Source organism: Talpa europaea (genome assembly GCF_964194135.1).
Source record: "Talpa europaea genome assembly, chromosome: 1".
Taxonomy (NCBI): domain Eukaryota; kingdom Metazoa; phylum Chordata; class Mammalia; order Eulipotyphla; family Talpidae; genus Talpa; species Talpa europaea.
In genome coordinates, this window is record NC_140073.1 from 152,253,954 (window position 1) to 152,375,849 (window position 121,896).

The following is a 121,896-nucleotide window of genomic DNA, read 5'->3' on the forward strand; positions in this document are numbered from 1 at the left end:
AACACTGTGTTAGAAATAAACACCAAGTATATTTTTAATTATTAATTCCTTCAAAATTAACAATAATAAACCCATTGTATTTTAACAAGAGTAAGACGTTTTCAATGAAAGTGAACTGTAGTTTCCAAACAAAAACAATAATGAGAAGAACAACGTTGTTCACATTTTTCAAAATCATTTCATGTTTGGTTTAATAGGAAAAAAAGCTGGATTCCAGTATCTGCTTCTGCATTTAATCTGTTGAGATGTGTTGTTTTTGGTTGAAGTATCTGAAGAAAATCTGGCTTACACGATCGGACTTACATAACCTGTAGTTGGAAAAGGACTATTTTAATATAAACCCTTTCAAATACTTGTGGATATGCTGTAATATCACAAAACTTGAAAAGCCATGCTTTCTTAAAGGCAAGTTGCAGCGCAGAATATGAAATCATGACAATAAGCTTTCCCTACCACATGACATTAACATGCATTGGTTTAACTTGTACCTTGAAAGAGTCTTTTACCCACATATGATTTTATGACATGACGCTCCAGTTATTTCTTTCACTGAATCAAGCAGATCTTTTAAACGCTGACACATCTTATTGCCTAGTATTGAGAAATCAGCGCGGTGACTACTGAACTCATCAGAAAAGGCTGTAAGTGTTGGGAAAATGTCAAGTTCAGGATGCTGAACAAGTTAGTCCCAAATATTATTTTTCACTTGCAAGGTTGATTTTTTTCCCCTACTGGCCACAAACATTCTCACGTATCCTCTTTGATGTGACAGGCTCACTTGATTCATTTTTGAGAAAATACACACCAAATGCTCACTTCTGAATAACCTTGGTTTCTCTGTTAGCTATTCTTTCATGGAAAGATGTTACTTCATGGACAAGGGGCTTGTTGTTCTTGGAGACACCCACTGTGCATTTGCATTCAGCAGACGTGCTTTCTGTGTAATTCCCATTTTACTATGCAGAACATTAGAAAGATATGTCCTCAGGGGACAAGCCTTAATAAATTTAACAAAGATTTATGCTTTATGTAGAACGTACTTGCAGAAAAATAATTGGTACTTTCTTTACATGGCGAGTCTGTGGCTGTGAGGAGTACAATGGGACCAACACACGTTGTAGTTACTGCCTTCATTCACAACAAGGGACCCCCCAATGTCAGTCCCCCAATTGCTTCCATGCCACTGGCCCAAATATGAAAACAACAAAAAAGCAAACAAGGTTTTAGCATTGTTATCAAAATAGTTTGGGCCCTGCAGTCCTTTGTGATTCTGATCCCCATTCACAATTCTAGCCACCAGCTTGCATGTGTGTTTTTCCCCACACCACCAAGCAATTCCCCGTTACTCCCAGCTGGGTGTCCTACAATGCTTCTCGGTTCTAACATTGTCCACCTAGAGGCAGTGTCAGACCCCACAGGTTAAGGGCGCCAGCCACAGACTGCTCCATCCTCCCAGCTCACACGCCCATCTCAAGATCAGTTAACTGTGCTTTTGACCGTCAGCTTGGATCGGAGATCCCAGCACCCCCCTCCTTAGATTTCATTACCTTTCTAAAGCAGCTCAGAGAACTCAGGAAAGTTTTCTTACTAAATTACTGGTGTGAATGTTACAACTCAGGCATTGACAGAGGGAAAAGAGAGGGAAAGCGAGGTATGGGGGAAAGGGACCCCTTGCGGGGGAAGGATTTGGAGCTTCTGTGTTCTGTCTGAGCACCACTGTCCCCAGACACCAACCTGGAACTCTCTGAACCCCATCCTTTTGGGTTTGTGTAAAAGCATCTATTACTACATCTGCACAACTCACTAAATCATCCCTGGTTAAATTCAATCTCTGCCTCTCTCCCCTTAACAGAGCTGGGTGGGGGCACTGTAAATTTCAACCCTATAATCGTGATTCCACAGACAAGCATCTTAGTGATTTCCATGATTTTTCAACAACATAAAAAAAGAGACTTTCATAGCCCTAATCATTTAGGAAAGTCTGAAGGTTTTAGGTTTTAATTATAAAGATATATTTTATTTTATTTTATTTTATTATTTTTTAAAGATTTATTGATTTATTTATACAAGTACTGGGTATAGTCAGAAGCGTGGGAGGGTGAGAGAATTCACCAGAGTCAGAGAGGAGAGCAGAGCAGACAGACTGACAAAGTACACTGCTGAGGGGAGCAGCGGGCGCGGCAGGAGAGATCTGCGCACCATGTGGGACCCTCGCTGGTGGCTGGGGATTGAACCGGTGCTGTAGAGGCTGCGGGCAGCTTCACAGCCCAGCGCTCAACCGCTGCGCCACCAGGGGATGCCTTAAAGATATATTTTAAAGGCAATCTTCCCTAAATAAAAGAAAATGTGTCTCTACAGATTGAAATTATAGACTACATCCCAATAAACATGGAATAAAAATGTTCAATAAAGTCCTCAGGATACTGAGGACAAGTTACTTATCTTTGTCATAAAAAAATAATAATAGTTAAGCAGCTAAGCGAAAATCAAATCATCATAACAGGGGAAATTTAGTTGGCCATGTTCCATCTTATTAATCCACATCAAGTCTGGGAGATAATCAGTGCAAGAAAAAAGTTGAATACACTCTAAAAAGTCCTTGCAAAAAGAAAACCTTACGCATAAATATAATGCCAAGACATTCTACCATTCAAGAGTAAAGATGACAAAAACTTTGAACATTTAACAACTCAGGGAATAAAACTCTCATTTTAGCTCTTAAAGAAATTTCTTGATTTTAAAAAAAATGTCAAAGCAAATAATATACTTGAAGGGAGAAATGATAGAAAAAGAAATCAAGGTAAGCTTAACATACTGGATGACAAGACTTTGCTGGTGACAAATTATGGATGTGGATCAATCTTTACAAATAATAAACCTCAACAATACAAATTAGAATAATTAAAAGTCAGGAGAGGAAGTTGGAGAGTAGATGGGATGGAGGTTATATGAATATATATGTAATATAACTGTAATATATTTATTCCAATGATTAAATAACTTGCAGTCAAAAAGAATTTAAAACCAATAAATGAAATAACAGGGACATAAGTATGTATTTAAAGATATGAAGATGGACACTGAAAAAAATAATATATTCAATTAAAATTTAATTTTAAATTTAATTTTGAATGAAAGTTAAAATGGTAAAAAGGAGGAAAAGGAAAGGAGGAAGAATCAATATTGACAAATTTCATTATCCTTATCAAAATTGGGACTAAATCATGTATAACGAAATAGAGAACTAGGTGTATTAGCGAATACTAAATCTAATGAAGCAACATTTAGTAATAAATATAAACCTTATTGAAAAACACAACAAAACCTGAAAAAAAAAATCAAACAAATTGATATCTATTATTTCAGATAGCATTTCAAATCAGGATAGACCTGGTCTTATGGTGATGGGTCAACTAGTAACATGGAGAAAATTAAAATGGATCCCTGCTTCAGGTGGTACACAAAATGAAGTTAAAAATAAGGAAGTTTATGTACAAAAAGATAATAGTTCCAAAAACTAAGATCCGAAGAATTTTTTATCCTCAGAGGCTCCTACAAGGAATAAGCCAGGGAAATTAATACACTGACATCAGCCTCCCCACCCTCCAGTCTGGCCAGTGCTCCCCATTAGCTGAAACCAGATGCTGCTGAGGGTGTGAGAGCCAGATGAATGCCGCCCTTCATGACAGCAAAGGATGGAGCGTGAATCAGGAGAGGAGGGTGTCTTGATAAAGGTGCTAAGAACACGCACTGGAGGGCCTCCCCTGGTGGCACAGCGGTTGAGCGCTGGGCTGCGAAGCTGCCCTCAGCCTCTGCAGTGCCGGTTTGGCCACCAGTGAGGGTCCCACATGGCGCGCAGACCTCTCCTGCCACCCGCTGCTCCCCTCAGCAGTGTACTTCATCAGTCTGCCTGCTCTGCTCCCCGCTCTGACTCTGGTAATTCTCTCACCCTCCCTTGCTCCTGACTGTATCCAGTGCTTGTGTAAATAAATAAATAAATCTTAAAAAAAAAAAAAAAAAGAACACACTCTGGAAAAGGATAGTCCCTTCAACAAGTGGTCTTGGAAAAACTGGATATACACATGTGAAAAGATGAAATGGAGCCCTCATTTTCCACCACACTACCTAAAACAACTCAAAATAGATTAAAAACCTAAATACAGAAACTAAAATAATAAAACTCCTAGAAGAAAACATAGGAGGAAGCTGTCATGGTTCTTAACAATGACTTCATGGGTATGAAACCCCCAACGCACAGGCAACAGAACCCGAAATGAACAGAGGATTATGTCAAATTAACAATTATCTGTGTAGCAAAGGAAGAATCAACAGAGTAACAGGCGACCTACAGAACGGGAGAAAACATTCGCACACCCCAAATCCGCTAAGGGGATAATGTCCAAAACATACAAAAAAAAATTCTACTATACAACGAGACTCAAAGTAGTGCTTCCAAATCCTGTCTCAGATGAATGGAGTTCTCCAGGTATTATAATTTCCATTCACTACTGGAATTCTCAGCATGAGCCCACATTTAGAAAAATGTTCAAAAGGGTCTATAAGCATGAAGCACTTCCAAACCTATTGGAAAAGGAGTAATACACAAATAAACAGAAAAGATAAATTCCTCTATATATACTGACAGTTACCTCTAAGCCAAGTTAGCAGGAACCCTGGAGCCAGACTGCCTGGGTTCAAATTCAAGCCCTACCACTTAGGATCTGTGTGTCCTTGGGTATGACATGTATGTTTTCTGAGTGTCAGTTTTCCCATCTGTAAAGGAGAAAATAAATAATTGTGTTTCCCATAAGGGCACAGTGAGGTCACATATGTGTCTGTGCTGACTGTGTCTAGCACTTTCCAACTGTAAACATGTGCTACTTATTCTTAATGTAGAGCTTCCATATCACACTGTGCAGTACATGCCTTGGGTTTAGAACTGGGCCAAGGAATCACACAGTTTGGAAATAACAGAGGGGATGTGCAGAGTAACAAATGATGTACAATTCAAAGGTACTTTAGATGATACAGCATGGCCCATTATTTTACAAGTGGAAAATCGAGCCTGGCATCCTAAACGCTGGGTGACTGATCCAGGTCCACCTTCTCTTACACTAAGCAGCAGTCTTGCAATCCTCTAAAGCAAGAATCTAACATGATGGAGAGAATGCTGAGCTTCTGACCTGACTCTATCACTAGCCCACAGATCTTGGGCAAGTCACTGGAAATTTCTAGGCCTCCATCTAGGAGAAAAATGTCAAAAACATTTTCTAAGGTTTTTCCTAGTTCTCAGAACTTAATTCTAGTGATTGCTAGTCTTTGGGCACATGCCTGTAACTAAACTGAAAACACTTGCAATGTGGTAGAAACAGAGTTTCATAAAGACAGAACAGAAGATTTAATGCTTCCTACATCGAGGCTTTGCCCCGCCTCTGTACTGTTGCCCAACCTTTCCCATGAAGAAATCTCTTTGAAGTCATTCTGACTCTGTTGGTGAAGGAATATGTTGTTCTCTTATGCCAAACTTTGATCCTCACAGAGTCCAGACAGTTTCAAACATGAAATCTCTCTTCCACGATGCTTGAAGGCGGCCAGCAAATCATGGTACCCACCAGGCAGGCACTGCTGCCCAGGAAGCCAGCAGAGTCCTCAGGGAGGTGGTGCAAGGCCATCAGGTTTGCACTGCTCACAAACCAAGTCATAGCTTCATTCAAGAACTATGTGCTGATCTTTCCTATGAGGCAGGCAATGCGGTAGGTACTTAGGAAATTTGCAATCCAACAAGAAATAGACAGCCATTATTCATGCAGTCATGTCAACAAAGGCACAGTTACAACTATGATAGATCTTGGGAAGAAAATGCACAAGCTGCTATGAAGTAGGGTATAGTGTAGGACACCTCTCCAATCCTTTAACAGCTGAAGATTTGTTCTCTAGGCCATAGGGATTGAATTTAAGACTGGGGAACTGAGGATAGAGAATTTCCACCCTTTCAGGCAGAGGGAAACACATGTGCAAAGACCGCTGGTGTGTCTGAGGAACTACAAGTTGACCAGGATACTGAGGGACAGAGGACAGCAGGCCTGTGAGTCAGCTCATCATGGGTTTATTTCAGGATAACTCCAAGAAACAGTTTTCTCAGGTATATTAAGACTCAAGTCTCCCTCTCCCCACATTGACTATCCAGCACATGGGAACAACACAGTGGTCTTGGTTCAGGGTCTCTTACTTTAAATGCATGAAGCCATTGTTGGAAAATTTAACCAAAGGGTATCTACAATGGTTCGTTCCAAATGCTCTTCCATTTTCTATTAGGAAACTATTTGATGATGCAGTTATCATGTCATTAACCTAGGATAATACAATCATACTGAAAGGCATTTCCACAAATTGTATTTTTCCAGATGGTATAGTCTCCCATAGCAATGACTTTGTATATTACCTGCTGTTCGGGAATATCTCACACCATATTGTGTCTTCCTGGGAGAATTTTCACCAGGGAAACCAATATTGTATTGATTTTCCCCCAAATCAGAGAGCAACAGAAGTCATTCCTAGGTGTCCAATAGCAATATGAGAAAAAAATTGCAACCATCATTTCTTAATCACACCCACAGGAAAAATTCCCTCTTGACACAAAGATACATAGAGACAACTAGTTATTGTCTTCTCTATTATAAAAAATATTTTCTTAGATTAAACAGTAAGGCAGAAAAAGCCACGAAATAAAACCAGGACTGGGATAGCATCTCCTGAATAACAATCTGGTCGTAAATATCAACAATGTCTTTTAAAATCGGGTAAAGCGAGAAAATGTAATGAAGACATGATGGTACTAGACAACAACAGGGCACTCTTAAGCTCACTCGTATACAAATGCTCATGGCCTATAACAGGTCCTGAAAAATAGAGGGTTCTAAAAAACTGAATTATGCTTCAATGGCCTACATTTTTAGCTAAATCGTGAAATTAGCATATACCATTCAAGCTTCATTGGAATAAATGGTATGTTGAATTCAACAATAGTTCAGGAAATGGCATATTTAAAATAAGAGGCTGGGACCTCCCTGTTGGTGCAAGGGGTTAAGACGCAACCTATGAAACTGTCCGCAGCCTGAGTTCCATCCCCGGCCGGCCAGGGAGCAGCCCACATGGCGCAGCAGACCTCTCCTGACTCGCCCGCTGCTCCCCTCAGCAGTGTATTTCAGTCATTCTGCCTGTTCCGCTCCCCACTCTGTCTCTGGTGAATCCTCTCACCCCCCGCCCACACCTCTGGCCTGTACCCCAGCTCTTGTACGTATAAATAAATAAATCTTTTTTTAAAAAAATAAGAGGCTGGGGGAAATCAATGATGCAGTTGTTAAGATTCAGTTATGCTCAGCACAACCTCAGTACCCTTTGTCTTTCTGTAGAGTCTAATTATTCGGGTATACTACACGTATGGTAGCTCCTGCCCCAGCCCTTGATCCACAAGGAGACCCACATGTCCTTTCTGAGCCCCCCAGGTCAGTAAAGAAAATGAGCTCTGCCTCCGTAACTGAGGGGTCACCTCTGCCGTGTCAGGGAAGATGCCTCCAACAGAGAATCAGGAAGCTGGTCTCAGTCTAGCTTTGTGCAAAGTGGAAAAAATCATTTAGTTTCTTTGGCTTTCCATTTCATTCTCTGGCTTCTCTGAAAATGTTTGATCACCACCTGGTAATAAACCAGGTGACATATAAAGATGCCCAGCACAGAGGTTGATGTTTCTTCTCTTCCTTCCTTAAGTCATAAAAACTTAGAAGTGGACTCCCAATTACATGAGGTATAATTTACTTCACCAAATATCAAAGTGCTGGGCTGAGAAAAGTGACTTAGGAGAGACGGGGCTGCAGAATACCTATGACTTACCCCCATCAGCATGTCCTGGGCCTGCACTCACCAGAGAGGCTGGCAAGATGCACAGCGCAGGAGTCAGACAGCTCCTCCAGGATGTGCCATGTAGCCAATCCCTCTCTGAACTTACCTTCCCTGCACTATGAAATAAACATAACAACTCCCTCTGCATATGGATGGTTTGAGCCCTAAAATTAGAAAATGACAGTAAAAAGTTGACAGCCTCACACATGGTAAGCACTCAAAAACAATTTGCTTTTTTCTTATTTAAATTGCTCATGGTTTGGGCTCAAGGTTCAGATTCCCTATGCGCACAGAGAAAAACAGGCCAGAAATGTATAAATATCCCCTGCTTTTTGAAAGTTCAAAAGAGTCCACTTTTATGAAAGACCCACATTATTGCCTATTTCTGCTCACTGAAGGAAACCTGACAGAAATTTTCTTTTGTTAAAATAATTATATTCTCTTATATTTTTTTTTATTTAAGCACACAAGAACTGGGGTACAGGCCAGAGGTGTGGGGGGTGAGAGGGTTTACCAGAGACAGAGTGGGGAGCAGAACAGGTGGATCCACTGAAATACACTGCTAGAGGGAGCAGTGGGGAGACAGGAGAGGTCTGTTGTGCCATGAGGGAAGCTCCCTAGCCGGGGATTGAACTCATGCTGCAGTGGCTGCGGACAGCTTCCCAGTGCTGAGACTTAACCCCTGCGCCACCAGGGAGGCCCTATATTCTCTTTTCTTGAGAGAACATTGGTCTGCACTACATGATTTACAGGCGCAGGGTCACACCTCTTTAGATGTGTCGCTATACCCCACCCACCACCAAAGCCCCACCGTCTTCCATCACAGTCCACTGGTCCCCCTTCTTCTTTATTCCCCACCCCCACCTTCACTCTCTGGGAGCCTCATTTCTAGCTTGGGTTCTAGGGTTTGGTCTATTCCTTAGCTGTGTTTCTTCATATTCCACTAACGCATGAAATCATCCGGTATTTGTCTTTCTTCTCTGACTTATTTCACTTAGCATGACCCCCTGCACTCCCACCCATGTTGTCACAAATGGCAATATTTCATCTTTTTTAAATAGCTTTTTTAATAGTTGAGAGGTATAGATACACTTAGGCGTTTGGGTTGTTTCCATAACTTGACTAGTGTGAATAGAGCTGCAGTGAACACGTGAATGCACATATTCCTTCAAACAGGTGTTTGCATATTCTTTGGGTAGATACTGAGGCATGGGATTGCTGCCTCATGTGATAGATCTATTTTTTAATATTTTGAGAAACCTCCATGCTGTTTTCCACAGGAACAACTCCAGTCTATATCTAACAACAAAAGATACAGCATCAGCACTGGTCTTGCAGCAGCCATTCTAGAAGAAGGACCTGCTCCAGGCAGCAAAATGGAGCCCCATGAGCTACTTCACATGGCTGTGGGTGTGTCCTGTCATTTCTACTTTCCCTATATATCAGTGTTACTTTCGGTTGAATGTGTTATTTGATATGAGTTGGTAGGTTATTTTTGGGTTCTAGAACATTTAAAAAGTTTTCCATATAATTAATGACAATTGTTTCATTGTTTTATGACATTTACGCTTACAAAATATTTCGTAAAAATGCTCTGCTTTTAGACAGCCTAGTTTTCAGTTTCACCCAGGGAAGCATATTTACATGCCAGGGAAGGGACTAAAAGAACAATCAAAATTGTCCCAGGGAAGTCAATGATCCTGCTTTTGTAAGAGGATGAGCTGGTCTGGGGACTCACTTAGCAAAACAAGTATCATGAGGGTGGGAGACTGATGGGATCACTGAGGGGCCTGAGGTTGCACAGGCTGGGGAGTTGGGGCCCAGGTCTGAGCTGAACCTGAGCATGCGACAAGCAGATCTGCTGGGAAATTCGGGTCTCAGTCTCATGGACTCTGGGGTCAGAGTGTCTCTCGTTCAGTCTCAGTTCAGTTTGCCAGTAATTGTGGGCCTCAGCCAACTTCCTAAATATTTGCAAAGCCATTTCTTCATTGACAATGAAGTGATAATAATTCCCACCACAAAGGGTTCATTGAAGATTAAATAATATGCTGCATGCCATGTGTCTTACACCTCCCATATGCTCAAAAATATTGGACTTCCTTATTTTGGTTTCTTCAAAATACTGTTGTCTAACCTCTGTCTCAGCTCCTGCTCTTGGTGAACTCCAAAGCACCAGTTAATGTGCAGTGTTGAATATAAATAAAATAACATTAACCACAATTTGCACCAAAGTGTCTATCCAGGAACTAATTAAGGGAGAGCCTGCAAAAATGTTTTCCAGAGTTCCTTTCTAGACTATTCTGAGCCTAAAAAAGAAAACCTAGAACATAATTCTACAAATCCCGTGTCCTAAAGCTTAAACATCTGACATGGCATCAACAGGAGCTGGATATACTACGATGTCCATTGCATTTTCCTAAACACAAAAAGACAAACTTCAGCACCACCAAAACTAGTATGTTGAAAGAAATTGCAAAACTCATTAGTTTTTCAGAGAAAATATCTTTCCTAGTCCTCTGATGGTAACCCATTGTGGAGAAACAGGCAATTTACAAAAAAGAATCTTTCATCTTAATATCACAAAGCCTGACCTTTAAATAAGGAATTGAATAATCAGTCTGGAAAATAATTTTTGGTAGTGATTTCTCAGCTGCACGGTTCTTTGGTGGCTGGCCAATCAAGCACTGATACTGTGGGCTTATCTTAACAGAGTGACAGGAAAGCTGCTGTCTAAATGCTGGGGAAAGACATCCCACAGCAGAATCTGATTTTTCAGAGTGACACAGAGCACGCGCCCCCAGACACAGGGAGACGGGCCACACAGCAGGGGGCTGCAGGCAGGACCACCAACCCTGTGCTATTGACAAATCCCAAGTTCTGGCTTTCACAGATTTCTCTTTGTGATGTGGAGATTTTGGTTGGATCACATTGAAAGCCTGGGGGGAAAAAACAAAAACAAAACAATACCCAACAAAAAGAATAAGGAGCTCCATGATTGGAAAAGTGGCCACTGGTTTGGACCAGGTTGGCCTGAGACCGGGAAACTTGATCTGAAGAGTTGGCGTCTGTTGTCACACACAGAAAAGGGCCGTCCTGCCTACTTCCAGCTCCCTCATTCCTTTAGGTCTCATGCTGCTCTTCCCTCGTGACCTCATTTCCCTGAGTACACAACTGGAAACAGTGATTTCCAGTGATTATTTAGGTAATAAAAAGATACCACTATATGGAGCCTCCCTGGTGGTGCAAGGGGTTGAGACACAACCTATAAAGCTCACCACAGCTGCTGCAGCACGAGTTTGAACCCCAGCCAGGAAGATACCCACATGGTGCGGCAGACCTCTCCTGGCTCACCTGCTGCTCCCCCAGCAGTGTATTTTAGTGGATCTGCCTGTTCTGCTCCCCACTCTGTCTCTGGTGAGTCCTCTCACCACCCATGACTCTAGCCTGTGCCCCAGTTCTTGTGTGTTTGAATAAACAAATCTTTAAAAAAAAAAAAAGATACCATTATAACAGAGCAATGGAAGATGGGGAAGGGCAAGTTCAGGGGGTGCTCACCTTCTAGAAGTGCGTGTGCCTGCAAGAGCCATGCTAATTCTATTTCACATGGAAATTCAAAAAACCTCAATGAAAGTATACTTCAAAGAACTGTCTGTTCTGTCCTTGGCAACACAACCACAACTCTCACTGGACCAAGCCCAGACAAGGACGACTCCCAACCAGGACAAGAACAGAAAGTGTTGACCTTAGAGCAGAAGGGAAGCCCTGTATACCATAGGCCCCCTGTCACTAGGTGTCCTGTCTCCAAATGAATAGCTGAAGGCCTACTCTCCAGTATCTTGTAATACAGCCTTTTTTTGAATTTGGATCATTGCAGATGTAATTGGTGATGATGACATCTTAGCTTAATATGACTTATGAAGGGGGAAATTTAGACAAACGCAGACCTATATATATATATATATATATATATATATATGTATATATGTGTATATGTATATAACACACATATACATTATATACATTATGTATTTCATATCGTTATATATTATATATATATATATATATATATTACCTTGCCCATCGTGTGGGTCAGGTGCCTACTATTCACATTCCTCAAATGAAGAAGCTGAAACCAGAGTTCTCAATTTCTTTGTCCAGGAAAATGCAGAATAAGGGGGAAACTTGAGCCTGTAGGAGCAGGTGAGAGGCAATCTGCCAGGGAGCTTGTTATACAAACCTATAAAAATAAGGAAGGCGTTTAGGAAGGAGGGAGGGAGGGAGGGAGGAAGAGAGAGAGGACACTGATTTCTCTTGTAGGCAAAGCAGAGGCTGCAAAGACAGGCTCGCTCTCACTTACCATCAGGGAAATGCAAGTCAAAACCACAGGGAGCTACCACCTCACGCCCTTGGAAATGGTCCATAACACAAAGACCAGAGGAGTGGATTAAGAAGAGGTGGTAGATACACACAATAGAACACTAGTCCGTGTGTGTGTGTACACAAAGATGAAATTGTGCCATTTGGGACCACATGGATGGAACTGGAGGGAATTACACTAAGTGAAATAAATCAGAAGAAGAAAGACAAATACTGGATGATTTCACTCATGCGTGGAATATAAAAAATAAAACAAAGGAACAGACAAAATTAAACCAATACAGACCCTAGACATCTGACTTCAGAGCTGAGTCTCCCCAAGATGGTAAAGTGGGGAGAGGACCCAATGGACACTGGGCATGTTACATGACATTCATCTGAAGAGATGTGAACCACCCCTAAATCATGTGGGATGCTCTAAACTAAGGTTACCCCAATAAAAATCATTTGATTAAATAAAACAGATTCAAGATGGGGTAAAAACTGACAGCTTCTCCTTTCAAGATGACTTGTGAGAAACATTTCTTCCCTGAATAAAAGCTATCTAGCTTGTGGGGAAAAAATACACAGAGACACCTCTTCTGATTGGTGGATTGAAGAAGGTGCCTCTTCCTCTGATGGACGCTACCCCCAGCCCACCCTGCCTGGCTGCCCAAGCACAGGTTTGGCTTTTGTTTTTTTTTTTTTTTTTTGTGGGACCCTCGCTGGCGGCCAGGGAACGAACCGGCACTGCAGAGGCTGCGGGCAGCCTCGCAGCCCAGCACTCAACTGCTGCGCCACCAGGTGAGGCCCCAGGCACAGGTTTTGCTAAGGTTAATGGGCTGATTTTCAAGGCCCCTGCCTGGTCCCGCCACCATGTGCCTCTGGGAAGGATACCAGCTTTCCCCTGGGAACACAACCAGTGGCCCCAGGCCACTCTCAATCTCACCCCCATTCAGACAGGGCTGGCAGGACCCTCAGACTGTTTGGTAGTGCAGCACCACAAGTCATAAACACAGTCATGAAAGTGGAAAATTCATAATTTTTCCTATAACATATCAAAATTTCAACATAAACCAGACCATGAAACATAATTGGTAATCACTGACTGAGGATATGATGAGCTGTCGCCCTGTGAGGTGGCAGCATTGGGAGCAGCACGAGACAAAGGAAACACAACTCAAAGTCTAAGTACTGAGAGAGAGAGACCTAGAGGGGCTTGTACTTCTGGAGACGCAGCACCTCCTACCCCCCACCCCCTAGCCCCAGTCTCATATTTATTGGGTAACAGATTCAGGGGAGATGGGCAAGTCTGTGGAGGAATGTGTGGAGGATATGTGTGGTGGGATGTGGACCGGGGATGCATAACTTCTGGCACAAGCTAGCAGGGAGTGAATAGGGTCGGTTGCCTGGGGGGATCCATTGTTGAGGCTCATCAAAACACCCTACTGTAAAACTTAACTTCTTGTCAAGGTGGTCTAGCCGGTTATGCTAATCTGACCATAATGTCTGCCTGCTGTTTTCTGCAGATATCCTCATACCAAGACTTTTGTCCTGGTGAGAGGCTCCAAGCTGTACTCTACATGTTAGCTTAACCAGCAGCAACTTTGGGCACCAAGAAAAATCTGGAGAACAGGGTAGGGGTGTGGGGCTGGGGAATCCACAATAAGTTGTTGCGCTCTTAAAGGTGATCCTTAATAATTGAGTTTTTGATAACTGGTGGGAAAAAACCAGTAGCAAAGAGAAAATGGTTAAAACTTTAATAGGAAAAACAATTTCAATTTCCATGTCTTAATAGCTATGTTCTTTTGAAAAACAGGAAGTTCTAGTCACTTTAGATTGGGGGGGGGTGATTTTAGTTAACACAAACAAATGCTTATACTAAATGAAGGTAAGATGCATGTAAATAGTGAGTATTTTGAAAAAGAGGCATTTTCTTACATTCAAGAGCTCTGCATTTTAGCACTGCATTAAACATCTGTTGTTTAGTGGAAAAACTGCTTTCAAAAATAAAGAAGAATGTCTTGAAACCAGCACACCAAAGCCTCAGTTTCAGCTGTACTCACTTCTTCTTATGCTGAAATCACACTACATCTAGTAAATTGTTATTTTAATATATGGAAGTAGAGTTTCCCAAGTACGCAGATACTGCTAATAACAATGCTATTCATCCAATTTATTTGCTTATTAAAAATAAACATAAAACTTGAGCTTTTCGTGACCAAATCCACAAACTCCTAATTAGTTTTATCTAAATGAATGAGGTTTTACTGTACTAATTTCTAAAAGCACAGCACTAAATTCTAGGAAAAGCTGTTGCAACTAAAATGGAAAAAAAAGCAATAAAATAATTGGGCAAAAGATTGAATTAAAGATCTAATTCTATCCTAAGCCCCCCAATTAAAATGTTTTTAAACCATAATAGCAGCTACACAAAGATAATCCAATTATGAACATGATGAAATTTATTGTTAGATTTTGTTTTCTGAACAAAATTGAATTCAGACCTGTAATGGATCTTGGATGATTCCAAATTTACATTGAAAAGTGACCTTGGAATAGAGTCAGCTCTTGGCTCTTCTTTGTAAGTGGGTGTTTCCTAAAATGTTTCTCTTAAACTTTACCTCAAAGGATAAAGAATGTTCTGGAATGGTAACCAAGGCCATATAATGATAGGTTTGAAATAAAGTGGGCCCCATGTAGCATCATGTTCTATTTCACAAATCTCATAATGTTTTCAGATGATCCAACCCCAAGCTAATATGTATGTTTAGGTAAAGGGATGCAAACATTTTCTATTAAGAGTTAAGGAAGTTACAGACATGAAATTTTGATAATTGCTGGTAACTTACTATTGTGGGGTTGAAAATCTGTAATCCTTCAGTAATTCCAAGTGTAGACCAACTACATCAGTGTGATGTGAGGGTAGCTTAGATCTAAGCCGTTATTGAAAACTTAATAGGAACTTGAGAATGGTTTTGAGTAAAAGTCCTAAGGTTTGTGAGCAAAACTATCCAGGTTCTTTCTGAACAATCAACTTTAGGTACATACGCAGAGATAATCTTACTAGAACATTCCAAAATAAACATTTTTCCCAAATTTCTTTCTGAAAATCAGCTTTGCTCAATTGTACAACACTGTGTCTTAGATGCCTTTTCAACAAATAGAGTCTATTTATAAATGCTCAAAATAAGATGGTTTCGATTTTTCTTCCTCTTTGCTATCTCCCACCCAGTTGTTTTTCTCTCTAAACGTGGGTTTAGGCGCCATCCGCAGTTCTCTTCTGGTGACTATTACCAGCTGCTGTCTCTACAGAAGGAGCAGCCAAAGCCCTGACGTTGAACAAAATATCCCATAAAATTGCTCCAAAAATCAAATCTTGGCACATAACAGGAACGTTTCTCAATGAGCATATGAATTTCGACACTGCTGCTGACAATCATGGCCGCCTTCACTCCAAGTAGCACAAGGTATAGCCAGGAGATGAGAGGACAACACATTTTTGGAGAGTAAGAAAAATTAACTAGTTACCATGCCTCATCTGACTAAAAAATAATAGTAATAAATAGAGGAATTTAGAAGAATCTGCAGAGTTTGAAAGCTTTCCAAATTTTGCCTCAATGGCTTAGGAACCACAGTGTGATTTCAAAGGCCATATGCTAAAATCAGGAGTGATCTCACAAAAGAATTAAATCATGAAGGCAGGAAAGGAACAAGGGCAGGGGAAGGCCAGAGGGATAGGAGGAGGAATCGTGAACAAAAGCTGTGAAGGAGTGGAAAAAAATCATTTCTTGAGTGTAAACTTGGGGCGAAACCATGAAATTCATACATTACATATTGTCCAAAAACAAAAACACCTTTCCTCAACACACTTTCCTTTTTCAGCAATAGAAATGAAAAGAAGCAAATAAATGACAAAATTACTGTAATCTACTTAATGCAGGTATCTTAGAATACATTACCTGTCTGCTTTCTTGGGACTATGTGTGCTCTATGTCAACCATAGAGCTTAGCTCTAACATTCATTTTTATCTCTAAGCACCACGAATTCTTTCTGGAATTAGTTAGGGGATGAAAAGGCCAAGATTCTGTGCTAGAACTTGCAAATCAAAGACTCACATCGTGATTTTGCCAACCTTCAGCTTACCCCCTCCTCCGTCCTGCCAGTCACCTAAGAGAAACTTACTGCGTTTCCCCCCAGGTGCCTGAAGCAGCTGATCCTACTGCAAAAAACTTGAGTTAAAATATGAACAAAAAGGACAAAATCCCCTTTAAAGACACAGATTCCTACCCCAGAGGCTTATACAGCCTCCGGCTTTCCGTAATTGTACATAATTACACAAATAAATACACTACTGAAAACTATAATGAATGGCATGGAGGGAGATCACAGATGCTCCAGGGTCCTGTAATAGAAGGATTTAAGTAAGAGTTTTAACATGACCTGAGAAAAACAACACAAAACATGCCTCTTGATTTTTTAGGAATTGAGAGAGTATTTTGTCTACTGACCACAGCCAGTAAAATACTTACACAAAATCTCATATTCCCTTAACAAATGAAACTTCTTGGGCTTTTGTTTGCTTTTAAAATTCTTGCTGGTATTGTAAAAAAAATACTTCAAAAATGAATAGCAAAGAATGTTTATTTATAATGGTCTAGTATGCTAATTTAAAATAAAATAGAGGGTTTTAGAATGGAAATGAAAAATACAAAAGTGGAGCTTACTTAAACAGAATAACAACCCTGGAGCAGAAATAAGAAGGCTCTAGCCTCCATCCAACATGCCCATGCTGTGTTGCCTGGGCCAAGTTACATAACCTCTCTGAACCTCGGTTTCCTTACCTTTAAGGTCACTGCCCATTCCCACCTCCTGGATTCTTTAAGGGGCACAGGAATTAATGTACACAAAGTGTTCTGTGACCACCAGTATGCAAAGATGGCATCCAAAGGATGAGAACTAAGAATTAAAAAAGAAAAATGCAAATCTGAATCATACTTCTGGAGGGAATTAGGGTTGACTGTCCAGAAAGACCTCATTAGCTATTTGAAAGATGTGGTTGTGTATTTATCTTTAAATTGCTTACCAATCAACTCAGGCAAAAGTTCACACTAATATTATCAGAGCAAATTATTTAGCATGTCATACTCAGTACCCTGAAAAAAATGCCAGCAAATATTTTCTGCAATAAATAATCACATGTGCACTGGGGATCCAACTTTTACTGAGAGAGGAAAATGACATTGTCTTGAAATATATGCTGGCTGGGTTCTTTCTCCCTCCCTTGCCTCCCACTTTAGAGGCATATTCAAGGACAAATAGAGAGAAACTGAAATTGAGAAAAGCTTGACGGGAGAAAATGCCCTTTTAATCAGAGTTAGGCAGTAATTCTTACTTGAGGAGTTCAGCTCCTCAGCAGGCACCCATATTTTCACTTCAGATGCCTTTTCATTTCTTACTGATTCCATGAAGGGCATCGGTCACGAAGAAACCCCATGACCACCAGCCCTGCTTGATGAATGGACTGTTCTGAGAATTCATGGCCTGCAGGAGACATTTTTAACCAGTCCTGTCAGAAGGATGACTCGTGTTTTCCTTCCTGAATTCCAGTGCAGTCTCTCCAAAAATCTGCCTGAGGTTGTATAAGTTGTAATCTTTTGAAATTTGTTCTGTAAGATTCTTCTCTGAAATAAGTCCACCATATTAAAGAATATTTCAGTAACTGGCATATTAACATCTCAGTTAAGGGGCAGTGAGTATATATTGAGCATTAGAAAATAAAACAAGATTTTTCTTAAACATCTTTAAGAAATGGGCAATTTATGGCCAAGTTTGAACATATCTTCAGACCCTGTTTATTTCACCTTATCTATTTGGTTGTCTGGATTTTTTTTTTAAGATTTATTTATTTATGTATACAAAAGCTGGGGTATAGTCCAGGGGTATGGGGGGGGGGTGAGAGAATTCCCCAGAGACAGAATGAGAAACAGAACAGGCAGATTGACCGAAGTACACTGCTGAGGGGAGCAGCGGGCAAGTCAGGAGAGGTCAGCCTCACCATGTGGGTTGCTCGCTGGCTGGCTGGGGATCAAACTTGTGCTGCAGAAGCTGCGAATTGCTTCATAGTGTTGTTGTGCTTAACCCCTTGTGCCACCAGGGAGGCCCTGATTGGTTGTCTGGATTTTTATGACTTTAAAAAGGAAGGGCATAGAAAGTATGAAACACTTCAGCTTTATTAATGCAAACATATTTTTTATTAAAGAATGGATGCATTGATGCTAAAGAATAGTTTACATGTGTTGTAAAGCAGCAAGCACATCTCCAAGAGCCGTGTTCTCCTCGTTATGACTCCATGCTTATTCTACATGCCTTAGAACTGGACCCACACACAGGGGCACACATACACACACAAATGCATACACGGACACACAGTTACACAGACCAAAACACAACACCAGTGCTCTCTGGATTCAATTAGCTCTCGTTTAAGGCTTCTGTAAAGCGTGCCCGTGTCCCTATCATCACCAGGATGCAAAACAGACTTTACTAAAGGATCAGCATTCCCTGGAAAACTACTCATCTGCTCTCAGCCTTAAATGTATGTATTTTAACAAATACTTTCAATGTCATTCCATGGTGACTTTGCATTTAGGAGGTTTAAAAATCTGTGAAACTGAGAAATCTCAGGCTTTTTAGAGTGTGGACTTCTCAGTGAACAAACTGGCATCTCCAACTCTAAATTATCACCAATTTTAAAGTCACAAGTCAGGTTTCCTCTTGGACTAAGTGGGCATTGGTTCTGCAGACAAGTCAATAGTAACTCATTCACTATCCAAGTGCAGCACTGAGGGATGGGGCCAGGCTTCCTGGATGTCCAGAGGTGACACCCGCCATGAAGGATTCCTCAGTCAGGAACATCAGCTGAATAAGTTACTGTACATCTGGGATGAAAAATGGAACTTGTTCACTCGCTGAGAACTCATTCCCTTTTCCAAGGTTTCTTTTGTGGTGGGGGTTTTCAACTGCTAGCTCGATTGATTATTTCATCTGTTTGGTTATTTTCTTCCCTTTTGATGTCCTGCAGTGTAGGTTGAGATCCCAACCTTAGAAGGATGTTGACAAAGGTTGGAAGGAGAAAGAGGGAGAAGGGACGGGAGGAAGGGCAGGGCTATTAGTAGTTGCAAGTATCCTAAGAACAGAGATGGTGTACATACAGAAAAGGGTATGAGTTGATATATTTATGTAAATAAAAGCATTACTTTAACTGTGAGTTAACTGCCAACTATCGGGTGGTTAGCTGTAAATCTCAATAAAGACTATGCTGATTTGCTCGCTGAGGGGAGAGTCTGGAAACTGCCCTGGGAGAGGAGCTCTCTAGGTCAGCCTGCGGTGCCCTCGTACTGGCATCACTCAGTGTCACTCTCCACCTCCCCCGCTGTTCGGGATCCTGTCGGTATATCTGACATTCCTGCTGAGTTTCATAAGGCAAATTGGGATGGTCCATCAAATAACAGCCGCAGTGTATTTGCCTGAGAGAGGCGAACATCAACATGGAGATCTCCTATGGGAAGGCATTAGGAAATAAGGGGGGGAAAAAAAAGATTCTAGAATGTTCTCCCCATCCGAACTCCCACCCTCCTCACAGTCACAGCAGCAGCAGATTTCAATGTAACATAATGACTTTAATAATACATTTCTTATGATTTAGAATTGCTCTTCTGAATTTAAAAAGCTGGATCGGCCAATAGTTTGGCAGTCTTTTCATCCCTAATTTGAATCATTGCTTCTTTGTCTAACCTCTCGAAATTCCTTGACCAATGCTGCCTTGGCTGAAGCACCTATGTTCATTCAGCCATCATCGGATTCCAATTCCTGGGAAACCTCTTCAGAAGAGCTGTTCCTGTGGATCCTGCCATCGCTCTTCATACTGTGGAAAGTCTTCTTGAAGGCTTCCATCATGGCGTGTGCCAGTTTCTTGGCCTCCAGCTTGCTCTCACACTCCACAGCGTGGCAGTCCATCTGATAGGACAGGTCATCGTTGATCTCCCTGTAGACCCAGGCGAAGATGTTGGGGCTCACGTTATGGTCGGCGGTGCAGTAGGCAATGCGGGCCACCTGGAAGGTATCCATGTGGACTGTGGCCTCGCCTTTGTGGTCGAGATGATGGAGCCACACTTGGAAGGGTCGGATCTCCAGCAGCGCATTGGCTGGGAAGACGTCTTCTCGGGCTAGTGTGTGCTTCTTCCAGAGCTCAATGACTGGCTTTTCTGTGCAGCCTGACAGAAACTGCATGCCAGTGGTGGGGACTTTGCCCAGATAGGTGACCTGCAGAGGGAAGAGAAGAAGCAAAAGGAAGATGTCAAGAGTAGGTTCTTCCTTCAAGGTGTTCACTTGGCTGTTCTCGATGGTCATCATATCTCCACAGAAGGAGACAAGACGTTTTTCTTGCTCCCCAAAAGACTGACTATCATCACAATTCTACCTTTGCTCCCCAACAAGTTGTCCACTTGCTAACAGTATTGAAACTCTTTAAATAGAGTTCATTTCGTTTATTTATTTGCACCTTTAAGGTAGCTAATGACAATACTCTGCAAGGCATGTTCACATGAGGTGCTTGTAGCCATGAAAGTCCTGTTTGGAAACTCAAGGTGTAGTCAAAAAGGGTAACTGAAGAGATTTTTAATGAAAAGAGTTTTTATAAGAGAGTGGACTGTCTATACACCAAGACCACTACCCACTTATAAGAAAAAGATGAAATCCTGCTATTTGCAACAACATGGAAGGGCCTGGAAGGGATCAGGCCAAGGAGAAAATACCAGGAGAAAGACAGATACTGGGTGACCCTATGCAACAGGTGGAAAATGATCCAGACACTACAGGCACCTGTGCTCTCCAAGGACGCAACTGAGTGTAGAGCAGCCATTCCTATGGGTTGGAGTCAGATAATGAGAGTGCTTTGGAAGCAAATGCATGGGAGGGGGCTCTTGATTTATAATACTGGAAATGTCTCTCTAATCACGGTATTTTACAACACCTTTATTATTTTAATAGCTTTATTGTTTTTACCTCACATACAATTGAAATTCAACTCACATAAAATTTACTATTTTAAGGTACATAATTCAGTGTCATTTAGCAGTCAAAATGTTCTACAACTACCAACTCTGTCTAGTTGCAAAATATTGTCATCACTCCCCGCAAAAGTGACCTAGTACTCATTAGTACTAGGAGGGTTGCCCCCTCTCCAGCCCCCTGGCAAGCACCCATCGCTTTCTAGCTCTCTGGGTTGACTTCTGGATTCTGGCTTCCCTGGAATCACATGCTGTGCCACCTTGCGTCTGCTCTGTTTCACTTAGAACACTATTCCAAGATTCACCCAAGGTGTAACATGGATCAGTCCCTCCCTTCTCCCCAGAACATCTTTACTTTGCAAAGTTTAAAAGCAAATGGAGGAAACCTGTTTCACTGTTACTATCCACTGAAACTAGAAATAACTACGCTTACATCTGATACAAAAATTCTTTGGAGGGAAAGAATCTCCTTTCAATTGTGCTTATCCAGGGCTGGCTCTCTCTGTGTCTCCATCTTTCTCACAAAGACAAACACACAATTTTTACAAAGTGTAAGTGACTTCTATCACAATATAATTGAAGGATGAAGTTAAAGAACTTCATTTGATGTTGATATTGATCAAATGTTCCTATTGAGCTCACTTGAAGAAAAAGCAACTTCACAGCAATAAATTTTTTTTACAAGTAAAAAGGCTGTCTCTCTTGTGAATATTTATTACTCAAAAAATAAAAATTTGAAGGGAAATAAAGTTTCATTTTGGAATTGTGCTTGAGAGACTAGAAGAGGAGAGGTTAATAGCTCGAATCATTTAATACGACAATCATGAAAGCTACTTGATATGGAGACCTATATAAGGACAATTTAAAACCCTGAGAAACAACACAAAACACAGATGTAATCTCTTGGTATTAAAGTTATTATGAAAGTAATATTTATTTAGTGGCCTAGTTTCTCTAGTCATGCAACAGCACTCTACACATTAAGAATAAGGTCCTGAATTGCCACCCACATATCAGTCTAATTAAAACACACAGACACTGAGTAATCACAGTAATAGTTTGTGTGACACTTGTGGGTGAAAACACTTTGTATCAATTAGATCCATGGGTGACCCTGTGGATCAGGATGGAATATTATTTTTACTCACCCAATTTTAAAGACAGGAACTTAGTTCAGGTGTGGCTCTGGGTAACAGTTTACACTGCAAAGTGTAGAGATTGCTACAACACTGTGATGATTTATGAGAACAACTGCATAGAAAAGACAGCTCAAAAAGACACCTGGTGAATTCTGGACCATTTGGCTTTTTCCATTTGATTTCACTCCAGTCATTTATTCATGCTCTTCATCTTTGGACTGTAATACAAACTGTGGATTTATAAGAGCATCCTGTATGGAGTGGGCTCTCCCCCAAAAACAAGCTGCCTGCCTTTGTCTAGTGCTTTTATGAATGACACTATTTTTCCATGCCAACCTAGCCTAAGCATCATTTCTTTAAATTTTTATTCGTAGTTTTTAACTGCTGAAAGTAAGATTCAGAATCCTTTTAATATCCTCAGGTAAAGTGAAACAGAAATTATATATATCATATGTGATTTGAGTATGCACGTACACATAGAAGTATGCACATACATGTTGTCTTCTAAGACCCTAGCAGGTATAATCCATTTGAAAATAAAATCAAAGAAAATACAACTTTTAATCTAAAGAACAGCAGACTTCTGGCATCTTTCCAAAAGTTTTCTGTAAGAAGAGACACATAAACATGTTCTATTCTACCAGCACTAATCCTGCATATTCCATTAGCTTCATCTTGCAAAGTATGGCAAAGGTGAGAGAAAAGTGGATTATGTGAAGACTCCTCTCAGCTGTGATACTGATAGGGGCCAACAGTGACACTGGATGTTGGCTAGGGCACCCACAATTTATTTCTTCTCTCATCTGGGATTTGCACTGGAAGTCGAAGGGGCTGCAATGGACGGAGAAGCCCTTCCGACCAGAACAGAATTAACAAGCATGACCAGAATGCCAGAAACTGGGTCTTTCCCTACTGATGACAGCCCCAGCTCAGCTGCTTGAGTATACTGGGGTATACTCAGTTTAACCCTTGGGGAAGTCCTGGCTGAGTCTTCTCTTTGATTCAAATGACTGAGCCTCCTAAGCAATCCTAGTAATTAACTGGTCTCTGATTCCTATTGGAGTTAATCAACACAAATATGAATCAGAAAGTCTAACATATGCCACTGGGTAAATCTGGGCAAGGCGATGAAGTCAATGAAACTCTTGCTACCTTGTGAGCTGACAACAAACACTGCCTTAAGTCCCATAAGATTACATGAACACAAAAAAATCATGTTACTAAGTTGACTCTTTAAAAAATTATTGAGGTAGTAGTTTACCTCCTTGTCTGTACAATCACCCCCCTTCAGATATTGTTATCAAAGTGCACCCAAAACCAAAGTGCCCAGAGTCCACTATGCTCGCCCCCACTTTGGACTCATCACTCCCCAATGGATTCTTCAGTTCTACAGTCAGTTTTCAAGCGTTAGTGTTTAAATTTGACTTAATCTGATCCTTATGTGGCTCATTATAGCATTATTCACAATAGTCAAGCTAGAGAAACAACCTAAGTGTCTAAAAACAGATGAGCATATCAAAATGTGGTATATATACACAATGGAATACTACTCAGCAATCAAAAATGATAAACTCATGTCATTTGTGGTAACGTATAGATTTGGAAGGGATTAAATTAAGCAAAATAAATTAACACTTCTTAACAAAGTATAGGAAAAGAGCGATTTCACAGAGTTGACTAGAAATGGAATAAAAAGAATGACTCCAATAGTTTTCTTTAAAATAGAATGCAAGATGATACAATGATGTACCAAGGCAGCCTTTCCTCAGAATGACCCCTTTAAGTCAGCCTTGAGATAACCCATAATGGCCCATGTTCCAGAATCCTGACTTATGTCTGTGCACTTACCCTAATAAGTCAATTATTTACTGTCTGTCTGCCATGAACTCTGTGGAGTGGGGTAGAGAATACTTGATGTCTCAAGAAACAGACACCCTGGAGCATGGGGCATTACCCCTGTATCCTTCTATGTCAGCACTGCTCCAGAGATTTACTCTAAATATATAGAGGGAAATTCCTTCCACCACATTCTTCCTCAGTGGTCACTTCCTCCCCAGGAGTAAGAACACAGGACACAATGTACCAGACTGTGAGAAGCCTGTTATCCTGCCCATTTAGCAAAGAGATGAATGGTTTCTAGATGACTAAGTCCCTTCTGAGCCTCCGCCATAAGAGCTGCAATCTTCCACGGCCTCAAAATAAATGAGAAACACCAAGTCACTAAATTGGTCACTCAATGTCCAAAATGGTAGACAGATTATTTTTAAATCTCTCAGCTCCCAGGGTGATGGAAGGAAGAGACTTGGAAGATGACAAGAAGAGTAACAACTAGTGAATACTAGCATCTCCTCTATGGCTGCAGAACATTGGGCAGGCATTGGGCAAGAAACTTATTGGCAACAAATCATTCCAGGAGAAATAAACAGGCAGAGCAAAAAATGAAAGTCTTTTCCCTTGTGTCATCCAGTGGCATTCACCCACACTCCAGACGCAGACGCTTCCTGTGTGTGTGAATGGGCTTTGCCCAATCCCAACTGAAGAAATGGTTTGAGAAGATCCACAGTGTGTGAACTACACAGAGGCCATGGAGCCGTGGGGCCTGCCATGGTGTCTGCACTGTTAACAGCATCAGATTGGGAGATACAAGTGTCCTCAGAATCTCTCCTTCCCACCCATGAGTTTTCCGATGCTCTGGCCAACTCTATGTTCATGAATCACCATCCTCTGCTCATCTGTGGCAAAACAAACCCTGGTTGCCTGACATGTGTCATGCTGGCTGAGCCAGCACTATTCTGGAACTTTCTCTTGGTGGCCAGTCCATTTTTCATTCTGGCTTGAACAACTCTTGTTTAGGACCCTGCCAAGCCTCACCCTAGACTGGACAAAGGGTTGGCAAGGTGTAGGGTAAATGAATTAATCAGGCTTTTCGCCTCACTAGCCTTTGTGGCTATCACCTGTAGCCTTAATCGTGCTAATTAATGCAAGAGGCCACTTGGGAGTGTGGGTTTGGGGCACATGTGCCTCACTGTGGTCACCTGGAATATGCGTGTGGGCATGTGCAAGTGTGCACACCTGAGCCTAGAGGCCAGGGATACAAGGGTGGAGTCCCTCGAGGACGGCTACAAGAGGACAAGCAGCATAACAGAAGAGTCGAGACCATGAGAGAATGCCAGAGAGAGCCCAGAGAAAAAGAGTAAAGATTAGTGGGGGGCTCAGAGGCTCAGTTGCCTGCCTGCCTCCCAGCTCCCCTGCCCTGCATGACCCGTGCCTGCCTCCTTGCCTCGTGCGCCTGTGTACCTGGTTCCTGGGGTCATTAAAGCCTAAAAAATCCATGGAGGGCTCCTGGACTCTCCTTTATCCCCCTGCCCGAATCCATGGTGAACCTGCCCTGTGTCTGCTGGCACTAGACAAGGTGACTGGCAGGGGCTGCAGTACAAGGATGAGAGATGGTAGATGATCACATAGAAGTCATGCACTCAGTTTCTTGGGCACCTTTGACTTCCAAGCTGGATAAACCCAAGTTCAAGACCTCAAGGTTTGGTTTGGTTTACTGTGGGGTTTCTCCAGGATGAGACATCGAGAACAAAAACTCTCCAGAGGCCTTTCTCAGCATGTGCAAGCTCCTTTTGTCGTTTCATTGTCTGTAGGAGACTTCCTACCCCAGATGACACAAAACAGCATGCTATAAACACAGGCTGGAGAAAACTCAACAGGTAATCCTGCTAGCCTTTGGGTTACCAGGCAGAAGATGTGACAAAGGAAGCTGCTCTTAACCCTGCGCCCAAGAGTCAAGCTCCCCTGCTCTCACATTAACCCACCTGCATGTTTCAGAGAAACAGGAGACAGAGATGGACGCTTCCAGGTTGGGTCTCCTTTCCTTCCAGTAAGAGAAGATCAGGAACCCACTAGGCACTTTGGAGAATGGAGATGGAGCCACATGCCAATTACCTAATGATTCACAATGCTAACATAATGCTAATCATGACTGCAAACCTTTACGCTATGCTTTAATACATGAAGAACTTATTATTATTATTTAAAGATTTATTTTTATTTACTTATGCATACAGGAACTGGGGTATAGGCCAGAGGTGTCGGGGTTGAGAGGATTCACCAGAGACAGAGTTGGGAACACAACAGGCACATCGACTGAAATACACTGCTGAGGGGAGCAGCAGGGAGACAGGAGAGGTCTGCCGCGCCATGTGGGTAGCTCCCTAGATGGGGATTGAACTCATGCTGCAGTGGATGCTGATAGCTTCATAGTGCTGACTTAACCCCTGCACCACCAGGGAGGCCACAAAGAACATTTTATTTTATTTTATTTTAGATTTATTTATTTATTTGTTTGTTTGTTTGTTTATTTATTTATACAAGCACTGGGTCCAGTCAGAAGCGCGGGAGGGTGAGAGAATTTACCAGAGCCAGAGCGGGGAGCACAGCAGGCAGAAGGACCGAAGTACACTGCTGAGGGGAGCAGCGGGCGGCAGGAGAGGTCTGCGAGCCATGTGGGACCCTCCTCCGGTGGCCAGGGAGCAGCCGGGGATCGAACCGGTGCCGCAGAGGCCGCGGGCAGCTTTGCAACCCAGCGCTCAACCGCTGCGCCACCGGGGAGGCCCACAAAGAACATTTTAAAGGACAAATGTTCACAGTGAAATCCATGAAACTACTGTCAGAAAAGTAGCGAACGTGGGAGATGTAGAAGAGTAGAGGGGGAGAAAGAAAGGGAGCTTTTACCTATTCTTGGGCCCTGAAAATCAACAGGAGCAGAGCAAGGCCAACTGTTAACATTTACTGACCCAGGGCTTACTTAATATCAGGTACTGGGTTAAGTACCAGGTACTAGGTTAAGTGCTTTCTACAGGCCATTAATCCTCATAACAATTCTACAAGGCAGGTACTATTAGCGCCCTCGTTCCACGGGGCTGGGCAACTGGGGAGAAGGTACGTCACTTTCCCAGGGCCACAGAGAGGCCAGGAGTTCAATCTGTCTGTAGAGCCGAGACTGCTTGCACCTGCTCCATTCGCCACCTTTCCAATGCCGGACCCTTCACGTCAACGTCAGGTCTTCCCAGTGTTTAAGCCGAAAGTACTGGTAATTCTATCACAGTAAGCTGAGGATTCAAAGGTATATCATCAGCATTATGGGCTTTTGGGGGGTCAAGGGGGCTATTCTGACAACCTACCACTCCTTTGTTGCAGAGCTGGCAATTCTGATGCCCAAGGACACTTGCCCATATCACATAGCTGGCAGCTGGGAGAGCAAGGTGCGGGCAGCAAGCCCCACCCAAGGCCCGGGAGCCTTCCTTCCCCCCGTCTCTTTCCTTGAAGGGGGCCTGGACCCCCCCCCCTTTTTTCTTTTTTTAAAAAAAGATTTATTCATTTATTTATACAAGCACTGGGTACAGTCAGAAGCACAGGAGGGTGAGAGAATTCACCAGAGCCAGAGTGGGGAGCAGAGCAGGCGGAAGGACCGAAGTACACTGCTGAGGGGAGCAGCGGGCAGCAGGAGAGGTCTGCGCACCATGCGGGACCCTCGCCCGGTGGCCGGGGATTGAACTGGTGCTGCAGAGGCTGCGTGCAGCTTTGCAACCCAGCGCTCAACTGCTGCGCCACCAGGGAGGCCCCGACCCCCCCACCCTTTTTTCATTCTCCTAACATCAAACTTCCTCTGGCCATTTCTCCAAGCGTCCACATGAGACTGGACTGGCCGGGGCCCGGGAAGGAGCAGCCAGTCTGCAGGGCTTGTGAGGCTTTCCGAGAGGGGTCTGGAGCAGACTTAAGATGCCGTTAACCTGCTCTGTGTTTGCACAGCCAGGGGCTTTGATGATGCTCCACAGCCAGGCTGGACCAGGCGATAAGCACACACACCCCACAGGCACATATCCCATCCTCCAGGGCTTTGAAATGGTGCTTTACAAAGCAAACAATTCCTACTTCAAAGAATAATTCCAAGGAGCAAACATTAAACCTGTGCTTCATTGGCCCAGCCTGAGCTCACGGGTCATGTGCCAACAAGCCCCAGAGCACGCCACACAGAGCCAGGTGGGGCCTCAGCCGCGGAGAGCAGGGCCTGGCACCTCCCTCCGCAAGGGCAGCTGAGGGCCCCTGAAAGCCAGCCTGCGAGGCCTGGGCTCAGCTCAGCGCAGACCTGGGTGTCCTTGCCGGTTGGTTGCAGGGGCTCCAGGTCCCGACTAGCCTCGACGATTCTGAATCAAAACTAGTGTTTTTTTGGGCCTCCCTGTGTGGCCTATGGGTACAGTCTCAGCACTATCATTGCTGCAGCCAAGGTTCGATCCCGGCCAGGGAAATACCCACATGGCGCAGCAGACCTCTCCTGTCTCCCCCGCTGCTCCCCTCAGCAGTGTATTTCAGTCAGTCTGCCTGTTCTGCTCCCCACTCTGTCTCTGGTGAGCCCTCTCACCCCAACACCTCTGGCCTGCACCCCAGTTGTTATATGCATAAATAAATAAAAATAAACCTTTACAATAAAAAACTAGTGTTTTTTTTTAATCGTCCTCAGTGAGTCTTAGGTGCCATTATTCTGGGGCCACACACTTAGGAAGCTCTGCTTCAGCCTCCCCAGAGCAGGAGCGGACCCCTGCTGTCTGGAGCTGGGTGGGGATCAGGACTGATGGTTTCCTTCCCTGGGAGGCTCCCCTGTGAAGGCGCCTGTCTTCGGTCTACTTGGCCAGGCTTGGTCAGGAGGCAGGGGAGGAACGTGGCTGCCTCGAGTAAGCCTAACTCTGACTTGAACAGCATCCCCCTGTCATCCCAGCGGGGGACCACGCAGAAAGGGTCGCTGACTTACTTTCCATTTTCATTATTAATGGCAACAGTGCTGCCAGTGGAATGCTGATTTGCTAAAGTGCATATCCTCTGGGGCACCTTGATGAATCTGCTCTCACGTAATGATATTTATTTATTCCCATAACGTTCCTAAGTCACAAAAATATTGAAAATACTTTTTATTGTTGAGCAGTTCTGTCCAAGTATTCACGTGCGCTGTGTTGACAAACTATAAAAATATTAACGGAAATATTACTGGGAGAGATACTGTCTTTTTATTATGCAAATGTATATCATGGGGGGAAGCAAATTGAGTAAGACCCAATATCAAGGAATAATTAAGTGCTATTTTTGCACTTTAACAAAGAGATGAACATCATTTCAGCTGTTAAATACAGCCTGTGTCTCACGATTAGGTCTCTAAGTGACAGATTTATTTCTGTTATTCATATTATAACTTAGTTCCAATGAAGCAGACATTTTGTGTCTCCTCCTGCACTAATCAAGCAGTCCCAACACACCATTTGTCCCGTCACTCGGCTCATGGATGTGTGAAGTTTGGAAATATTGTCACTGTCACTGTTAAAGACAGAAGCGATTTATCTGCAAGGCACTGAAGTGTGCCTCTGAAGACACAGCTGCTTAATAAAGATGACGCCACGTGAAACCACATTCCACCTCCGGCCCCCTCTGGGGAACCAGCCTGAGCCTGGTCTAGCCTGGCGTTGCCCCACTCAGTGGCACCAGAACAATTAATTTTATGGCAAGTCTGAACTCTCCCCTTTGACTTTCCCATCAACAGCCCACACTAGAAAGGGAAGGACATTCAGCAGAGTCCTCCAGGCCTCAAAGATCACAGTGGGAAAATGCTCTGGGTGGTGAATCCATATCAAGCCCACTGCTCACGAGTTATCCTGATAAATGAATTCAAGGGACAAACTCTGGTAGGTGAGAGTGTCACCCACTGAAGGCCTTGGAGCACTTTAGCAATTCACTTTCTATAACATACAACTTGTTAGGGTGAACCAGAGAAGACACCAAACATTTAGAAAGAAAAATGTTGAGACTAGAAAGCTAGTCAACTAATGTTGAGACAACTTCTGGTTGGAGGTGATTAGATAAACACTCAATTCACTGGCTGCAAGTGTTGGTCTCTTACTAGGAGACCAGGGTGGGCTGACTTAACAGGCCTCCACCCGGATAAGCAAGCGCGGGACCCATGTACATTCCAGAGAGGCGAGGACTGTGTGTAATCAAAGCTCTTAATGTGCATGTTCACAACAACTTAAATGTAATAGCCCAAAAAGAATCATCCAGGTGGCTTTCAACAAGTGAGTGGTTAAGAAGTAGCCTGCAGTCCATCTGCACCAAGGAATATTATTCAGCAATAAAAAGAAATGAACTACTGACAATGGGTCAGCTTGGCCACAACTCCAGGGAATTCTGCCAGGTGAAAAAATATTAATAATCCCCTAAGGTGGCATGCTGTAATTCCACTGATGTATCATTTTTGAAGTAAAGACAGGTGGTAGAGGGGAGGGGTGAGAACACTTAAAGGGGTAGTTGCAAGAGACCTGTCGAAGCTCCCGGTCAGCTGGCTCAGGGAAGTCACGGCTGCCTGGCAGGGGGGCATGTCCTTCTCGCCGGGATGCTTTTGCAGGATGTTCCTGTTAGCCCAGAATTGATTATGATAAACCTGAAATCTGTGGTGTTAGGACACAAGGCTTCCAGGAAATTCTCTCATGGGCTCTGTAACTGGGAATAGAGTGGAGGTGTTTCAAAGTGAAAGGTGTGCTCCTCTGCATAAGCAATAAAACACAGCAATGGGGCCTCCGTGGTAGTGCAAGGGGTTAAGTCTCGGCACTATGAAGCTACCAGCAGCCTCTGCAGCACAAGTTCAATTGCTGGCCAGGGAGTTGACCCACCTGGCGCAGCAGACCTCTCCTGTCTTGCCTGCTGCTCCCCTCAGCAGTATATTTCAGTAGATCGGCCTGTTCAGTTCCTCACTCTGTCTCTGGTGAATCCTCTCACTCCCCACTCCTGCACCTCTGGCCTGTACCCCAGTTCCTGTATGCATAAATAAATAAATCTTAAAAAAAAAAAACCAGTACTAGGTGTCTAGACCATGTATGATGCAGCAAGAAAGGAGTGAAAGAACTACCTCGTCAGCCCCAATCTCACCCTGTTCTGCTTCCTCTTCAGATTATTTATCTCTATGAAATTATTGGCAAGCTTTGGTACCGGATGAGATTTCTGATTGGAATATCCAATTCCTTGTGTAATGCCATAGGATAATGATATATTAGGATGACATTCTATGGAATAAAGGAGCAGGAATAGAAATTAAATAAAACTTATGACTGTTAAAGAAAAGCTTGCTCATGGTATTTTTTTTTAAAAGAAACTAGTTTGGTGTTTATAATGACTATATCTTAAGAGCCATGTAACAGTTTATCTAGAATTTTAGTACTTAAAGTATAAGAGCCATGATAACCTTTTGCAACTACTTAATTGTATGAGAGAGATATTTGTTACATCCTTAAAAATATGTGGCCAATGAGAATCCTGATATACTGTGTAGAAAACTAAATAAAATGCCTATAATAATTGCGTCTTATTTAAAAGATCTACACATAATTAGAAAAATGTAAACTAAATCTATGCTGAGATATTTTTCTCAACTACCATAAAGGGAAAATTAAAAATATTGGCACAATTTCTTTTGGCAAGGCAATGAGGAAATAGACAATCACATTTTTTTGGGTGGATTGCAAATTGGTAAAACCTCTTTGGAAGGAAACTGGAAAGATATAACAAAACTGTATAAGTCTTTGACCCAGCAATATCCTGCCTAGACATTTACCCTCCAGCAATATGAAAATACATAATCACAAGTTTATCTAATTATAAAATATACAAAACAATCAAAGTGCTTGTACAAAAGGGAGCAGCTGAATCAATTACAACACACCCATCTAACAGACTATTATAGATGCATACAAATGAAATGAGAAAGACTTAAGCACTTGTACAAAGTGAGTCACAGGAAGCAAAGCAAAAAAACTCTACCCATTTTATGTAAGCAAGAAGGGGGAGTAAAAATATACATTTTTATGTCTGCTCATTTGTGGAAAAAAGTAACACCAGAGATTGGTTACCAACCAGGAATGGAGTTGCAAAGAAGGGCATGCAGGAATTAGGATGTGGGCCTAGAGCAGTGATATATTTTCTAAACTGAGTTATGACAAAAAATAATCGTAAACAGAAATTTATGCCACCAAGACGGATGAGGAAAACAATTCAAAATGGAATAAAAACCAAAATGAGGGAATCTAATCAGAATGCAATGAAAAGGAGAACTACATTAAACAGAGGAAAACAAACCAAAATAACATCTTAACACAGTGTCTGAACTGTAAGTCCTCAGGCAAGGACAGGAAACCTGCAAACCAACTGGGAGATTCATTTAGTGGGTGTGTTTTCCAAGTGGTGTAGATTTGCCAGCTCGGACCTATTTACATTATATAATATCGACCTTGATAATGGTGGCGTATAAACATTAAGTTTTGATCTTGATAATTATGAGACTAAACACCCTTATATGTAAGGTTACAGAGCTAAAATACGATAAACAGATTGCATATGTGTATATACACTGATAGGTACATATATAGAGAAGGGGAGAAATTGAAAGAAGGGAATATCCAGATTTCTAGGACCTACACCCCAAAATATAGGGGCATCACACCTTATCATGAAAGGCAGAGGGAGAGAGCGAGGGAGAGGAGGTATGAGACTATCGGGCAGCAAGTAAACATTTGGGAAATAAGAGTGAAAGGTACACATGGAAATTTTATTATAATGCCCCTTCAACATTTTTGTGCCTGAAATTATGGCATACTAAAAAATTAAAAAGGAGATCAATGAATACATTTCCCCTGGCTCAAGGCTAATTTAAGTGGAAAATGAATGGACTCTGAAGAGCATACGTGGCTGACTGCACAATGTTCATATCCTGAAGAGTAAATTAAGAGGAACATACACCCGCCCAGATGTGTATGTGATGAAATTCCCCCACTGCGCTGATTGGATCAATCTATTTAAGTGATATGTGGCAATTTCAACTGCACTTGTCCTGGTGCCCACGTGTGTGTGCGTTTGTGTGTGTGTGTGTGTGTGTGTATGGAATGTCACGTCTGAGTTACAAGGCCAGTGCATGACATAAAAGCAATTTTCAATGACTTATCCATCAGTTTTATATTTTTCGTTAAAAGTCATGCAATCTTCATGCTACTTAATGCTGAACTCAGTCCGAGGAAACTTTCTGACTACTTGATAACATCATCACTATTCTTCTCTATTATAGTGAAAAACTCCTACTAAAGGATCCTCCTAGATGTATTTTTAAATACGAAAGGAGAGGACCGTGAATATTTGGATGTACAGAAGCAAGTGCTTATAATACAAAGCTGCAGTATTAGAGCTGTACAGGGTAACAACTTCTGTTAAAGTCACTTATGCTGATGAATCAACTGGACTCATAAAACAAAGAAAAAGAAAGCATTTCTTTCGAAATATTTGGGAAAAGAATAAGGGCATCCTAGGACATGTTTAAGAGAATGAGCACTTCAGCAAGCAGATTTCTTTTCAGTAAGCGGGCCCTCCTGCTGGAGCAAAAGTTCTCAGATCTCAACAGACTAACAAAAACAAGTTTTCCTGTTATTTTTCAAGAAGCACCTGCTCAGTGGTCTAGAGAGTCTTATTTTCAGCCACCTTCAGTGCAAAATGTGCAATCACTGTCCAGTGGACAGATTCAGAATTGCTTCCCTCTGATTTGCTCAGCAGAAGGGAAGAGCTGAGAAGCCCATCAGCCTAGGTGAGCAGACACATAGCTGGAGAGGCATGGAGACACGTGAACAGCATCCAGAGGAGGGTCCACAGCAGCAGCGAGAGGATGTCCAGTCCCCTAAATCTTTTACAAGGTGGCAGCCTGACTCATCCACTCCCTGAGACTCAGACACTCAGAGCAAAGGTAGAGAAAGCACGAATCACAGATTCCAATCAGGAAAATGATCCCTTTCTAAAAGGAACTTTACTGTCAAAGTTTGAGGAAACAGATCTGCACAAAGGGGACTGACTTCCCTTTGAATTCTTTGGATTTTGCCTGTGGCTCTTTCCTGCTGGGTTCTGGAGAGAGCTCCCTCGGCTTCCTGCACTGGGCGTCTGTGGGATTCTCTCCATCATTCTCAGGGACGTGGAGATTATGTGCTGAGATCTATGAGGCCCTAAAGGACCACACTGTGGGCCCTTGAGCCACACATGGATTAGAGGCCTCCAGCCCCTCTCCCAGAGTTGAAAATCCAAGTGTAACTTCTGAGTCGCCAGGAACTTAGCAAACAGCCTGCTGTCCCCCTCAGCGATGGTACACGCAGCCTTGCATGTACATGTGCTACACACTGTATTCTTAAAATAAAACCAGCTAAGGAAGAGAAGACTTCATGTAAAAATCATAAGGGAGGGAAAATATATTTACAGAACTGCATGGTATTTATTGGTAGCGTAAGTTGTTCGAAGAAAATCTATGGACCCACGTGGTTGAAAGGCGAGTTGCTTGAGGTCCACAGCCTAGGGCCTGCAGGAACACAGAACCCGGTCCCGGCAGAGCCCGTGCCGGTTGGGAGGACCCGCCCCTTCTACAGGAAGGCGACGTCCTGGCTAATCTTCTGTGTCACTTGTCTAGACGCTTGGCTACACACTACGTCGGGTGTGTGCGTGAGGGCGTTTCTGAATGACATGAATGTGTGACTCCTTAGGCTGAGTAAAGGAGATTGCCCCAAGGCGGGTGCCCCACCAGTATCTGAGATCCTGAATAAACAGAAGGTGGAATAAGGGGGCATTTGCTTACTGCCTGCCTGCTGCCAGCTGGGACAAGAGTCTCCTCCTGCCTTCAGACTGAGGCTCAGGCAGGAAGGACAGATGGGTGTCAGCTGGCCAGCTGCAATTCTTGGAACCTCTTGGTCTCCAAGATCACATGAGTCAGCTCCTTATCATAAATCTTTATTCCATAATTTATTACACATATTGTACATATAAAGAAATCTCTCTGTATGAGTGTGTGCGTGTGTGTACGTGTATACAAACACACACACGCACATGCACACACACCCCCTGCTGGTATTGCTGTTCTGGAGAATTCTAATAAGGGAAGAACCCCCACTGTGCCCCACTTGTGACCTCCCCTCTGTCCACCACCTACAAATTCTCTTCCTCACCATCACCTCGTCTTATTTCAGAGACAGCCTCGAATGTTCCTCCACCATTGCCAGCTCTCAGCTTCTACAGGAGTGATTCCACACCAAATCTAAGCTGTGAAGACTCTGAAGGGGAGTCAACTAAGAAGCTCACACTTGAGTTTCCTTCAACACCAGCACCTACTCAGGCCTCTGCTCCTCTCAGCCTCACATGGGAAGCGACTTGCTTGAGTTGTCTGAGGAGCTCAGAGCAGAGAGGATCGGCTGTTAAGGAGATGCTATATCCACACTCGGAGGCAGCCTCCCTTGGGAGACCGTCTCCCTCTGCCAAGCCCCTAGGAGGCCCAGCATGCTCCACCAGCCCTGTGCAGAGTGTCCAGGAGTTTATGTAGGAACCCTGTTGGGGTGCAGATGACACTTTGTAGATATGTGTCCTATTAACAGCAAACTGCACTGCGGGAACCCCATAAAGAGGGAGGAATCAATAAACTGTTAACTCTCCTTAACCTCCAACTTGTACATGGCATAGTAACATCCCCAGCATTACCACTGTCAAATGTTTGAAATTCGAGCTAGTGCCACATGAAGACTTCATTTTCCTTTTTCAGTCGGTCTACTTGTGGTGGTGAATGAATGATTACAATTGATTCATAAACATTTCAATGAATAAAAAAATAAATGATGGCTATCATGAGACAATAAATATATCAAGGACACCTGAAATACAGCCAACCTGATATTTAATTTCATTTCCTTATGGACTGGTTCAAAGGCACAGGAACAGAAAAGGTCAGGGGCTGCTGGTGGGTTCAGAAAAAAAGGAAATAAAATGTAATCTAACACCTAGATAATAAAAAGCTATCTCTAATTAAGTTAATTAATTACCACTACCCACAGACATCCTTTAAGAGCAGATGACACAATACCGGATGGTCTCACTCATAGCAGGACTCTAGAAAACTTAAATAAGGGACCAGGAAAATGAATATAAGAAAGTGAAAATCAAAATCAACAAAAAACTATGAACCAGAGACACTTTTTGGGGGGTGGGGGGCGGGAGGGGAAGGATTGGGGTCAGAATGGGGCGTTTGCAATTGTATGGGGGAATATAAAAATAAAATTTAATATTAAAAATAAAATTAAATTAAATTAAATTAAAAAAAAAGAGCAGATGACACATGGGGTTTTTTATTCTTCTTACTGGAAACCTAGATTAAAGAAAGACTCAAAACAGATTTGCTCCCCCAAATATTTGATCCCTCTGTTAGATTTGGTCTAGGAAGAAATTTATAATTTGATGATGCCATCTTGTTTGCAACAGGAAATCCCCCCAATTGAAACCTTCTGACCTATAATCCAATGTTTATTCACAACCAACTTCACATGAAACTTAAATCTTCTGAGCCACCCCTCACCCCCATCTGTGGTTATTAAAAAACAAATACAGGGAAGAACACACAAATGAATGTGGCCAGATCAGCCATCATTTCGATTGCTGCAAAAACAGCTCCCAATACAGGAATAGTCAGTTATTTGGGAGTGTCCTCAAAGAGTTGTCCCATATGGTCCACAAAATCTGCAATCATCTGTGGCACCTCAAGCTCTTCCTCCCCTGTCACTGGTTCCTATTTGCTGCTTACATGCTCCAAGATTAACCTCAACATTCACACCCAGAGGGACACCCCAGCCTTTAACCTTTGGGCTTCCAGAACCAGTAGGTCCCAATCAACTGGGCACAGGACTTCCCTCAAGTCCTGGTATCCTTGGGCACCTGGACGTGCCCAGCCACATGCTCTGATCACAGTGCCCGAGCATCTCATGAGTTATCTCTGCACTGGCCTCCATTCTTCTAGCAAAAGAATTCAAATCCAGGACCGTGGTCTTGACCAGAAGCAGACATCACACTGTCCTCCACCTACTTCCTGCTCAGCCATCCCAAATCCAACTTTGCCACCCAACTCCAGGGCCAGACCAGAGTCAGCAGATACAGGGAGCACAGGCAGAGGTGTGATTTCTGATCGCCTCTGGGCCTCAGTTCAGCCAGGTGGCCTGACTCATTGAAACCACGATAAGATGAAAAAAAGCAAAGTCCTCTTCATGTGAAGCCAGCACTGCACTAATGATCAAATTAGAAATAAGAAAGGAAGAGAAACAAAATGAAATTAAAAAATAAAAAGATAATACTAAGTCTTGTGTCACCAAGGAGTTAAATTACAACACACTTTGTTAAGACCTCTAATGATTTTAATTTTGGTCTCATCCAAATTGTAAAAATAAAATCGGCACCTCATATTCATTGAACATTAACTCTCAGGCACTGTTTTACATGCTTAATGCATGAACTATTAAATTCTCACAGGTGCTATTATCATTCCTAAATTAGGAAGGAGGAGGGGTGAGGGGTGGCTCAGAGAGATTCAGACACTCACCAAAGGTCACATAGGCAGTTTGGATTTACAGTCCAGTTCTGAAGCTCCTCTACTATCACTTCTTTGAATCAAATCTGGATCTGCTTTCAGATGTTTTGTTCTAGTGCCTGAGCAAACACTTCTGAAGTCTGGCTTTACAACTATTGGTGCAAGATTTCAACCAAGATGGTACAACCACAAGAGAAAAGCATTAGACTCTGCCCACTAAGATTAGAGATAGAAACCAAACTGTCCTTTAATAATAAACACGATTCCTTACTCAATTTTAGCTTATTAGGGAGAGTCAGCCCTATATGGGAGATTTATTCCCAATATGTTGCTCTTGATGACATGTGAAAACTTCAAGAGTCTCTTCCTAGCTGTGAATATGAGTGGAGGCTACATAGGCTCCTCATTCAGAAAAGCCTCCAATTGACCCAATTCACAGATTCTCCTAACCTCAGAGCTCTACTGGGGCAGCACCATCAGCGTAGCTCAGCCCTCTTTGTGATCAAGCTTTGTTCACACTGGATGTCTTGCCAATCCCAGTGCAGCCCCCTCTCGCTAAAACAATCAACAAAGGCTGCACCTCGTCCAGTGGGAGGGGTGCTCTGAGGGGGCAGGTCTCTACTGCAAAGGGGATTACAGTCCTTCAGACCTGGGAATTATTTGTTCTCTGACAAATATGTCTCCTTGGTTAAAAAAAAAAAAAAAACAAAAAAACAAAAAAACAAAACAGTGGGGGTGGAGCGGAAGGTGGTGGATTAAAGAAAACCAGCAAATTGAAGGTTTTGATGAGAGTGAAGAGGACCCCAAACTGGGTCCTCAAATCTCTGCTCAGGAGCAGTCAGCAGAGCAGGAAGGGGGTGAATTCCAACCAGCTGCAGCTCCACTGCTAGGGTATGTTATAGGGAGGAGAGACTGCTGAGGTTAATAACATATATTAAAATGATAATGTATGTATGCTATTTTTTATTTTGATAAATGCTAAGATTTTACTTTATGTTTTATTTTCATAATTTTACATATGAAACATTAAAAATGGCGCTTCACGGATTTTATTTCATGAATTTTTTATAATTTTTAAAGCAGTAGTATTTTGGGTGCTGTACAAAATTAATATTGCAACATAGGGTATTGTCAATCTGCTGGCATTTGGCAATTACCACACGACCTAAGAAATTAAATGCAAACTTGATTGTACATTTGCATTTTTCCAGCGGAGACTTCATCACTTTAATCAGATTCTCAAAGGGATTAGCCATGCAAAAGAAGTAGAAACACATCGTCTATAGAAAATCCTTAAAGCAGAATTACGGTGATGAATATGAAAGTTTTGAAGATTTTGATGTATATTTTTAAAATGCTTTTTGGAAACACTTTGCCAGTTTTCATTTCCAAGAGTTCACAGGAGCTCCTCCCGCACCCCAGATAAACAAAGCGAACCTCCTCACAGGGCTTTGCCAACGTGACAGTGAGAAGAGCTGTGCTCGCTCTTTCCTTATAAGATTAATATTTTTCATATGTTTACTGGCATCTTTACTTTTCCCCTGGTAAATGACCTGTTCCATTTTTTTCCCCTCTTTATTTGTTTCTTCTTTCCAATAATCCTATCCTGCTTTGTTTTACATCTCACTCCACTGGCAGGAAAGTCCCAGCAATGACAGCGGTTACTGGTGATTTCACAAATCCTGCATTTCCTGGAGCATGGAGCCTGAATTTACCTGGAATGCAGGGCATCCAGAGCACCAGGACACATAGCCCTGAGCTAATAGATGAGGCCACAACCTCCAGTCAGCAATTCAGTGTCACCTCATGGTGGGTGATCTGGAGTTTATGTCAATGATAATCAAGAGCCAACCAGGAGACGAACCCGACAGGCATATTCTAACTTCTTTCGCCAGTTTACCAACTCAGAAATCCTGAGGTTAATTTCCCAGCACTCAGGAGATCCTGAGAAACTTTCTGAGGGCCTTCAGGCTGTTGTAAAATTCACTCAGGGGGAGAAAAGAAGAAAAACCCAGCTACAAGGAACACGTGGCCTTGGGGACCAAACCCTGGCTGGGTCACTACGACGTGCTGTCCACGGCCCTTTACAGAAGCATTGAGTTCTCGAACAATCACTTTAATCTATCACAATCTTAGAGAAAAAATGGCAAGAAAGCCAAACATGTATGCACACACCCACTTATACACACGCATCCATCGCTGCAAGGACACATTCACGTCTCATGGACCTTCTGCACTCAAAATTCTACAAATACAGTTCGTGCGAGCAGACTGATAGGAAAGCATGCCAAGGTGATAAGTCGTTTGATGACAGAACTTCTCCAAGATGACAGCTCCTGTTTCTCTGGGTTATCCTTGTGTGAATCTCCACAGACCAGCATTCCCTGAGCAATCCGAGAGCCTGCCAGGACGCAGCCAGCCACACAGAAGGCGCGGCGGCCCCAAGTATCCTGTCTTTCTCACACAGGGTGAAGCAAAATGAGGGCCGTGACTGAGGCAACCTTGGAGACTTCCCTGGCTGTCAAAATGGACAACCTCTCCAGCAGCTTCCGAAATTACATGAGGTCTACACTGGGAAGCCAGGGCCTCGGATGGCCATGGCAGCACATCCGTTACTCTGAGGGAGCAGCCTGGACACGTCTGCAGAGCTGGATTCAGACTCTGCTGAATGAAGAAGTCATGGGTGCTGAAAAATAATTCCTTTGCAAAAGTTCACCTTTCCAAATGCTGGTGAGTATGCTCGCAGTTCACAACAGGGCAACCACCAAGTGAGGGTGGATTCAGAAAAGCCCCAGGAAGCCAAGGTCCCACCACGTGGGTGCTGGTGTGCACTGGTGTGCATGGTGGACACGTGTACAGGGCTCCTGCGGACACACCCGTCTGGCCTGTAGCCGCCCAGCCGCTCCGAGCCCTGCCACAAGCGAGCGGTGGAGCTGGATGTGACTCACTGTGGGTTCTCTAAGGAATAAGCCGCGAGCGGCGCCACTGCAGGCCTGGCAGTGGACTAAGGGTGGAAACTGAAGACATTAAAAAAATTTAATAAGGTCCAAAGGAGCTGACAAAAAAGAAAAATTAAAATCACATGCTAAAATACCAGTCTGTGCTCTTCAAGTGATGAGGCTTTTGAGCATCTCCTAATAGATTTTTATAGATTTTCTATGAAGAAAACATCCATTGGCTACTGGAAATCAATCAGCCTGCCTGACCACAGTGCATGCCATGTAAGAGAAAGGTCTGAAAAGAGATCAGGCTGGAGAAGCAGCTGAAAGCATCTCAGGTCTCTGGTTTGCTGTTAAGGTGGGTTCCCCACACACAGTACCCATTTCACTGTGCCTCCTGGGGCTCCGGGCTCACAAGTCCCACTTAGTGACTGCAAATCTCTACTCCTTATTCCAACCTACAGCATGGGGAGGGGATGAGGAAGAGGGTGAGAGACACTCAAACTGTACAGAGAATTTTATAAAAATGAAACAGAACAGGGCCTTCCCGGTGGCACAGCGGGTTGAACACAGCGCTGTGAAGCTGTCCGCCGCCTCCACAGCACCAGTTTGATTCCCGGCCGGTCAGGGAGAATCCCATATGTCGAGGCAGACCTCCTGAGTGCTTTCGGTCTGTCTGCCTGTTCTGCTCCTCACTCTGTCTCTGTGAATCCTCTCACCCTCCCACAACTCTGACCTGTATCCCAGCTCTTGTATAAATAAAAATAAATCTTAAAAAAAAAATGAAAGAGAACAAGTTAATTCATCCAAGCAGATAAACAGGCAACAAACTATAGCCTTGAGCCACAGGGCATGCTAACCCTATGGTTACTGGAGTCATGAACTTCATAGCAAGTAACTGGGCCAATCAAGCGATGTCTGGTCTTGGGGAAACTATTCAATTTTGGTTTTTGCATCTACACAATGAGGATTCATTCACAAATGTCTGAGTGCTGATTCTCTGTCAGACTCAGATAGCACAAGTGAGAAGAAATGACAATTGAAACTAACAAGCCATTAAGTAATACAAATACAGTCTCTACAGCAGAGGACTGGGACGGGCTGTTACAGATGTGGTGCTCACCGCACAGTCTACAGGGCCGGAGGCGGTCGCCTCCAGCTGTGGCTCAGCTCTTTTCCCCAAGGCCCAAGTCCTCTTCTGTCCACCCTCTAGACCACTGGGGCACTAACTTTCCTCCTGTTACACTGGCCTGCATCCTTCCCATAATGTCCCAGGGTGGGCTAGACTGAGTCAGGTCACTGCAGAAAACTCATTCCAATGGCTGGTCAGGAGCTCAACCAAAGGACAGGGAAATGCAGACTTGGGGTCTGCCCAGCTCAGATCCTCACTGCTGATCCTCTCTGGTTATCTCCTCACTTCCACTTCCTTCCTTCAAAGAAAAATCTTGCTCAAGTAGTCTCACAATATTATAATGCCAAAATATTCAGTGGAAATAAATCTCATTTTTACATGTAACAAGTGGATCCAAAGACTATAACTCTCCAGAAGACTGGACAGCAGGAAACCCCGCTTCTGAGGACACAGCAGGTGGGAGCACCCATGTATGGGGGGACCACCCATGTATTGGAGGGAGCACCCATGTAGGGGAGGGAGCTCCCATGTAGGGGAGGGAGCTCACGCGAGCCTGTGTGTCCAAGCAGAGCTGCAATTCCTTCCATCCCTGCAAAGGGGGAAAATTCTCCAGTTACATTTTCTATTTTAAAATAGTTCTATTTAATGAATACGGCTAGCACTGAGATTGTTAGATAAGTTTCTACTCTTCTAAAGAGCGGACTTAATGTTTCTTTTTGCTACCAAAGGCCTCCCCAACTAATTGCTGTTTTAGATGGGAATTGGCTGAGAGAGCCTCTTTTTCAACAAATGGAGATCGATAAAACACTTGGTGCTTTTAAGACAGATTTACGGTTCAGGCCATTTTCCCATCCAGAAGCCCTCAGACCTGCCATAAATGTGCTGGGTTGTCCACTGTCTAATCCGGCCTGTGGGAAATGCTCATTTCAAGCAGGAAGAAAAAAATGGGCCTGAGAACTACCTGGAGTTGCTGGGCATCTGGACAAGGGGACAGGAAACAACAGGAATGATAATTCCAGGAGCTAGTTCCAAGCAAACATTGATGGTGGACAAAGACCAAGTAATCATGGAATTCACTTTAAGCCATCTGAATAATTTCTTCATAAGCAGAAGTGCATTTCATAAAGAATTCCAATGCTGAAACATGTTTTTCTTCAAATGAGGTTGAATTCTTTCAAGTGTACCAAATAAAATTATGTGAAAACTATTTTAGTCAGTAAATGATTTTAAGTGACATTATGGTCAATAGTCAAGTATGATTTAGAGCAGCAAAAGTCTGAGCCACACAAATCTAATTGGATATTAGTAAGCATAAATCAAATATCACTACTTCCTGGTAGAAGAGAAATCTCTATCACTCAAAACATATGAGGCATATAAATGTATAATACAGGTAATACATAAGTGCCGTATTTGGGTTGAAATTACTAGGAACTTCTACTTTCCTTTGACAAGACATTTCTCATAAGCCTTGTCTGAGTTTATCGATTGGAGGAAATAGTTTAATTTGACTACCACCAAAATGGGATATCAAAAACTGTAAATTCAGAAACCATTAAGATATTCCAAGGAGAAAATGAAAAATCAAGCATTTTCTCATTGAAAAACAAACATTTATGAAGCAATTGAGAACATGCAGGCACTGTTGCAGCCATGCACAGTCAGAAGTAAATAAAACAGATAAAAAAATCTCTGCCTCCTGGAGGAAGAAAAAAGCAGAACTTCTCATTCTCTGTGGCCAAGCCAGCAGCGGTGGCCCCTGCCTCTCAGGGACCCCATCAATCTGAGGTCCCTGCCTCTTGGGGACCCCATCAATCTGAGGTCAGTGCCCTAAGGGATCCAGGTGGCACCGGCTCAGGCACACCCTCTCTTTATGGAGAGTTCAAGTCACTTCCTTTTATGCCAACCAAAGTTACCTTTTGACCACATCACTGGATGGCATCCTTGCAATAGAATACAACATGCAATCCTGTGGCTTGCAGTTACTATGGTCTGTCTCTCTGAAGGAACTTCATAATGAAATACCATGTGAGAGTTTGTTCCCAAGAAATACTCTTCCTCAGATTAAACTATGGGTGCCAACCCCCGGGATGATTGGAGACAGACCCATGACCAAGGTTTCAGGGTCTCCCGGGGAAGGTCTTAGGACTAAGACTCAGGGAAAGGCTAAAACCTACTTTAAGAAATGAAAACTTTCTCTATCTCTCCCCATTTATTCAATTATTGTTTTAATTACAAAATGGATGGGAAGCGAGGACAGGATCATTTCAGACCAGCAAGTCTCTGGTGGCTGGTTTCAGAGGCTCACAGTGGGGCTAGGCAGGGTGCTGTAGAGGAGTGTGGGAGCAAGTGGAATGGACTCGCCTGAAGTGACCGACACAGGCCAGCAGGTAACCAGGAGGTGGGCAGTTGGGTAGAAGCCATGAACCCAACAGAGGAGACCAAGTTTTACAAGGTCGAGATGAACTAGCCCTGAACAAGGGCTGGCCAGCCTACAAGGGAGGAATCTGTGGGGTTGGAAGAATTAATCATGTGCACATGTGAAGAGCAAAGGGTCATCTGAATAAAACGGGGCTTGTGGTTTTGGAGAAAAGTGGCCTCTAACCCTGGAGATGGAAGAACTTGATAGTTGGTAACACTCAAATCAGATAAAATCAGTGGCAGGCAAACAAGGACAGTTTGGTGGCCATGAGTCAAAGGGTGAGAGCAAAGCAGCAGTTGCAGAAAGGTTGTATGGTGGGGAGGAGGTCAAAGGTGACCCCCATGGCAGCGACCAGCCAGTCCTGAGGAAAACAACTGTGCCTCCATGGAAAAGCACCCTCTGTCTACACTCCAGAGAACAGCCCTCAAGCCATACGGTTCTGCTCTATGGGTATCCTTCATGACTCTGGAGATGGTAAGTGAGTCAGAGCGATGCGGGCAGTTCTTGCCTACGTAGAACATGCACATTCTGTCCTGTCCAAGAGCAATGTGTGTGACTCCCCAGGACACTCCCCCATGGGGATGGGGGCAGTTGCCTCCATTTGTACATCATTTCAATATCCCTGACCCCTCCATGAAACTGTCTTTGGACTCTCTTTGAAACTGGCTATAACATCTGACTGGTCCCTCATTGACTGAAGAATGGAAAAAATCGGAACACCTTCAATTTATGTTTGGAAATGAGGCTGCTGCCTGTTTTGGATACTTCTGTTGGAGGATAAAGTCACAGCGTAGGCTTGGGCACCTTAGCAGAGCTCAGTGTAAGTGTAAATGCAGAGAAGGGAAGAAACCAGGTTTTTAAAGGAAAGCCCATGGACAAGACATGGGCTGAACGGTCCTTTCCGGCTCTCCCTGTGGTCTTCTATGTGTATCACTCATGACTAGTGCTTACACTCACAGAATCCACAAAGCTTCGGTTACCTGTGAACCCCTGCACAGGGGCCTGATGTGTGGACAGAGGAAAAGCACTTGAAGCGTCCATGCCAGGTGCTCCTTTTACAGTGCTACCCTCCTCACCAACAGCAGACCTCCTGGGATTCACGGCCAGCACCAATCTCTACCTGTGATGTCTCACTCTGCTTTGACCTGCCCTCAAGAGGAAGAAGGTAAAAAAAAAAGCACCATTTAATTTAACATGTTTGAAAGGCTGTCCATGTGCCCTGCTAACTCAGAATGTAAAAGAGGTTATTAAAATATAGCCAAGGGGGAAATAGTGTCAGGAAAAAGACAAAAGATAGACTCAGGCTGAAAGAAACAAAATATCGGCGTCTGCTGTGACCTGTATAAAAAGCATTTTTATTTCAATACACAAAATACAGCATGTGAAAAACTGAAAGCAAAAGATAACCAAGTACTCACATCTAAGCCAACAAACCTGCCGATATATTAATCTCTCTCTATCTTGTTCAAAAGCCCAGGACAAGGTCTAAGGATACAGCCACATAGATTGGATTTGAACTTTTATAAAGAAAAAACCTGATTTCAAAAATGATACCTCATTGTGTTACTTCACAGGCCTACAAAACATTCCCATGCCGAGAAGGGAAGAAGCTCACAGCTTGTGAGTCCAGGCTCCCATTTCACGAGTGGAGGCAGAGAAGCTGGCCGAGTTGTGAAGAGCTAGAATTCAAATCCAGAAAAAGCTCAAATTTCAGCGAGTGATAAAGCATGTTTACTCCTAGATTCTGTGCCCCATTCCCAAATGAAATCCCAGTGGCTGTTCTAGAATCCTTTCTGAAGCTCCTGAATCCACAAGAACCAACGAACAAGAAAGAGGGAGTATGAAAGCCACAGAGTACGGGAGACACGAATCACCAGTCCAGCCAGTGACCCAGCCTTCCACCGTGCGGAGTCCACGACAGTGATTCAGAACCGGTCTCTGGGTTTGGTCACACAACAATATGGCAGCCACACGCAAAGGATCCTGCATCAGAGGGGCGCACACCACTCACGCGCTCACCTACACAGCCAGACGGCTCTGTGTTTTCTCAAAAGAAATTCAGCGATTCAACTCAACTTTGAAGTTCAGGGAGACCTTCCACCTATCTTGAATCTTGGAACCTATCCTTCTTCTAAGAAGGAGTAATTTCGATGAGTAATTGAGCTCTCCTTAGGAAACCAGACTCTGAAAAGCTAAATGTGGCCCATTTATAAGGCCTCAGCATAATATAAATGAATCTCTTTTAACAAAATAAAAATCTATTCCTGACTACAACCCAGAATCAAATTAATCCTTTCACCTGCTTTGCTTCATGTTCCCTCTTTCCCAATACAATCTGGTAGTCAAAAAGATGTTCACACTTCCTGCTAAAATCAATTTCCTGGGTAGTAAATTGCATTGCTGCCATGATTAAAATAAATCCTCCTCATTGTCCCTGGCGGCACATGCTCTAATATGCTCTCATATCAGAGACCCATATTTCTTGTGTGTTCATGACCTGAAGTGAAGAAATGACCTAGAACCACCTACTTCCTAAGCAGCAGAAGAGAGGTCATTGCTTGACTCAAGGTTTATCACTTTCACTGGACACAGTAATTTTTCAAGAATTATTTTTCCAAATGGAAAGCAATATATGCAACTTGAACATATCTAATAACTTTGTTTTTTATATGACCTGTTTCGTCTGCACTTGCAGTTATTTTTTTACATCATTATATATTTGATGGTTTCACTTATAGCAGGAATATAGGGGAACCAAATAAGACATCTGTGTAAAAAAATAACAGTACAAAACACAGCAAAGCAAAAACAGACGATCATAAATCAGAGGCATCCTGCAGGGGAGGAGACAGGAGAGGGATCAGAGGGAGGGAGGGAGGAGCATAGCGGGGCTGTATTGGTGCATGGGTACATGGGTAAAGGAAACTCCTTGGGGACTACACCTGGGGGGAAGGCAAACATTGTTAAAAATGAACGTTAATTGTTTTTGCTTATCTGAAGATGAGATGAATTGCATTGTGGAAACAATGGAAACAGACAAGCAAAAACAAAGCAGGATACAAAAGTTAATAGAAACATTAATTTCTCATCTTTGTTTGTACCTGGTGCTGCTTCTGCCCATAAACAAGTGGCCACTTTTTGCTTCATCGAAATAAAGGTAAGCACTAAAAACAGAATTAAATCTGAATGGGAAATGTTCAATAACTGACAGCTTAAAGGTATCTATGAAAATATCAGAAGCTAGCAAGTAAAACAGATAAAGATTATATTAGAAAAACCAACAACAAGTGAGAATCTGGTTAAAATACCACTGCAGATGCTGTTAGAGGGTAGTCAGCATTAAGAATTCATGTGTGGGCCTTTGTTGCAATTTTCCAGCCAGAGGTCAAGCAGCCTTTTGAGAACTCAGACAGAGAATAATGCTCTTCTCAAAATCATCATTGCCTAGAGAAGAGACACTGCATTTTCTGCTGGCACTCATTAAAAGCTGGGTAGAAGCAGAAGATATTTAAAATCAGTATTAATATGCACAGGAAATGGGACAATGATATTTTGCTGACCTAAATGTTTACAAAGGAATTAAAAGGTAATTAGAAATGCAAAGCCTTTCTTCCTCCCAGGCAGGATACAATTAGCAAGGTCAATTGTGCTCTGGTGAATGGCTATATGTCCCCCTGGTAAGGAGAAGCCAGAATAAATATAATCCTCATGGGCTTGCAAGGCACCGCTTCCCTGCAGACACCTGAATGCTAGAGGACTATTTCCAGCCCTGTTCTGCATTACATCACCCGGGATGGATACACAATAGAATAGTGTTGAAGGTCTCCTTAGGAAATCAATAAAAACACATCTAACCTCTTCACCCACCACCTCTGGCGTATTTTAATTCTTTAGTGGAAAATACCACATTCTGAGAAGGAGGCATAGAAATGAGTTCTCAGCAGAAGTTTTCCAGTGGCCTTCCTTTGTCTGTCTGGTTTCTGGTAGCAGCTGTCCCGCCAGAGAAGGCAGCAACAGGTACTCCTACAGAGCAGCACTGAGATGAGCGTAGTGTGAAGAGGGGTTCTCTCCTGGTGCCCCAAATGCTCACATTTATGAACCGCTTCTACTGTGAAGACATCCATATGACAGATGCCCCTGTGGACAAACATTTCAGAGCTTTCTCAGTGATTCTCTGCAGTTCTGCAAATAGCTCTTTGCCAGCCAGTCCTCTTCATTCATCCTTGGTGTCTTTTCCAAGAGACTTGATAAGAATTACGAGTCAAGGGATGTATCTTCTATCACTTTCATTAAGTTAACTAAATCTTAAGTTTTTTAAAAAAAGAAAGAAAAATGGAGCCCCATGTGGGCAAGGATTAGTTTTACTACCACTGACTGCATTATGTCCTTAAGATACATCTGCTAAATTAAGCATTAATTCTTAAATATGTCTGCAGAGATAAAAGCACCATGTAGGGCCTCCCCTGGTGGTGCAGTGGTTGAGCGCTGGGCTGCGAGGCTGCTCGCAGCCTCTGCAGCACCGTTCGATCCCCAGCCACCGGTGAGGGTCCCACATGGTACAACAGACCTCTTCTGCTGCGCCCCCTGCTCCCCTCAGCAGTGTATTTCATCGGTCTGCCTGTTCTGCTCCCCACTCTGGCTCTGGTGAATCCTCTCACCCTCCCGCACTTCTGCCTATATACCCAGTGCTTATATAAATAAATAAATAAATCTTAAAAAAAAAAAAAAAAAAGCACCATGTAAGGGGTTGTAGCACCCCATACAGGCAAAATAAAAAACCAAAACAACAAAGGAAAGTCAAAAAGCAGATATGTGACATTACCTGCTGGTGATCATGGGGGCTGGCACTGGATGGGCTCTCACTAGGACAGGTGACAAGTGGGAGGTGTCACACTGACAGAAGAACAATTTTGGAAGGAAATTATGAATTAGGTTGTGGATAAGCAGCTGATTTTATGTATCCAGTTGTCAGTTCGAGGGCAAGGGGTGGTCCAGGCTTTATATCAATTATCACAAGTTTCAAGATGCTTCTGTGAATGGCAGTAAGCACTGAACTTTCTTTTAACTGCCTCAAAACATGAGCAGCCTACTTGGTGGGGCAACAGGTTAAGTCTCAGTGCTATGAAGCTATCAGCAGCCACTGCAGCACCAGTTGGATCCCTAGCCAGGGAGCAACCCACATGGTGCAGCAGACCTCTCCTGTCTCGCCCACTGCTCCCCTCAGCAGTGTATTTCAGTCAGTCTGCCTGTTCTGCTCCCCACTCTGTCTCTGGTGAATCCTCTCGCCCCCCGCACCTCTGGCCTATACTCCAGCTCTTGTATGCATACATAAATAAATCTTAAAAAAAAAAAAAAAAAGCACTGGAACCATGTCACTCTCGCTGATGAAGAGGAATTTGGGGAAGTCATGGAATGTTACTGTACTGGAATCCTCTGCACTAATCTTTTATTTCTTGGAGTAAAAACATCATTAAAGAAAAATAAAAACTACTTGGGTTTTACTTGGATCAACCTACTCGGGACTTGGCTATTGCTTCCAAAGAGAGCTCCTGGAATAATGGAGACTTCGCAGGCCAGCGGGATGAAATGCGCAGCGGCCATGGAACGGTGATTCCATGGCGATGGAATGGCACAGGATTCCATGTGGTGGACAGATGGTGGCTGTGAAAACATGGAATGAGGCTGCAGGAGCCTCGTACATGAGTTGGGCTCCAGAGAGTCATAACCAGAGGCTAATCACTGGCCCCATATTGGTACTTGGCATTTTACTTCAGAAACTTGCACAGAGGGACAGCACATTCCCCAGGTGCTTGGAAGGAAAGACCTTGGCTGAGCGCTGGGTACCGGCACTTGGGAAACTTGGCTTTCCAACTGCGATGACCCACTGAGCACTGTGAGGGAAACACTTTGTGGGAAGCCAAGCAGCTGGGATTCTAGAGATGTCTTCCCTCAACAAATTATGTTAATTCTAGTCCAGTCTGTAGGATTGTTTCCTAAACAATCTTTTCTCCAAAGTAGAGTAGACATGACGTACCTGGGAAGCAATGCTGATAACTTTCTCAGTTTGTGACTAATGAGCCCTTAAAAAAAGATTGGGTAAAAAGTAGAGCAAGCTGACTCTACTGTAGTTGCTGGAAGTGTCTGCAGTCATAAGAATGCTCATTTGTATTATAATTTTTGAAACCATTCCCGCTCCACACCCCCCAAGCAACATGCAAATGTGCACACATACGGTGTACACATGGGCACAGCAATTCTTAAATTAAAGGAATTCAAACCAGGTTTGAGTTCAAGACTTTCCTAGGATTATTGAAGTCAGAATTTTCTCCTCAGAACAGCATCTTTTCATTTATTTCTTTTTAAAACTAAAGCCACAAATGGGTCTTTTGTGATTAAAAAAAAAAAAAAAAAAAAGACCCAAAGCTAAAAATACCAGAGAACTGTCTAGGGCATTAACCTGGGTGATAGACTTAGCCGAAAGCAGCTACCATCTTGATGGCCTAGACTCATCTAACAATTTTCCAAGGTTTCTGCTCATCTGGCCCTGCATATTCACCAACATTGATGAGAGTAATCTGCATGAGGGGCAGTGAGCGAAGGCCCCAAATAAATTATTTCATGAGTGTGGAAACAGTATGATTTTCACTTGTTCTTGTAATCCAAGGCAATCCACAGACTCCCCAAACAACCTTACTGCTTCTGATTCCACGGCAGCTAAGGGGAAACAAGCAGAACTATGTATTAAGTGAGAAAATAAAACCAACAGAACTAAATTGTCAAACTAAGCACAACAGAAGCAACATCTGGTACATGCCAAGCTTCTATACATTCCTTTATTTTTTGACCACCTAACCTATGCCAGGCACTATCAAGTGAGGAACGCAGAGAGGAAAAAAGTCATGGCTTGGAAGACCTCAAGGTCAATCAGGAAGGTGGGTGAATTCAACTCAGTTTGCCAAGTGACAGAAGGAAGCATTTCAGTGGGATAAGGGAGCTCCGTGAGCTGTGCAGAGTGGGTCTGAGCTGAAGCTGGAGGGTACACAGGGGCTGACCAACGACTGAGGACACTCACTACTAGGAAACAACTGTGTTCAAAAATAAAAGAATAGTCTAAAGCATTGGCACAATAATGTGGCCTGGGGGCCTCCCTGGTGGCACAGGGGTTAAAGTCTCAGTGCTATCAAGCTATCACCAGCCACTGCAGCATGAGTTCGATCCCCAGGCAGGGAGCTGATCCACATGGCGCAGCAGACCTCTCCTGTCTCGCCCACTGCTCCCCTCAGGAGCGTATTTCAGTAGATCTGCCCCTACTCTGTCTCTGGTAAATCCTCTCACCATTCTGTCTCTGTTGAGTCCTCTCAACCCTCCCCCCACACACCCTGGCCTACACCCCAGTTCTTGTATGCATAAATAAATACATCTTTAAAAAAAAAATAACACGGCCTAGGGAAGTATCTTGGCCAAGGTCAGAGGCTCCATGAGCACTGAATTTTCCATGATCCCCTGCACCCTTCAGATAGACCTCTGAAAAAAAGCAAGTTTCCATTTTGGGCTCTATTACATGTGTATTGGAGACTCCAACCTGAGCATTAACTTGTAATCCCTTCTCCATTAAGTAATCAAATGGCTGAAGTTCCACCCCAGTGAGCCAGTGAGAAAATCACAGTCTTAATACTGCGTGCTGGGCCTGACCCACCCATATAAGGCCATTAACACCCCCACAGCTTCGTATGGGTTTCCTCTAACTCCACAGAAACTGAATTGAGCCAAATGTTGGAATACACACCATCATCAGCTTCAAAGAATGCCTTTGTAAGCCTACTACAGAACAACGTGCTTATAAAAGACCCAAGAGGACTCTGATTTGATGTGTCAGCGGTCGATGAGCAAGTGGGGGAGAGAGAGGTCAACTTCATACTTGCTTATTCTTCATTAATGTAATGGGGAAAACTGACTCCCCACCTTTACAGCAGGTGTCCTCTCTGCTCCCCTGTCCCCAGGGACACCGTGAGAAACTCTTCAGCATCTCCCAGTTTGTAACTATAACCAGATTTTGAAGATATAGAAATCTATGTGGCAAAAGCTGCAATGGTGAAGAGTAAGTATTGAGCCATGATGGGAAGTCCTTGTCTGATTTCTAAGCATCATTGGCATTTCTCAATGATGGAAGTATTTTCTGGTCCCTCCTTGCAAAAGGCTATCAAATGAAAAATGTCAATACCATGGCCGTTATGTAATACAGTCATAATATTGAAATTCTTTATTTGATATCCTCAAATGGCCTGGATCACTCTCTCCGGTTTTGACCTGTGGGATCATACACAAATCTACAAAAATAATGGCTACATTCTTGTCTTGTCAGCTGAATTTGCATTTTCAAAGGAACAACATGACTGAGTGCATCACTGGTACGCAGGAGTGTCAAGGAAGCAAATAGAACATATCTCACTGTCTCGTTAGGAACCAGACTTTTTCCATCCTGTCAAAAAGTTCACAATCACCTGCTGAGAGAAAATAATATATAATTGGAAATGAGAGGTTTTTTAAAATTATAATAGTCGAAAGACTTTTAATGTCCAGAGATGTCTAGTATTGTATAAAACAATAAAAATTGCTTCACATCTAGTGACAGATCTTCAGATTCACCGATGTTGTCTCTGAGGCTTTCCATTAAAGTTGCCATGGGAAAAGCAGGCATTCTCATGCCTTTGGGTAGTTGGGCTTCTGCTGTTTTCAAACTAATGTGCTCACCCAGCTGGATGGAGGCTTTGCACACACCGTGAACACTGAGCCAGGATTTAATCAGCTGAGAACGATCGTAACAGGGTGCAAAAAGACTTCCTGGGAAAATAGGAGCTTCTAAAAGGTGTCACGGCGCTTGCAAAATTGAAATCCCTGCTCAATAATCTCCCCACAAAAGGGACAGCACACCTCAGCAAGGGGCTTATGCCACATCGCAAGACCCCAAAATGGGGTGATATTCACAAATTGGGTAACTGCTGCCATTTTAAGCTGGCATTTGACCAAAGAGCTCCGGGCAACTTAAAAGACAATTTATTGCAAAAACTAAGCTCTATCAAAAAATGGGAGGATTAGGTGGTAGCTGCATGCAGTGCCTTGCTCGGTAATGCTGCAGTTTGGAGCAAACAAGTCCCAGGATCAATTCTTTTGACTTTAATAAAGCTTACACCACTCCTGTCCCCCAAGTAAAGGCCTCCCCCTGCCCTTACTTGAAAATCTTCAGGAAGAACTGAAGACATGGGGAAGGACAACACAACTGGAAACATCTTTTAAAGAAACATTATTGTAGGTAGAAAACTGACTGGATTTAATCAAAATTGAAGTTAGCGTGACTTGCCCCAAGTTGGTGACTAAGTTTTATCATTTAAATCTATGTGAAGGAAGACAGGTCATTTGGGGCACATAAAGATTTTGGCCATTGGGGATACAGCTGAAAGAAATTAAGTGTATATCAAAATGAACCTTACGTTATGATTTCAGGGGCCACAAAATGACCCAGGACAATTTGTATGCGTAAGTCTCTTTTCTGCGCTAGTCAGGACAACACGCTCCTGTCATGGGGCCAGTTTTATCTCCTGGCATCATCCAAGTTCAGTGCACTGTTATTGTCAGGCCTCCTCCAAGATAGAGACCATGAAACTAGAAACGGGTGCTTACAGACCAATAAACTAAGATTTAGGCCTTACAGGGTTTGTAAATGGCAAATACAGTGGTTAAGCTCTGTGTATGAAACATACCAAAAACTTCAGCAAATGCTCATCTGTTTAGAAATGATGCTTCAGTTCTTTGAATGCCATCAACAGCTACTCACTCTTCCAGACTTTATGGGATACAGGTCTGAAAATCCAGACTGAAAATATAGAAATGCTGAACAGAGCACACCTCAAGGGATGAATATTACTTAGAAGAGAAATACTAATAAAAGAAGGGTGTGTTGGCAGCAATAGGCCAGACTTAGAATTGGGGAAAAGCAGAAGTAGGGACAGAGAGGAAAGAAGGGAAGGAGAGAATAAGGAGCAACACAAATCAACATACGGGGGTAATAATTTTTAATGTACAGTGCTGCTTATTAGTGAAACTAGTATCCCTCTGTACAAAGAACTAATGAACTCAGGAGGTGATAATGGTCTCCTTTAAACACACCCTAATGATTCTTCATAATTCTTCAGTTGTTAAGTGTAACTAGAGAGATGCCAAGGTTAGAAGACATTCACTTCTTTTTAATCAATTGGATAAAAGTGACTTGATTAGCTTGATCTAAAACATGTCCAGATACGAGGTAGCTTGTAGGAAGTTTGATGATAAGCTATGGAAGTCAATTATGAAGAAACAAATGTAACAACTCTATTTTCTACAAATGAACAATAGGCTAAAAATGGCCTCTCTGCTGGTACAGGGATCAAAACAAAGTGCTATAAAGCTATTGCCAGCCACTGCAGCATAAGTTCAATCTGCAGCCAGGGAGCTGACCCACATGGTACAGCAGGCCTCTCCTGTCTCACCTGCTGCTCCCCTCAGCAGTGTATTTCGGTAGATCTGCCTGTTCTGCTCCCACCTCTGTCTCTGGTGAATCCTCTCACTCCCCCCATACTTCTGGCCTATACCCCAACTCTTGTATGCATAAATAAATAAATCTTAAAAAAAATACCTAGGAAGGACTTATACAATGAAAACTACAAGACTCTACTAAAGGATATAGAACAATGGCAGCTCTCCTGCCCACCTGTGAGTATATAGGCGCCTCTCTTTTTCTCCTTTTCCCAATAAACCTGTCCTTTTAAAATGCAAAACAAAGAATGAAAGACAGAATATAGAATAAGACCTAAAGAGTAGGAAAGATGGTCCATGCTTCTGGATGAGGAGAATCAATATAACCAAATAAATACCCAAGAATAACTATTGTATTAAAAGCAATATATAGATTTAAAGCAACTTCCATTAAAATACAAATAATAGTCTTCAAGGAAGTAGAACTAAAAAAAGTAAAATTTATATGGAACCACAGAAGGCCTTAGATATAAGACTTACAACAATAAAATATATAGAAGAAAATACTGGTAATACTTTCAAACATACACAGATCAAGATGTCTTTGGAGACTCAACCCCTACGACAAGAAAAATAAAAGCCAAAATAAATAACTGGAATCACCTAAAATTAAAAAGCTTTTACACAGCAAAAGAAAATATAAGTAGATTTAGAAAGCAATCTATTGAATGGGAAAAAATGTTTACAAAGCTGTAGGGCAGAGCCCAGGCTGTAGGTTTGCCATAGATTCTGCTGACCACAGGCGCGAGGGAGCGAGAGCCAAGCAGCTGGACAGCACAAGACAGGACTTGCCATGATGGGCCTGGAGCTCCTGTGTCCACCTCTCCTAGTCCATCCTCCTTGGGGTGCTCCCAGGCACACAGCCCATGGCTACCTGGACAGTGGGCTTGGGCAATGCCTTGTCTGCCCTTGGCTCATGTGATAGAATAAAGAAAGGAAATTAAAATACCAGGTCATCATGTTACTTCTGAAAACGCGTTCACGGCTGCTCATTTTCTACTGGACAAAGCTCGAGGCATTTGAGACATTTCAACCCCCCTATTCTCCCCCCGCTTCCTGCCCTTGAGGACTTATTTTCATCCCTGGCTCGGGCCCTGACAAATGAGGTGCACAGCCTGATGGCACCACAGCCCTACACACCTGTGCCTACACACACCTGTGTTGTCATCCTGGAATGGTGCTCAGCCCCAGCCCTGTCTCCAGGACTCACTCCTGAATGTCTTCCCATCCTAAGATGTGGCCCCAACATCACTTCCTCTAAGAGGCTCACCCAGGTGCATGGACCTAATCTTACTCATACCTCACACACCCAGATTGGAGCTCTCGTCTTGGAATTACCCAACCCACACCTTTCTCCAGGAACCCGGGAATGTCTCCTAAGCAGAAGGCACATCCTATTCAACGTCATCCTTTCAATCATTAACACAGTGTAGGAACACAGTAGGGACTCAATGAACTTTTATTAAATAAGTCAGTTTAGCCAGTGTTTTCTGAGAATTTACCACATGGCAAAGCCCAAAATCACAAAAGGAAGGAAGACATGGTTAATAAGCTAAAGAAGACTGAATCTTGCAGAAAGATTAAATATGCAAAGAAGCATAACTCTAATGCAGCACAACATGTACAGCGCTGAGGCAGACAATAGTTCAGAAGTCGTACATGAGATTAAAAAATGAGATAGAACTTGACTCTAGCACAAACTTTAATCTAGCAAACAGGGTGAAGTACATTTGGCCAGGGGGCTTTGAGCTGATTTAGCAGCCAGCAGAAAGCCAGCGTAGAGTATGGGAGAGGAATGGCATGCAGTTGCAAATGGTGTTTTAGGAAGAACCCCTGGTAGCAGCACATGAATTCACTGGAGCAGGGAGAGGGTGCAATATGAGATCCCCTAAGCTTCCTTGTCATGAATTACAAAATAGGACTTTCTCCTTCATAAAGGACCTTAGTTCCAGTCATTAAAGGTGTTTATTTCATCAAGGGATGGCCGGAGAGCATGCTGCACAAAGCTGAAAGCTAGACAAACAAAAAGGTGCTGGTGTGTGCCCAAGAGGCTGCCTGTTAATATTTAATGGGCGATGCCTGTCTCAAAAAGCAAAAGAATTTGCCAAATCGCTCAGGAAAAATACCAGAGAATCTTCAAAGCCAGGAGAGTTTGGTGAAGCCGAAGTATATCAAGAAAGGCTTTCTGTCTAGGACTTCCAGATGGCTTTTCAGAGAAACTGTTTCATCTCAGCAGGACTTAAGTTAAATGAGGAAAACACAAAATTATAAGCTTCACCTAAACAGAAAATGTGCATGAAACCTCAGTACTATTTAATGTATCTCCAAATTGTATTTCCAAGTTTAGAGTTGCCACAGAGTCCAGACCAGGAATTCCTGAAATGTCCCCATGACACTCTGAGTACAGACTTGAGTCTGTAAGTAATTCAGAGGCTCTTTTAGACTCTGTAAGTGAAGAGTGAGGCTGAAATGTGGACTGTGGGGCTGAAAGGAGGCGCGAAGGTGCAGAGGAATGTACGCCACCGCCAGGGAGTGAAAAAAAATACCTTCCAGGCACAGGAAGCTGCATGGGCTCCCCTTCTGCCTTTATGGTAAGGAGAATGCGAAGCTGGACCTTGATTTCGCTCCCTGGTGCTATTCCAGCAATTTCGTTAGATTCAAGGCAAAGGATGTTGCCAGTGTCATGAACATCCCTTCTCAGGGACCTCAAGAAAGGGAAATTTTCCAGGTGGGTACTATCAGAGGAGCCCCTTAGCAGAGCATTTTCTCTCGCTGTGATGGAAGGAAAATCAGAGATTTGAAGATGGAGGAGATTTTGTGAAAAAGAATCTAAATGACCTCCAGGAACAGAGCAACCCCAGACTGATTGCCAGAGAGGAAACATGAACCTCTGTCCACAGCTACAAAAAAAAAAAAAAAAAACACCCTGAACTTCGCCAGTTCAGTTTGAATGACCTTGAATGACCTTGAAATGGACTTCTTCCTCATGTCTTCCAGACGCTAATGAATGGACATGAAGGTGTAAAACTGAATAAATACTTCATCCTAATGAGGTTTCATTGAGCGGGAGAGTGATACAGAAAACAGAAAGGAAAAAGCACGGAGAATGGCAACATTTGGCAAAGACAGGCTGGAGGAAATGGCAAATGCTCTGCCCCACTGTTCACAGGACCCATTCCTCCCCAGGGTGCAATCGAACACCTTTCTGATAACTAGGCCATATCTATTCACTCATCCAATATGCATGTGGACTATTCTACAACGCCACAGTTTCACTGCCCCTACAAGGATACAAAAGGGACATTCCATCTTCCCAGCAGACAGGATGTTAAATTAGAGAGGGGAAAGGAATCTTAGAGTGCCTGTCCAAAGCTGAATCGACATTAACATAGTGAAGACAGAGGACTCACGGCAACCAAAATTAAAATAAAGGAAATAGGTGTATTATTTGAAATAGAAGTGAAAAGCATGATACTGGCCAGCAAATGTTTGATGTACAACCATCTTTTTGGTTGAGCAGCCAAATATGCAGGGATCCTGTTAGCCCTTGGTGAAACGATTCCTCTGTAGTCTCCAGGTACAGTGAAAGTGAAATTGATCCAGGGAAGCTACTGGGACCTGAAGGTTATCTGTTCAGGGCTAACGTGTTTATTCAAGACCATTGCCTGTAAACTCAAGCAGTCAAAAGTCATGAGGATGGCAACAGCCTCGCAAGTGCATTAAGTGGAAAAAGCCAGAGGCACGTGGGACCCGCCATGGGGCAGCCTCATGGCAGAAAGATGTGACGGGTTGGCTGATTATTGAAGAGGCAGCCAAGGAAGTCAGCGCCTGCCAGATTTTGACATTCTTCTATGACTTTCACCAGGCAGCGAAGTTCAGTAACAGACCACGTGCTGTCTGCGTAATAGGAAACATTTACTTCAGTGAATGATTATAAACAGAAGGCTTTTGAAACAGCTCCCTGCCAATGGGACCCTTTTAAATATTTACATTCTGCTGGCTGCCGACACAGACCCAGTGTTTATGGCTGTGGTTGCTCCAAGTAAGCGCCAAACCTGATCTCCACACAGTCAAGGTGTCTGCCTCCCCTGATCATGGATGCCGCTGGCTAGCCCAGAGTTCAAGGGCGTAAGGTGAGGCTTGAAGCCAAAGAATATGCCTCCTGCTGCTACTATCACCTCCTGTGTTATCTACTCTCATTGTCTTCAGTGCCCATTCGGCCCTGGCTGCATGTGAAGTGGAAACACCCTTTGGCGCATCTGGATGGGACACTTTCACTGCTAGTAGTGCCGGGATATGGGGGAAAATCTCTTTGTTCTAATTGGCAACAGGGTTGACAGTTCCCAATTTTGCCTCCAGGTTAACCTAAAATGATGGAGCTGGCAACCATGATTTGACTCAGCTGGTAGGTTTACAGCCATATGAATTGAACTGTCTCATCCGGGTCTGCCATGATAAATGGTTTCTTTGCCTTGCTCCAAATATAATTATGTCCCTGATTAATAACAAATGTAGACTCTGAAGCGAGGCTACAGCGACTGATTCTCAGCCACATTTGTTTTAGAACCATTGGAAAAAAGCGGGGGAGGTTGGTTTCACCAAACTCAGAGCAGAGAAGGCAAACCTTTCAAGAACAAAGAGCAAGATGAGGATTTTGCAGCAAATGAACACAACATCTCATGCTGGATGAAATACGGCACAGGAACTCGCAAGTCGCTTGAGAAAGGCATGTTTTCTCTCTCCGGTGCATTAAAGCTGCATAATTCACAGCGAGCGGGCAGTTCATTTCTCTCATAGGATATGGCCCAAGAAAAATATTGCTTTATTTTCCTTAGTAGTTCAAAGGAGATGGTTCATGCCAGTAGGAAATCAAGCCACCCCTTTCAAAAAAAAAAGATGTTTTTGTTTTCCAGTTTCCTCTCTTCTTATCATTTCTGGATTCTGAATATCTCACTCTTGAAAGAACTTCAGACAAAGCTCTGTAACCAGTAAAATGAATGAAGATAATGTACCAATTTTTTCTATAAACTATGTTAATTGCATCCATTTTATTGTGATTATTTTAATAGTACTGATAGCTTTCAAAGAAACCATAATAAGCCTGTTGCATTCACATCTCACTCACTCTCACGCTATAAATCCTTGTGAAAAGCAAGAATATTATCTTCATGCAAATGAGGGAAACTTAATCTCATGATTTTTGATTTTGAGGTGACTTCCTCAGTTCTTCAGGAAGTTCGTGAGAGATTGTATGTATCTGTTGTAGATTTCCCTGACTTCCAACAGAACACACGTTTGAAAAGTCAGGAAAGCTATCACATTCATCTTTGTACCCCTGCATAAATCCCTTGCCTTGTACTTCTAAGAGTGTTAATAAAAGCACGTTAGATTGAATTGAACAAAGAGAGAAAGTCGACTGGGGAATCAACCAAAGCCTTCAGTTCCCGAAACAATCTAGAAGCTTTAGGCTCATATGCTTAGGTCCCATCAAAAAATATTGTTTAGCAAAATATTATGAAATCTTGACAATACAAATAAGCTGTTGATACAAATGGAAAAACAAAAACAAGATTCACCGATCAAGCATGTACCTTTGTCCTTCAACTAGACAACCAGACATGGCTCAGCAGACCAAAATATTCACTTCAATTCCAACTGATCTACAGTGCACTCCCATGTATTAATCCATTAATACATTGGGCGGGGCCTCTCTAATGGCCTAGGGGTTAGGTCTCAGCATTACCATCGCAACAGTGCACCACTGCCTGAGTTCGATCCCTGGCCAGGGAGCTGACTCACATGGCGCAACAGACCTCTCCTGTCTCACCTCCTGCTCCCCTCAGCAGTGTATTTCAGTAGATCCACCTGTTCTGTTCCCCACTCTGTCTCTGGTGAATCCTCTCACCCCCGCACCTCTGACCTACAGTCAGTTCTTCTACAAAAAATTAATTAAAAAATTAAAAAATATATAAATTAGGCAAACTTGAAACTACTAGAAACATGATGAGGACTTCAAAAGAGAATTGACTCCAACTTCTGAAAAGTCAATTTGGGGGAAAGTTGTCTTTTATTTCAAAAACATAAATTATATTCACATCAACAATATTAAGAAAATAGGAGTGAATACATTATAGAATCTATAATCCACATACTTTTTTTGATTTGTTAATATATTTAAATCCAAGCCCTATTCAAAAGTAGAGCGTGATGGAACATCATATCTTTATTTTTAAAGGACAATGGTTTTGAATGATTTCTTATTTGCTGTTTGTATTACTTGCTCATTTAAGTTTCTGCATTAAAGGTTCTGTGAAAGTGGAACAAAAGGAGGAATTTAAAGGACATAATTGCTGATGCAGCAGAAACTAAAGATTCTGCAAACACCTTTGCAGGGACCTGACTGGGAGTAAGAGAGAGGTTAGGTAACAGCTGAAAAGACCCACTAACTACAGGTGCCAATTCAAGTCTCCTGGGACGAATGCAAGACAAAGGGATTTACACATAGCATTTGTCAAGCCTATCCTTTTCAGCAGAAATACCATCTTCAGGACAGCAGAGTTCACATCTGCAGAGCATTTGCAAGCACATGCCACTGCTTCCATGACAACATGACACGCAGGCTATGTGTGCACTCACACATGCACGTACGGAGCGGCAGGCAAGGACTGCCATGCCACTTCCAACCACAAACTACTGTCAGAAAGAATAGCAAGTTTAAGCTTCCCATTAACTAGAAATTAATACCAGATTCCATAAAGAAGACCACGGATGTGTTGAAGGGCTCCCGGCTTGAGGCAAAGTCGAGCTAGGTAAGTGCTTTGCAAGTTACATTTAGGTGTTTTCCACCCAGGGAAGTCAAACATCATGAAATGTCTATCACACCAGATATATGCCACAAAAATAAAATGTTGACCACGATCTAGAGAAGCAGGCATCCTGCAAGTCAGCTGCAGCGCAACCCAGCATCATTTTAAGAGTCTCTGTTAAGGGCCTGGTGCTAAATAAAAGAAACTGGACATAAAAGAGCCTTTGCTGTGGAATTCCATTTGTGTGCAGTTCAGGAATGCAACACCAGGGGCACCCCTGGTGGCGGAAGAGGTTGAATCGCCGCACTGTGAAGCTAGCCACAGCCACTGCAGCAGGAGTTCGATCCCCGGCCAGGGAGCTGACCCACATGGCACAGCAGACCTCTCCTGTATTGCCTGCTGCCCCCCTCAACAGTGTATTTCAGCATATCGGCCTGTTCTGTTCCCCACTCTGTCGCTGGTGAATCCTCTCACCCCCACATCTCTGGCCTGTACCCCAGTTCTTGTATGCATAAATATGCTAAATATCAGGTTCCTGTCTTCCCTGGGAAACAGTGACAAGAGTCACAGGAAGGGGCCTGAAATCACTGTGCTGTTCTGCTTCTGGACCCCAGCGGTGGTTTCGCAGTGGTGGTTTCACAGGACTTTCATCTGTGAAAGTCCGTCAAGCTGTACAGTAGTGATGTCCATCCTTCTCATTGTGTACGTTATACATCAATAAAGGTTTCCTCAGAAAAAGTCCACTGAGTAAGCAAATCTATGATTTCTCCAGTTTCCCTTAAAACACACATACACCCATCATCACCATCACCATCACCATCATCACCACCACCACCACCATCACCATCACCTTCACCATCACCACCACCATCATTACCACCATCACCACCACCACCACCATCACCATCACCATCACCATCACCACCACCACCACCATCACTATCACCATCATCACAACCATCACCATCACCACCATCACCACCATCACCATCATGATCACCACCATCACCACCACCATCACCATCACCACCACCATCACCACCATCACCACCATCACCACCATCACCGCCATCACTGCCATCACCAACACCATCACCATCACCACCACCATCACCACCACCATCTCTGCACAGAGATTAAAGAAAACAGCACAAACCAACTGGAGCTTTACACCCTGATTCTCAATTTGTCTTGACTTAAACATTAAAATCAAGATTCTAAATAGAATCTCTAAGTAGAGATTCAAGTTTTCATTCCTTGTTTAAAATTTTAAAGTAGCATAAAATTTTAAAATAGCCACCCAAGGACAGAGGCCCATTCAGGGAGGCTAAGAAAAGTGCCCTGGTCGCCCGGAAGGGGAGGATGAATAGGGTGACGGGGAGGATGTGATCTCAGATGCTTCTAACCTCAGAGCTTTGAGCTCACAGCATTTTATTCGGCATCCACGGAAGGGAAGTCAGTGCCGACTCACAGGAGAAAGCTGTGGAGTCCTTTGGCCCCAGCCTGATGCCCTGCTCTATGCAGAAACCCCAGAGAAGAGGCTGCTGAGGTTCTTCTTCTCCAATGACAACAGCCAAGAGCAGGAACTAACCCGAGAGACAGAACTGAGCTCCTCTCGCTAACAGCTCCTTGCAATCAGGTCTGGGCATTTTCAAACATCCTATGTTCTGAAAATTGTGACAATTCTTAATTAAACAGGGGGTCCCTAGGAGAGGAAAGACATCTGGGGAAAGTCAGCAGTAAGTTTGTTTTTTTTTTTTTTAATCTCTTACACATATCTTCATTTGGAAAACATTTCTGAGGCTGTAATATGGAAAGAGATGAGGTCCTGGCCATGAGATTTCTCCTCAGTGAGGATAAGACAAAACCTCATTCCTGATAAAAGTGTGAGCAGAATGCATCCTCCTAGCAGACATGAATGTCCCTGAATGATAGGAAATACCCTCCTTGTTAGTCTCCTATCATAAGATAAAGGAATTGGGTACTAGAGCTGAAATGGAGCCTAAATCCATCTAGTATAAGAGCCTAAATCCATATAGTCAGAGCCTGCATCCATATAGAGTGGGAGAGTAAATCCTTCCAGTGTCGTTAGCTAAATTCATGGGAGACTGAATGTTGTCTTCAAAGTCACCCTTCAATTCCAGCCATGTTCTACCAAAAAAAAGGGGGAGCAACAAATATACAGGATGCCTCCAAGAATACTGAATGGGATTGTTTTATCCTTGTAAGAATTTATCTCTGCCCAGGTTCTCAGCTGTTTGCACTGATACAGTAGCTGATAATATTAGAGCTACCAAGATCAGTTATTTTGCCTGCAAGACCAAAGTGCTGTTGACTATGTCAATTTCCATAATTTTTTCAGGGGATGTCTTGGAGGTCTCTTGATACCTGGTCTAGAGAAGATGGGTGGGGAAGAAGAACCTGGGCATCCACATCATGGAAGACACTCAGGGCAAAGGTGTGTAGGGGGTGTCATCGCTGTGCAGGTTCTCTCTTATCCCCCCAGTAGCCAGAAGTGGTCATCAATGCCTCTGGCCTTTGCTGTGGCCTGGAGCTGGACTTGACTACAACGCTCCAGAAATTTAAGAATGTCTGGAAGCACTGGCTTATTTATAAGCCCAGAAAGGCCCTGGTTAAGTGCTTTTGGTAGCTCCTGTTACTCAACATGACATTTAAGGCTCGGTCATTCAACCCTGTGGGGCCAGTCTCCATTAAGATTTGGCTTGTATGAACCTTGAGTAGAAGGGACTCGTAAGAAAGAAGAGATAATCATCAAGGTGCTGGAATAACCTGGATCCCTAGACTCGGGCATTTGCTTGGAGCGATCAGCTCTTATTGTCACACTAATTAAGTAAAAACATAAAGGCTTTCCCAGTGCTTTTCATGAGGGAACTCTTCTTGCAGATTTTATTTTATGAAATCTGTAAACTGCTAGGAGGTATATTAATTAACAGCAGCAATGTTAAACATATATGAAATGCATAATTAATTACCAAATATGATACACTTAATACTTGAAATACGAGAGTCAATTCTCAGCAATTTGTCTAAGAAAGGCACTTTTACGTCTAAAGAAAGGCAAAAGAGATTTGAGAATGCAATGGTGATTTCACCAGCTGGGAAATGTCAGTTATCAGTATCTAAAAGGTATATTTCTGTATGAATTGCAGTAACACACTTCCCAGTGGATAAATGGGAGCAGAGGCTAGAAAGAAGGGAGATAAATGAGAGACAAGGAGACTGAAATTGAGATTGATTGTGGCCTGTGGTTCTCTAAGTAAGTAAAAGACCCATTTGGCTGAAACAATTTTGCACCCAAAATATGTAACATATGTGAGCAGTTCCCGCTGCTGCTATTTCCTGGTCAAAGGTTATTATTTAATTTATCCCAGTAAAATCTGATCGCAACTGTAATTACCATGCAAAGCTCAAACTCAACCCAGACCCTTCAATTCAAATCTCCCTAAAATAAAGACAATGACCCAAACAATTTTCTCATGAGCTCCCAATCAGAATATCTGAACGCTAGTTCATTAGAAATATATTCCTCTTTGTTATCTTATGGCTAATCAAAGGAATTAATCAACTTAGAAATAAAAGAGCAGAATCTATAATAATGTTCATAAGGCAGACCTGCCCCTGAGGAGGAACAGGCTCATTGAGTTAACTTGGGCCCCACCATTTGCTGCCCTCTTAGGAAACGTGGGAGGGAGGTGGAGATCCTGGCCCAGGGCATCGGCTGTGTCTCCTCCCAAGTCGTGGGTGGTGGGTGGACGCAGCCACCAGGGTCCTTGCTCCTAGTCCAGAATGCCCTTGAACTTGACAGTGCACCTCCAGTCTTTCCAGTAGTGAATTGGTTTTCTAAAACTCACAGTGTTGTAAACCATCTTCACCACAATAAAATAAATCAATCCCTTCCCGCTTCACATTTTTTTGTTTCCTGTCATTTATTGAGGCACAATATTTACCCTCAGTAAATGAGGGTTGACATGGAAGCCAGGCCAGAAATGAGAAAATCAACTCTTATCACTCCCTCACTCAGCACTCGCTCGCTACCTGATTCTCCCATACAAGTACTTACGGAACCTGGACCACACACCTGACACACCTGACTGTCAAATGGCTTTAATTATTAAGGAAGCAGGTGATGGTAGCAAAGAAGGAGCGGGAAGCACCATAAATGGTAAACTCTCCTGCCAAGGCTTCTCTAGGGTATGTCAGAACTGATAACCAGCTGGCAGCCTTGTCTTTACCCTTCACCCATCCTCCCTGTTACCAAGCACAGTTGCTCCTGTGTAACACTTCACATAAAATAAAGCCCCAGGTAGCACTTTCCAAAGAGCTATTTCTCTTCTAGGTAGCCACAAGTGATGACTTACACTACATACCTTGTAACAAGAAATAAACACAACTAACACAGTCTTACTCATTAAGGATCAAATATATTCTTTCATTCTAAAAAATAGGAATTAAATTATTTCCTAAAAGGCATGTCCTGTGTTTCATAGAAGTGATCACCAGCAGAAAGGGCAGGGGATTCCTGCCAAAGGGGCAAGGCAAGAGATTCTATTCAAAATAGGAATTACAAAAATTCTTGTGCTTAAAAAAAATTAATGATGAGTTATTATATCTTTAGCAGATACCAACCAACAAGCTCTCCAAAATTACCACAGTCACACTCATCAGACAACTTGAACAGTGAGAGCCAATGGGAAGCCATGCCTGGAATCCATTTGGATTTTCCATCAGCATCTGTGAGCAGCAAATACCTGCTTCCCAGGAATTATCCTCATCCTGCTGACTCGCTCTTCCCCTTCATGAAGCTGCTACTCCTGGCACAAACAGATATGGAGGACACATACGTCCCACCACACCCTCAGCTGACTCCTGTCTGGCGTTGAAAGCCCAGTGACGTCAAGCTCTTCCTGTGCCACAGGCACTTATCCCGGCTACAGTGAGCGCTGGCCCTCAGGGGGACAGGGAAACTGACCGCCTTCCCAGACAGACTAACAAGCCCCCAGCAAGGTGTTTGTTCCCGTCTCAAGTATGGGTTTATGATCCTCAAACTGATGCTTTAATATCTGAGCATCTATTCAGTACCGGGGCAGCTAAGGGTCTCCACTGCCAGCTGATGGCCAGGGATGGAGAGACCCAGCCCCGCCCAGAGAGCACTGTCTGGGGTCAGTGAACAGCAAGGACGAGAACAGCCTCGGCGATCCAACGAGGTGCTGAGCCCTGTTTCCATGCTGAAAACTGAGATGGGGTAAAACTAGTCAAAGGGAAAAGAGTCACCACTGGCTCAGGGGACCCTTCTGGAAGAGGACGCAGGCTCCTCTGCTTCCTGAGAAGGGTGGTTTGGAGCGATCAGAGAGGCCATGCACCCAGTCTCGCCCGCTGCCAGACTCCCAGGCACTGTGCAATGGCTGAGCCCCAAGGGCACTGGCAGTTAAGTAGCAGGTTCAACCCTCCTGCCCGCCCCTCCCCCCATGCTGACTGGGGGTGCCTCGTCTGTGCACCATCACCGAGGCCTCAAAACCAAACCCCAGAAAGCCAGCACACTAAGACTCAGGCTTCGATCTGTTCTTGAATAAAATGAAAGTAGAATACACAGCTCATGACACCATTTCTATCTTAGCAACAGCTCTATGTCTTCCCAAAACCTCTCTTCCATGCCAACTTGTGTAGGAGCAGAACACAATCCTGCCGCTTGTCCACCAGGGGTTTCCTCTCCTATAATCTGACTTTTGCTTCAGTCCCAGGGCCCAACTCTATCACAACCGCTGTCTATCAAAGCTGAAAGCAAGGCCCGAGGAACGCACAGTAGGTCCTCTTCTGGAAGCAGCTCCAGCTCCTGGCGTGTGATGTTCTTCTGCCTGAATCTTGTTTCTCCCTCTGCTTTTCTGGCTTTTCTTCTCCCTCCCTGCATTAGCTCATTTTTGCTATGCAACCAAAAAAAAAAAAAAAAAGTCAACAGTCCCAGCAGACGGCAACAAGAAATATTTATTTCCTACTCAAATGTTCTGTGGGGTTCAACTGGGGGGTCTGCAGATCTCAGTCAAGGTTTTCATTCATCTGTGATATCTGTGCATGGCTGCGGACTCTGATCTAGGCGGCCTTGACAAGGGCATTAGCTGGGGCAAAACTCTTGGCTTCCTCTCTCCTCCTGGGGCCAGGGGGCTAGGGCAGTCGTGGCCTTCTCGTGGTGATGGTAACAGTGGGGCAGGGACTGAGGGAGACTGCTTTCCAGGCCGAGGGGCTGAGCTTGCACACCTCAACTACACCTTGTAGGGTTGGCCTAAGCAAGTCACACAGGTGAGCCCAGAGTAAAGGGCAGGAGGTGGACTCCATCTCATTAGTGAAACTGGCAGGAGAGCAGCGATCTCAGGCCATGCAGTGATCTCAGCACCCAGCACTTCCACCAGACGACATTTGGCCTGGTGTGGAGACATTTTTGGAAGTCACACTCGGGAGTGGGCCAAGGAGTTCACTAACTAGCAAAGTACAGAGGCCAGGGATGCTGCTAAACATGGACAAAGCACAGGGCAGTCCCTCTAACATTAAAGATTCCAGCCAAAGTGTCCCCTATGGAGGTGGTTGAAGTCTGACCTGCAAACACACTCAGTGGACACACGGAGATGGAAGGAGAGATTTTCCTGTAAGTCTCACGCTGCTTCTTGGCTACTCTTTCAGCTGTTGTGATCACTGGTTTGTAAATGGCTCCAAAATCCACATCCCTCACAGCCGAGCCAACTGCCATCTGGTCAGCTCCACTATAATGGCGCCCCAGGCATGTGACCAAAACTGACTCTAATGGAAATGACTTCTGAAGTCTGGGACCCTGGTTTTCCTGTTCCAACACAAGGAGCATCACTGTCCTAATCACCTCCTCCTGGCCCAAGAGGGTCGGTGGCACCTAGAAGCATTTCAGCATCTACCACATGCCAGCTGTGTGCCCAGGTGCCCAACAAGCACTCAGCCTCTATCAGCGCCAGCTATATCACCGGCCTGTCCCAGGCTGACATAAGATTACATTAATTCAAATGTCTAAACTCCAGTAATTCTAGTTTCTTCCCAGCAATGAAATGTGGGGCTTACCTTTGATCCAATTAATTACTAAGCTTGGGGAATCAAGAGCTATCACTCCTGAAGGTTTCTCAGCTTGTGTATCACCTTGTCAAGAGGCAATTACACTACCTGCTTGCAGGAATGCCCTGTTCTGCTCATCCTTTAGAGATTCCTGCACCATAAGATTTTTGTGAGTATAAGATAACAGAAGAGAGAAGAGGCCTGTATGGTATAAACAAATTGTGAGTGATCAGTTTTTAGCTCACACACACATTATTACTATGAGTTGGTGTTACAGAAGCAAAGGCACTTATACAGTTACTTTTTGCTTCAAAATTCAAGCACTGTCTCTGAAAGATTGTAGTAGGATCACTAGTGCTAGTACCAGGTACTACGTTTCATACCTTCCATTGCATGAGTTATCTGATCAAATTGCCAGGGCACCCTGATGGTAGATGGCTCAACAGATGGAGCCAACAATGATTAGGGCTATCATGGATCCCAAATCACATAGCAAGGGAGTCACAGAACTGGGATTTCTGACTTTTTTTCTACTTCAAAGAATAGAGAAGCTGTGCTTCCTGGATCCTGCCCTAATCCCTAAACCATACAGATACAAAGAGATCCCATCTCTCCTCTTAGAGAAACAAAAATGGGAGACATTGAGAAAGATTAAAGATTTGGTATTTTAACTCTATCTTAGGTGTTACATGCAGGCCAGGTGAGAGAAAACTGCTTGCCAGAAGAGAGATGAAGCTTTCAGTTCTCTAAAGGTAGAATTGAAAGAGTTGCTGAGGTTTACATGTTGTGGTAGGTGAGCCTCCCCCAAATTATAATATTTAGGGAAAATTGCCCATTTTGCATTTGGGGACAAAGGCGACATGGCCTCATTTTTTATTGCACAAATTTGGAGTAATTTCTGATTAACCAGATACTTTTAAATTACTTTCTAACCATGTTCCTTTAGAAATCCAATTACAATTCCATTATTGGGAGGAGAGAATTAGAAAGTGAGAGATGCTTGCATAAAATTAACATACCAATGGTATTCCTTGCATTGAAAAGCAAATGTCTTTTCATATCAGAAGCCATTCACACAAAGATGCTCATTACAGACATCAAAATCTGTCAGTACATCTTGTAAGGCCTGCCCTGTCAGGCTGCAACCAACACTTGCTCAATTCCAAATAGACTCATCAGTCCCTTACTGAAAGCGACAGGCTTTTGCTGTCAAATGTTTCTGGATGTGGGTATAGCCATAAAGTCTTTGGTTTATACCCATGAAGTCACTCTTCAGCCTTAAAGGTGTGATACTTAGGGGATTTTTTTCTGATCTATTTGCTCCTACTCAATTTGATTTTCAAGTGTTGAGGCTGTCAATTTGCATCAGTCCGATGTACAGAAAGTAAATTATTATAGCTTTATTTTGGATGTGACGGTTACCCCATGGAAACTCCATAAGCAGGTCATATGATGTTAGAAAATATATAATAGATAGAAAAATGCCTATAAGCAAAGACTATAATTTAGTCTGTAAGCAAACTTATCCATACACAAAGTAGGCATATTCTACCAAAACCACTGGCACAAGTGTCAACAGCTATTGACGTAGAGGCTGAATCTAAGGAAATAACATTTTACTTCTTTTGTTTTGAAAAAAACTGTGATGAACTTGAATTAGAAAAGGAACTCACCAGGCCAGCATCTACTAATACATTTCTTTATATTCTCATTTTATTGAGTAAAGGAGTTTGACACTTTTTGGACGGAGTCAGCATTTGTCTAAATAATTTGCTTTGGAGGCAATATCCCCGCTAAATGGAGTGGAGATAATTTGTAGTCTTCACCCAAAAGAAAGACTCTTTACTCAGCCATTTTTTTTTCTTTAACATGTCGTCAATAACGACTTCTCCATCTCTCACTTAAGATTCATGTCTTGGGGGTAATTTCACTAAATCTTGACCCCATGATGTAAGTTTTACCTTCACACATCTGACTTGTGTCTGCCTTCCAGTCCTTGAGTTAGCTTCAGAATTCTTTCCCTTGTAGTGGTTCAGCTGGGAGATAATGATGAGAGGCTCTATAAAGAGGATCATATGGGTAGTATCAACAGCGCCAGAGTCCTAAGTACTCAGAGCTTTCAGAAATTCAAGCCCGGGTTATAGCTCGATGGGAGGAAAAACATCTTGCATATGTTTGGTCAGGAAAGAAAATAATTTCTGCCCTGTGTCTCTTAAGCCCTTAGTCAGGATCCCTGCAATGCGGCCTGTACTCGTAACCCCACAGTCGGGTCTCAAGCCCACAGACCCCAAGAAGCCCTGGTTACAGGAACGCATTCAGATGTGTCATGAAAAATAAACAAGTCAAAGTGGAGAGCAAAGTAAGACCATATGAAACACGCCATAAATCTCCAGCACCGGGGGCTCAGCTGTGAAAATAGCTCATAAAAATCACCCCATTTGATTAAAAAATAAAGCGTTTCTACAAAAACAGCCATGTTTGAAGTCCATCCCTGCTACAAGATAAAATAAAGCCTTTAAGGAACTTTCAAGCTAGAAACACATGTAGTGTTTGTGAAAACAAAGTTCTGTGGCCCTTACGTGTGAAATCTCACTTTACCCTGATATTCAAGTTCAAGTTGAGGACGTCTGGCTTGGGGAGAACTTCATCCCTCAAGGTCCGGCACATGTGAAAATGCTGAGCTTTGAAGGCGTGGGAGACAGACAGACTGGATACAAAGCAGAGGTCTAGAACATTCTTACTAAAACCCTGAGCCAATGAACCAGGACTATCATTGCTAAAGAGCAGTCTCGGGCTATATTTGCAGTCAAGAGGGAAAATAGATGCCTTTAATTAGAAGTAACTGAGTTTCCTTTTTCCATAATTACTTCCACTGAAAGGATGAGCTGGATATTACATGACCCCGATGGCTTTCCTTCCTAAAAGAATTCATTTAATTTTCAATGCCAAATGCAGCCTGAAATAAAAAAAAAGATCGTGTCTTAACAGAAGGAAGCATAATTAGGTAGAGTTTCCAACTAATCATTAGAGCTACTTGGGGTATATAAAGTTATTCTGTAGACATACCTTCTAATCAGCATTTTCTCCTATAGTGACATTTCTAAATTCCGTTTTTATTAACTTCACAAGCCTAAAGTTTTCCTCTTTACTGCAGAGGTAATGAGTGAGACTCGCATTGAAACCATAATGGCCTGATTCTATGGGTAAAAGAACCAAAGAGAAGTCCTCAGAAGTTGCTTTAAATAAGCAAAATCTTTGCTGCTAGTTAAATGGGACATTAGATTTATCTGAATCGTTCTGAAATGAGAGCTCGGAATTCCTCAAGTCAAGCTCTTGTTTTCCTGCCAGGTTTCTCGGGTCTCTTACCACAGGCATGAGTTTCAGATCCAACAAAAGTTTTGCTCAGTGCGAAGCCCTCTTCGTGGCCCTTAGAAGTATGAGGCCACCCTGAGTGCCACCCGAGCACCCAAGAGCAGCCCCGCTGGGCGGACTCACAGAGATCTGAAGGGCCAACAGCTACCAGGATGTGGGCACTAAACCAGCACCGGGCGCTAATGTCAGCTCCATCCTTCCAGAGCAAAGACTCCTGCAGTTTCATTTCCGTGGGCCCCTCTCCTCATTCGTAAAATGAAAGAGACAGGCGAGCATTCCTTCTGCTTTGTTTCACTAACCATACAGGGCCTCGGTAAAAAGCAAAAAAGATGAAAGATGGGGGGCGGGGGATATCATGATTAAATAAATCTGGAAAATATGGTAAAGGGAAACCATTTCTTGGTCACGGGACTTCAGACTGTTTACACAGAAAGTCCGTATGTCCAAGGCACCGTTTCGGGGCTACCTTCCTAACTAGCTGTAAGTGCCCATTGTGTGCCCCACATTCTCTATGTCTCGCAGAAGAAACCTCTTGCTCATGGTTAAAACATGTAGTAGATGCTCTCTGCTGGGCTGGGAGAGATGAAGCTGGGATCACAATACAGCCCCGGGGAAATGTAATACCAATATAGCAGGATGGAGCTCTCGGCTGGCTGGCTGGGCAGGCCGGCTGCCCCCGAGCCCGGAATTCTCCCCTGCTCTGAGATCAATGTCCTTGGCCCTTCCCGCTCTGCTGCTCCACCGAGCTCCTGCTCCTGGCCCCGCCGGCTCTCTCATCCAGGTGACTAGGTGTCAGCGGATTGTTTTCTTTGGCAGCCCAGGGCAATTGCTCTTACCACGTTCCTGCTCCCCTCCACCCCCGTCCAGCCCCCCAGCTTTCTTTATTCCTTTTCCCAACTGAACTCCAGCATCATTTTTTTTCTGCTCCACTGAACTTCTCTGATGCTGAAGGGATGCTGAGGACTTTGTCCGTCTCTGCCAGAGCAAACAGCCGGAGGCCCGTCCCGCCCAGTGTGCAGTGCCCAGCGGGCGGCTGGCGTAGGCCTGGGAACTTTCAGGAATCAGGACTCTTTCCCGTAATGTTTGAGTCCAACCAGGAACGCAGTTTAAGCGATTCATCTACCCCCATCCCAACCCTCTCCTGATCTTGGATTGTAGACTCAGTGAAACCAGGTGAGAAATTCTTAGAATATGAGTCTACAGAGGAGAAAAATTTAATTTTAATTCAAAGAGAAGAAAGAGACTAGGTGACATGGGTGGGAAGGGGGGGGTGTAGATATATGGAATCAACTTCTATTTTATTCCTTCCTCTCCCACATATTAGGCAGCAGATGTGGTTTTTATTAACCACTTTACATGGACAGGTTGGCACCCACTGGTTTTGACACAGACCATTTTGAGGCAGGGAATTCAATACCAGAGGCAGGGCACCAACAGTTTAACTTATTGAAGGTTTTCATGAACATGAATTGAACGGTAGGACGAAAGATACACAAGAAGCTCAGAGACACAGGAGAGTTTATTTGGCAAGAAACTTGGAGGAAGCACATGAATATAAAATGTAAATTTTCAAAATCTAAAATCCACTTTAGAATGGCACTTGGAGTGAAGCAACTTCCCAACCATGAATAACAACGTAGTCCAGTCAAGAAAGGACACAAAGGAATACTACTCAGTGATCAAAAAAGATAAACCCCTGCCATTTGCAGCAATGTGGATGGAGCTAGAAAGGATTATGCTAAGCAAAATGAGCCAGAAAGAGAAAGAGAAACACCATATGATCCCACTTACAGGCGGACTCTAGAGAAATCAAACAAAGGATCAGACAAAGACAAACTGTAAGGCTGACCCTTGGATACAGATGGCAGATCTGACACGCTCGGGAGAGGAGGGAGGGGTGGGAGATGGGGAAACTAGAACAGGCAGAGCTTGGTGGGGGGAGGTGGAGGACTGTGGGCTCTTGATGGTGGCTGCACCTGAGGGGACAAGTCCTATGTTGTGAGAAAATAAACACGGATGTTTCAAATAAGCAAATAAATTTTCAAAGAAACAAAAGCAAAAACATTTAGCCAGAGGACTTGACACAAAAGTGACAGCAAAGGACAGCAGTTGGAAATTCCACGGTTCCTTTCTAGACAATCTGAAGCTTGGTCAAGAAATCCTCTCATTAGGAAGAGCAACTGAAGGACCTATGAGTAACGGGGGGCACGTCTTCCTTGAGTTCATTCACATTTCAAAGGGTATAAGCGCCTCTCTCCCTTTTAAAGAAGTCTTTCTTCTTATAAAACTGAAACAGCACATTGTCTTATCCATGTTAGACCCCACACTCAACAGGGTTGTGACAGTCTACAGGAAGAGCCTGCCACCAATTTAATGAAAGGCTCCCACGTGCTATTTACCACTTACAAGTATGATCTTTTATCACATCAAACAGTATCTCTAGTTAAGGCAAACAGAAAAATGACAAAGGAAATGATGAGACCCTAATGATCCAGGGCATATTTTTTTGATGGCAAAAGTCAGACTTCTTACATATAGTAATAGTGCAACTCAGGTGAGAAATAAACAAAGCATGGCTGGTTCTGCTTCTGGTGCAGGCAAGAATTTAATTATACTTAAGGACACACTCATCAGATTCCTCCACCTTCCACGAGCTGCTTCTTTAGAATTTAGAGAAATCATTCTCTGAGTGTGGCTCTAGAAAGAGCCAGACCCAAGATTCTTTGACTTCTCTGATGGTTTAGCCACTGGAAGTCCTGGTGCACAGAAAACTCTACCCCGGCCCTGGAGACCTAATAAATGGGAGGCTGAGTTGGGCCCTCCACAACTGATGATCAGCAACAAAGGGTTCTAAGTCGGAAGCCCAAAGGCTCCCCTGCCCTTACCTGCCTTGCAACAAGCCTGGTGCTCGGAACGCCTGGCATTGCAGAATAAGGCCTGCCCGCTAGACAGGCTTTGCTCCTTCCAGGACCCAGGCACTCTCCACACTGCTCAGAAAACAAGCTAATCCACTAACCCTGCTCCCAAGAAGACAGTCTGTGCTGTGGAGGGAAGGGCATATCCCGCAGGAAGTATGTCACCTCCGCCTCCTGGACACAGCCCACAGAGGCCAGCAGTAAACACCACCGTGGGTCTAGGCAGGCTCAGAAAGCAGGCACAGAAACAAATACTGGGGTCTCTCTGGTGGCCCAAGGGGTTAAGACACAGCACTATGAAGCTGCCCACAGCCACTGCAGCACAGGTTCCATCCCCAGCCAGAGAGCTACCCACATGGCACAGCAGACCTCGCTTATCTTGTACTCTGCTCCCCTCAGCAGTGTATGTCAGTCAGTCTGCCTGTTCTGCTCCCCACTCTGTCTCTGGTGAATCCTCTCACCCCCTGCATTACTGGCCTGCACCCCAGCTCTTGTATGCATACATAATCTTAAAAGCAAGAAACAAAGGCCCTCTGGTATCACAGGACCAATGGTCACGCTGCCAATGTCCCCTGTGGTAAGCTGGCCAGGGGTCAGCACCCTGATAACCAACAAGCGGGGTAGTTATGTTGTGGGTGCCTTCTGGAGAACTAAGTAGTTTGTTTTTTATTTTAATTAATCAATGAGCTTTGGAAACATATTTGCGTAAGAGGCTCTCCATGCTGTCACATGTTATTGCTTAATTTATCTCAGTTTTAGAATAACAGGGAGGGATTTCCATAAGCCAGGAGATGGGCCACATCCCTAGTCTGGTGTCCAGTCGGGTCTGGGCCCATTTCTCCAGGCTCAGCCTCATGTGGAAAAGTAGCCTCGGTTCTCCCGCAGGAAAGACTCAATCAGCAACTCAGGCGTCCTTTCTGCTGCAGGCAGGGAAACCAAATTAATGCAGCCATGCTGAACCCAGTCCCTCCCCTCGGGGCACAAGGAAATAGTCCCTTCAATGTGGCTCCAGAGGCAGGTCTCAGGATGTGCAGGGGGGATGGGAAGGAGCTCTGCTGTGAGTGTGCAGGAGGGACGGTCAAGGAGTGAGGGCTCTGGGATGTCGCCACAGACACCTGCTACAAGCACTGCAGGTTCCCAGGACACACACACACACACACACACACACACACTGCTAGACAGACGGCCAGGAGGGAGGCTAGACCACGCACTAGCATTTTATGTCCATCATTCATATTGGCCCTCACAAAATCCCCGCTCTGCATGTGACAGACCCAGTTACAGTGAGGAAACAGGCCCAGAGTGTGTTAGCGACTGATGGGGTCGGCACTTACTCCAGAGAGAAGACTTTGAACAACACTGTCCATTCTCCATCCAGCCTGGCACAAAGATGGTGCTCGTTAACATCAGTTTCAGCACATCTCACACACACTCTCTCTCTACCAGATCTCCAGGAGGGGGCGCCATCAACATTGCTTTCCCTTGATATCTTTCCTTGATGGCTCATCGGGGCTTACCACACTATCAGTTTCCAGAGTATAGCTTTGCTCCTTGATATGTGTCCACCCCGCCCTGTACTCACTGAGAAGCTCTAGTCTTCCCTTCCTGTGGGTTTTGCATTATATTTATACTATATTTCATTATCACTAACCTATTTGATTCTAATCTATAACTTTGAGCAGCAGTTATAGCCAAAACCGTCATCTGTTTTACAGGTACGGTCAATGGGCTTCCCCAGAATACTGGTTTGGTCTTGTACATCAGAATGGGGTGGGAGGGGAGGGGCGGGGGGGAGCCCTGCCAGCCCACCCAGGGCTGTGCCCCAGCCCACGCAAGCAGAACCATGAGGCATGGCAGCCAGAGAGCAGCAAAGGAACGTCTCTCCTTAATCCTATGTCAATGACATGTTGAGATGAAAATATTTTGAACATATTGGTTAAATGATACATGATGAATTTCACTGTTTCTTCTCATGTTTTAAGGAAGCTATTCCAGAATGTGAAATCACCTGCATGGTTCATACTGTATTTCCACTGGATGGAGCTACCTTAGGGTGAGTTACGTGCTTTTCCTTACTCACCCCATTCACTCCGTAACACGGAGACTCTAAAGCGTCTCCTTTGACATATAATTGAGGCACAGTTGTCTGTCAATTCCCAAAGTCACAGAGCTAGTGAAGCCAGGATACAATCCAGACAAGACACGGAGCCCAGTGTAACCACAACACTGTACGATGCACTTCCGTGTCTGTGTGTGTGCACGCGCGTGTGCACACGTGCCTGCTTGCGAGAAATGGATTCTGTGCACCTTAGATACATAGGGAAATCGATGACCTAAAGAAACAAATGACTGCTTTTAATTTTGCTAAAGGATCCACTACTCACATCAATTCAAGTTCATGTATCTTGGTCAAATAATTAAAAAAACGAAGTAGCAGTGCCGCATGCCTTAATAGCAATAAGTCTGGCATAAGATACCTAGTCTCATCTTTAAAGTCAGCCACTAAAAATCATAAGATTCCAGTTCAGCATTTATTGTCCACCCATGAACTGACTGAATATCCCTTTCAGTAGACACAATTAGAATCTTGGAATCCTCTCTATGCAGTGATATTGATTTCTGGAAAATTTTGTTTCTGATTCCAAATCCTGAAATGAAGCCTCAAATAAAGCAGCTAAATCCTGCGGGATGGCCCCAGGCCAACTGGGGCTCAGTATGAGGATGCAGGGCATTTTCCTGGAGGAACCAAGCACTCGCCCACCAAGACTGCTTGTTCACTCACTTGCTAACTAGCCACTGCTTGGAAGCCAGAATCTCCTGTTACCTAATGGCAAATGGCCAGACAATCCACTTATAATGTCAAGAAGTGTTAGAAAGTGGTACAATTAAGAATTTTCTTCACATCTTGCCCCCTGGAAAGCTGGCTAGCCAAAGAACCAGGTAGTGAAATAGGAGCCTTTATGCAAGGAGACAGCATCACAGCAATCAGCTGGCAGCTGAAAACTGTTCATAAACTGAAGTTCTGATCAATAGAATGATCTCTTTCCGATGCTTTACAAATAGTTTCCCTTAATCAATGCTGGAGTTTAAATGCTTCTGTACTAAGTAATGAGTGAACAACAAATCAAGACTGAGTGGCCATTTTCTTGAAATATGCCTTAGAACTTTGTGGAATGAATTAGAGAGGGAGGGAAAGGAAGAGGAGGCGGGTAGAGCTGTTGCTGCGTGGGGGCCAGGGGCCGGGACACCTTGGGGGAGTAAGGGCAGCTCGTCTCCCTGCTGCTGGTGGTGGGAGATAAAATCCTGGACTCTCTCCTTTGGGAGTTGCTCATAAATCTCTGCTGCTTTGTGCAGGGTGTGAGTATTCCTACTGTAATAAGAGCAAAAAATGGGGTTACTCTTAAGAGGCAAAATAGATTCTATCACTTAAATATTGATGACAAAGTATAATTCATTAATTACACAATGCAGTGCAATAGTAATAATTAATACTAATTATAATACAGTGCAATGCAATGTTTGGTGAGGAAGTTCACTAATACAACGAGACTTACACATCTTGGTGATTAGAGGGCAATAAATAGACTTCTGTGGTAAAAATTATTATTTATTTTTTGCTAGAAAAGATTCACTGTGGTAATGGGGCGGTTGAATCACCTATCTGAGGAGATGCCTCAAACCTTCTTTGAGAGAGGACTGGAGAAGCCATCGGGGCTTGTGCAAAGCCAGTTGCTTCAGGCTGCGGAAACCCCTGGGTTATAATACAGTCTGCATTTGTGTGTTCGTGGCAAGGAGTCAGAAAAACAACATGGAATTTTCCAGGCAATTAGGGAAGTAGAAATGCCTGTGTGTCAGCCACACACTGGTTGGCATGTTAATGTATCGGGAGCTGTGGCGCTGGGTCCCACGTGGGCCAGTCCACGGACGCAAACGGCATTGTTACCTCCCGCCAGCTGCCGTGCAAATGCGAGCGCCACCTCCCAGAAGGTGCTGGATGAGCAGTGATGGATGACTTAGGATCTCTGTCACAACTACCCCCCCAAAATTGCCGCTGTGGGATAGCTACTCTGGTGGATGGATGGAATAATCTGCATAAACAGAAAACCGTGGCATCATCTATTTCTGTTATAATTATTTGACATGATCTTATATAATTAACTAAAAAGCATGCACCCCAAGGACACGAAGGCAATACCCCATGAAAGGACCTACTCCCCGGGGCAAGGCCGGGTGTCCTGACTAGGGTGGGATGGTGGAAACAAAGGCAGACGCCTGGGGAGTTAGCTGCAGCTGGGTGAGCTGGGAGCCAGCCTGCACATCTGGGAAGGCAGATCCAGCCACAGCAGCCATCCCAGTTTAGAACCCATATTTCCCCCTAAACACCCAAGCTGTTTAAGGCACCCCACCTCGTCATACAGAACACAGTAACGAGGACTCCAGTTAGTTGCTGCACAGCTGGAGAAGTCGCCCCAAAGGCTGCGTCTTCTGGAGAGAGCTGCACAGGGGTCTGCCTCCTCTGTAGGGCAGACGCCTGGGTCCTCATCCCCGGAGACCACCAGCCTCAGACCCAGCACCTCTGGGACACAGCCCCACTCCCAGCCAGCTCGATTTTAAACAAAGGCTCAATAACTGCTTCAATGAGACTCTGGCCTTATGTGTCCTCTGCCACCATCCGTTGATAGGGGCCAGGGACAGCCACTTGCTGGCGATGGGGGTGGATGAGGACTTGCTGGGCAGGAGATCAGGAGCCAGAGCCGGTGTGGGTGGGCCCTCCACCCTTTAGAGAGAGAGGAGGTCCAGGACCAAACCCAGGGTGGGCCGAGGTAAGGAGGCAAGACTAAGTGAGGGAGAAGCCGGGACACCACTGAGAAAAACAAGGGACCAGACAAGGAGCAGTGCCGCTACCGCCGCAGGAGGGCGCTCTCAGAGGCACGAGCAGCGCTGCTCCTGGAGAAAAATCCCAGAGCCTGACCTCACAGAGTAGAAAAGTCGCACACGCGTGTATGTGTGTATGTGTATATAGGAGAGATAAAAAAAAAAAATTTAACTCTGTGGGAAATGAAGGCACCCTAATCTCCTGGATGAAAGTGCCTACGTGATATTATGCTATTGTAAACAACCCATGATAGTATGTTTTGAACAGGCAGATTTAAAGCTAAAATAGACTCACTGTGGGAGCTGGGACGAGCCGGCTTCCCACGACCCCCCTATCTTCCCGAGGCTGGGCCGCAGCAGGGGGCATGGGCAGCTGCCTGCTGGCTGATGTTCCAATGCAGTAAAGCCAGGACAGCGCTGCAGTGAGACCTGCAGAAACCAACCTGGCCCTGCTACGTACAGGTGTATCTTCATATATGCGTAGACACACGTGTACCCATAGCTACCATATGAATATACCTAACAGGTAACAGGTAGCATGCAGGAAACGTGTGTGTGTATATATATATATATATATATATATATATATATATATATATATCTCACATGAAATACAGGGTATAATTATAATATTGGTCATTTCTTTAAGAGTTGAACTTTCAACTTTCTCAAAAACATTTCCGCTTAGACTTGGAATTGAAAGGGTGTGGTCCTTGGCAGGGCATGGCAGATTCATATCCGAGAGAATGAGGACGGGCATCAGGGATGACACGGCCTCTGCTGAAGCATCCTTCTGACCACCCCTACCCAGGTGCCGCAGCCTGAGATCAAGGGCCTGTCTGCAGGGAACCTGAGACTGAGAGAGAAGTTGGGGGGCAGCAAGCGCCTGCTGCTGGGGAGAGCCAGCAGGTGCTGGGCTCAAGTGGAGATGTCGCAAAGAAAGGGGTGAGGCATCACCCACAGATGTCCATCATAAAACGGACCTCAGATTCAATGGAAATGTTTATTGTCTCAAATTAAATAATAAGATAAAGGGACAGAGTGATTCCTGGCCTAGAAAATCTTCAATTAAGCTGTTATATAATAAATTGAAGATGCCTTTTTAGAAACAAAAAAGGATGATCGGAAAATGTAGGACTGAGCTCAAGGAATTCAGAAAGGGTCACTTTGACCTAGATCCCAACTTCATAGGAAATGAATTCCGTTTTCCTTTTATTTTCTGCACAGATTGAATACTCTGTGTTGACTAAATAACAGAAACAATATTCCAAAATGAGAGAGAATCTTAAAAATTTTTATGAATTTGTTTTAAAGCCTTTAAGTAAATAATATATTAAGAAGCAAAATGGATTTAAAAGTTTGGTTCAAAGGCAGCAACAAGCTTAAAGGCCTGTTCACATAAATTAAATGACATCAAGATAAGAATGGAAGTTATCTGAAAGAACTTGGAAAATGTCTTTCAAAAATTGTCTCAAAATGTCAGAAACAAAATTGCAGTGAGTTGAGCAAGAAAAGACAAAAGCTGGCCCCAGACTTCAAAGATAAATATCAGGTATAAAGGACTGTGGTTGGAGGAAAATATGAGTATTTGAAAGTCCTAAAATCCTTACAGCCATGTGACAGCAAATTGCATACGCCGTGACCACTGGTGACATGTCATAACTCATTCTCAAGAGTCCACTAGCTCTTTAAAAGCTTCTCATCCACCAGCTCAATGCTAAACCTCCGTCCTTTCTCTATCATTTCAATGTTAAAACCATTTCATCCACAAAAAGCTCTCAGCCACCTCAGTCCACAGGCACATTTTGCAAAATAAAATTAAAGTTTCATTCTAAACAGACAGGAAAGTAAAAAGAACTACTGCATCCAGGAGACATTCTGGTTGTTTCTCTGTTAATAAGAAAGCATAATCGGATTATAATTCTTTTTAAAGATTTATTTATTCATCCATACAAGAACCGGCGTACAGGCCAGATGCGCGGGAGGGTGAGAGGATTCACCAGAGACAGAGTGGGGAACAGAACAGGCAGACTGATGAAATACACTGCTGGGGGGAGCAGCGGGCAGGACAGGAGAGGTCTACCGCACCATGTGGGGCCCTCACTGGCCGGCCGGGATAGAACCGGCACTGCAGAGGCTGCGGACAGACTAGGGAGCAGAACAGGCAGATCCACTGAAATCCACTGCTGAGGGGAGCAGCAGGAGACAGAAGAGGTCTGCTGTGCCATGTGGGAGATCCCTGGGGGATCAAACTCATGCCCAGAGGCTGCAGATAGCTTCACAGTGCTATGCCTAACCCCTTGCACCAGCAGGGAAGCCCTTTCTAAGATTTTTTTTTTTTTTTTAAGAAAAATAAGCCATCTTGTCTATCTCTGAAAACTCACACCAGGGAAGGAGCACTGGAACCCTAAAATCTGCACACCGATGCCACTGTTCAAGAAAATCATCTTTCCCTGAGTCGACTGACTCAGTATCATAATATGAACAATATTTTGCTTTGTCTTGGGTGCTGGAAGACTCTCCATGTGAAGGGGCCCTAGCTCACAAAAGTATAATAATGTGTGTTAATATCTGAATCCCACCAGAAGCTGGGGGAAAGCTCCCTAGCAGGGCACGAGCATGATGCAAGTTACGGGAATCTGGCTGCGTGTACACTGGTAGACACACCCACTGAATTACATGGTACCCCGAAATGGGAGCAAATGAGCCAGTTTGTATGAATTGGTAAGTTGTCCTCCCGCCTTGACCATTATATGAATGTGCTCACAGATGTCAAGGCTACCTGACAGATCTAAAATTCTAGAATGTTAAAATAAGTTTGGCCACCAACATCCTTAACGCTGGCAAAGACAGAAGTATTCTTGTTCAAAACTAGAATGGATTATCGCTGGTATCTAGTCCAGTGTCATCCCTTTATACTTGAGGAAACTGGAAGGGAACACAGAAATAGCAATTGGTCTGATGTGTCAGTTTGGCTGGGTGATGGTATTCAGGTATCAGTCAAACATTCTGGATATTTCTGTGAAGGTATTTTACTAAATGAGATTAACAAATCTAGTGAAAATTAAAATTTGATTATTACCTTCTGCATTATTTTTACATGTTATTATGAAATATGAAAAATCAGAATTTAGGTGAAATAAGTCAGACAGAAAAAGACAAATACAGGCTAGTCTCACATGTGGAATCTAGAGAAAGATAACAAAGAGTCAGTCAAAACAAAACCAGTAATAAATAAACTCTTAATATCTGGCTGCAAACCTGAGGCAACTAGAGCAGGAGGGCACCAAGAAGGGGCTGGCGGGGAGGAACCCCAGCAGAACATGTGGAAGATTTTGGGACATTGGTGATGGGCAGGGTGTGAAATTATAGATTTACAGAGCTCAGAACCTATAACCCCCAGAGCAGATACAAAGATGTAACTCTACCTCAATATACATAACTTGGAAAAAGAAGCCATTTCCATTTACTAAATAAAAAAATATTATACCATTTAGCAGTTAAAAAAATCAGTCTATATTTGGAGCTATCTTAAGGTTTTGAAGGAATAGTAGAATATATAGAATTTATATCCAACCAAAATCCAGTTTCTTACTTTATGCAGCTCTTTCAAGCAACAAAGTCAGCTGTGTAGTACCAAAAACAATCACTTTAGGAAGGTCTACCTAATCAACTGGAAGTTTGGGTATTTTCACCAATTCTTCAAAGCAAAATTTAAGGAGAGGAAATACATGGTATGAATCTTTCAAGTAGTATTGAATCTGATCTGAATTTTTCACATCTTTCACCTATGTCCTGTTCTTCAGACTCTGCCCTCTTCCTAGTCCATAATCAACACTCCTGGGAAATCATGGGGACACTGGCTTCCAAAGGAGAGAATGTGCCCTCCATCCTCCAACAACACTGGAAAAGCTACTTTCCATATTTTACCTTGTCAACGCTTTCAACTTAACAGTCTAGAATCAGCATTTACAAAATGCTATTATGCGGATTTTCTGCTGGCCCCAAATCCAAAGGCGAGTCAACTGAGTTCATTTTAATTGCTTCATGTGATTCCTTCAACCTTCCAACTGGCTTGCAAGTGAAATTTTAAAAATATATCATTTTATTCATTAGAAATATTCAGTAGGGAGAATTCTACATAGCTCAGTAATGAGGTATTAAGGTACTAGAGAAATATCAGATCCTGAAACTTTACACGTTAGTGGTTAACCCAGTTTGAGTTGGGTTATCCACTCTCTGAAGGATACAATGTCCTCCCATCTCCTCGGAACACCTTTGCCTTCCAAGACATCACACACTCCTGACTTTTTGCCTACCACCCTGGTTGCTTATTCAGTTTCCTCTGTGTTCTCTTGACGCCTAAATACTGTGTTCAACCCCACCACCCACCCTACACCTTGCCTGTAACACACATTAACAGACCGAGCAGCTGTTTCTTGGGGTTCATCCTGGACCCTCTTTGCATCTGCATTTTTTGTCTTCAATGATCTCATTCTCCCACAAAGTTGTATATATCATCTATTTGTGGACAGTTGAGATAGGTGTAATTTCAACCCAGTTCTATATTTTGAGTCTTGGAGCAAAAATACAGCCAAAATCAGCACTGTTGCTTTAATAGCACACATACAAAATTTCATATATTTAGTATTACTGCCCCCTCCAAAAAAAAAAAAAAAATCAAAAAGCTTGTTCTTCTCATCATCCCTTCATCAGGAAATTATACCACATACTAGTTGTCCAGATCCCAAATCCACAGCTCAGGCCTCTCACACCTCCGTCCACCTCTGCCCCATCCGGCCAGCACTACTCCTTGCTTGGTTGGCTGCAAATACCTAATGGGCACATCACGCAGTCCCATGTCTCTCTAGTCTTCCTTTTTGTGCCAACATGTTGATGTTCCTACCAGTCAGAACTTTTTAAATAATTTCCCACTCTTTTACAACAGAGTAAAATCTTCTACGCCATCGGGGCCTCCTTGGTGGCACAAGGGGTTAAGTCTCAGCACCATGAAGCTGTCTGCAGCCACCGCAGCACAAATTTTATCCCTGCCAGCGAGCTGACCCACATCTCCTGTCTTGCCTGCTGCTCCCCTCAGCAGTGTATTTCATTAGATCTGCCTGTTCTGCTCCCCACTCTGTCTCTGGGGAATCCTCTCACCCCCCACACCCACACCTCTGGCCTATACCCCAGTTCTTGTATGCATAAATAAATAAATATTTTTTAAAAATCTTCTACATCACCACCAAGGTACTTCCGAGACCAGGCCAACCTGCTTGTCTCCAGCACCTCCTCACATCGGCTCTCTCACTTTAAGTGTTTTCCTGAGGTGCCAAGATTCTTGCTGCCTCAAGATCTCTGCTCACACCCTTCACTCTGCCCAGACTCTTCCCATTCTCTCTGCCACTCAGCTCCCACCACCTGGTCCACTCCTGCTCAGGCTCCTAGTCTCAGCTAGAGGCACCTGATCGGCAGCTTCTGTGAGTCAAAAGGCTGTAGAGTCAAGAGGCTCAGTCAAGAGGCCGAAATATGAGGGACACACACTACCCTAAACATTCATCTCAGATGCCTGTCCTCATTCCAACCTTAACAGCTGAGCTGTTAATGGCATCTCAGACATTCCACGTGGTTGGGACAGTTCCTTTTTTCTTTACCCACACGTGACCAGTGACCAACCCAGAGTCTTGCACATAGTAGGCACTCAAAAATGTTTATGAGGAAATCAATAACTATATAAATCAATGATGTGATGGGAATGAGATTATTCTCTTTCCTTTTTGTTTCCTTCTGCATTCAAACCATCCATGTTTTTTCATCCTCCTAATATAGATACCGAAGAACAAAGAAGTGCAAGTGGCAGCTTCTATGGAAAGTCTCCTTCGTTCAAGAATGGCGGTGAATCAACATTATTTTAGAGGGACATTATAGTATTATTCTCCATTTCTCCCAGTCTCACAAGGGTTCTTTGTTTCTACTTACTCACATGCCTGTGTGTCAGAAGAATGCAGAGAGGATATCATTAGTATTATGAGAGGGAAGAAAAATTCCTGGCTCTGTCACTAGCTAACCCACTGGGGATTAAGGGTAAGCCATTTAATAGCTCTATATCCTGAACTCTGGTCTGTGAAGGGGAAAAGCAGCCCCGTCGTGCTGTCTTTAGAGGTGCTGTTACGACCATGCTTTGTGATGGCACAGAGACTAGGGGAGATAAACCACTATCCACCCGAACGAATGAAAAAAGGAATCAAAAACCCCACATGCCGTTGCTTTGGGAGGGAATATTAAACATAAAAGGATTTTAAGTAAAATGCATCCAGAAGGCAAAATACATTAATCCCACTGAGAAAAGCAGGATCTCAGCTGATGAAATGCTGCCTCTCTTGGAGAAGTAAAATACCAAGAACTTGACTAGTGTAACTATGAAAAAGGAATCTGGGATATCTCAGAGGCAAAGAGTCTTAACAGAGGAATTTAACCAATTTATGAAACTACACTTGCCTGCTGGAAAAAAAATCCAATTGGGAAGACGATTTTTCAAGTTGCTTTCTGACTTCTTACACATAATTCATTTTCTTTACCTGAACTGCCACTCTCAATCCAAAGGGAATATCTTTTCCAGAGTTTCGGTGACTAATGACTGCTCTTAGACAGGAAGCTGGGGAATGCACGTAGTCATTTTCTAAAGAAAGAAAACTATCATAAAACCATGTGCTGTGGCAATGGTGATATTACCCATGCATCGTCTTCTGTAACTGAGCATTTCTTCCCGTGTTTCCTCCTTTCACCCTTATTGCCCTGTAAACTATTATTTTCTCCACTGACAATCAAGAAAATTATTAATTTGTCTAAAACTAAAGGTTCAGTACATGGTAAGGCTGAGGTCTCCACCAACGCTGGGGACCTTCATCTCTACAGTAATACATTACTGCATCAGGACAGCCCCTGAAAAGCTCAGGTATTTTAAAAGTTAGCATCTTAAAATGGTGATGGTCATGGATGAAAGTAATTCAGATGATTACTTAACCTCACATTACCTATTCCTCATTTTAAGCCAATCACTGATGGAAACCACTCCTGCCTCCGAAGGAAATGATATAATTTCTCCTTTGCTTTAGCAAAACACCAAACGAGATCACTTGGGTACATGGTGAGGTAGCAAAGAAACAGCATCTACAAGGAAAGTCAATGACCTTGAACTGATTAGGAGGAAGGAGCAATACAGAGCCCTTCTTTCTACACCTACAAATCTGTGAAGTGTGAACCAACTGGGAGATGGGGGTCTTGGCCAGCTATATTTGAATTTCCAGCCGATGCCCTGGTTGTAATTTTAATGTAGGACAGACCTCATGGTCAGTAAATACTGGAAGGGCTAAACATTCCAATGTAACCTAAGTGTCTTTCTACACATGCTATTCAATAACTCCCAGAGCCACACACCCAGGAATCACGTCCTCCGAGGGATGGTCTTCATTCTGTCACTCACCTTGGTCATGACCATGGGGAAATTCCTTTGCCACTTGGACCATCAACCTCCTCGTCAATGCGGAGAGTCAGAGAAGAAAGGTCTTCCAAACACCAACATCCTCCTACATTTCTCTGCCTGACCCTCTAATTTCTGGAAACCAGGTAATGAGTCATTACCATTGAGAAAGGGCTCACTCATGTGCTATGTGAGCTGTGGGGCTCTCTTTTCTCTAAAGGAGAACAGAGGCAAGGAGAGGAGTGTATGTGAGTTTTGTTTATTCACTCAACAAATATTTACTGAGTATCTACAAGAAGCCAGACACTGATCAGGGTACTTGGGACAGACAAACAAATAGGATTCAAAGGTTCTTGCCCTGGGCCTCCCTGGTGGCTCAAGGGGTTAAGCACCACAATACGAAGCAATCCAAAGCCTCTGCAGCACGAGTTCGATCCTGGGCCAGCCAGGGAGCAACCACATGGTGAAGCAGACCTCTCCTGTCTCGCCCGCTGCTCCCCTCAGCAGTGGATTTCAGTCAGTCTGCCTGTTCTGTTCCCCAATCTCTGGTGAATCCTCTCACCCCCTCCCCCACATCTCTGGCCTTTACCCCAGCTCTTGTATGCATTAATAAGTAATTTTTTTTAAAAAAAAGGGTCTTGCCCTGACGAGGCTTACAGTCTATGGCAGAGATAAGCAATAAAGAAATCAATGTAATAAAAACTACGGAGTGTTTAAGACTAAAGAGAAAAACAATCACAGGCCAGGGAAAAGGAAGAATAGAGACACCGTGGTCTCCGGCAGGGGCATCAGGGCAGAAGTCTAAAAAAGGTCGCATTCAAGAAGCCTGGATAAGGTTAGAGAAGGAGATGCACAAACAGCTGGGCCATCATGTCTAATAGGACCATTTCGTAAGGTCTAATAGAATCAGTATTTGCTTTCCTTATAGTTCACAGTAAATTCTCATTGAGATAATGAAGAAACAGTAGCAAAGTTAATGGAAAAGTTTACATAATTTACACTAATTCACATCTCTTTTGCATAAAGTCACAGAAAGGTGATTCCTACACAGTTTAATTAATTCAACAAAAAATTATTATATGCCTACAATGCTTAAGTAACTGCGGCGCATACAAGATTAGGCTTGATGGCTTAAGCAGTTGTTTCCATGTGTGGCTCTGTTGAGGACCTGCAGACTGTATTTCCCGCAATTCCACTAGCAGATATTAAGAATTTTCAGCCAGTCTTCCGTCCCGAGGCAAGATATGAGATTTCCTAGTGTAACTACTGTGGAATGAAGCAGGGAGAGGCACGGAGCAGATGAAGTCTGGAATAGTCAAGAGTGTTACCAGTTCCTTGGTAGGGGAGTTGGAAGTCACCATACAACATTATAATACACTGAAACGGCAACACTCACAGGCAGGTGATGCTGCAGTATTGGCACTGGGTGAAATGCACCTTGCTTTAAAAAAATCGCTTCATTGAGATATAATTCATGTAACACACAATTAGCTCATTTAAAGTGTACACTTCAATGGTTTCTAGCATATTCACAGATGTACCACTATCACTACAATCGAATTCTAGAACATTTCCATCACTTCAAAAAGAAACCACTTATCCCATGCTCATGAACAACATTAACAATCACACCACACTATCCATCCACCAGCCCAGCCCCAGGCAACCACTCGTCTACTGTCTCTCCAGATTTTCCTATTTAGGGCATTTCATGTAAATGGATCCTACATGGTTTTTGGTGACTCTGTCACTAGCATGATTTATTGTACAGGTTGTAGTATGTCTCAATGCCTCATTTGTTTGTAGCTTCAAACAATTTTCATTTTTATGGATAAACCACATTTTGCTTATCCAGTCTAATGTGTAAGAATATTTGGGTGGTTTGCACATCTTAGTTATCTTGGATCACACAACTACCAATGTTTACATACAAGCTTATGTACGGACATATATTTCATTTCTCTGGGGATTCTCGCTCTTGGGTATATACGCCTAGAAGTGGAACTGCTGGAAGAGAAATAGTAACTCCAGCTTAACTTTTTAAGGAACTTTCAGGGTATTTTCCAAAGTGGTTGCACCATTTTATATCCCACCAGCAGTTGGTGGGGGCTGACTTCCTCCACATCCTCAGCAACACTTGTTATCTTTCTTTTTGATTTTTGCCATTGTAATGGGTGTAATATGGTGTTTTGACTTGCATTTCCCTAGTGTTGAAAGACCTTGAGTGGCTTTCCATGTGCATATTGACCATTTGTACGTTTTCTTGGGAAATTACATTGCTTGCCTGTATTTTAAATCACATCTCTGTCCTTTTTATTACTACGTTGCAAGATTTCTTGATATATTCCAAGTACAACTCCCTTATCACCTATACAATTTGCCAATCTGTTCTTTAAGATGCTAATAGACGAGGCAGACAATGCCATTTAATGAACTTCCCTCAGGAGCCTGCTGAGACCAGTCCCTTTCCTGTCAGACTCCGCTACATGTTAAACAAAACACAGCAAGACTGGATGGTAGCCTGAAAGACTTTCTCTGTATGTGTTTGCTAAATTAAAACCTGGGGCAAAGACAAAATAAAAAGAAATGTTTTCTCTACAGTTATCATGCTGAGTTAATTTTATTATTTTCTTTTTGACCCATGAGGAGTTTCAAAAGGAAAGCTGGATTTTTGTTTTTGTTGGTGGCTGCATTCAATGGATATTCGCCAATCTATAATCTACCCATCTGGCCTGGCTTCTCGAACCTGGGAAAAGGTCATTGGATTGCTGTGTTCTTCCTTTTGATTTTTCCCAGGCAATTGATATGTTACTTATTTGGGGAAAAGAAAAACAGAATTCTAACAAGAGAAGGGGAAAAAAAACACTGATAAGACATTATCTTAACATGGTTTCCAACAAAAGAACTGAGGTCCTATCTATGGCAATAAACTTTGATAGTAGCACCTTTAATTTGATACAATTACATGTTTGAAGTCTTTTTCTCATGCTTCATATTTGCCTTTAGTCTGTTCAACAGACCTTGAAAATTAAATTCAGTGAATAAGCCTCACATTGTGGACATACTCCTTATTGATATCTGACCTGCTGTTTTAAAAAAGAAAGGAAATGGAAATTAAAGAAAAATCAAAATTGAGTCTAAATTGTTTTCAATTTATTATTTTTATATATTTTTAAAGTAACGTTACATTATAACATATAAATTTCAGGTGTTCATCATTATTTTTTTTTAATTAACACTGCTCTGCAACACTGCATACAACTCAGAATTATGGGATCACACCACTCCACATATATGTTACCACAACTGTGTGTGCATCATATAAATCAGCCACGGTATATACTACATTAAATCCACCACTACATTAAATCTGTTCAGCTCAGACATAATCTTGTGCTAGTTAGAACTAGCCTGGGTAGATAGTGGATCTTGAAACAAAAATGCCTCTGCATTATCTGGTGACTAAAGATTCCTGAGTCAGGACAAGAATCTAACTCTTTGTGTTGCTCCTTTGTGTGTCTTTTTGTGTTCTTAGCCACAGTTCTAAAATTCTCCTGTGAGGTTTTCATTTTTCCTTGGGAGCTAATTTTATATTTGGGTTTTGAGCTTAGGTATAAATGTGTGTGTGTGTGTGCGCATGTGTCTGTTGTGATGAGAGACTAATTTTGACTAGGATTTACTGATATCCAGATTATTATATTTCTGGTATTTAGGATAATTACACTTCCCTGTCTCTTTGACCTTAACTTTGGATATAGGGCTCTGACCATTAAAATCAAGCAAAAGTGAAGAGGGTCTTTTTTTTTTTTTAAAGATTTATTTATTTATTTATACAAGCACTGGGTACAGTCTGAAGCGCGGGAGGGTGAAAGGATTCACCAGAGCCAGAGAGGGGAACAGAACAGGCAGACTGATGAAACACACTGCTGAGGGGAGCAGCTGGCTTGGCAGGAGAGGTCTGTCGCACCATGTGGGACCCTCACCAGTGGCCAGGGATCAAACCGGCGCTGCAGAGGCTGCGGGCAGCTTTGCAGCCCAGCGCTCAACCACTGCGCCACCAGGGGAAGCCCAAGAGTGTCTTTCTTTTTGCTGAAGCGCTGATAAACCCACATGTGGGTCCCCCTGCCTTCTCCCTGTTAAAATTTCCCTGTGAAATTCCATATGGAGAAGCCACCATCAGCCTGGGTCTGAGAGTGAAGATTACATGAATCAGAGCCCTCCCTCTGCCCATGGGTTTGTGGAGTAACCAAGAAACCAGTCTGCTCTGCTTTCCATGACTAGTGTCTGGGGAATGCTGTTACCGCAGCATAACTTTCCATCCTGACTAACATAGACAACAAAAAAGAGTTGCGTTCATTTTTGATCTGTTCTTCCTCAACACACTTCAAAGTCCTTCATTAGCTGTTGAGGCAACAGACAACCCAAATCAAGCCATATTGCAGCACCCGCCTCTTGAAGCATGAAGACAACACCAATAAAAAAAGTAGCCTAGAGGGGCCTCCCTGGCTGGTGGCACAAGGGGTCAAGATGCAGCACTGTGAAGCTATCCACAGCCTCTGCAGCACGAGTTCCATCCCCGGCCAGGGAGGTGACCCACATGGCGCATCAGACCTCTCCTATCTCTCTCGCTGCTCCCCTCAGCAGTGCATTTCACTCAATCTGCCTGTTCTGCTCCCCACTCTGTCTCTGGTGAATCCTCTCACCCCCCACATCTCTGGCCTGTACCCCAGTTCTTGTATGTGTAAATAAATAAATCTTTTTAAAAATTGCCTAGAATATAGGGTCTAGGATATGAGGTATGTAAATGGCTCTTCCTTCCCTGCATGCATAGAACCTGAAAGCATATACTGCAGCCTCATATGCATGCACAATCATAAGAGATTAGAACAGACAGTTTTGTTGAATATCATCTCATTTGTTAAATATTGAAAGAAGGGACACAGAGGAGTTAGCATGTGTGATCTGTGCCCCACGCCCTCCCCATGAGCACTCTGTACCTGTCCGGGTCTGGGCCACACAGAAACAGCTGGTCTACCAGGCGATGTGTTCTCTGTCTGAGTCCATGGAGCACGCTTTGCAAGAGTCAAACCATCCATTTCTCAGCAACAAAATTCCCACTAGGTTCCGAAGTGACTATTATGAACTGCACATTTTGAGGGCACTATTTAGGGAGCAATAGAGGATAACCACCTCTAATGTGTTTACCAGGTCAATTTTCTGCAACTTACAAAGCCTAATCTCCCTCAGGGCCCTCCACGAAGACCTTCCAACATGACTACATCACGGGTTTAAAAGACATCCACAGACCCGCACCAGATGTGACAGCAAAATGTCTCCCAAGAAAGAAAAAAAAAAAAAAAACACAAAACAAAAAGTTTACATAAAAAGATGCGCCTGCCCAAAGTTTCTATGAAATAATGATGATGCAGCCCCAAAGGAGGCAGGATTTGGGAGAGAGAAAAAGAAATGAGAAATGCAGGTGGAGCCAAATCACTGGCTGTTTCTCATCGTGCTACAAGAAAGCGATGCGTCTGGAGGCAATTGAACAAGTTTAAATTACAACTTGGAAAGTCATAGCTTTGGCTCCTGAGATGCACAGCCAACTGGGGATGATCTGGCAAAAAAAAAAAAAGGTTTTGGGGGAGACCTAACTTCTTATTCCACAATTCTCAGCTAAATCCCAGACTCACATGTAACACTTAATGCTCAGGGGATAATAGGTGAATTTAGGGAACTTCATGCAGGGTTTAGGAAACTGAAATCACTAAAGGCACTATCTGAGATATAAATCAACGTTCACCCAGTGTGTAAAATACTGAGAAAGGGGTTTGAAAGGACAAGCTGACTTTAAAACATGCTTCAGAAGAGCGCGTGTGCTGAGATGAGCACCGGCAGGCTCAGCGTCACCAACCGCTGGTACTTTTGCCCACGGGGCTAGTGTGACTTGCTCCACGGAGCCCCAGGGAAGTGGCCACATGCCAAGGGGCTCCTGACCTTTGCTTGTGTCTATTTCATTGATTCATATTAGTTGTGAGTAATATATAGCAATCGTAGCAGGCTACTGACTTCTTTAATGACCTGAACCTTTTAGTGCTTTAAATAAAAGATTGGCTTTTGCTCACACAACACTCCAAGACTAAGGCCCCGGGTCGGGCATCTGTCCTCCAAACAGCAGGCCATGAGCAAAGCTCCCTTGGCTTGAGGTTGCAACCTCTTTGAGGGGCTTGGAGTCTTCTCCATTTGTATGGCAGGAGGAGAAGGAAATAGAAGCTCAATTGCACAATTAAAGGGCCAAACTTGGACAAGGGATATATCACTTCTTCTCACATCGTGGTGGTCAGAACTTAGTCACATGGGAAACCTCACTGCCCAGGAGACTGGGAAATGGACTGTAGTCATGTGTGCAGGGACGCCTTCACTTCCTGGCTTGTAAGACATAATAACCACTCTCTTTGCTCTCTGCTCTACAAAATAGTCATAGATATTGCCCTACTTCTTATCCCAACTCCCTTTTCTTCCAGGAATTCAAAACTGATCATACTCAGAACTGACTTAAATCTTAAGAGACTTAGGGATGACTAAGCTTACCAGTTGATTTCTATTGGAGTGACCCACTAGGACACCCCAGTTAAAGACTGAAGGTCTGTGCTCAATATAGTCATATGCTAAAATCTAAACCCTCACTTGCCAGTATGTGCAAGTTGAGCCTTGAGGGGATAACTCACAGGGTGGAGCCCTTGTGAATGGGATTAGTGTCTTTGTTTCAGGCCAGGGGCTGGCTTGTGCTTTCTGCCAAGTGAGGAAAGAGCAAGATGTGGCTGTTCCCACCAGGAAGAGAGTTCCCCCCGCTCCCCGACTCCCAATTAGCCGGCACCTTGATCTTAGACTTCTTAGCCTCCAAAACAGTGAAAAGTACATTTCTGGCATGTATAAGCCACCAAGTTCATGGTATTTTGTTACAGCAGACCAAGCCAACTGAGACGACCAAGCCCCTTCATAAGCCGAGGTGCCTACACCACAGTGTAAGCCATCAGAAGGCAACACACTGGGCGGGGAGTAAGAGAAAAGGACATGGGTCAGTTTTTTCTAGATCAGGTGACCGGCGTTTTCGGCCTCAGCACTATTGGCATCTGGACCCAACAGCGGTTCATTGAAGGGCTGTCCTGTGTTTCATGCATAGGAGAATGATAAGCAACATCTCGGGCCTCCCCACTATGTGCCACTAACATCTCTCCAGTTGTGAAGTCCCAAATTGTCTCAAGTCATTGCCGCATATCCACAGGGGTGTGAAATGGCATTCCTAAACCTGAAGAACTACTGCTCTAGATCATGGAAATGTATAATGAATGTATAATGAAACAACACAAACTACTCTGGCTGGAAAACTCCTATATGCCACAGATGGTGTCTAGTGTCCATCCTTTTTTCATTTATTTATGCATACAAGAGCTGGGGTGCAGGCCAAGATGCTGGGGGTAAAAGGATTCACCAGAGACAGAGTGGGGAGCAGAACAGGCAGACTAACTGAAATACACTGCTGAGGGGAGCAGCAGATGAGTCAGGAGAGGTCTGCTGCACCATGTGGGTAGCTCCCTGACCAAGGATCTAATTCATGCTGCAGTGGCTGCAGATAGCTGCATAGTGCTGTGTCTTAACCCCTTGCACCACGAGGGAGGCCCTGATCGTTTTTTCTCTCTCTAGCTCTCACCTCTATTTCTTGGAGAGTGGGGAAAAACATGCCATGTACCTTCTCTTTGTCTCCCCTTTGTCTAGCTCCCCTGTGGCTCACCTTTCTCTGAGGACACATCTCCTTCAGATGTGATGGGACCAGGGCTGAGATTCTTCAACTGTCTGCATGGTGAGAGCTGTGAGGCTCCATGTCCCCCAGCTCCCAGGACCTCAATGTTACAGAGCATTTCCAACAAAGGAACATGAATGGGACTTTTACATCAAAGTCTCCCCAACCCTCAGGTAATGGTATCTCCAAGGAGGTAGTCAACAGACTTGATATTTGCTCTCATCACATGACATGTGTTCAAAGTGTAACAGCTCAGGAAAATGCATTCCCTTTAAACTTCCTCTAGAAACTCAAATAGAAAATTATTTTTCAACTTCAGTCCAAAGAGCAGCACTGCATACCCTTCTATCAACTAGCTATTGCATCCTAGCAATTAGAACAAAGTTCTGTGATGTCGGTATAAGTGTACAAAGTTCCAAGCGGTTTAAGTTGAAATGTGCAAAGGGACTTACTTATTACTTTCATTGCTAAAGCAGAATATTTGATAAGGAAAAGAAAACTGTTCAAAGCCAAAGGATTCTTTTATTTGAATATAGTAGACTTATTCTTTGATGATAATACTTGAAAAATTCAAACTATTTTATGAACTGCACCAGTTCACTGCACCAACACTGCAGTCAAAACTGAGCTTTTTTTCATTTCTTTTTTTTTTAAAGATTTATTTTTTTTATTTATTTATACAAGCACTGGGTACAGTCAGAAGCGCGGGAGGGTGAGAGAATTCACCAGAGGCAGAGCGGGGAGCAGAACAGGCAGAAGGACTGAAGGACACTGCTGAGGGGAGCAGCGGGCGGCAGGAGAGGTCTGCGCGCCATGTGGGACCCTTCTCCGGTGGCCGGGGAGCAGCCGGGGATCGAACTGGCTCTGCAGAGGCTGCGGGCAGCTTCGCAACCCAGTGCTCAACCACTGCGCCACCGGGGAGGCCCTTTCATTTCATTTTTAAACAGAAAATTAAAACTAACAATAATCACCACCAGTTGATTGTTGAGTGTCTATGATTCCCCAGATCACTTACACTCATGATGCTTACAAATACCCTGTAAACAGATATTTGTATTATATTTGTATTTATTTATTTTATATATTTTTATATCATTCTTCATTTTTGTACAATGTACGCTTTCTCATCTCAGTTACAGTCCCCATGAAATATCCTGTAAATAGATACATGTATTATGCTTTTTAAAGATGAACAAACTGAGCTGAGAGAAGAGCTCAATTTTGCATACAAGAGCTGGGGTGCAGGCCAGAGATAAGATGCAGGGGGTGAGAGGATTCACCAGAGACAGAGTGGGGAGCAGAACAGGCAGATCTGCTGAAATACACTGCTGAGGGGTGTATGATTGGCCTTGGGATGCACAGCAAGGTAAGTATAATTTGAGACTTGAACCCAAATCCCCCTGACTCCATAGGCCACTGTGTCCATGCTATTGCATCAAGCCCTAATGATTCCATGTGGAGGTAATTTACTGAAAATGCATTATGGGATTATGGGTAATCACAGCTCTGTCCACACACCAAAATCTAAATATCACTATGGTGATAGATGTTTTCCTTTTCATTTCATTGCCTGGTAGCTCTCAACTGGCTAACATATTGGCTTCTGCATAAGCATATTAAATTGAATCCCAATGATTTAGAAAATATTTATCCATGACCCTCTTGGAACAGTAGCTTATACAAACAGTACTATTAAGCAGCGCATGTCTGACAATAATCTGATTTGTCCTTATACCCAAAGTTAGCCATGAAAGTCTCCTCTAAGAGCGTGTGTGAGGGAATGAACAGACGCTCCTCTGTCTCACTCGCCCTGTGCAGAGACTGCATGAACTAAGGCGGGCGGCTCCTCCACAGAGCGGCATCCACAGCTGGGCTGTGGTGCTCAAGCTAATTACAATGCAAATCTGTCCTGCTGCCCAGCAGACTCAAGTAACCATGGCAACCTACCAGCAACATCACTCACACAAATTCCAGCAAAGAATCTCTGACTGGCTCCACCCAGAAATCACAGTGGTCACACAAAAGGGAATATGCTCAAGGATATTGTGTTCTGAAGTAGCCGTCGACCATCCTGCATCTATTCCACATAATCACCAAAATAAACATCAGCTCACTTTTACAGGCTGCTGTTTAAAGTTGTTAGACATAATACACTTGAACCTGTTACAGACCAGCCGTGAATGGCAGCTCTGAATGGCCATGGCTGGCGGCGGGAAAGCCCATCTGGGCTGCAGCGGCCACTCAGGTGCAGTTACATCCCAACGGAGGGTGGCGCTTTCCCTAGCAAGGGGCATGTCCCTCCCGGCTGTGCCCGGCCCATGAGAACAGTGAGGTCACAGTGCAAAGAGGCAAAGTGATGGAGGCAGAAGAAAAGGAAACCAGCCTTTTGGAAGAGTTCTGTTTTCTTTCTATTAAGAGAAAAATACAAAAATCTTTCAAAATATCATCTTTAAGAAACATCACAACAAGGTAATAGAGAGTCATTTGTTCAGAGGAGATGAAGACGGTGGTAGTTGACTGCAGAAAGCAATCTGGACCGTAAAACTAAAAGTGGAAAAACCATATGATCCCGCAGTTCCGCTCTTAGGCATCCATCCAAATAATATGAAACCATCAACACAAACCCCACATGCTCCCCAGTGTCCGGAGCAGCACAATTTACAAAGGCAAGAACATGGGAGCTGCCTAGATGTTCACTGATGGGAGACTGGGTCAAGAAGATGTTGTCCATATATACCATGGAGAACTATTCAGCCATGAAAAGGGGTGATGTGCAGCCTTTTTCAACAAAATGGAGGGAATTTGAGAGAATGATGTGCAACAAAGTCAGAATGATAAAAACAAAGACTGGACATTTACATAGCAGACAATTTCATATCACAAAATAGTTTCAAAAAACAATGGACATCAGGAAACATCCTGGGGGCCCTGTGGTTAAATGAGAGGGGAGAGGGCAAGGAACTGGGGATGTAAGAGGTGGTGGTGGGAAAAAGAAAATGAAATAAAGAGGAAAACTGGACAACTACAGTGAAATGGAGTTGGGTAAGTAAACTAGCAGGCTTCTTGGGCCATTTCAGGGGGGCATTTGAAGTGGGTGACCATGAACTTTGAGGGACATCAGACCTCCCCACCCATTTCTGGCCACTTCTTCCATGAGACTGGGGTCCGTTTTGTATCACTGGCCCCAGCTCAGCTGCTGGCACCAGGCCGATGCTCGCAGATGCTGGCGGAATACAACTAAAAGTCACGGCCCGTGGTGTCTGATGTATTCATCTCCTGAGTGACCTGAGCAACAGAGGTTACTGTCCCGCCACTCAGAAAGCCAGGAGTCCAGGACCAAGGTGTGGACAGGACCTTGCTAGGCAAGGATCTGCTCCAGGTCGCTCTCCCAGCTTCTCAAATTCCCTTGGCTTGTGACAACATAGTGCTACGTTCTCTCTGTGTGTGTTTCTTGCCCAGATATCCCCTTTATAAAGAGGACCCCGTCACATTTGATTAGAGGTTTTCCCTTCTCCAACATCAACTCACCATAACTAGCTCTACTTGCAGCAACACATAAGGCCACAACCTGAGATACCAGGGTACAGGGCTTCAACATAATAGTTTAGGGGATATGATTCAGCCCATAAGATCTGAACACAAACTTTAAAGACACTATACAAACAAAAAAAAAAGTGCAAAAAGAGGAGCGAATGCCCACTCACACACAATCACTGCAGTGGTCCGACTTCAGGAGGGACTTGCTTCCTCCACGTCTACAGTCCAGGCAAGACGTCCTTTCTGCCAAAAATGCACCACGAGATACTCGGGCCAGACACGAATCTCATCCATTAATCCTACTTAGCAATTAAAATCCAGTCTCAGGAGTCGACACTGTTCTGAGTAAATCACACAGGTCAATCCAGCAAAGTTCAGCTGTGAGAGAGGCTTCGCGTTTTTTCAAATCGCCAACAGGACTCAAGTGGAAAGAAGCATCGATGTTTATCTACCTCGCCATCAATCGCTGTCACACAGCGACTTCCGTGGAGAGCGGGGAGAAGCTTAGCTGTCTTGGAGCCCCTTCATCCTGCGGCTGGGAACGTCCTCTCTGGAGGGAGACTACGCGGTCTTCGAAAAGAGCAATTCAGAATGAACACTGTGTTGTTCGTGGACCCAATCGATGTGTATTAACGTCTGTGCCTCCCAAGTATCCAGATGGAGGCCTGATTTTCATTTATTTAAGGGTACTTAGTAGGACCATCTCTTTTTAAAGGCACACTGTAGGGTCGGTAAATGTTTATCAGGCTTTTCTGCCCTCCTGCCATTAGGATGGATGACAGATCTGCGGTCCTGAGTGCGTGCCTGATGGTGGGCACCTGGAGTGGGGTGTGGGCATATGTAAGTGGGTGCACCTGGGCTGAGACTGGGCTTAGAAGGGCGGCGTCATGGGGACGCCAGCGGAAGAGCAGAGCGGAACAGCAGAGTGAAAGGAGCGGAGAGCAAAAAGAGTGAAAGACCAGAAAGAGAACAGAACCACCAGCGGAGAAGCAGAGGCCACGAGAGAACACCAGAGAGTCCAGAGAGAGTGAAGACTTGCCGGGGGCTGGGAGGCCTGCCAGCCTCCTGGCCCCCTGGTACCCCTGCCTGCTGTATACCTGGTAAATCCCAATAAAAGCCTGAAAAGCCACTGAGGGCTCCTAGGACTCTCTCCTTTACCCGTCTGCTGGGATCACAGAGACCCTGCACTGTGCCTTCCTGCTGCTACACACACACACTGCTCGCTTCTGGGAGAAGGTAAGCAACTCAGAGTGTCATGAGTGAGCTGGCGATGAAGGTTCTGTCCCATCTTATTAGAGCTATGTCTCCACTGATTTATTGAGAACACCACCCCCTGCTTCCAAGTGTGATGTCAGGAAGAGGGGGAGCCCTTCATGCGGAAGGTGCCCTTCATTTTCTGGATCCTTTGTGTTTGGGTGACAGGCCATCACCGATCCAGAGAATCCAAGCGAAGAGTAAACACTGTAAAGCTGGTTTTCAAACATGCAATTCAGTGTAAATACAAGCAATTCAGATTTGCTGCCATTATCGTTATGTGTTTCACTGCTCTTGAAAACTGCCACAATCCTGACTTTTACAAGTGGCAAATTATTACCAAAACTTTGAAACAAAAATGCTAGAAATTCTTAATTTCTCTCTTCTCATGTCATTTTGTAATTTTTTATGGATGAGCTTTTTGACTCAGGTTAGAAATTAGTCCAAGTTCATTCTATAATTAAATGTTTGATTAGAAACAAAAATTAACATATTACAGAGAAGCATGTAATTTTATGAGACTAACTATTTAATCCCAATAAAGAGATTCACCATGGTAACAAATTATCTGACCCGTCTAATTCAAAATGATTTTTTCAAGTTATATAAAAATGCAATCATAATTAAACGGACACATCAAAATGTATGCACTGCACTATAGAAAGGTTTTAAATGCTTGGGGGGGAAAGGAGACATTTTAAATGTACATTTAAAAATATACAGAGACTAAAGATCAAAGCTAGAATTTCTGGAAAAAGGATGAAATGTTGACAATTTTGTCACAACAAACACACTTTGAGCTTTGAGTTCTTTTTTTTCTTAAACTTGGTGACATCTGGAACTGGTGCAGTTAATACATTTTTAATCTTTCAAGTTATCTAGGTAAACGGAACTGGCTGATAGCATTCACACCGGAGATGGCTTTGTTTTAACTGCCAGGTCTAATCTCTCCATCAACCTGAGGTCTTCAAGTGCAATTAGTTTGCTGCTACAGAAGTTGAATGGCATGCCACTGCTCACAGCTGTTTCTCATTACATCTTGATCCAATAATAACTGAATATTGTTTAAAGTTCTGGCAGTGACTACTTAAGAGATGTGCAAGATCAATAAATGAAAAGAATACTTGTAGGCAGAAAGCTGCATCAATTAGAAGCTATTGAAACACAACACAATTCAGTAGGTGGCACTGTTCCCTCATTAGCCTTCTCATTATGTGGCACTGGAGGACTCCATGTGACAACTGCCTGTAATTCATTTCTTCCATGGAGTTCTGGAACCCACATCAGTATTAACATACCAACCTCAACTGTACTGCCTGGTTTCTTCTTGAGATACACAGTCCAGATGAAAAGCCCTAAACAGAAAGCAGGTAGAAAAGCAGAAAAACAGCTAGATTTCACCTCTCAAGCCTTTAGAAAATTAGGTCCGTGTAAGGTTACTTGAAAGAAAATGAATTCTCCATCCCCACTAAAGATAACCCGGGTGACTTGACCTCTCTTATTGATATTATCCAGTGTGCCAACTGAAAATTAATTAAACTAGCCCATGACCAGACTTCTCATCCTCACCACTTTGGGGTAAAATAATTCTTTTCTATTTGGGATGTGAGGACAGCCTGTGCATTTTGAAGACTTAGCATAATCCCTGGCGTCTGCCCACCAGATGCCAGTAGCACCTGCTCAGCTTTGACAGCCAAAACCTACACCAGCATTGTCGATGTTGCCTGGGGGCCAGGGTGAGTCACCTCCGTGAGGATATTTCCAATAACAATGCTTAGTATACTCCTTATCTAATTCTAAAGACTGAGGCTCTGTTGAAATTTTTGAGGCTATAAAGACCACAAAAGAGATAACCAACCAGTCTCCAGTAATTGTCCCCTGCCAGCACACCATGATTACATGAAAACTTCAATTGCATCACCTCATATTTTTGTCTTTAAAGATACTAGAGTATGTGTAATAATAATTGCCTGATCGATTAAAATGTCTCCACACAACAGCACTGAGTTGTAAAAATGTCTTTTATCTCTAAATCTATAACCTGTCACTGATACTCAACTCATCATTTTTCATGGCTATATAGTGTTCTCTCCAGCCAATATGTCAGGATTGTTTTATTTTTTTTTTAATTTTTTTAAGGTTTATATTTATTTATTTATTTATACAAGCACTGGGTACAGTCAGAAGTGCGGGAGGGTGAGAGAATTCACCAGAGCCAGAGCAGGGAGCAGAGCAGGCAGAAGGACCGAAGTACACTGCTGAGGGGAGCAGCGGGCGGCAGGAGAGGTCTGCGCACCATTTGGGACCCTCTTCAGGTGGCCGGGGAGCAGACGGGGATCGAACCGGTGCTGCAGAGGCTACAGGAAGCTTTGCAACCCAGCATTCAACCGCTGCGCCACCGGGGAGGCCCTCAGATTGTTTGAACTAGTGACTTATATTGAAATTTTTAATCTGATCCCAAAGGTTGATGTCAATTACTTTTATTATGTCCCTGCAATAAATTCTCACAGGTTTTTGAGTACAGACTCTATCCTTACACAAAAAGAACCAAAAAGGGAAGGAAGAAACAAAGAAGGAACAAAAAGAAGAAGAAGAAAAAACAGGAGGGGGAGAGGAGCAGAGGGAGGTGGAGGAAGTCTGATGGGGCAGGAAGGGGGATAAAGAGGGCAAGAGAGGGAGTAGTGGAGTGAAAAGCGTGGGGGGCAGGAGTTGACAGGGAGCAGTTTCAGCAGAACCTGATTTAGACTTGAATTTCCTGAGATGCTTCCCACTTTTTTTTCTGTCTTTGGAGAGTTCCTGTGGTTTTTCCTCAATACAAAGCTGATAGCACGCTAACCCACGATTCGGAGAGCATACACTTTGAATTATTTTTTCTATTCAGTTCTTCCTGAGACTAGAAGGTGCTCGTGAAATGTTTACATAAAATAAAAAGTGAGAAACCTTGAAAAGATGATGCAAAGTAAAAGAAGCCAGAGCTGATAGGTCACGGTATATGATTCCATTTATATGAATGTCTGCAAAACACAAAGTCATAAAGACAGGAAGCTGATTTATGGATTTGTGGCTGCCACCGACTGATGGGCAGGGAATGGAGTGTGACTGCTTATTGGTCTGAGGTTTCCTTTGGGGCGACAGACATGGCCTGGACTGGAGATTGTGACAGTGGCACAGCTCTGCGGATGCCCTATGCCACAAGCGACACACTTTAAAATGGCTAATGTGGAAAATTCTGTAATGTGTTTTTAAAATCCATGAATGAAACAAGTAATAAACTAATCTCTCTTTTTTGAAATGATTTGAGTTGAGAGAATTTAAAATTAAATAAAAACAAAATGGAGAAAAGTATTAATAGCTATCTTCGGCATATCCACTGCCTGTCATTGTTTCCTTTAGCTGCTATTTGTCTTGCCAGGCGGCTGTGATTCCCACTTTACAGTGGATGTAAGAGAGACCTAGAAGGTTGAGGTACTCAGGGATGGGAACTTCTGAAGCGTGGAGTAAGAATTTGCTTCTGACTCTTAAAACCTGTGGCCAGGGAACAAGTCCAGATTAACCAGGTGGATAAAACCCTTGACTTTGGGCTTACCCATTTTTAACTACTCAGTTAACTAGATTCACACAGTCCACACAGTTATTTAGGAAACCAGAAAAGTCGCTAAACCTTCTTCCCAACTGAAACTTCTTATCTCAAGGGACGTGCCATTTCTCAACAGAAAATAGGATAAAACAGAACATACAATTCTAAATTCTCCATCCACAATCATCTCATGAACAGGATAATGTCTTAATCACCCCCTTCTGCCAAATGAGATGTAATCAACCAAATTAGCTAGGTCACTGGAGCTGGGAGGAAACATCATGGAAAAAAAAATCCACAAAGCTTTATGCATCTGTGACTGACTTCAAGATTAAGATTTCTTTTTTCCCAGGTTTTTTGATAAATCATTGACAAATAATATAGGGTAACTTTAAGGTGTGAAATGTGATATGTACATGACAAAAGGTTTAACATAATAAAGCTAGTTAACATATCCTTCCTATTACACAATTACTGCTTTAGGTTATTGTTTTGAACACATTTAAGATCTACTGCATAACAACTTCCAAGTATATAGTACAATATTATTAACTACAGTCACCATGCTGGGATGTATTCATCTTAACCGAAATTGTGGACCCCTCAATTGACATCTCACCATATCTTTCATCCCTCACCCCTGATAACCATGATCTAAATCTATTGGCTGGTTATTTTGAACTTCAGGGACATAGGTCACCAAGGAAACTAGAGTCAGCACGTGACCTCCTGAGAAAATTCAGATAAAGATTTCCTCAAAATTCTTAGGCCTACAGTAACCTAAACCTACACCCCACAGGAGCGGAGAAGGGCAGCAATGGGAACATTTACGAGCAGGTTCACGTGTCCTATGTCAGAACTTACCACATATCTTTTCGGTAATCAATGTTTTTCTTAGAGAAATGAGCCATAAACTAAAGTATACACAACAGAAAAAAATCAACTCCCTTAAGGCAATGTTTATTCCCAACTTTCCTATTAAACTGTACTTTGCTCCTCACAGTGAGGGGAAAGTGCAGAAGGAAGATGAGGATTTTTTTTATATATACATTTAAGAGCGTCAATCAATTTAGTTCATGACCCTTTCTCTTAAGTCACAAACCTTTACAGATGGCATCAATTCCAAATAAAAATAGCTGCACGGGGCAATGTCCCTTTCTAGTTCCTTCTAAGTAGTTGGTCTATTCAGTATATTTGAGGAAGGCCCGGCAACAAAAGTGCAGAAAGAACAAAATTATTTCTGTCAAATAAGTTCTCCAGACTTGTGTGAATATGCTGCCTAACTGTAATACACCTGTTTGAATGGAAAAAACTGTGGCCCTGTGTGTGGAAAAAGAAGCACGATCATTTATCCTTTCGTCGTTCACCATAAAACATATTTAAGTTAATTTCTAATGGTAAAGAGGGCATTTACCTTTTGCCAGAGGACCAGATTTCAAATCAAGGACGTTAAGCCCAGTCTAATGTTTCCAATTAGACATCAATGGTTTAAATGTAATATTTCAAGACAGAAAAATTAAACAAAGGCTTGAACTCAATCTACTGCAAAGTAAATCCATCGTCAAGTGCTTAAAGACAAAAAGAATCAAAGTAGCAAAGAGCAGACCCTTCCACACAGGAGCAGGTGCAGGGCTGCCCAGGGCACCGCTCAAAGCAGGTAACGGAAGCTCCACCCACTGGCATGGAAGCTCCACCCACCGGCTAGAAGAGCGAAGCTGTCTCTCCACAAAGCACTGTGCTTGGCTAATAAGGAAATAAATATACATCAAGGCCACTGAAAGACGCCGTGAGGGGCTCCACAAAGTTCTGTTTGAGAAACTGGAAGAAAGCAAGGGGGGTGGGGTACCTGCTGGAGCAACAAGCAAACACTCAGTCACTCTATGTAGACCTGGCTCAGAGTCTGAAGAGGACCAAATGCAAACAGAGGGCTGAGGTGCTTCATGCCACCCTCTGCAGAAAGCACCGGACCTCAGCAGGCAAAAATGAGAAACTCAGTTGCTGGAGAAAGACAAGTTCTCAGGACCCCAGAGGATAATCAACAGCAAATGGCCTATGGCCTCCAACGTGATCACATCAGATGCTGATTTGTAACGCTGTACACCTGAAACCTAGAGAGTGTTAGCAAACAATATTAGGTCAACAGCCCTTCCCTCTCCTGGACCCCCCCAAAGGAGGGAGGAATTCCTGATGAGGCTATGTCAGCAGGTGCGAAGACCAAGCTGCCTTCTGAGCCCTCAGAGCTTGTTAGACATTAATGGACATCTTTAGCTTTACTGGGGTATAACTGATAAATAAAAATTGTATGTATTTAAGGAGTACAACGTGAGGCTTTCTGTACACATTTCACATGTATACAATTGGAAATGACTGTTACAATGATGCAAACAACCACCTTCATCACCAAGCACAGATTATCTTTGTGTGTGTGATGGGGACATGGGAGAGCTCCCCTCCAGGTACCATGCTTAGTGAAATGAGACAGGCTCTGTATGATTTCACTCCCAGGCAGACAGTGGAGAAACTAAATGAACAAGGAAATTAAGATCAAATTCTTAGGGTATGAGAATAAAATAGTGGTTAGTAGGAAAGCACATGGGGATGGCTAAGTTGGTAAAGGGGTGGATGGCATGCTGAAGGGGGGACTAACCTTCGGTGATGAGCATAACATAGTGTGCACTGATGCTGACTTATGACGCTGTACGCCCGAGATGGAATATTAGACACCAATGTTACGTCAACATTTTTTTAAAGATCTGCCTTCTTAGCAAATTTCAAGTATACAGCACAATATTATTACCATAGTCACCACGAGGTCCCCCAAACTTCATCATCTTGCATAAGAGAAACATTGGACCCTCTGTGAACCTCTCCCTGCCCGCCTCTGCCCCGGCACTCTCCAACCCAGGTTCCATGGGTCTGACTATTCTGGATTCCACATCGAAGGGAGATTGCAGTGTTGGATTCTGTGTGTCCAGCTTATTTCCCTGAGCAGAATGTCTTTCAGCTTCATCGATGTTGTTGCCAGTATTTCGGGATTTCTCAGTTTTTCTCATATACTATTTAAATCCCTGCTCTTCTGGGGCTTCCCTGGTGGTACAAGGGTTAAGAAACAGCCTACAAAGCTACCTGCAGCCACTGCAGCACGAGTTCAATCCCTGGCCAGGAAGCTGACCTACATGGCACAGCAGATCTCTCCTGGCTAGCCCACTGATCCCTTCAGCAGTGTATTTCAGGCAGTCTGCCTATTCTGCTCCCCACTCTGACTCTGGTGATTCCTCTCACCCCCCCCCCACACCTCTGGCCTGTACCCCAGTTCTTGCATACATAAATCTTTAAAATAAATAAATAAACCCCTGCTCTTCCAAATGGGGCCCCTGCATGTCCTCCTGGAACTCACTAAAATACCCACTTGACAACAGGGTGATCATGGAACCAAACCTGGAGAGCAAACAAGATGCCCGAAGTCAAGGCCCACGGTGAGCAGTGCCACCTGGCAAGAGAATGACAAGGTCCCCTCCTCAGCAAAAGCAGGATGCTACCTGCTGGGGACTTTTTGTTGTTATTCTCTGGTGTCCATTTCCACTTCTTCCCCCTACATATCCGACCGCCCTTTGGTGCCCCAGTAGATCTGATGGCCTAGCTCTGCCACAGAACATCCAGGCTAGGACAGCAGGTCCTGAAATTACAGTGCTTTATTCAACTTCCTATGTTAAAAGGTGGATGGGGAGGGGGGGAACGCTCCTGGCTAAGGGTGAACAGAACCACATTATTCCAGAACCTACTTTCTTTCTATGTCATTGTGCTGAAAGTTAGAGTTTCCAAGAACCTAGTGACACCATTAAGTGAGGACTCACTGTGTGTTCCAGCTCTGGGCTGAAATGGCCTGTCTGAATCTGGACAGCTGGTCTACCCCGATCTAATCAGGGACCCTCAGTGCTTGTTCTGGGCAGATGACAGCCAGGATATAGGAGAAGGAAAGGAGGCAGGAAGCAGGAGGAAAGGGTAAGAGGGATAATGGGGAAAGAGAGAAGGGAGTAGGAGAGAAAGGGAACTGAAGAAAGACTTAAATAAAGAGAAACCAGAAGGAGAAGTGCAAGCAAGAAAAGGGGGAGATGCAATTTCCTACAGCAAACACTCCCTTGGATACATATTCTGATTGTCCTGACGTCATTGTCAAGGCACTGAGCTCACATCTAGTCACACTTCAAAGAAGGAACAAAGAACAGGGTGTCCCCAATGCTGCCCTCTTCACAGGGACGGTGTAATCAATCATTAGTGAACAAGTGAAAGGCTGAAGCCAAAAGACAAACCACTACAAATTAATGAGCTAGGTGAAGAATCTGTTATCCGGCACATACAATGAAAATACATATTTCTCCTTTCATAAGATTTGGAATTTTCGCTGTTTCAGTAGTGCTGATCTCAGCACCTCTTTCTCCCAGGAACCTGTGCTGTGACCTATAGAACAAGATTAAAAACAAACAAATGCCTTCATCTAAATAAATACCCACCACTAAGAAAGTCTCTTCTTCCTGCAACGAAATCTTGTCTACAAATGTGGATCCGAGCCCAGATCACCAGCCATCTTGGTTATAATCATTGGCTGCTCACTGTCAAGATATCATAGAGCTCAGCCAAGGCTTGATGAGTGGCATTTCATTTTGATATCTAACATCCAGACATAAGTGCTTCTGATGTGTTTCTTCCCTTATCTTATTTCCTTATGATAGAGTAAGAAGAAGCAGTGTCACTGGAGCAATATCCAGAAAAGAAGCCGATGGGTAATTCCGCTTTTCCACCCATTTATGAAGAAGGTCATTCAGCCTGACAGGTCAAAGCTTTCACACCTACCACCTGGCATCCAAGAGAGGAATCTGATCTATGTCAGAGCATCAGACACAAGTGCACCCCTTTCTCCTCTGGGAACAACAGCAAGTATTAGTGAGGGGTCTTGCATGCTCTTCCAACAGTTAGGAAGCAACCTTGGCATCTTTAGGACAGAAGTCAGGGTCTTTGTCTCCCAAGTTCACCACGGACACCCCAAGGGGTGCACAACAGAATCCCCTAGGTTGGCAGCTGAATATATCTGAATGTCTAGTAACAGTTATTTTTACTTGCAAAAATAGGAAATAAATTCAGCATTGCTCATGCTTAAAACACAGACACAAGCACCCTCTGCTAGTCAGTAAGGAATCCACAGGGACACTCCCTCAGTGGATTGATGGGACACGTAGTCAAGTTTTGATAAAAACTCAGTTGAGATGTCTGTAAACAAATGGCAGGTTTAAGAGAGTAAGGAGACCACACATGTAGCAAACAGCAAGCAGACGGCTGAGGTGACACGTGGCCTTCTCTGGCACACGGCTGTCAGGGCTTTGTTCCGGAGTGACCAGCTGGGTCAGACATGAGCCAGCAAACAACACTGAAGTCACCAAAACCCTTCGAAATCGTTCTTGCATCAATGTCCATGTAAAGAGACTTGCCTAAACGAATGGAACTATGACGCCATCACAGTCAACAAGGTGTACGCACAGTGTGGTATATATTTAGTGCATTCTTCTAAAATTTCCATATTATTTTATTTTTTTAATTTTTTAATTATTTTTATTTATACAAGAACTGGGGTACAAGCCAGAGGCACGAGAGGGTGAGAGAATTCACCAGAGACAGAGCAGGAAGCAGAACAGGCGGGTCTACTGAAATATGCTGAGGGGAGCAGCGGGCAAGACAGGAGATGTCTGCCTCACCATGTAGGAATCTCCCTGGTTGGCCGGGAATCGAACCTGCACTGCAGAGGCCACAGACAGCTTCACAGTGCTGCACTCAACCCGCTGTGCCACTGGGGAGGCTCTCCATATTATATATTTTAACACATACACAGATTTGACTTCTATGTTAATAAATTTAGAGGTATCAGCAGTGAATGTGTCTTTTGCTTGAAAGGATGTATAAGTTAAAAAGAAAATAAATCTATAAAATCCCTAATAGGGAATTTGAGTGACTCTTTATGAATAAACTAATTTTTTCTTTGTCCTAATGGATCTCTAAATTCGTTTCCTCTGTGTTTTTTTTTTTTCCTTCAATGAAGCTATTATATAAATGGCAGGGTGAATTATCTCTCTCCTTGCTCTATACTCTGATGACCCTTGCTAAGAAGGAAAAAGAGAAACCAAGGTTCGGTTAACATAATAACTAAATGAATGAGATTTTTTCCTAGAGCAAAGAGTCTACTTTTATCCAGATAAAGGTTTGTTTGTCTTAAAGAAGATTTATGTGGAGGGTTCTGAAGCTTCCTGTTGCTTCTTCCTACCCCAAACCAGATGCTCCTGATAAGCCAGGACCCTGTGGGGATGGAAGGATCAGGATGTAAAGTGACCTTTAGGAAGTCACTAGAATGTGAATGAGGAAGAAAGCACAGAAGAGTAGGGTATTTTATGCAAGTAATGTCTTTGTAATCATGGACAGCACCTTTCCTGCCCTGACAAACATCACAGAGATAGCTAAGTGGCAAGTATGACAACACCAGCACTGCTCAAAAGTGTCATAAAAACAAATTTTGAAGAGAAAGCATTAACCAGTCAAAGTGGGGAGAAAACTAATTTCAGTAGAATCTTAGATAGGTTTGTAGTTCCCAGGATGATAAACTTCACGTGGCCCCATTACTTCCTGGGTAAATTATTTTATAATCCCTGGATTTTGGCTTGTAAAGGTACCTGGTGACCCATAAATACCAGTGTGACCAATGTCTCATTCAGAGAACTCAGCACACACAGAAGCCCAGACATCATCTCTTGCCAAGAAATGAATGTGTGATATTTTCAGTAAAAAAGAAGTGAACAGCCAGAACCCCAAGGAACACATCTGTACCTGTAGTCACAGCAATTTTTTTATTTAATAGCTAGGTAGTCAGGAGCTTAAATATTCAGAGCTGTACTAAAAATATCAGTTCGTATATGAGATTGGGTGATGGTCTTTCTATAATCTAGCTTATTTATTGACTCATTAAAATCTGTATCTCATTTGCCACCATTTTGTCTATAATTCATTTAAGCCAAGGGGAGCTGTATTTGAGTAACAAAGGTATTGTATTTATAGAGCTTTGCTCTTGAAGGAGGTCCTAAGTACTTTATAGAAATCTCTTTAAACTTGAAAGTAAGGTAAGGATCACCATTTTCATCATAAAGGTGTAAAACAAAGAAAGTTCAAATAGCCAAACTTAGAAATTAGGGAGGGCTTAACATTGTAGAAAGGATTTCTGTATAAAGATGGTACACTGACTTTAAATATTTATCTCTTCTACAAAAGCCATTAAATTGATTGCAATGAACATTTTTAAGTCATCAGCACAAAAGACAAAATAAATGGAAGAGGAGGCAGTAAGCAACATACTAGAGGTTTCAGCAAAGATTTGGAATTGCAGAAAACCCAGTAAGTCTATACACCTAAGCCATATACTACAAAGCAGTATTTTTATCTAGTCTAACTGTATCATGTTTCTTATTTCTCAAAAGGTTCCAAAATTTGGAGAAGAATTTTAGTTAAGATTCCCTAAAATACCAAGAAGTAAGAACTTCCAAATTGAAAAGTCCAATCACCTGTCCATTGTATGGTTAGGGAATAAAAAATCACAGCAAGGCACAAAGACAGTCATGAAATTTCAAAGCACCAAGAACACACAGAAAACACAAAAAACCATATAGTTGAGGGAAAAAATGTCACATGCAAATGAACATTAGAATTTGACTCAAATGGGAACCAATTTCTTAATAGTAACAATGGATAATAGAAATCTATGGGCAGTGATCCACAATCTTAAGTAGGAATTGTCTCCAATCTGCATTTCTATGCCTAGCCAAACTGCGGAAAACATGAGGCTAGAATCAGGTACAATTTCGCTCCTATGTGGTATATAATGAAACAAGACGAATAAAGAAAAGAAAAATGTTTAGACTGAAAGACCAAATGAGTGGTTAACAGAAGGGAAGAAAGGGCAAATCAGGTAAAAGAGGCCAATTATTTGGTGAAGGATAGAATTGGATGTTGAGTGGTGAACACACATGGTAAATGCAGATAATTTACAATGATACACACCTGGAACTTATTGTTATAATACAATGGTCTTCAATAAAGATTTTTTTCTTTTACGGAAATTTTTAGATATGCAAGGTACATGATGTCTACTCCTTAAAAATGTGCTCCAAAAAACCAAGAAGTAAATCAAAAGAAGAAGAAACAAAGGTGTATCTACCATAGGAGAGAGAAGTCCCAGAGTTATAGCAGCAGAGACAGTCTGGTCTGGTAGAGGAAGACAAAGGACTCTGGGAGAAAAAATGTCAGGAGATTATAAAGAATGCATGTCTCCATGATTGAGTAGTTGAGTAACATATTCACAGGTATATGCGAATCTAACAGAGATTTAGGGGAAAATTAGGCATGCATGCATGTAACATTACACAAATCTAAAAATAATAAATCATACATCAAAAAAATTGAAGGATAAAGGAAATAAAATCATGGTGTTTTAACTGACTCTGCAGTTATTACACAGCTATTGAACACTAAAATTTCAGAAGTAACTTTATCAAGAAGAGAAAGTAAGAGAAGAGGGTAAGGTTATTATAGAACTATATTTTTAGCTGCCAAAATAATCAAAAGATATACCTAAAGTAGGGAAAATATGGAGGTGAACATAAGATTACATGGCTAAACTAATTATAGCTTCCTCTTCAAGAAGAATTGGAATGTGACAGGAATGAATGAGAACTAGAAATATTTTGTTTCATTTTTAGTTATTATTTGATGTTTTGTCTATGCAGATATTTCTTCAATAAAATTTTAAAACTTAGGGGGCCTCCCCTGGTGGCGCAGCGGTTGAGTGCTGGGCTGCGAGGCTGCCCGCAGCCTCTGCAGCGCCGGTTCACTCCCCGGCTGCCAGCGAGGGTCCCCCCCACAAAATAAATAAATAAATAAAATTAAAACTTAGGGGAAAAGTCACTTGTAAAGCAAAGCTGTTTATATGATACATAATATTCACAATCTATATTGCCTAACACTTTCTTATTTAATATTCATTTTTTCGTTTGACAAACAATAGATTAAACTAGAAGCAGATTATCTTGGAACATATGATTTTGTCAGTACAAATACTGCTAATATAAAAGCTGAATAAATAGTGAAAAAACAATGTAATCAAAATTGTTAGATAGGATAACTATATGTATATATACACCTATATATGAGAAATCTTATAAATGTTAACTTCCTATAATTAAACATTAATATTTGCAGAAACCAGGTATTAGTTTGAAGTTATCAAAATTTTGTTACCATCAACAAGATGTACAATCTCTGCTGGAAACCAAAAAATGTTTTCTCAATGAGTTTTTACCAACCTAATTGGTTTTCTGTGGGGTGTTTCTGCAAGTTGCCTAACAAATGATGTCTATCACAGAGAAACAATATTTTGTCCACAGAATTAATCCCGAAAAACATGCAGAATAATTAGCATATTTTCTAAATATATAAACCCTAAATGCAGATAACTAAATAAATTTTCATAACTAAATCAACAAATGATTTCAAAGACAAACTATCTAAAAAGGAAAGCATGTGGGGAAAACAATTCATTACAAGGTAATTCTCGCAAGCCATGGACATTATCCTCATAATATTTTCCATATCGTTTTTAAAATCATCCTTACAACTTCACTGGGACTGGAACAAAAACATCACCCACATTCCCTGTGGAGGAAAAGTGCATTTTTTTAATGTGGAATACAGAGACAATAACAAGGGATCAGATGAACAAAACCCAAGACATCTGACTGTAAAATTAGGCTATGTGGGGGAGGTGGAGGATGGAGAAAAGGGGAGAGGACCCATGGGCGGTGGTGAGGGACCCTTGGGTGGTGGTGGGGGACCCATGCGTGGTGGTGGGGGACCCATGGGCAGTGGTGGAGGACTCTGGGAGCCTTGGTGGTGGTTGTGGTGTGGTCACGTGCATCAGAATCATTATTATCTGAACATACATGTGAATCACAGACAGTGGTTCATGTCAATGTTACTGCAATAAAAAGTACCATTGTTTAATGTCTATGACACTAAACCACAGCAAACCACAAATGTTCGTGACTTCTGCGCTGTGATTCCATTTCTTTTTCATAAATTTTGACAAATTTCATAAATTTTGAGAGCGCAACACTAGAACAAGATACTTCTACTGACCAAGCCTCCTCAGTTTTCTGGTTTGTAAGCACTGTTCTGAACTGTAATCAAAGAATGTCCTTAAATGAATGATTAATTATGTGCATTATATTTACTTTTGCTTGGGAATTCTTTCATTTCTAGAACCCCCTTTTATAAGATGATGATAATAGTCGGCTGAACAATGGTTACCCAAGATATTAGGTTCTAATCCCTGGAACTTGGTTACCCTGCAAGGCAAAGGGGTCTTTGCAGATTTTAAATCAACACTAGTGAGAAAAGGAGGTTTTCCTGGATTACCAGTGGGTCATAAATCCAATCAGTGTCCTTATAAGAGAAGTGCAGAGGGGTATGTGATAAGACAGACAATGTGGCCATGAGGCAGACGTAGGAGTGACATGGTCGCTAGCCAAGGCATGCCTGCAGCCTCTGAAGCTGGAAAAGGTTTGGAGCTGACACTCCCCGGGACCCTCCAAAGGGCTAATGGCCCCTGGGTTTCAGCCCATGACGCTGGTTTAGAGCTGCTGGTCATCAGAGCTGTGAAAATAAATTTCCATTGTTTTAAGCACCAAGGTTGCCACTGAAGAGCCCTCAGGACACCAGTATCTCATCCTGGCAAATGCTACAGTGACTCTGCTGATCACACCAGACAGCCTGACTCCAGGCAAAATACATGGAAAATGTTGGTTTCCTCATAGTTACGGAAATTCTGCTTTGGGGGAAAAAAAATCTAAGTCAGTGGCATAGAGAAAGCTGTTTTCTAAGATGCCCAATTTAGGATGGAGCGTCCTCCAAAGAACTTTCCAACCAGCTTCTCATCCAGAGACACCCGTTTTCTTTAATATTGTTAAAAGCTGATTACAGAAGTAATATTTGTTCATGGTTGAAACTTTGCAAATGAGTAAAACATCAAAATTTCACCCATACCCTTGCTATCCAGGCATCACCTCTGCCATATTTTAGTACTAGCCTTTAATAATGAACGTTTGCTTATAATTACATTATTGTTATTTTATTTCACAAAACGGGATCCTAATAATGCTCTGCTGTCAGCTTTTTAACTCACTGAGTACACTGTAAACTATTTCCACATCAGAATAATTTCTTCAACAGAATCTTTATGACTGTGTGTTTTCCAAGGTATTATTATAGATCAGAAACATAAATAATAACTCTTTTAGATGTTTAGGTAGTTTTCCCAGTTTTCACTAATGAATCTTCACTGATCTTGCAAGAGAAAAATTTTAAAGGGAGAAGTAACATAAAATAGGCAGTGATGCTGTCACAAATGTGGAGATGCAGGGAGATTAAGTCTTACTCTGGCTGAAAGGTTAGCAGGTTTTTATGCCATATCTGGTTCCTTAGAGTAAAGCAGCCACTTGCAGCCGTAGCCCTCACAGTGTGTGGGACACCAGGAAACAGGCACTCTCGAGGTGTCATGGATCCCACAGAGAACCCCTCGATGGGATCAATACCTCTCCCGGACCATCAATCGTGGGGAAAAGTGACCTCACTAAAGTCTGACATAGGCAAAGAAAGGACTTGTTCAGACACACTTTTCAGCCAGCCATGTGGTTTAAAGCCTCTCTTTGGACAGATGGGAAGACTCAGGGGTCACCGCAAGGCATGGGGTCACGGGCGAGGAGCACAGGCTGTGGAGCCAGACAGATGAGGTTCAAGTCCAGGCTCTGCCAGCTCCTCGCTGCCTGCCGCACCCTGGGACAGCCCAGTGGCCCTCCCTGGGCCTCAACTAGCCCATTTGAGAAATGGGGTGACCAGGGGCCCCTGAACCATCAGGCTGCCTCGAGGACTAAACGAGTCCACATCATGGTAAGCACAAAGTTGGGGGTGCACATCTTCATGCATAACTGGTCACTCTATTTGTTTTACCAGAATTCCATGACCATGTTGAGTATCATCACCACTGTTACCATCACTTTCTGAAGGCGCTGAGAACTCTCCTGTGAGTCTGGCGCGAGTCAGGCAGTCCCTGGCAGCAGGTGGCACTGTCTGCAGGGGACACGTGTCTGGTACAAAAACTACAGAGCCCAGTCCTGCCTGACACGTTGCCTCCCAGTCGGCTATAAACCCGTCTGGCCTACCAGCTCGCCGGTGCCCAGACGCTCCTTCCCACCATCTCCCCCTCCCAGTGTGAGTCCATCATGCCCTCAGTTTGCCCTCAGCACACACCAGCCTGGTTCAGTGCTCAGACACAAGACAAGGGGCGGGCACCCTGCCCAGTAAGTGACTGGGCTCTGGGCCCCGGCACTCTGCTGGGTGCCCGTGTCCAGAGAGCAGCCCCCGTGGTGGGTGAGACCCTGGCTCTCACCAGCACTCGGGGGTCACTGTGGGCGCTGCCAGGCCCCACACTGCACGACCCTCAGCACAGCCCTAGAGTCCGTCCTCCCCCAGCGCACGCCACACAAGGTTCTGTGACTACTGATGGCATAAATACATGCTGACAAGCCAGCACCACCGCGGGTGCCGGGGCGCCGGGCAGCAGGAGGGCCGACAAGCAGAATCAGGCCCAGCCGGACCCCTGGGCAGCTCCGACCTGTGCTGGTGGCCGTATCCTGGTGGCCCCCGTGAGTGGTTCGGCCCCATAACTCCAGTCCAGGGAACAAAAACGTGGCAGCCAGAGAGGGGGACACACAAAGCCCCAGCTGCCCACACCGTGAATAGCCTGGCCCGCGAGCCCATCGGGACCCACAGGGAATACAGATCAGCGGGAAAGGGAACTCGGAGACGAGCCAGGCCTGGAGGGTGTTAACCGTCGCCCGCCCTCCTCTGCTTCCTCCTGCCTCTCTCCCTCCCAGGCCAAAGCCACACAAGCTCAACTTGAGAGCTGTCAGGCAAAGGAACCGTCCTATGTGAAGGCAGAGGGTCGAGGCCTGCAGCTGGCCAGGCCCCATGTGCTCATTGTCCTGGCCTGCGCAGGGAGAGGGGACAGGGCGAGGGAGAGGGAGCGCTCCTTCTGCAGCTGGCATTTTGTGAGCAAAGTGACTCTCAAGAGGCGCAGAGGAAACACTGCACTGTGTTCGCGAGGCTGTCGGGAAAGCGGGGCCCGTCTGAAGACCTGAACCAGAAATTTCTGGTTTTTTAATTGGTTTGTTTTTATTGCAATAACATTAGTTTTCAACCCTGTATGTGATTGAGGGGTACACAGGCTCACCCCTCTTCAGATGTGTGGGAAACAGAAATTTCAAGGCTCAAAAATATGACTTTTTCTAGTTAGTTTTTTTTTTTTTTTAAACAGAAAAACATGGCTCTGAAGACCAATGTAAAGAAAGTGTCACTCCAGGACCTGTGCAGTTAAAACTTAACTGTGTAAAGTGTACTCAAGGCAACAACATGAGGTTGTTGAGGAAAACCACCAAAAACTGGCAGTTTTCTTCCCTCCAGGAGGGGTGGGCCCAGGCCCCTGAGTCCAGGACTGTGGTTGTCTACACCACATCTCCTCAGGACTCCTTGGGGTGCAGGGCTCATAAAATGTTTACAGCCCGGTGGAATGTGTTTGCCCTTGAATGCAGGAATTCTTCCTTGTGTCCAGCAGAAAGGGCCACTGACTTTCCTTCTTCTAGCTGGTCCAACACCAGGGCAGCCCTCACGCTCCCTATCCCTGTCTGAATGCCTTCCACTCAGTTCAACGTCTTTTTAGAAGTAAAATCAATGAACCCAACCTAAGACCATGTACAGAAAAAAAATTACTGTGTGAATCTCAAAGCCTACACTCCTTTTCAGAAAAAATGATGGTCATGGGGCCTCCCTGGTGGTGCAGGGGTTAAAGTATCAAGCCATCAAGTTATTGCCAGTCACTGCAGCACAAGTTCGATCCCCAGGCAGGGTGCTACCCCACATAGTGCAGCAGGCCTCGCCTGTCTCACCCGCTGCTCCCGTCAACAGTATATTTCAGTCAGTCTGCCTGTTCTGCTCCCCACTCTGTCTCTGGTAAATCCTCTCACCCCCTGCACCTCTGGCCTGTACCCCAATTCTTGTATGCATAAATAAATATTTTTTAAAGAAATGAAAAATGGTGGTCCTTGTTCTCCTAGCATTCTCTTCTCTCTCCTCTTTCTTTATCTTCACCCCCCATACGTCCATTCGTCTATCCATCTATGTAGAATTGCTGTGTCCTTTTATTCTGTAATTGTCTGTAACTGCATTTTCTTTCCTTCCCATTTAAACATACTCTAGACGTTATCAAACTAAACTCTTCTCCTTAAACTTGTCCCTACAAATTTCATCTTGCTTCTGAGAGAGCATTTTGTCCAACACGAACAGATTCAAAATGACTTTAGAAAGTCTCTAGGGTGTGCATCACATCCTTTCATCTCCCATGATTTTAATTTAAGGATTTTGTAATTATTTTATATCATCAATTCACCAGCAGCATCACATACAAGGGGACCCCATGCCCGGTTGGTGGATCCTCTCTCTCTTCAGATGAAGCTGAGCCACTAGCAACTTCACTGTGGAAGCCAGAAGTCACCTTCAGAGAGTGGCCATTGAAAAGCGGGTTGTAAAAAGGAGGCCTAAACTTGCTGGCCAAGAGCCCTCCAACGGTTCCCACAGTTAGAGGGCAGAAAGCTAAACTCCTGGCCTGGAAGAAGAGGCTCTCTACACCCAGGCCCCTGCCAGATCCCACCGCTACCATCTTCTCAACTCCCTGGGTACCCTGGCCCATCACATGCCATCCTAAAGCCCCCCACAACCTTTCCACCTCAGAGCACTAGCACCCCCTCTTCTTACACAAGTTCTCCACAGACTGGCTTTCTCAGCAGCCACTGCTTGTTTCCACTCTCTCCTCCAAGGAGCAGCTAATCTCCATAAAGACACTGGTGGGTCTTGCTCACACTGGGCCCCCCAGTGTCCCAGAACCCCTTGGGCGTCTGCGGAATGAATGGGCGTGTGTGAGGTGCGTGCACACCCTGTCACGCAGGGGTGCTATAGGCTACAATCTATGCAAGAGCTGGGGAGGGGCCAGACATGGGCCAGAAGGCCAACGGGCCTTTGCTTCCCTCACCTGGAAGCCGTAAGGAGAGTGTGTGTCCACCGGTTATAAAAGATCCACAGGCCAACGTGCAATTTTTTGCTCTTCCTTCATTTTCACTACTCAAAACAAACTTCTGATGATAAAATATGCATAAAACATTTTCCTCGTTACTTCTAAACCAATTACTACACTCATCAACTCTTGGAATATCACAAGAATCCAAACACTTGCTAAAATTACACATTTCCTTGTCGTTTTGTTTCCAAGTCGGCATTACGGATCCCACAAATGAAAAATGTCTTTTTAATGGATTCTGAGACATGAATATTAGTATAAATCTTGAGAGTTGAAGCAAAACAAAACTGTGAAGTTACCCCATAGGACGCTGAGTGTGCCACTGTTGGAAATCTTGCTTTTGTTCAGTTACTTAAGTTTTATCCAGTTTGCAAATACAAAGGGAGGCATTATCATTAAGGATAGAACTTTAGTTATGAAGCCCAAAGTTCCCCAGAGCTATAGAAAATATGGCGAGAATACGATTTTACGAGCTAGACTAAATCGTATGCCTTTACTGGGTATTGAAAGTGCCGTCAATGCTGGTACATAAAGGAAAATCAGGGAGGAAATCCATACTACCATCCCTTGGTGAGCTAATTTGGAGTCATTTCACAGCTTTAAGAAAGGCACCATGGTGAAAACTGTGCCTTAAGAGTCCACTTCCTCCGTCTGTCCCTGGGATGGTGCACCTGCTATGCCCAGGCCCTACCTTGCAGCCGCTGTGAGCCCTGGTCTTCATCAGGGGCGTGGTGGTGCACAGCTCGATGGCCTCGGGCTCATGGAAGATGACAGCTGGGAGAGGCTCCTTCTTCAGTGTGAGGACATTCAGCTTGGACTTCAGCATGGTCTGAAAGTGCTGAAAAGCAGAAAAAATAAGCCAATTCAATAACCCAGTTCAATACTAGACATGACCCGTGGTGTACTGTAGCACAAAGCCTGTGCAAAATCTTTGTTATTGTAACTGTTTTCTGGGTGGCCAAGAGGTAGTTGGTAAAATGGAAGGAAATCATGGTCAGGACATTCCCAAAGGAACCCGCGGGAGACAGCCGAGTGCGCGCAGACGCCGTGAAAACATGGGCACAGGGGAGGACCTCTCTCCCCTCTGGCAGGACCAAGCTCTCGAAGTCCTTCCAAGAGGAGAGGAAATCCTGGAGATGCAATCCATGCTGAATGAGCAAAGTAAAATGTGCAGAAGAGAATGCTAGAGGAGCTATCTGGGGGAAGTCTAGACCTAAGTTTTAAAAAGGAGAAGGGAAGTAAGAGAGCCAAGACTTCTGTTCTCTGCCTTGCCCCAGTTCTGCCAGGCCTGGGCTGCACGATTTTAGGAGATTCACTACTTTCCATGGCCTCTTGAACCATTTTATTTGCTGTCTCAGGCCAGGACCCTACGTAAATATCCATTGTATACGCCATGCCTGCTGGCACTAGTTTTTGAAGTGTGCTCAGAAACCAGCCTTATTTAATCATGGCTTATCTAAACCACCCAGGCAGCGCTGTCTTAATTTGCTCTATCACAGCAGCTTCCAAACTGATCCTGCCACTTCCAATCCTACCCCAAGACAAAGTCTTGCCACAGCAGCCAGAGGAGCCCCCTAAAAGCTAATGATGCCATGCCATCCCTCTAAAACTCTCCTCGGTCTTCTCAGAAAAATCCTAAGTCCTTCCTTGGTCTGTGAAACCAGACATGACCCATGGCCTCTACTTTCTGATCTCATCCCTCTCTCCTCACTCCCACTCACCTGGATTCAGTCAAAATAAGTGGCCTATTTATTCTGAGAATAAGCCAACGGCACCTGCAGCAGGGACTCTCTGAACATGCCCCTCCCCTCCCGTCCTGGGAATCCCACACTCTTTGCTTCCTCACCTTCTTGAGGACCCTGATCTACGTCAACTCCTGAGACATCATCTACACTAGCACATGTGCACATGCACACACACGCACACACACAGGTGCATCCATGTCACTGGCTTCCAGGGCGGGTAACCTGTGCACAGTCCCATTGTTCAGGTGTGCGCCATGCTTGGCATCACCATCTTGAAATTCTTAGCAACTTTACTTTTGAACTTGCGTTTTGTAAGATAAGTCAAATGGGACAGTGTTGCTCAAGGTGAGCAAGGAGAGGTGCAAGACAGTTTGGGATTCAGCAAGATGCAAAGTGAGCACAAGGCGAGTAAGGGACCTCTCTGACTCAGCAGGTGCGCTGTCAGCCCCAAGAGGTCGCCCTTCCGAAGGAGAACCTGCTTCAAACACAGAAAGAAGTCAGCTGTGCCCTAAGAAACAGTAATGCTCCAGGAGCTCTGTCATATCATCTTTTGTTTTTTTTTTTTTAAATGTAGTTCCCCTATTATTTCTTTTTTTTTTTTCCAGCTTGATTTCTAAGACATTCCCATATCAGACAACCACTTTGCACGGAGATGAACACAGAAGCGGAGAGACAGGAAGGGCAACCCCTCTTCCTTCTAGCCCTCCTGACTAACCATTCAACCAAAGATCGCGTATGGGCAGGACATGCACATATTAGATAGAAGTGAGATTAAAAGCAGGTGAGTGGGTTTTGTAAATACTCACTGAGTTAGCATTTCCATTGTTTTGGTAAGAACAAAATTCAGGTGTGTGTCCAAGCTAGCGAATAAATACACACCGTGTCATTTCAGTGATTCTACTTACAGTGGTATTAGAGGAATTACAAATATAAGGATGAATGTAAAATCATGCTAGTAATCAAATCTTTAATTTTTCTTGTCTTAGCACAGCACTAACCAGCAAATAAAACAACTGCAAAAAAATCACTGACTAGCCCAAATAAAGAAAAAAGAACAAATTATATGACTGGCTACTTTGAATGGTAATCTTCTTCTACATTTTGATTAGAGGAGACTGAATTTTCATTTCCTACTGGAACCCACAAACTATGCAGCTAGCTCTGCACATACATCCCCATCACTGTCAAGGTTCCATCC

General features: G+C 43.5%; 1 protein-coding gene across 1 annotated transcript; it reads right to left on the reverse strand.

Moving 5' to 3' along the window:
- Positions 1 to 20,101: 20,101 nt before the first annotated feature.
- On the reverse strand, positions 20,102 to 119,788 carry PID1 (phosphotyrosine interaction domain containing 1; the record flags this gene model as incomplete). The annotated part of the gene is made up of 2 exons (XM_084235598.1): positions 119,645 to 119,788; positions 20,102 to 20,578 (listed from the first exon to the last, which is right to left on the reverse strand). The coding sequence occupies exons 1-2, from the start codon at positions 119,777 to 119,779 to the stop codon at positions 20,102 to 20,104; spliced, it is 612 nt and encodes a 203-aa protein (XP_084091724.1). The 5' UTR covers positions 119,780 to 119,788.
- Positions 119,789 to 121,896: the final 2,108 nt, after the last annotated feature.